At 36.6% G+C, this 142,500-nt stretch overlaps 2 protein-coding genes across 6 annotated transcripts in view; one reads left to right on the top strand and one right to left on the bottom strand.

The window, feature by feature from the left end:
• The window catches only part of LOC115417696 (protein ABHD8-like), a 21,691-nt gene extending 1,591 nt beyond the window's left edge, over positions 1-20,100 (top strand). The window contains exons 2-5 of one of the 2 annotated variants that reach the window (XM_030131722.1): positions 12,776-13,571; positions 15,888-16,058; positions 18,131-18,347; positions 19,692-20,100. In XM_030131722.1, the coding sequence (XP_029987582.1) occupies positions 12,778-13,571; positions 15,888-16,058; positions 18,131-18,347; positions 19,692-19,976 (1,467 nt within the window). In that variant the 5' untranslated portion in view covers positions 12,776-12,777 and the 3' untranslated portion in view covers positions 19,977-20,100. Of the gene's footprint in view, positions 1-12,767; positions 13,572-15,887; positions 16,059-18,130; positions 18,348-19,691 lie in introns of both variants that reach the window. The other variant, XM_030131721.1, reaches the window with a different exon arrangement.
• Positions 20,101-30,810: 10,710 nt separating this feature from the next.
• ptprc (protein tyrosine phosphatase receptor type C) lies at positions 30,811-97,940 on the bottom strand. Of its 4 annotated transcripts, XM_030131717.1 has the most exons (32): positions 97,644-97,940; positions 76,629-76,643; positions 70,927-71,118; positions 70,683-70,793; positions 70,511-70,546; positions 67,691-67,951; positions 67,374-67,601; positions 66,073-66,192; positions 65,099-65,227; positions 64,857-65,012; positions 63,995-64,147; positions 61,714-61,919; positions 61,553-61,613; positions 61,349-61,457; positions 59,504-59,541; positions 57,908-58,017; positions 55,666-55,756; positions 53,652-53,728; positions 53,490-53,526; positions 52,776-52,873; positions 51,439-51,564; positions 47,492-47,649; positions 45,778-45,913; positions 43,763-43,912; positions 40,404-40,494; positions 40,143-40,279; positions 39,801-39,935; positions 37,883-37,999; positions 35,873-36,033; positions 33,574-33,709; positions 31,366-31,684; positions 30,811-31,335 (listed from the first exon to the last, which is right to left on the bottom strand). In XM_030131717.1, the coding sequence occupies exons 1-31, from the start codon at positions 97,705-97,707 to the stop codon at positions 31,367-31,369; spliced, it is 3,957 nt and encodes a 1,318-aa protein (XP_029987577.1). In that variant the 5' UTR covers positions 97,708-97,940; the 3' UTR covers positions 30,811-31,335; position 31,366. The 4 variants fall into 4 exon arrangements, with proteins under 4 accessions (XP_029987577.1, XP_029987578.1, XP_029987579.1 ...); XM_030131718.1 differs by having other exon boundaries at positions 30,811-31,684; positions 70,927-71,115; XM_030131719.1 differs by lacking the exon at positions 70,927-71,118 and having other exon boundaries at positions 30,811-31,684.
• Between the last annotated feature and the right edge of the window lie 44,560 nt (positions 97,941-142,500).

Genomic DNA, 142,500 nt, shown 5'->3' with positions numbered 1-142,500 from the left:
TATATGATCATTTATTTCTAACTAAGTTGTATTTCTGTAGCATTTTTCACAGATAACATTGCAAAGTGCTTCATAATAAAAGTACACAGTGACATGAAACATAAATAGGGTAATTAAGACAACACAGCATTAAAATACATCCTATTAAAATATATAAAACCAAAGCCAGTCAACTAAACATTCATTTAAGTAACGGTGTCTTCAGTTGTTTGTGTTACAGAACATCATGCACAGGTGTTTTCAGATGCAGATCTCACATGGTGCATCTTTTTATAGGGTGAATTGACATATAAGTATATGAATATAAACAGATGTCACTTTTTTTTTTTTTTTCATGGGCTCAGCTGGCGTTCAGGCGGCTGTCTGTACTGATAAAGCAGCAGCCAACACCAACTGTACTCCCAGTCATCATTGCCTATTTTTCTCACACCTTTGCTTGTGTATCCTCTGTTATTTGGACATTTTACCAGGGAGTATTCCACACTACTTTATTTATTTATTTCTACTTGTCTTGTCCAGCATCCTAACAGCAGAATGGTAGTCTGGTTCCTTTTGGTGCTGAACGAATTTGCTTTGCCAAGGGTAACTTCATTAAGTATATGAGGCGCCCTTTGATATTCGACTGTGTTTATTATGAGTTTTGTTGAACCACATTTCGATGGCGGACCTGACATGGGGGGGGGGGGGGGGGCGGAGGTCAAAGAAGGGAAGAGAAGAACAGAAAAAGAAGGTGGCGAAGACCCTCACAAAAAAGTTTCAACAATACAAACAGTAACAACCATGGAGACAATTATAATGGTAACAATAGATATAACTGATTATTGATGCAGTTGGGGTGCATTCAGTGTTCAGTGCAGAGTCTGTGTGCACTGCTCATTCTGCTTTAACCTCCAAAGACCCAGCTACGGCTTTTCTGTCCACATTTGTGGACAAGAGTTTCACAAATTTATACCAAAAAGAAAAGAAAAGAAAACTGTCCACCACAAAGGACATTCCATAAAAATTTTAAAAACTGCATCTGAAAAAACTGTTGCATCATGATGTTTCCAATATAAGCACTTATTTAATAAAAAACTAAATAAGTTTGTACTTTGCTGACATTTCCTGGGTGTGAGGAGGTTAAATCTGTGGGACAGTGTCTGTTTGTGGCATCATTCCCAGGGTGATGCTGTCTGACTTCAGTGGATCATTAGAGAAAAGCCTCGTGCAGACTCTGACAACAGAACACACTCCTGCAGGAGGAAGTCATCTGACTAATGCTCCAGATAGAAGACAGAATGTAAAGCAAACACTGGGATGGAAGGGGTTGGTGTTCAGTTGTGGAAGGACCTCTGACATGAAGGGAGATTTGTTTCTTTATTGCTTTAACCAAAACAAATATTTTCAATTAAAAAAAACTTCACCTCGATTAAAAAAAAAAAAAAAAAAAAAAAAAATCAGTCAAAGGAAAACTGTGTGTGTTTGACTGCAGTATTTGGGCCTCAATTTTTTTTTTTTTTGCATTCAAACACTTTTTTTCTTTGATCAAAAATGTTTGGTTTTTTATTGAAAATATTTGTTTGATTGAAGTGAAGTTTTTTGGGGATTCAATAATAAAGACACAAATATCCTACCCATAATATGGCCCAAATACAAAAAAAGATGACTTGAGTCAAAAAAATTATTTTCAACCAAAAAATAACTCATTTCAATTAAAAAAAAAAAAAAAAAAAAACCTTTTCAATCAAAAAAAAAGTTTTCAAATGCAATTTTTGCATCACAAATATTTTTTTGTATTCAAACACATTTTTTCTTTGATTGAAACATTTTTTTTTATTGGAGTGAAGTTTTTTTTATTATCGAAAATATTTTTTTTTGACTGAAGTGAAGTTTTTTTTTTCATTGAAGTGAAGTTTTTTGGGATTGAATAATAAAGACATAAATATCCTACCCATAATATGGCCCAAATGCAAAAAAGATGACTTCAATCAAAAAAAATATTTTCAATCAAAAAATAACTCACTTCAATAAAAAAAAGCCTTTTCAGTCAAAGAAAAAAAAGTGTTCAAATGCAATTTTTTTTGATCACAAATATTTTTTTGCATTCACACACCTTTTTTTCTTTGATTAAAACGTTTTGTTTTGTTTTTTTATTGGAGTGAAGGTTTTTTTTTTTTTGATTGAAAATATTTCTTTTTATTGAAAATATTTTTTTTGGTTAAAGCAATAAAGAAAAAAAATGTACCTCCATAGTCTGTTTCCTTAAGTCAGGGGCATCAGACTCATTTAAGTTCAGGTTCCACATTCAGCCCAAATGGAACGGATCAGTAAAATAATAACAGTGAAAAAAGTAAAATTACATCATGAAAATGTTTACATCTACAAAGTTTCCTTAAAAATCTGAATAACATCAACAATATGAAATTTCTTAAGAAAAATAAGTGCAATTTTAATGATATTAATCCTCAGTTTATCATTTAAATGTGTATATTACAACTTACAGATGACAGTGGATCTACAAAAACACAAAAGAGTTAATAACAGCCAGAATATGGTTAAAATTGCACTTAAGACATTTCAGGTTGTTCATATTTGTTCAGAATATTCACATTTTTGTGGAAAGATAGTTTGTAAATGTAAATATTTTCACATAATTTTACTTATTTACTCTAAAACATGTGGTTTCCATTATTTATAGGTTATTATGATAGTATTTTTCTGGTCTGGTTTAGATTGAATTGGTCTGTATGTGGAACCAGAACTTGAATGATTATGACACCACTGATTGTTAATATCCTCATTGTAATTTTTGTATTTCACAGATTCATCCCAGTGACCAGGTTGGACCCTTTGGTGGGCTGGTTTTGGCCCGTGGGCCGCATGTTTGACACCTGTGCCTTAAGTAATTACCTTCTAATCAAAAGCATCTGCTGATCTAAAATAATAACTTTTTAAACCACTAACCCTATCAATACATTAAATAATGCAGGTAAAATGCAGTTTCACAGCTTTCCAGAGGGATCAAATGTGTCTTTTTTTGGCTGTTCAGAGGCTCCGTAGTTACCGTGGAAACACCGTCATCTTCTACAACACTGATTCACCAGTAAAACCCATGGAGTTTGATCAGTTGTAGAAGTTGTTGATGCTTGTTTTTATGTTCAGTTAATGATCTATTCTGCTGAAAAAGTTGCTTTTTTTTAGTTTTCCCAGTTTTTATACAACAAACTTTTCATTTATTCTGAACTTTTATGAACATTTACACGATCAGTAGACTAAATATTGGAAAATACCTGAAAAAAATGTGAAATACAGAGGATAATATTATGATGAATGGTGATAAATCACTTAGGAAAGATTGAATGTAAAGACGTCGCCACAAAAATAGACTGAGGTCTAAAAGATTTAATGTGCGTTTTATCATTTCCTTTTGATGAACTGACTAGCTTCATTTTCCTTTTTTTTTTAAGTGTTTTTTCACTTTTTCAGGTTTTATGAAAAAAGTCTTAATATATGGATCCTGTTTATTCAGAGAAAATGATATCACACTGAAAGGGAAAATGAACACAAGGCCATTGTTTGTTGTTTTTGCATAATTTATCACCATCTATATTATAAAAGGGAAGTGGACTCTGTGTGTTTGTGAGTGTGTGTGTCTTGGGCATCACACAAAATCCGTACAGAGCTGACTGCTGCAGTTTGGCATACTGATGTATTTTTGGTCAAGGAAGAGACTAGCAAAAACGGCAAGTTGATAGGACTAATATTTTGGGAGATACTAGTAATTCTGGAATACAATAGCCTTCCAATCATGTTGCTATGCCCAGAATCATGTAAATGCTTTGGCAGTGACTGCTGGACAAATGCGGTACAGCATGTGTGAATACACAACAGATATCCGTGCTGGGGGACCGGAATACTGCCCCTCTGGGTCAGGATGTGGATTTTAAAAACACACCCTCCATATGACTATGATGAAGTCCAAGATCTAGACCCCACGGTTCCCCATGGGTCAACATGCTGGTTTATCGTAATATTATCCTCTGTATTTTGCATTTTGTTTCAGGTATTTTCCAGTATTTAATTTACTGATCGTGTAAATGTTCATAAAAGTTCAGAGTAAATGTTAACCTGTTTAACCCTGACCATATTTTCAGGGGAAAAACGCCTAAACAGACATACCCAAAGTAAATGAAGAATTACTTCACAATAATAAGGTTCATATGGATGTTCTTGGTGTCTATGGACATTTACAGACCTCACAGAATCTATTCCCATTGTCTAAAATATTGTATCTATTACTATGCCTGAGTAAACTGGAACAAACTAAAAGAGAAATTGGAATTTTTTATCCTCGCCTGTTTTTTTTCAGCTGGATCGACGGTGATATGCATAAATTAATTGTTCGTTTCGGAGATTTTTAATAGCGTCTATTTCACCCCACAAAGATTAAAAATCATGTTTGAGCATTAAAGTTTGCACTAAAATACACTTTTGATGTACTTTTATTAACATTAGGGTCTAAACTTTGAGCAAAAGTTGAAAAAAACATCCATTGTCCTGATTTATTATATTTTTATAGTAGATGAATATGAGTATAATTTTTTCGGCCCACGGGCGGGGTGATAGGACTAAAGAGGTTTTAATTAAAAAATAACTGAGAAGACAAAGAAAAAGTGACTTTTTCAGCAAAATATATCATTAACTAAACATAAAAAACTGCATCTATGAAACACATTTTTTTCCACTATTTAGTATTTTTTAAGGAAAACCAGGTATTTTCTTGTATTAAATCTACCGATCATGTAGATGTTCATATAAATCCAGAGTAAATGCAAAGATTTTTATATGAGAATAGAGAAAACAGAGGAAAAAGTGGCTTTTTCAACAAAACCTCTCATGAACTGAACATAAACCCAGTGTGTCCATCCACTGTCATTGATCCAAGTCCATGGGTTTTACTGGTGAATCAATGTTGTAGAAGATGACGGCGTTTCCATGGCAACAACGGAGCATCCAAATGGGTCATATCTGATGACCATGAAAAGATGAATAACTGCATTATACACTAATTATTTACATGTATTGATAGGATTAGTGGTTTGGAAGTTATTAAAACCTTTACACCAGCAGATGCTTTTGGTTCCTATCAGTGGTTTAGGTCTTTGAGGGTTAAAGTAAAAAACTAAACCGATTATACTGAAATAAAAACTAATAAAAATATAAGAACTACAGTAACTTTTATGCATCGTCACCAATAGGAGCATGTATAAAGTAACTCATGCCTAAATAACACTGGTCAACAACAAATTTATTGTTGAAGTTTTTTGAGCTGATTTAGGATAATTTTGGTGTGCTGAATCCAAAAATCACATTCATTTTGCTCAATCAGGTCAACTTTCTGAACTATGCTACATATTGGCTTTTTAACATTTTTGCTTACATTTATGGGCATTTTCACATCATATGATACAAAATTCTTTCATATTTCTTGCAATAAACGAGTTCTGAAGATTTTACTTTTGCCAATTTATGATTCATGGTTTTTTTAATATTACAGGTGAATGAAATGGCTTCGACTAGAAGATCTTGCAAAAATAAGCCTGACGTATTCTGCTACATCTGCGGTGAATACACCATTGTACCTAACAGGAATCAAGTCACAAGTTTCATAAAGTGTGCTTACCAATCTTATTTTGGTATTAATGTAATTAAATGTAATCAATTTTGTGAGAAGATCAAATTTTTCAAAATCAAATTAGCAAAAAAAACCTGACCTGATTGAGAAAAACAGATGTCATTTTTGGATTTAGCGGTGCAAAATGGTCCTAATTCAGTTGAAAAAACCTAGACAACTTGCAAAAAACATTTTTTTGTAACCCAATGTAATCGATTACTTAATAAAAATAGAGGTGGATATGTCATCCAGCTCAGCCTCCTCTATAGTCGACACATACATTACACCGCACAACATCACTGTTTAGGCAGAGGATGTGCAAGTATAAGCAGAAACGCCATGAGAATAGCTAGCAAAGCAGGAACGCTCTATTACATTGTGGCTGTAATCCCCAGATGAAAGCAGCAGCTGATGGGTTGAAAATATACAGGAGGAAAAAGACGCAGAAAACAAAACACACACAGGGAGAAACTGTGGCCATTCACTGTCAGTGTTTTCAGAGAGGAGGTAGGCAGATTGGGCTGTGTGGACTTAGAGGCTGTATAATCCCTTCTAGTAGGGAGTAGGGAGGGGAGCAGCAGGAAGGTAGGATAATACCCCCCCCCCCCCCCCCCCCCCCCCGCACAGAGACCTGCAGACCCTGCTTGGATACGGTGTCGCTGCCATGGCTAGTAATCACCCAGTAACCTGCACTGCACTGGAAACTGCATCTGTACTGCATAGGACCAAGGCCACAGGACTTCTATTTGTACATTTTTTAAGCTCGTAACGCAGGGGTGTCAAACTCAGTTTAATTCAGGGGCCACATTCAGCCCAATATGATCTAAAATGGACCAAACCAGTCAAATAATCACAGTGAAAACAGTAAAATGACATTAAAAAACTACTATAAACTATCCTCTGAAACAGTGTTTTTCAATCTTAATAATAATAATAATAATAATGGATTGGATTTATGTAGCGCTTTTCTACACCCAAAGTGCTTTACATTATTGACCCATTATTCATTTGCTCTCACATTCTCCCTCTGGTGGTGGTAAACTACATCAGTAGCCACAGTTGCCCTGGGGCAGACTGACAGAAGCGTGGCTGCCATTTTGCCCCTCCGACCACCACCAAACATTCATACACTAGTGTGGGTGGTACTGGAGGCAAGGAGGGCTAAGTGTCTTGCCCAAGGACACAACAGACTGACTAGGACAGAGCGGGATTCAAACCACCAACCCTTCGGTTGTTGGACGACCCACTCTACCACCTAAGCCACAGCTGCCCCTTGGGGTGGGGACCCCACGTGGGGTCGCCTGGAATTCAAATGGGGTCGCCTGAAATTTCTAGTAATTGATAAAAATTGAAAGAAAAAAAATAAAAATACTAATAAAAAGTATATGTTGAGTTGACAGAGACAATCCCAATCCATAAAAGACAAACTGTGAGTGTGAACCTGCAGCACTGTGGTTCTGTTTATCTGTCAAATGTTCATTGTGGTCGGTTTCAGATGCTGCAGCTCTTTCATAATTCATAGTTTGAGTTCTTGTTTGTTCAGTATTAATTGTAAATCCAAGCTGGACTGACTGTACATATCCTGACCAAGGAAAATCAAATTCTGATTTTGTGCAGTAATCTACACCTGGATTTACTGCCTCCGTCCATAATAATATACATTATATAAACTAAATGTCATCTAAAATTAGCATTTATTTGCAACATAGTATAGCAAACTATTACATGATCAAAAACAAATTAATTTTAGCAAAAAAGAAAAAGTTCTTTGTTTTGAATGTCTGGGGTCACCAGAAATTTGTGATGTTAAAATAGGGTCACAAGACAAAAAAGGTTGGGAACCACTGCTCTAAAAAATGTGAATAACATAAACAACCACAAACAACCTGAAATTACTCAAGAAAAATAAGTGCAATTTTAACAAAATTACATCTCAGTTTATCATTTACACATGTTTATTAACACTGACACATCATAGTGGATCTACAAACACACAAAACATTCAATAACAGACAGAATATTGGTAAAATTACACTTATTTCCCTTCAAATGTTTCAGGTTGTTCATATTTGTTCAAGTTATTCACATTGTTTGTCAAAGGTTGGGTTGTAAATGTAAACATTTTCATGTAATTCTTCTTTTTTACACCAAAACAAAGAGAAAAATGTGGAGTCGTCATTATTTACAGGTTATTATGATAGTATTTTACTGATCTGATCCACTTGAGATTCAGTTGTTCTGTATGCAGAACCTGAACTAAAGTGATTGTTAATATCTTCAGTGTAATTTTTGCATTTCATTATATTCAATATTCAGTTCCATGGGTCGGATTGGAGCCTTTGGTGGGCCAGTTTTGGCCCACGGGCCATATGTTTGACACCCCTGTCTTAAAGGGCTCATATTGATCTAAACCCACTTTTCTTAGTCTGTGGTTCATTTATTTGTGTATTTGGACCCTAATAGTTCATACAGTTTGAATTTGAAACTTCCAGCTGCTGCAAAACTATCTTTATATTAATTTAGGCAAAAATCAAGTGGATTTCTACAACCTGTTTTAATTCCTTCTTAATTTGTTACGTTTTATAACTACTTACGTCACGACATTTGCACATATGAGGTCAAGATTTCAGACGAACATTTCTTCGAGTGCGACATAATTGTTTGTCAGCAGCAGCGGTTGGAGTAAAAACTGAAAATATGTCCAAACTAAAATGTTCCGTTGTTGGTTGAACGGGACAGAGCAGCACAGCCAACAACCTGGAGGGGGCGGGGTAATGTGCATTTAAAGGGCCAGCGCTCCAAACCACCTTTCTGGTGTCATTACTCAGAAATAGGGTTGAAGATGGACCTGTGGAGTTGAACGAATGAAGAATTCAGACCCAAGCAGAGCATTTACAGTTTATGAAAACCACAGGGAAATGTTGGAAAATGAAGAATTCCATTTAAAAAAAAAGCAAAATATCACTCCTTTAAAGGATCCAAGCTGTTATTGCAGGCGCTAATAACAGAATATTATCAAGTATGTTATTATTACAGTATCACAGTTACTCTTACTTGTTTATTCACACATTCACTGCTTTATTTTCAGTGTAATTTAAAGAATGTGCCGCTGATAAGCATTCAGTGGTTTTGTCTGATAATGCAGTACAGTTGTCCGGTGTAAACTGATCACATGGCAGCTTTAACACACAGAGCTATTACTGTCCCGGTCTATTAATACCCCCAAAGGCCACGCCGAGGGAAGACGCTGCTCAGTTACATCTGACAGAAAGTCGCAAGGGTTTAAGTTGTAACTGGATGACAAGTAGTAAAGACTAAGGACTTGTTTACGTTTCTAAATGGTGCAGATGAAGCTGTCTAGTCTAGTTGGAGGTGTCATTGGATGAAGACACCACATCATGTTTAGTTTTATTATTATATATTAAGGCTGTTGAAATTAACACAATAAAAGGGTTAAAAAAAAAAAAAAAAAGAAAAAGTAAAATGAATGATTATTTGATATGTATGATTAGGGCTGACCTTGATTTACAAAAATAAAATCAAATTAGAGCAGAAAAATAAATCAATGTATAATATTTAATAGTATGATTTATAGGTGTGCATTTTACGCACACTTGGTGACAGATGTTAGTATTTTTGAACATTTGACCTAGCGCCAAAAATAATAATGCAAATTAATCAATGTTGCTGTTAATCATTGACATATGCCAGGCTGCAAAAATCAAATATTTTTTATGTTATATAAAAACCTATATTTTTTCACTTTTTATGTAGTATATTGAAAAAAAAATTTTTGTGTGTTTTTTGCATCCAAAAAATGGTTTGTTTACATTACAAACACGGCATTTAAAGGGTTAAAAAATGTGACAATTATTGAGTATTTGGTATTTCTATTTACGGCTCAAGTTGATGAAATAGAAAGTGTAAAAGAATTAAAAACAAACTGTATGAAATTTTTTTGACATTATTCCACAAGTGTGCGAAAAATGCACACTTGGTGCTTAGTAAGGACCTTGCTGGACAGGATACTGGAGGGTTAACTTAGATTCAATTTAAAGACAATGTTCATTAAAAAAAAAAAAAAAAATCGGTTTTATTTGTATAGTGTCAAATCCTATTACAAAACTAAAAACTAAACGTAAAAACGTAACTAGAAACTAAACATAACTAAACATAAAACTGTACACAATCTCAAATACTATCATGAAATATTTGCAGAAAAGTTTCAAAAGGTGTGGCTGCATCAGACACAAACAAACAAATGATTATATTTTGTTTATTGTCAAAAAAGAAAAAGTAACAAAGCTAAATTGTTGAGTTTCATCATGTCATGTTGTGGATGTGTTTCATTATTTTGCTGAAAGATCCAGTTTTGACCTCGATGGAACTGAGCATGTGCAGAGGGAACATGTGGGTTTAGAGAACAGAACAATACTTAGAGTTCAATGATTGAACAGTGATTGTTAGGCTAGGTTCAGACTGCAGGTAAATGTGGCCCAAATCCGATTTTTTTGCCCATACGTGACCTGTGTCCGATCTGTTAAAAAATAGTTTGAACAGCACTAATCTGACCCAGACCACTTTCATATGTGGTCCTAAATCCAATATGTACCTGATATTTACCTCCACCAAGGAGGTTCTGTTTTAGCCGGCGTTGGTTTGTTTGTCTGTCTGTGTGCAAGATAACTCAAAAAGTTATGGATGGATTTGGATGACAGTTTCAGGAAATGTTGATACTGGCACAAGGAACAAATGATTACATTTGGGTGGTGATCGGGGGTGGGGTGGGGGGGCACTGATCAACGTTGGCAGAGGTCTGTGCTCTCCGAGGGCTTTTCTAGTTTGCAATGTGACTTCAGTCTGAACGGCCAGGTCGCATTTATCTGACCTTTACGTCACTGAAATGCGACAAAGTGTAACAGTCTGAGTACGGAAACTGAACCCAATTGCAAGACCCAGAGACGGACGTAAAAGTTGAGTGTTTATTAAACACAATATTGATTGACAAATCACTGATAGTGTAAATAAGCAGATCCGTGAAGACACTGAGTCCAGGACTTTTCACAGGATCCAGGAAGTGGACCGCACAGCCCGGGCCAGTAACACGCATCGGTAACCCGACTAGGGGAAAGCAGAGGGCAGTCAGTAAATGAACCAGGTCCTACACGGAGAGGCAAATGGAAAGGCAACAGGACATAAGGAACAGGCAGGCTCACGTACCAGTAAATCAGGCAAAAGGTCGAACACACGTAGAATCGTTGGCGGCAGAAGCACAGACAAGGGTCAGGCAAAAGGCAGGAGTCAGAAAAACACTGGTAAGTATCCAACGAGGGAGAATACAAACTGGCACAAGACAAGGGGAAACACAGGGCTTAAATACACAAGAGGGAGGGAAGAAAACGAGACACAGGTGGAACAAATCAGGGCGGGGACAGGTAATCACACAGGTGGGGAAAATTAGGAACAGGAAGTAAAGACACCAGACATGACACATGAGGAGGACTTAACAAAATAAAACAGGAAATGACAGACAAGACGGACAAGACAGACAAAACCAGACGAACATCTGGGAGCTGATGTGACAAATAACCTATAAATAATGACAACCCCAAATTTTCCCTTTGTTTTTTTGGTGTAACGAAGTAAAATTACATGAAAATGTTTACATTAACAAACTATACTTTTGCAAAAAAAAGTGAATAACCTGAACAAATATGAACAAATGGAAATGTCTTAAGACAAGTAAATGCAATTTTACCAATATTCTGCCTGTTACTAAATGTTTTGTGCGATTGTAATGCACATGTGTAAATGATAAACTGATAAACCGAGGCAGAATATTGTTAAAATTGCACTCATTTTTCTTAAGACAATTCAAGTTGTTCATGTTATTCAGATTTTTAAGGAAACTTTGTTGATGTAAACGTGATCAGACTATAATCTCACTTTTTTCACTGTTATTATTGTACTGGTCCGGCCCACTTGAGATCAGACTGGGCTGAATGTGGCCCCTGAACTAAAATGACTTTGACACCCCTGCTCTAAGCCAGTTTACAGAAACCCAACAGAATCCTCCAGGATTCACTTAACAGGAAACACTTGTGACTGATGACAGTAGTGAGGAAAAACTTCCTTTTAACAGCAGAAACCTGGAGCAGACCCTGACTCCTGGAGGATGGACGACTGACTGGACCAGTTGGGGTGAAAGAGAGAGAGTAAAGGAGGAGAAAAAGAGAGAGCGATAGAGAGCGATAGAGACGAGGGGAGAGGGGAAGTAGGGAGGAAGTAGGGGGAGACACATGGATGCAGCTGATGCATGGAAAACTGAACTAAAACTGTCAAAAGTAGATCAGATGGTGTTAGTATAATTATTAAAAACTAGAACAAAGGTCCATGACTGTTAGTACTACTACTACAAATACAAGCATTAACAGTGGATGTACTCCATTGTACAACTTCATTTCTATATATAGTAATTATTTGTTTTAATCTGTTTATTTCTTTGTATTTTATGGATTGTTTGTTTTATCTTGTTGTACAGTGTCCTTGGGTGTCTTGAAAGGCGCTTTTAAATAAAATGTATTATTATTATTATTATTATTATTATTATTATTATTATTATTATTATTATTACTACTACTACTACAACAACAGTTAGTACAAATAATAGAAACCTCTACCATCTATGGAACTATATAATAAACACTATCATAACTATATGGATAAGTGAGTGATGACGATGCTATGCTCTGCTTGGGTCTGAATTCTTCATTCATTCATTCAACTCCACAGGTCCATCTTCAACCCTATTTCTGAGTAATGACACCGGAAAGGTGGTTTGGAGCGCTGGCCCTTTAAATGCACATGACCCCACCCCCTCCAGGTTGTTGTGCCGCTCTGTCCTGTTCAACCAACAACTGAACATTTTAGTTTGGACATTGGACGTCTTGTTTCATTTGGGAACTGACACAAAAGTAGCACTGCGTCTAAATGGGTTAAATAAAGGTTAAAAAAAAAAATAAATAAATAAATAAATAACGTACTTTGTCACTAGTCTGTCATTTTCAGTCTTCTGTTCTAATTTCCTGTGTTGTTTCTGATCCGACCCGTACAGCCTGGCAGCCATGCTGACCAGCTTCGTCGAAGGCCTTCTCTGCTGCCTGACCTCGAAATCGGCCAACGTGGTGGTCCCTGTAGAAACTTCGGAACCTGCCGATGGCTACGAGTTTGTGGAGGTGAAACCGGGCCGAGTTCTGCGGGTTCGACACATCATCCCCGACCGGCCGGTGGTTGAGGAACCCAACGGGCAGGGAGGCAACGTCAGCTGCAAACGAAAGATCACAGTGTATCGTAACGGTCAGCTCTTCATAGAGAACTTGGGCGACAGAGCGAGCGGAGAACTGAGAAGCTGTAATAACGGAGAAACAGAACCCAACAGCACCGTAGAAGTGGAACTGACGGACTGTGGGAAGTCCTCGCCGCCCGTCTGCATCCCTGAGGCCAGGTCCGACTCCATTTCAGCAGCTAAAGACGTGTCCAGTGAAACGGGCCCAGGAGACGCAACGGGCACCGAACAAACTGACCAATCGCAAGCACCGAAGAGGCGCCGGCGGAAACCCAAACGCACTGTTGTGATCGACTGTGAGAGGAGGATAACGGCCTGTAAAGGGACGCATCCGGACGTGGCCCTGTTCTTCATCCATGGTGTGGGGGGGTCGCTGGACATCTGGGGCAGCCAGTTGGACTTCTTTTCCCGCCTCGGTTATGAGGTGATCGCCCCGGACCTGGCAGGTCATGGAGCCAGTTCAGCCCCTAAGATCGCTGCAGCATACACCTTCTATGCCCTGGCTGAGGATATGCGAATTATCTTTAAGAGATACGCACGCAAGAGGAATATTCTCATAGGACATTCTTACGGGTACATTCAGGATCATAACATTCACATAAAAGAGGGGATGTCCTCCTCAAATACAGATGAATGTCACTGTAACTTACAGATATTTTTAGTTACAGGCATATTCATGTTTGGAAACAACTTTCTCATGGTTTAATTTAGGTTATAATTAATCAATAAATGAAGACTTAATAAAAATATATGCAAAAACTACAAACTCTCCAGATATAATTTAACCCATAAAGACCCAAACAGCCACTGGCAACCAAGACCATCTACTGATCTAAACTGTTTAATACCTGTTGGTCCATTAATCCTATCAATACATGTAAATAATTGGTGTAAAATACAGTTATTCATCTTTTCATGGTCATCAGATATGACCTATTTGAATGTTCAGAGGCTCCGTAGTTACCATGGAAACACTGTCATCTTCCGCAGCACTGATTCACCAGTGAAATCCACATAGTTTGATAAAGGACAGTGGTAGAGGTTTGTTTTATGTTTAAATCTACCTTTTCCTCTGTTTTCTCTGTTCTTATATAAAAATCTTTGAATTTACATGATCAGTAAATTAAATATAAGAAAATACCTGATTTTCCCTGGAAAATAATAAATAATGGGGAAAAAAAGTATTTGGAATTAACCACAAAAATAGGACTTGGTCTTCAAGGGTTGATAATTATCCCATAATTAATAGACCTTTTTCACAACTCCTGTATTTTTAACTGAAAATACACAATCGTCACGGAATTCTACTTCCTCGCCTATCAGGACAACTATGGCGCAAGTGAAGAACAAGAGTTTTTGTAGCATTCCAGGTTGCTCTTGTTCTGCCAAAAAGCAGCCATATCTGTCTTTTCATTCTTTTCCTGTGGACCTTGAGGTTAGGTGGAAATGGATTCAGGTGATCCGACAGGATGAGGGACCAATGTTTGTGATTAAAAAGAGCAGTGCGTATGTCTGCAGCAGATAATTCACGTCCGAAGATTACGTCCTGGGAATCACTGTTCACCACCTGAAACCCAGGGCTGTTCCGAGCCTTTTCTCATGGACCAGCTTCATTTCTGTTCAGAAAAGTACATAAACATACACGTTACCCGAAAAAAGGTTAACTGATGATACCATTTGGCTAACAGTACTGTTGCTACATAGAGGACGTCCACTTGGGCCCAATCCCAATTCACACCTTACCCCTCCCCCTCCATTTTTATGTGTTCATGTGAGGGGGTAGGGTTGTCCCGATTCTCAATGAATCAGAGGGGAAGGGCTAAAGGGGAGGGCTGTTTGGCCCTCAAAATGGAGATTTTTCAGGACCACATTTCAAACACAGGGGTATGAGAAATCTCCCATAATTCCGTTCGAATCATAGGCAAAATGGAGGTAAACACAGCATAAAAGTGCAGCAGTGTGACGAAAGAAACACACAAATGTACGTATTTTCTTCATAAACAACTTAATCATTTGATCGTCCGTTTAATGCCGTTTCAGTGTGTTATAGATTGCATTTCTGCAGTTTGTGGTTAATAGCCACAAAAAGATGCCCAAAGCCCATGTGACAGAGACGGTCACAGCTGCTGATGACGGGGAATTCTGTCGCAAAGTTGTCGATGACTGCTGTTGACGTAACAGGTCTCGAAGGGTTGTCTCATTTCATAGGAGAATGTTTCAACCCCTACCCCTCGCAACTCTGTTTCAAGGGGTAGTGCCAAGTGCAAGGGCCAACGGGGAGGGCTAAGGGGTGAATTGGGATTGGGCCTTGGACAACCCTAAACAGACCAAATTGATGTCATAATGCTTCATTCAAAGCAGACTAAGATGCTTTCGTAGGGCTGACCGTACATTATACATACATTACGTCTACATAAACTTGCTAATGACTTGTCATTCTAGCCAGCAGTTCGGTAACAGCCTGATCGCTCTCTACTTGCGTTGATATTTCTGGACAAATTCCTTGTGGAAAAATTTGTACCGTTTATTAATTTTGTTCTTTTTGGTTACAGAGTTTCCTTCAATGAACCTTGCAACATTGGCAAATGTAATATTTGGCAAATCGGTCAGGCAGGTGGTGAACACTCTATTATCCATTTTGTCTCAACGTGTTGACACTTGGCAGGAAGTCCTTTTCCGCGATGATTACATAGTTATGGCAAGTGTGAAAAAGGTCAATAATCCAGTTACTGGTTCATCATTAATTCATAGAAAATAGAAGGACTTCATGTGACATCCCCAATCCTAACTTATATATTTGAGTATCAAGTAATGGTAAAAGGAACCATATGGTAAAAGTCTGATTCCTGCAGCGTGTCCTCTAACCAGCCTTTTATCTCGGGTTTCCAGAGTTTCCTTCTGTACGTTCCTGGCCCACGAGTACCCAGACCAGATCCATAAGATGGTGATGATCAATGGAGGAGGTCCCACAGCTCTGGAGCCAAGCCTCTGCTCCATCTTCAACCTGCCCACATGTGTACTTCACTGCCTGTCCCCACTGCTGTCCTGGAGCTTTCTAAAGTAAGACGGATGGAAAAACAGCAGAAAAGCAGGCAGAAAATATACAAATCTGTAATTTTATTTCCATGTGAAAGCGCAATACGTCTGAAAATCATACAGTGTACGACAATAATCCAAAGATCAGATTGTGTAGCTCTTTAAAGGAGTTCTATGTAGTCTGATATTCCAAACTCTCTAGGGATGTGACACAAGCACATGGAGAACCCAAAAGCAGCACCACAGGATCAAGTGTTTTGACAGATTTATTAACAAACGAACAAGATTCAGACAATGGGCAGATGGTGGGATGGTCAGGGCAGGTGGGGGTTGAGAACCAGGGAATCCAGACAGATCCAGTGGGGACAGACAGAGCTGTGGTCAGTGGTTGGAAGGAGGTTCGGTGTCCAGGGCTGAGACAAACAGGCTTGGTCATACGAAAGTGGGTTGGTTCCGAGGGCTGAGGACAGGTAGGCGTAGTCGGACGAGTGGGGTTCAGGGATTCCGGACAGGCGGGTGAGGTCGAGGCAAACAGGTTCAGGAATGGAGATTCAGACAGGTAACGCTGGATAGTAACACTAGGTTGACAATCTGGCGACATACACATGCAGAGGCAGAGGTTAAATAGGCCCAGGCCTAATGACGGCAGCTGGGAACAACAGATGAATGGAGTTGAGTAATTAGAAGAAAGGTCAGAGAGATGAGGAGATGTGACTGAGAGAGAGAGAGAGAGAGAGAGAGCAGAGCTGAGCAGGTAGAGATGTGACAGGATGCACCGATCCAACTTTTTCAGTTCCGATACCAATACCGATGCTGGGGCCTTGCATATCGGTCGATACCCAATACTCATCTGATATCATTGTTGATTTAAGAAGTTACACGCCTTACCTGGTGCAGTGTTTCCAGTGGAATTGATCTCTTGATGTGCGTGCAGTTCGACTGGATTCCTACTTATTCAATACGTCCCCCGTGCATGCCTCACAATTTCGTGTACTGTGCTGACGTTGGCCATTATGTGTCCATAAGTTTCTGTCAGATACGTCTCTCTCTCTCTTTGTCTCTCTCTAATTTCATGAGGTACGCACAAGCGGCTGCCAGCGCCAATGGTGGGTACACCACGGCAAAGCCTTACCAGTGGAAACATTGCTGGTGTAGTAAACGGGCCTGGTTCTGGGGGCAGGTGGGGGTGGGGGGGGCACAATACCCCCTTAAACAAATGTCCTGCCCCCTCAAATTAAATTTTCCGAAGGTAGGGAAAAGAAAAATGAGCAGCACAACAGTGGGAGACTTAGAGGACTTAATAAAGTGTCTTAAGTCTTAAGTTTCACTTTCACTTTGTACGGTCATATGGTCTGTGTGCACTAGTTGTGAGATACAGCATGGGACCCCCTCGGACATATTCCCCCAAGGATTGCTCTAATGGATGAGTTGCTTTTACCAATCCCCGATCCAGCTAAAATGTTCCGTGTATCTGATCTAATATCAGAAAGGTGCCACCCTAAAACTCTCACCAGCAGGGGTCAGTCTGGTATCAGAACACACTTAGGACAAAAAGCACCAACAAATCAACCCTATGTATCCACAGACTGTATCAGTCACTGAATAAAGTATAAAGCTCATTGTTTACACACATCTGTATTATGGCATCATCAAGTGGGAATGGGAATTCCACGCAGCGGCAGTTTCGCTGTCTCTTGGTGAGTGTTGAACCCAAATGTCGCCTTTTCCCCCATCCACCAACTAGACTCATTCTTTAAAACAACCCTGGTGGACTGGAGAATTTCACATTGTAGCGATCTGGCTCGTTTTCTTGCCAAAGCTGTGAAAAACCATTTTCACTTCCCACATTGCACTTCGTGACAAAATTTCCAAAAAGGCCCAAATGACATTTCGGTTTGTCATGTAAACAAGCGGATTGTGTTTATGATGGAGTCGTCTTCAAAGTTCTTCACCATGAGGGAAGTGATTCAGGTGTGTAAGCATGGAAAGACTAACGGATAATTAGGAGATCACTGGGATTTTACACATTTGAAAAAAACTTGTGATGAAAGTCAAACGCTGCTTTAAAGTCTGATCTGAACCTCTTCTTCCTTCAGGGCTGGTTTTGCTCGACAGGGTGCAAAGGAAAAGCAGCTGCTGAAAGAGAACAACGCCTTCAACGTGTCGTCATTTGTCCTTCGTGCCATGATGAGTGGACAGTACTGGCCCGAGGGCGACGAGGTTTACCACGCCGAGCTCACAGTGCCCATCCTGCTCGTCCACGGCATGCACGACAAGTTTGTCCCTGTGGAAGAGGACCAGCGCATGGCAGAGGTACACATATGCACACGTATACATACATATTCAACAAATCCAACAATCTGTTCATTTATCATATCCCTGAAATCGAGTTCCAGGGATATTAGCAACAGGGGTTCAAGGCAAGGTTATTATCATTAACGAAAACTAACAAAATGACGAAAACTAGAATTGAAAAAAACATTTTCGTTAACTCAAATAAATAAAAAACTATGATTAAAAGAAAAAAACATAACTAACTGAAACTGTATTGTGTGCTTACAAAACTAACTAAAACGTGTAAAAATTATGGAGAAAAATTCCCTTTGTTTTCATTTTTGTCAGTGTCGGATTGATATGAACTCGATTTATTTTGCTCGAGCAATTTTAGCTAGCGGCACCATACAACACTTCACCGTTCGTCATTTCTCGTCACTTGTCGTTTAGAGTCAGCCTCTCATCCCCACTCTACCTGTAAACATGGAGATTAAAGTTGGGAGAAAGCAGCAGAGTCCTGTATGAGATTTATGTGAATACGACGGAGAAGAAGAGAAAAGATATGAAAAAACTAAAATTAATACTAAAACTAAACCAAAACTAAGCATTTAGAAAAAAATGAAAACTATTAAAAACTAGTAAAGCTGCTCTAAAAACGAATTAAAACTAACTGAATTAGAGAAAAAAAAGTCAAAACTAAATAAAACTAAACGATAATGAAAAATCCAAAACTATTATAACCTTGATTCAAGGGCATTTGAGAAATACAGGCTGTTTCTTTAACTCTCACTAATGCAGTCAGTGTCTTCTCATGTCTTTAACGTCATAAAGAGTGGACAGTACCAGGACTGATCAGGATCATCAGGCTTGTGACAGAATGGTTCAGGGAGAATGAGATATCATTTACACATGGATTAGCCTCCATGAAGTCCAGACTCGAATTTGGGATGTGATGAAGACTTGATGCAGCGGTCTGATTCTACATCATCAATAATCAAAAATTAATGCAACTATGGATGGAAAAAATATGATGAACCGTATTGTGACACTTGTGTGGCGAAAAAAGATGTGACAGTGAATGTCTCCTGTGATCAAAACCAAAGGTGGTGCAGTCAAATATGGCATGTGCGACTTTTTTTTTTTTTTTCGGGGGGGGGGGTCGGGAAGTGTATATTTAGTTATAGTTAAATCCAGGTGGGGACTTTTTTTGTCCAGGCTTTACTACAAATCCCATCAGCCCCTGTTTTGATATCTTTTACCACTTAATTATAAAAAAAAGTGCAACAAGCCAATACTCAAAAGTCTGGATCCATCTTCAGTAAGTGTACTGCTCTCATGTTTCGCTGACGACTCCAAACTGTTTTGCTTTAATTTTTTTGTCAGATCCTCCTCATGGCGTTTCTGAAGGTCCTGGAGGACGGAAGTCACATGATCATGATGGAGTGTCCCGACACCGTCAACACGCTCTTGCATGAGTTTCTTCTGTGGGAACCCGCCACCCTGTCGCCGCCAAAGAAAGAGTCCAAAACCCGTCCAGAAACTGCCAAAGCCTCTTCGGACAACACCAAGGCTTTACCGGAGCCCGCCAAGGTCCGACCCGCCACCGCCAGGCAGAACTCATCGAACGGCAGCGACGAGGCGAAGTCCAACAGCAAAGCCAAAAAATGACGGGAGGTAAAAGCTGAGTGGGATTAAAGCGGATGCGTCCAGTTGTTTTACAAACCTGTGCGTCGGGAACTCTTCAGAATGAGCCCGGATCGCCAGTGTCTTGTAACTGGTCCGTTAAAGAAAACACAAAACGTGGACTCGTTGAAGTTCGATACAGTGCAAGGACATGACGTTTGTCTGCTGCAGAGATAAAGGACGGGAGCGCCAATAATCGGTTTAACCCTTTCATACATGAATTATGAAAAAAAGTATTTGGATTTTTTTTTTCTTATTGCTGAAAATTAGGCTAAAGTTGACATGCATTTTGAATTTTTTTTTTTAAATATGGTTTTATTAAGAAGATATTTGACCTCCTGAGACCCAGGAAAGTACATGTTTTGGCTTTTTTTTATTTAATAATTGTCCATATTGGAAACACTATGATGCAATAGTTTTGTCAGATGCATTTTTAAAATTACTTTCATGGAACGTCCTTTGTGTTAGATTTTTTTTTTTTTTTTTTTTTTTATAAAGCTGTGAAACTCTTGGACAGAAAACCCATAGCTGGGTCTCAGGAAGTTAACTTTATGAGATTCTACAACTAACATGATACTTTTTTTCATTGTGTTTCTTAGGGTCTATAGAGACTGCCCCCATGTGGTTTGGAGAATATTGCCTTTATAACCCTTTGGAAAGTGAACTTAAACTATGTGTCCATAAATGTGGACGTCATGCATGAAAGGGTTAAAGGTGCTGTATGTCTGTGCCTTGAGGTGGTTTGTGATGACAGTGTTTGCATTGAAACAAATGTACAGCAGCAACAGGAACCTTCCACAAACAGGAAGTCACTAAGGCTACGTTCAGACAGCAGGTCTTAATGCGCAATTCGGATTTATTAATGAAATCCGATGTTTTTGTGTGCTCGTTCACATTACACATTAAATGCGACTTCTATCAGTTTGGAGTATGAACTGAATGCGACCCTGAAGTGACCCACATGCACAAAAGAGGTCCTGATGGAATACGTGACCACGCAGACACACACTGTGTTTACAGAAGGAAATATGATTTTCCCGCTGTTCCTCCTCCTGGGACGCAGAATTGTGATGTTTGTTGCATTTCAATGACGTAAAGGTCGGATAAGTGCTTCCTGGCTGTTCAGACTGAAGTCGCATTGCAAAATATCAGATACATATCGGATTTAGGACCACATATGAAAGTGGCCTGGGTCGGATCAGTGCTGTTCAAACAATCCGTGTATCATTCCTTCTTTTTATATTCAATTGAGAATCCACAATCAGAAAATGAAAAAATTACTCGTTATTTTACTATTCATGTACAAATCAAAAATCAAAAAACAAGTTGTTTTTCATTCTTTCGATTGTACGCACAAATTAAAAATTGGAAATAAGCAAATGGACCAAATGTGGGGTTTCATGTTGATATTTTTAAGATCCAATTTGGTATGACCCAGAACTTACTGACTTCTTCGTGTGTTGAGTTGGACAACCGTGGGTTTGCTAGTATTCTGCCTAATGAATTCTGCGATAATGGAGAATTTTGTGTTTTTAGAGGCAGCAAACGTGTCACTCTCAAAGAGGACGACATGACAACTGAAAAAATGGTCAGGCTCTTCCAGGTATTGTTGTTTTGTGTAAAACAATACAGACAATCTAAGTAGAAGACACTTCGCGTAACACATGAAGAAGTCAGTAACTTCATAAAAAAATATCAACATGAAACCACACATTTGGTCCATTTGCTTATTTCCAATTTTTAATTTGTGCGTCCAACCGAAAGAATAAAAAAATAACTCGTTCTTTTATTTTTGATTTGTACATGAATAATGAAATAACAAGTAATTTTTTTGTTTTCCGATTGTGGATTCTAAATTGAATATGAAAAGAATGAATGATACACGGATTTCAAACTGTCTTTAACAGATCGGATGCATGTCACATATGGGCAAAAAAATCAGATTTGCGCCACATTTCCCTTCAGTCTGAACGGAGCCGTTGTTGGTTGATATGAGCTGTGCTTTCTTTAAAACATGGAAAATTAAAGTAGACCTAATACTTTGCAGGAAACGCTCTGGATGTTGTATGTTTGTATTTGTGTATGTGTGTGAGTGTGAATGTGATGATGAAATCAAACGTCATCTCTAGTTGAAGTGACAGTTTAAAGGATGTGCATGTGCAGACTGGATATACAGTATCTGCGAATCGGGAAGATGCCGGGTTGATTCCCAACTCCTGTCCACATGTCAAAGTTTCCTTGGGCAAAACATTTAACACCAAGTGACTCCGAGAGGCTGTGAAAGTGTCTGCAAACAGGTGAATGAGACAGACTGGAAAGGGATTTTTGTACCCATATGATAGAAAAGTGTTTTATATAAATAGATATTCAGTCGAATTAACGGTTTAAAGCTGCACGAAATAGCACCGATAACAAACTGAAAGCTAGTATTGATAAACTTTTTGTAGTATGACACCTCTTAGGATTTAGTTAGAATAGTTGCAGGAAGAATGAACCCTGTAAAACCTGACACATTAAAAAACGAACCACAAAATTCAAATATTTTGGAGTTTCAATTTTGGAAAGGTTATAACATAATCCAAACTTTTTTTTTTTTTTTGCCATATCATTTTTTTTATTTATTTATTTATTTATTTTTTATGTTGACTCCTCTTAGAATTTAGTTACACTATTTGTAGGAAGTATGAACCCAGTAAAACCTAACCCATTAAAAAACGAGCCACAAAATTCATATATATTGTGGAATTTTAATTTTGGAAAGTTTATAACATAATCCAAACATTTTTTTTTTGCCATATAATTTTTTTTTTTTAATGTTGACTCCTCTTAGAATTTAGTTAGAATATTTGCAGGAAGTATTAACCCTGTAAAACTTGACCCATTAAAAAACGAGCCACAAAATTCAAATATTTTAGAATTTTAATTCTGGAATTGAAAGTTTATAACATAATCCAAACTTTTTTTTTTTTTTTTTTTTTTTGCCATATCTTTTTTTTTTTTATGTTGACTATTTTTAGAATTTAGTTACAATATTTGCGGGAAGTGTTAACCCTGTAAACCCTGACCCATTGACAAATGAGCCACAAAATTCAAATATTTTCAAATTTTAATTTTTGAATTGGAAGTTTATAACATAATCCAAACTTTTTTTTGCCATATCATTTTTTTTTTTTTTTTAATGATATATTTTTTTTGTATCACATTCAATACACTGGGCAACTTTTTGCTCACAATAACATTAACTTTAGACACAAAAATAAATTTTACTAGTTGCATTTTGAAAAAAAAAAACATTTTAGGTAGTTTTTGTTTTACATAAAACTTTTTATGGCACCATAATTTTGATATTTAAAAAAAATTTTTTTTCAATTTTCAACTGAAAAACAATACAAATGTTCTTCTTAACGTAACTTTTTTGAAAATTACCAAAGACTTTCCTACAAAATGTGTGTTGAGTGACATGGACATTAGCGTCCATATTGAAAAGGGGAAAACAAAAAAAAAGCCTTTCCACTGGCTGTAGTGGGATAATAATCCACCAGGGGGCAGAAAACACACATCAGATCATATACAACAAGTTTCTAAGGAAAGTATTGATCTTGTTGGTAACATAAAGGTCTCAGAACCCGGTGTAGCAAATATGATACAAATGGTTTTAAAGGGTTAAGTATTATCTGGCTGCAGAAACAGTCTGATTTTTTGTGTCATTTTAAAATGTACATTTTGTTTGATGATCCGGACAATGTGACGGTATAAGATCTGCCTCCTGGAGGTTAGAGGAATGTGTGAAGTCAAGTGTGTTATTGTTACTTGAGCAACACCTGAGACTCAGGAGTAGAATGATGGACTGAAACAGGCATAAAGCCAAAGACGGAACTATTCAGTAACATTCATTATCTTAATAAAATATAAAATTAGCTTTAAGGTTTGACACGAGATGCATCAAATTAATGCAAAACACGAATCAACATCATCTGCATCATGTAACTGTTGGTTTGACCCAGTTTAAGTCATGTCTGCAGAAAAGCCAAATGCTGGAACATGTTAAAGAAATGAATTTATCATCATAGAAATCGATGCTGAATATTGTGCAAAAGGTGTTTTTATGCAAATAAGTCAAGCCTGGAAAAGGACATGGGGAGTAAAGGAAAATTTCAGGGGAAGAAATAAAGGTTAAATCAGAGTTTTAGTTCAGGTTCCACGTTCAGCTCAGTATGATCTCAAATGTGTCAGACCAGTAAAACAATAACATGATAAGCTATAAATAATGTCAAATCCTGACTTTCATCAGCAGTTTTTCATCAGATCTGTAAAAGCCCAGTCACAGCCGAAGTATCAGGAATCCGTAAGTCTTTCTGTGATTACTCACCTGAATCACTTCCCTCACGATGAACATTTTCGTAGTCTACGCCACCATAAACAATCCATTTATTTACAAACAGAGCTGGTAGGTCAGTTGGCATTTTCGGAAATTTGTCGCAATGTGCATTGTGGGAAGTGGAGCTATGAGCAGCTGCATTATGACCACAGCGGCAACAAACATGGAAACAGTTTCATTGCCTCTTGCTACTACAGCTGCTCTTTCCACAAAGCACATTGCGACAAATTTCCGAAAATGGTTTTACAGATTTGATGAAAAATTGGTGCCGAAAGTTATATACAGCTTAAATATCTTCAGTGTAATTTCTGCATTTCATAAATTCACAGGCTGGATTGGACCTTGTGGCGGGTCAGTTTTGGCCCACTCCAATTTCTATGATCAACATATCCGACTGTACTTTAAAGGTGCGGGAGACTTTTGTGACCAATTTTTCATCAAGTCTGTCAAACCTCAGTCATATCCTCAGTGTCATGAATCTGTGAGTCTGTCTGTCATTACTCACCTGAATCTCTTCCCTCACGGTGAACAGTTTCTTAGTTCCATCCACCAGAAACAAACCATTTGTTTACAAACAGAGCCAGGAGGGAACTCGGGCATCTTCGGAAATTTGTTGCGATGGGCATTGTGGAAAACGGAGGTTCACGCAGCCACCTGACAGCAGCAGCACAACCATATGATATTATATGATGAACCAAACACGACGCGGAAACGGCAGGAGCTCCCTTCCCTCTATGCATATTCCTCCAGCCGTTACCGTGTTTCAGCCATTTCCGCATCGTGTTCGATGCTTTTTCATCCCGCCGCCAGGTGGCTGCGCAAACCTTCACTTTCCACAATGCATGCTGCGACAAAATTCCGAAGATTCCCGAGTTACCTACGGGCTCTGTTTGTAAACAAATGGTTTGTTTATGGCAAGGTTATTATCGTTAACGAAAACTAACGAAATGACGAAAACTAGAATTGCAAAAACCTTTTCGTTTACTGAAATAAATAAAAACTAGAATTAAAAGAAAAAAAACAATAACTAACTAAAACTGTATTGTGTGCTTCTAAAACTAACTAAAACGTATAAAAAATTATGGATAAAATTCCCTTAGTTTTCGTCTTTGTAAATGTCAGATTGATATGAAATCGATTTATTTCCCTTGAGTAATTTTAGCTGCTGGCACCATATGACAGTTAACAGTCCGTCACTTCTCGTCACTTGTGGTTTCCAGTCGTCTTCTGGTCCCCACTCTACCTGGAAACATGGAGATTAAAGCTGGGAGACAGCAGCAGAGTCCTGTCTGGGATTTATTTGAATTTGACGGCAAAGAAGATAAAAGATATAAAAAAACTAAAACTAAACTAAAATTAAGCGTTTAGAAAGTAACGAAAACTAATTTTTAAAAAATCAGACCAATGGCCCTGTAGCTTACCGGCCAAATTAAAAGCTTTGGGGAAATGTATCCAGATGCCATTTATTATCACCCAGTTCTGTGTGTTTATTCTATTACAGAAATAGCCCATGTTTTGGTCATATTCCAATCAGATCTGTAAAAAATTCAAATTCCAACTTGATATCATTGATACTGATTTACTGGATCAATCCACTTCCTATCTCTTATAATGGGAAAATTTGTAAAAGTCGCACCAAATCCAGAATCAGATCCGGATCCAAATAATTTCACTAATTTTTTTGACATCATCATACAGAAGCTGTATACCAAGTTTGAAGTCAATCGGAATTGTAGTTTCGGAGAAGAAGACGATTGAAGTTTTTGTAACGGACGACAGACGCCGCCGCATGACGACAATAGCTTACAGTCTGTCGTCTGGTAAGCTAACTAGCAAACCTGCTCTAAAAAGGCATTAAAACTAACTGAATTAGAAAAAAAAAAGTCCAAACTAAATAAAACTAAACTATAATGAAAAATCCAAAACTATTAGAACCTTGGTTTATGGTGGAGTACACTTCGAAACTGTTCACCATGACGCAAGAGATTCAGATGAGTACTGACAGACAGACGTACAGATTCATGATACTGAGGATATGACTGAGGTTTGACAGATCTGATGAAAAACTGGTCACGAAAGTCTCCCACGCGTTTAAAGTACAACATAGACAGAAACTACATGGTGTCTTTCTGTTCGAGGTCAGATTCAGCCCAGTGCTCATCACAAGATACACTATATTACCAAAAGTATTTGCTCACCTGCCTTGACTCACATATGAATTTCAGGTCCATCCCATTCCTAGTCTATGGGTTCAGTCTGACGTGGGTCCACCCTTTGCAGCTATAACAGCTTCAACTCTTCTGGGAAGGCTGTCCACAAGGTTTAGGAGTGTGTTCATGGGAATTTTGGACCATTCTTCCAGAAGTGCATTTGTGAGGTCACACACTGATGTTGGACAGAAGGCCTGGCTCTCAGTCTTCGCTCTAATTCATCCCAAAGGTGTTCTATGGGGTTGAGGTCAGGACTGTGTGCAGGCCAGTCCAGTTCATCCACACCAGACTCTGTCATCCATGTCCAAATGGACCTTGCTTTGTGCACTGGTGCACAGTCATGTTGGAAGAGGAAGGGGCCAGCTCCAAACTGTTCCCACAAAGTTGGGAGCATGGAATTGTCCAAAATGTCTTGGTCTGCTGAAGCATTCCCAGTTCCTTTCACTGGAACTAAGGGGCCAAGCCCAGCTCCTGAAAAACAACCCCACACCTTAATCCCCCCCCCCCCACACACACACACACACACTAAACTTTACACTTGGCACAATGCGCTCCCACAAGTATCGTTCTCCTGGTGACCGCCAAACCCAGACCCGTCCATCAGATTGCCAGATGGAGAAGCGCGTTTCGTCACTCCAGAGAAGGCTCCTCCACTGCTCTACAGTCCAGTGGCGGCGTGCTTTACACCACTGCATCCACCGCTTTGCATTGCACTTGGTGATGTATGGCTTGGATGCAGCTGCTCGGCCACGGAAACCCATTCCATGAAGCTCTGTGCGCACTGTTCTGGAGCTAATCTGAAGGATACATGAAGTTTGGAGGTCTGTACCATTGACTCTGCAGAAAGTTGGCGACCTCTTCACACTCTGCGCCTCAGCATCCGCTGACCCCGCTCCGTCAGTTTACGTGGCCTACCACTTCGTGGCTGAGTTGCTGTCGTTCCCAAACACTTCCACTTTCTTATAATCCAGCTGACAGTTGACTGTGGAATATTTAGGAGCCAGGAAACTTCATGACTGGATTTGTTGCACAGGTGGCATCCTATCACAGTTCCACGCTGGAATTCACTGAGCTCCTGAGAGCGACCCATTCTGTCACAAATGTTTGGAAAAGCAGTCTGCATGTCTAGGGGCTGGATTTTCTACACCTGTGGACATGGAAGTGATTGGAACACCTGATTCTGATTATTTGGATGGGTGAGCCAATACTTTTGGCAGTATAGTGTACTTTAAAGATGTTAAAAAATAATGACAACCACAGATATTTCTCAGCTCCTGTAGATATTTGATGGTTTTCCCTCCATGTCTGTTTCCAGGTTCTGAATAAAGGAACTATTTCATAAACTCTTACATGTGAAAGCCTGTGTTTAACAGGTCGATTTATCCAAATTCATGTTTTTATGGTTTGATGCTGTTGAACTGGTCCAACCTGCACTTTAACACTAGTTTCTTTCAGTGTCAGTGTTTTGTTTTTTATATAAAAGGGCCGGGGTTAAACATGTTGTAAGTGTCCTCCTGCAGTATTCTGACTGCATCTGTAGAACATTATTTATCTGCAGGATAGTGTTTTTAACACTGATGTTGAAACTTTCAGTATAGTATTAAGTTTGTTTTCAGCGTAGAATGTGATGGTGTGATTTGTTTTAATGTTGCTCTAATGCAGGTGTTTCTCAAATATTCCAACTGTTGGAATAAGTTTGGTTTAGAAAACACAGTGGATAAACTTTAGCATCTGATTTAACACTGGATGGATTTTAAATATGGATTAAACTTTTTTATACCCTGAAATTTGATGGAGCTAGACCGATTTGAATAGAAATGTAGCAGGAGATTTAGTGAATTACCTGAAAATGCAGCGCTGATCAAAGAAATGCTACATGTGGTTTTCAATATCTAATCTGTTCCGTGTGGAAAAAAGAAGTTTGATGAATAGCTGTAGTTAAATCCTGAGGAATGTCCAAATTCTGTTTTCTGTGTCTTAAATTTTCTAATTGTCTGCCTTTGAGAACCATTACAGAAAAACTGTTTTAAAATGTTCATTTTATCAAAGTAAATCATTGTGAATTTTCAACATGTTTGACTTAAGTCTTTATTCATCCATGTTTTTGTTTTTTTTTTAAAGCAAAATACAAGTCACAGTTGTTTTTTTTAACCCATAAAGACCCAGTGTTACTTTTGTGTCAGTTCCCAAATGAATTTTTCTCTATATTTAACCTTTTTTTGACAGATTTATCACCGTTGATTGTAATATTACCCTCCTTATTTTGTGTTTTCTCAGGGTAAATCCTGTATTTCCAATATTTGATTTACTGAATATGTGCATGTTCATAAAACTCAGATTAAAGTTGAGCATTATTATATCAGAAACAGAGAAAACTGATTAAAAAAATTAACTTTTTCAGCAAAGATATCAGTAACTGAATGTAAAACCCAGTGTGTCCATCCACTGTCATTGATCCAACTCCATGGGTTTTACTGGTGAATCAATGTTGTAGAAGATGACGGTGTTTCCATGGTAACTACAGAGCCTCTGAACGTCCAAATGGGTCATATCTGATGATCGTGAAAAGACGAATAAATGTATTTTACACCAATTATTTACATGGATTGATAGGATTAGTGGATCAACAGGTAGTAAACAGTTTAAATCAGTGTCTGTTTGGGTCTTTATGGGTTAAAGTAAAACTTGTCTGATAAATGTGTTCACTTCAGCTTTAAAAGTAATATCGTTAGCCTCAGAGCGTAACCGCGTAAGTCATACACAAATGGACAAAAGTATGTGGACACGTTGAATTCAGGTGTTTGTTTTCTAACAGGGGTCTGGGATACAAAACAATAATGACTAATGTTATAATATAGTTTTATATTGGGATAAATATCATTGCATTGGTTAGTTTGGTTTTAATTGTTATTTTTGTTTCCAAAATGCCTCAGAGATGGTTTTGACTTAATTTCTCTCAACATTTGTTTTTTGTTTTGTTTTTTAATCCATGACTATAATTTTAAATATTCTTCCTCTAAATTCCTAAAATATTTTTCCTGCTCTGACTGTAAATAACACTTTTCTTCCACATCTAACCATCTACTTTCTTCACATCTCACTGAGGAAGAAAAATCTCCCATTACACTTCAAGGAAATACGGATGTTTACAAACTATATGGACATAAATATTGGGACACATCATGTCTACAGCTGTAAAATGTCCTGTTCATGATGATCTGAGATAAAAACATCAATATTTCCTTATAGTTTAATGGTAGATTTTTCTTCCTCTGTGAGATGTGAAGGAAGAAGATGGTTAGTTGTGGTAGAAAAGTATTATTTACAGTCAGAGTGGGAAAAATATTTTTGGAAATTTCGAAGTAGAACATTTAAAATCATAGTCATGGATAAAAAAACAAAATCAATGTTGAGAGAAATTAAGTCAAAACCATCTCTGAGGCATTTTGGAAACAAATATTACAATTTAAACCAAACTAACCAATGCACTGGAAAAAATCCAAATATCTCATCACACTTAAAATAAGACATAATCACCTAAAGAGGAACTTTTCACTGAGATATAAGAACTGATTTTTAGACAATAGATCTGGAAAATCTTATTTCAAAAAATCTTACTAAGATAATTTTCACTTGTTCCAGTGGCAGATTTTTTTTTGCTTAATTCAAGATTTTATTTTTATTTTTTTGCTTAATTCAAGAGTTTTTTTTTTGTTTGTTTTTTTTTGTTTAAGTCAAGATTTTAATTTTTTTTTCGCAATTCACGCAAAAAAAAAATAAAAAAAAAAAAATCTGCCAATGGAACAAGTGAAAATTATCTTGGTAAGATTTTTTGAAATAAGATTTTCCAGATCTATTGTCTAAAAATAGGTTCTTATATCTCACTGAAAAGTGACTCTTTAGGTGATTATGTCTTATTTTAAGTGTGATGAGATATTTGAACTAGAAATGAGAAAAATACACTTGGTCAGATGTAGATTTTTGCAGTGTGCAATGATATTTATCCTAATATAAAACTATATCATAACATTAGTCATTATTGTTTTGTATCCCAGACCCCTGTTAGAAAACAAACACCTGAATTCAATGTGTCCACATACTTTCGTCCATATGCTGTTTGACTTAAGCTATGAGGCTGATGAAATGGAAACTAAACCTATATACAACAGTAGCTTTTACAGATAAGGGTTAATCCAGTGAGGACATGGTGAAAATGCAGCATAAATAAGACTCGATTGAACTCTTTTTAATTCAAAGGCACAGTGTCTGTAACATCATAAACTTAAGCTCGAAATTATTCAGTTATGTCAAATATATAAAAGTAGAATATGGAATCCATAAGGCAGAGAAATTACATGAACCAAATTAAAAAAAAAAAAAAAAAAGAACATTAGCATCATAGTGGTCAATAAACCCTATTAATGTTTCAGATTTACTTCTTGGATGTTTCTTACAGTAAATCAGAGCCTTGTAGTTTGTCAACAGCATCGTTGCATAGAAAACAGAAAACATTACTGGCATTTTTAAACAACTGCTACAAATACTTAGCTATTTATAACTTAAAAGAAGAAAATATTAATATCTATTTGCTTAAACTGAAATTCCTACTGATTCAAACCGAATTCTTGAATAAATCTTAACCTGTAAAAGCTTCACATCGTCTATACATTCATGAAATTAAAGAAAGCGTTCAACTGAAGCGGTTTTTCCTTAACGTAGAAGCAGCCCCCCTTTTCTTTTCTTTTCTTTTCTTTTCTTTTCTTTTCTTTTCTTTTCTTTTCCTGTTCTCAGACCTCCACAGTGACGATAGGACCGTTGCTAGTGTCCTCCAGGGCTGCTGTCTCTGGGGGGCCTCCGGACCCCTTCTCGGGTTCCTCTTTTTTGTCTCCTTCATCAGCCACAGCGCTGCTCTCTGCCTCCCCCTCCTGGCTGGCGCCGGTAGTGCTGGCCGCCTGCTCGGGCTCACCCTCGGCCGTCTGCTCTGCTGCTTTGGTTTCGTTCACGATCTGCACGGACGCAGACGCAGACGCCTGTGCTGCCTTCACTTCCCCGTTCTGGACGGGAAAGACCGCCTCCAGAGCGTCATACAGGAACTGGTACTGGTCCTGATGAAGACATTTAACAGGATTTGAGTGGAAACATCCTCATACGCTGCTGTTCTGTATGTTTATTTATTTATTTATTTTTTACATTTTTTTTTATTGAATATTTTCAAAATTATATCAGGGTTTCTGCAGGTATCAGCAAATCTAATTTAATTATTTTTAAAAACAGTTAAAAACAAAAAAAAATTACAAAATTAACTCTTAAAAATGTGATATTAATGAGGACAGCTTAAAGGGTTTGTTTTATTTTTTAATCTAAACATTTTAATCATTTTAATTGAGGTTGAGGCCTTTAAAACAAACAAACAAAAAAAAAAAACATTCTGTTTATTGAACATTTTTAAAATTATATCAGGGTTTCAGCAGATATCAGCAAATCTAATTTAATGTTTTTTTAAAGACAGTTAAAAACAAAAAAAAAAACAAAATTAACCCTTAAAATGTTATATTAACAAGGAGAGCTTAAAGGGTTTGTTTTATTTTTTAATCCAAACATTTTAATCATTTTAATTGCGGTTGAGGCCTTTTTTTTTTAACATTCTTTTTATTGAACATTTTTATCAAGCGATAAGTAAAAAAAATACGTAAAATTACAAAATTAACCCTTAAAAATGTTTGTTTTGTTAATTATTCTTTGCTAGTAGATGTTGATTAGTAAATGATATAACAAAAAAATGCAACATAAGTAAAATAAGGAAAAAGAAACTCCATATACATATAAACTCTATATCAGGGTTTCTGCAGGTATCAGCAAATCTAATTTAATGCTTTTTAAAGACAGCTAAAAACAAGAGATAAATAAAAAAAAAAAGTAAAATTACAAAATTAACCCTTAAAAATGTCTCAGTGGTATTGATGAGGTGAGCTTAAAAGATATATTTGATTTTTTAATCTGTACATTTTAATCAGTGCATTGAGGTTGAGGCCTTTTTAAAAAAAAAACAAAAAATTATGTAAACAATAAAACCCAGAAATTACATTTAAAAAATGTAACATAAGTAAAATAAGGAAAAAGAAACTCCATATACATATAAACTCTATATCAGGGTTTTTGCAGGTATCAGTAAATCTAGTTGAATGTTTTTTAATACCCTTTTTAATGCCACTTTGAACTAATCTCCATGTCCATGTCCAACTGCAGATACAGGTTTATATGTAGTTTTATGTCGGTTTACTGTCGACAGGCTTTAACCAGGTTCTGAACACTTCCTCCTCCAATCACTTCTGCTGAAACTCGCATTTTTCCCACAATTTTCTAATGTTCCCTCCGCTCTTTCATCACAGCATGAGCACGTTCACAGCACTAAATATTGTTGGCGGTGCTGGCTGGTCCATATGTAAATAGAAAGCAACGCAGAAATAAATGCAGAGATAAAAATAAGGGAAAATATAAATGAGGACAAAATAGATAAATAAATGGTACGGAAAGGAATTTATCAAGCCATTTTTATATTTCTGTATATATTTTTCAATATGGCAGGTTCAGTCCTTTAAAAATAGGGAGCACTGGGACACTACCTCACTTATAATTACTTACAGAGGAAGATATTATTATTAATTTTTTTTTAGCAAAAATGTCTCTAAAATTAAAAAAAAAAAAGGTTTAAATCATTATGTGTCATATGGGTCATATAGTCAAAGCCTCATAGATGTGATTAAACGTCAATAAATGACCTTATCTTTGATTAGAATGAACATGTTAAAGCTTCTCTGTCCTTTTGTTCATATTCCAATAATAGGAAACATCAACAGAAGATGAAATCTGCTGTTGTAAATGTACTAAACTAAAGACCACATGTGTACAGAAACATCTATCCAGTAATGAAACAGGAGGTGGGCGGAGTCAAAGCTGTGATTGGATGGGCACAGATCTACTTCCTGTTTCTCACCATGGTGGGAATCATGCCCTGTCTCTCCTTGCGCAGGGTTTTGGAAACCTGGAAAACGTCCACCAGCTTCTCGGTGTCGGCGCTGTCCAGAAGGTTCCACAGAGCGCAGACCATCCCCGAACGGGTGGAACCGTCACTGAGGAGGGGGAGGGGCAATGAAAGAGGTTAGATTTGAGACCGTCAATCTCTAAACCAAGGCTCTCAAACTCATTTTTGTTCAGATTCCACATTCAGTGGGCCGGACCAGTAAAATAATAACATAATGACATATAAATAATGACAACTGCAAATTTTTGTCTTTGTTTTAGTGCAAAAAATCCCATTAAATTATGAAAATACTTACTTTTATAAACTATCCAAATAAAAAAATGTGAATAACCTGAAAAAAATGACATTTCTTCAGAAAAATAAGTGCAATTTTAACAATATTCTGCCTCAACTCATCATTTCTACATGTACATTATGGATCAGATCTACAAAGACACTAAACACTGAGGAACAGGCAGAAAAGAGTTCAAATTGGGCTGAATTTTCTTTAGACATTTCTGTTTATTCATATTTATTCAGGTTATTCACATTTTATTGTTACAGGATAGTTTGTAAATGCAAATATTTTCATAATTTAATGTTATTTTTTGTGCTAAAACAAAGACAAAAATTTGAAGCTCTCATTATTTATAATGTAATGTTATTTTGATCTCACACTGAGAAGAAAATCTGGAGCCTCGAAACCAGGGCTCTCAAACTCATTTTCGTTCAGGTTCCACATTCAGCCTAATTTGATCTCCAGTGGGCCGGAACAGTCAAATAATAGCATAATAACCTATAAATAATGACAACTCCAAATATTTGTCTTCGTTTTAGTGCAAAAAAAACCCCCGTTAAAACATGAAAATACTTAATTTTATAAATTATTCAAAAAGATGAATAATCTGGAAAAACTGAAATTTCTTTTGAAAAATACATGTAATTTTAACAATATTCTGCCTCAACTTATCATTTCTACATGTACATTATGGATCAGATCTACAAAGACACTAAACACTGAGGAACAGGCAGAAAAGAGTTCAAATTGGGCTGAATTTTCTTTAGACATTTCAGGTTGTTTATATTTATTCAGGTTATTCACATTTTATTGTTACAGGATAGTTTGTAAATGCAAATATTTTCATAATTTAATGTTATTTTTTGTGCTAAAACAAAGACAAAAATTTGAAGCTCTAATTATTTATAATGTAATATTGTTTTTTTCGAATCACACTGAGAAGAAAATCTGGAGCCTCGAAACCAGGGCTCTCAAACTCATTTTCGTTCAGGTTCCACATTCAGCCTAATTTGATCTCCAGTGGGCCGGAACAGTCAAATAATAGCATAATAACCTATAAATAATGACAACTCCAAATATTTGTCTTCGTTTTAGTACCAAAAAAACCCAAAACATTAAAATATGAAAATACTTACTTTTATAAACTATTCAAACAAAAAAGATATGAATAATCTGGAAAAACTGAAATTTCTTTTGAAAAAGAAGTGCAATTTTAACAATATTCTGCCTCAACTTATCATTTCTACATGTACATTATGGATCAGATCTACAAAGACACTAAACACTGAGGAACAGGCAGAAAAGAGTTCAAATTGGGCTGAATTTTCTTTAAACATTTCAGGTTTGTTCAGGTTATTCACATTTTATTGTTACAGGATAGTTTGTAAATGTAAATATTTTCATCATTTAATGTTATTTTTTGCACTAAAACAAAGAAAAATTATAAGTTGTCATTATTTTATAGGCATAGTGTAATATTTTTTTCACATCAAACAAGAGGAAAGCCTGCAGTCACTATTTTTTGTCAGTTCTTCTGCTGTTATTATTTGACTGTAGATCATACTGGACTGTATGTGGAACCTGAACTAAAATGAGTTCCACAGCCTTGACTGTGGAATTTTTCCACTTTGCAAATTCATCCCACGGGCCGGATTGGAACCTTTGGTGGGATGCATTTAGCCCCCGGGCCGCATGTTTGAGACCCCTGGTGTAAATGAACTGTTTCTACTGGATCTGTGTGTCATGGCTGCTTCTTAAATGACGCTTTTTAGTGATTTAGTCCAAGAAAGACAGATGGACAACACACCTGTCTGTAAAAACGGAACAATACTAACCGCGACTACTACTCTGATCAAACTGTCATGTTTTTATGTATTTTTATCGATTTCTTTATGTAAACTGTACTCTACCAGTTTGAAAATAAAGTCCATCTACATGTATCTATCCTTGTGTCAGAACTGAAGCTCGTCTTACTTGCAGTGGACGACGATGGGAGAGCCTTTGTGTGATTTGCCGCTGGAACATTTGCTCCTGGCGTCCTTCATCATGTCCGTCAGGTCTTGAGGTCTCTCTGGCAGATCTCCGTTTCCCCATTTCAGGAACTGGATGTGTTTGACCGACCGCACTTCTTTCCTCTGTTAAAAAAAAAAAAAAAAAAAAAGCAGAGTTCGACTGAAAAATGGATTCCACGTTGAAAAATCGTTGACGTTTTCAGCTCTTTACCCTCGTTTTGTTGTCATCTCAACTGATCAAATATCAAATAAAAGCATCAAACTGACTTAAACAGTAGAGGCTGACTGATGTGGGTTTTTCTGAGACCGATGGCCAATTATCTACGGCTGATTTTTGAGGCTGATATCACTGGTCTACAAGGAAAATGCTTCCAGAATAAAAGTCATGAAATTTTACCACATGAGAGTCACTGATAAAGAAAAATCAAGTCAAAAATGCTGGTTGGCTGAACTTTCTGTCATGTCGACTTCTGGACTTTGTCTGTCTTGTCTGTTCTGTTTGTCATTTCCTGTTTTATTTTGTTAAGTTTCCCTCATGTGTCTTGTCGGTTGTCTTTACTTCCTCTCCCTGATAGTGTTCACCTTTTCCCTGATTACCTGACTCCTCCCTGATTATCTCCACCTGTGTCCAATTGTCTTCCCGCCCTTCTGTGTATTTAAACCCTGTGTCTTCCCCTGTTTAGTTGCCAGTTTGTGTTCTACAACTTGTTGTGCTCACTCACCAGCGTTCTTGGATCCTGATAGTCTGTCTGCCTGTTTTTGACCCGTTTTGTCCCTCAACCACCAATTCTGCCTGTGCCTATCCTGCCTGCTCGTCAACGACCTGGTTCATGTACCCGACTCTGTCTCTGCCTTCTCCCCTTTAATACCTCAGCCTCCACCGATTACCTGTGCTTCGACCATCGCCTGGATTACTGACCGTGAGTTCTGCCTGTCCCCCATGTACCGTTGCTTGTTTGACTGCTTTTCCATGTATGACCTGGCTTGTTTTTTGACCACCCTCTGTTTGTCCCTAGTGGGGGTTCCGTTGGGGTTTTCCCGGCTCGGCCAAGCCGGTCGTCAGCCGTATCCACCCGCAGCCCAGACGTTTATTCCCGGACTCAGTGGCATCGCAGAATTAATATTATCTCTGTGTTGTATTATCTCACCTGTTAAAGTGTTTAATAAAAACACTCAACTTTATTTGTACTTTGTGGTCTTGCTTTTGGGTTCAGCCTTTGTACTTGGCCTATCACACTTTCCAAGATACAGCCTTGGGTCAAAATGTGAAATTCATGAATTAACGACAGAATGGGTTTGACTCGAAAGGAATATTTGTCTCAGAGCTACAAGATCTACTTCAAAACACTGTCTGCACATTAGAATACATTCACTTTACAGGTTCTATTTAGTGGAAGATTTATAAAACTATTATATAAATGTACATAAACTAATATATGTGTAATAACACTGTATCATATACCTTGAAAACATCAGCAAACCGGCACTTCTGTCATTTATTTTCCAATCAATCTTACTAAAATACGTAACATTTAGCACATTTAATGTCTGAAGCAAATCATTTCTAAAAAAAATTGCACACCAGTGTATTTAAGGCCGATTTATCTATTTATTTTTTAAAAGAACACTGACCATAAAATACAACTGAAACGCTCAGATAAGATTTTTATGCAGCAGCATAAATGAAATTATAAATACATGTACACATAGTACTCTTTTAACATTTATTGAACTTCAAGTGCTGCCCACACAGGTGCCTGATGAAATATCTTTTAACATTTTTACTACTGCTCAAATATCGGCTTTCAAAAAAAAAAAAAAAATTAAGACAGATGGCCGATATTGAAAAAAATCAATATATCGATCGGTCTACCTCTATTAAATAACACCGGTAGATGATGATGGTCACAGATACAGGCCTGTTAAAGCATTGTTTTTCATGAATAAAACACAGTAGAAGTAGAAGTGTTACCTTAACGTGACGGATTAGCATGGTACGACTGATGAAGGCTGGTGACGTCTCGGTGTTTGACACTTCAACTTCAATATCTCCAAAAACTTTCTTCTCTGAATCCCAGTAGACAGAATCCTGCACAGAACATTTAACACGGCAAATATTTCTTCATTCATATTACAGGGTTCCTACAGGTTTCTACAAGTCCGATTTAAGATTTTTTAAGACCTTTTAAAGACGACTAGAACAGAATTTAGCGCCTGTTTCACAGTCGTACTGGCAAAAATTTGTGCCTCCTAGAATTTAGGAAAATGTATTTATTTACTGCAGTGCCTTCGATCCCAACGTTCTGAGGCATTTCTCACCGGGGGCTGCAAAGTTACAGATAAGTGGTTCCTAATTTCAGTATAAATTGTTGGGTTGTGTCGACTAACATTACTTTCTTTGCAGTTTAGACATTTAACAGACATATTTAACCCATTAAGACTCAATGGTACTTTTGTGGCAGTTCCCAAATGAATTTTTCTCTATATTTAACCTTTCTGATGTGACTTACCACCATTTATTGTAATATTATCCTCTTTCCTTAAAGTTTTTTCAGCGTAAACCATGTATTTTACTATATTTAATTCACTGATCATGTATATGTTCATTAAAGTACCGAGTAAATTTAAATGTTATTAGATCAAAACAGAGAAAAAGTGATTAAAAAACACAACTTTTTCAGCAAAAATATCATTAAACATAAAAATAAGTGTGTCCATCCACTGTCACTGATCCAACTCCATGGGTTTACTGGCGAATCAATGTAGTAGAAGAGGGCAAACTGCATTTTACACCAATTATTAATAATAATAAAAGTGATCATAGTAATAGTAGTTGTAATGCAATATCAATATTGCCAATGATTACAATAATAGTAATAAAAATCATTACCAAATTTAAATAACATAAGTATGTAAGTAAGTAATACTACTACTACTACTACTACTACTAATAATAATAATAATAATAATAAAGCAATAAAAGTAATCATAGTAATAACTGTCGTAATGTAATATCAATAACATCAATAATGATTACAGTAATAGTTATAATAATGATTACCAAAAACTAAGTAATGTAAGTAAGTAAATAAATAATGACATTACCAAAAAGTAAGTAATATAAGTAATAACAATACTACTACTACTACTAGTACTACTACTACTACTACTACTACTAATAATAATAATAATAAAGAAATAGAAGTGATCATAGTAATAGTAGTCATAATACAATATCAATAATATCAATAATAACAATGATTACAATAGTAATAATAATGATTACCAAAATTTAAATAATATAAGTTTGTAAGTAAGTAATTAAGTAATACTGCTACTACTACTACTACTAATAATAATGATAATAAAGCAAGTAAAAGTAATCATAGTAATAACTGTCGTAATGCAATATCAATAACATCAATAATAATGATTACAGTAATAGTTATAATAATGATAACCAAAAACTAAGTAATATAAGTAATAATAATAATAATAATAATAATAATAATAATAAAGAAATAAAAGTGATCATAGTAATAGTAGTCGTAGTGCAATATCAATAATCAATAATAACAATTACAATAGTAATAATAATGATTACCAAAATTTAAGTAATATAAGTATCTAAGTAAGTAATTAAGTAATAATAAAAATGATAAAGCAATAAAAGTAATCATAGTACTTTTCTTAATGCAATATCAATAACATCAATAATCACAATGATAACAATAGTTATAATAACAATTACCAAAACCTAAGTAGGTAAGTAAACAATAATGATGACAAAAATAATGAAGTAACGTTAATAAACACACACTTGTCATTGACGTACACACTCTTATTATTGTATGTGTCTATCGTCGTCCATGTTACATGTTGCATGTTACCTTGTCGTCGTCGCTACATTCCGACAGCATCACCACAGCGGACGCTTTCTTCTGGTAAACCATCAACCAGAAGTCGGCCACGGTGTCTGCCAGCGGAGTTTGTGCTGCGATGAAGGTGCGTGGGCCCCAGTAGCCCTGTACGACACACAAAACACACACGTCTACGTATCACATATGTGTTAGATTTAATTGGACTCATCTGGCTGGAGAACAGATCCAAATGATTTTAGAGTTAATGAGATAACACCTCCCACAGCTGCAATCAGCACCGTTTCTGAGCTTTAATTAGGCATTTATTTAGGTCCAGCTGGAGCTTCAAACTGAAGGACAATAATAACGTACGTCGATGTGGGAGGCATTAATGTATTTAGTGGATTCTTCGTCCTCTTCGTCGGACGACTCCTCCTCCTCATCGTCGTCGGGGTCACTGGCGCGACTGTGTTCTTCATCGAGCTTCAGCAACACTCGGTTATAGTCGTCTGAGGATGTGGAGAACGGATACGTGAGGGAAGAAGTGTCTTTATGAACGTACGTCTGCGATAAACACGGCCCTGAACATGTAAATACACCGGGGGGGGGGCGGAGTCTGGAGCTCATACTTACATGGGATTATTGACGAACAGCGATTCTTCTTCTTGTTTTCTTCTGTGATCCCTGAGTTGTATGTCCTCCAGGTTTTATAGTTGGGGAGTCTCTGAAATCCAAACATAAGCATTATTTAGTCATTTATAGTTTACATACAGGATGTTCACTGTATTTAAGTAGCAGGCCTATACAGCCATACTGGTTTAAAATACAGTTTAAAAAGACATGTATTAAACATGTGGTTAATGAGTGGTTCTATGGAATGTTGATATTCCAAACTCTGACCAGCAGGGGTCAGTCTGGTACCAGTACACACTTAACCCTACAACCCCAAACGTATCAGATTTGATACATGAGTTATGAAGCCCTCTACATGATCAGTGGGATATTTTTTATCTTGAAAAACCTGATGTATACAATTAGATACATGCAATACACAGATAATCCACCAGGGGGAGGAGCTCATTCATTCATTCACCAGAGGCCTTTCCAGTGACACTACAAGACTGTCATTAATGAGGAAGGAGGAAGAACTGGGACAATTTTGAAAAGGAATTACCAATTTGTTAGACATTTTTGTGTTATATTATGTTTTTGATAATAATATTTGACCATAATAATATTGGAGCATTGACACCCGATATATCAAATAGGATACAAAATTGAAACTCATACATGGAAATTGATAAGAAATCGCTTTTCTTTTTTTGGTTGTTCATAAGGACCAATAAAGGCTCCAATTTCAAAGAACTGGAATTTTCTGTCAATGATTTAATGTTGTAGGTTTTACAGGGTTAACCCTATAACCCCAAATGTATCATATTTGATACATAATAATAATAATAATGGATTGGATTTGATATATAGCGCTTTTCTAGACACCCAAAGCGCTTTACATTATTGATCCATTATTCATTCGCTCTCACATTCTCCCTCTGGTGGTGGTAAACTACACCTGTAGCCACAGTTGCCCTGGGGCAGACTGACAGAAGCGTGGCTGCCAATTCGCACTTCTGACTACCACTGAACATTCATACGCATTCATACACCAGTGTGAGTGGCACTGGAGGCAAGGAGGGTGAAGAGTCTTGCCCAAGGACACAATGGACTGACTAGGATAGAGCGGGATTCAAACTGCCAACCCTTTGGTTATTGGACGACCCACTCTACCACCTGAGCCATGGCCGCCCCCCGATACATGAGTTTTGAAGCCCTCTACATGATCAGTGTGATATTTTTTGTCTAGAAAAACCTGATGTATACAATTAGATACATGCAATACACAGATAATCCACCAGGGGGAGGAAGTTGTTCACCAGAGGCCTTTCCAGTGACACTACAAGACTGTCATCAATTAATTACTATCTGATCAGTCCGTGAGTGACGTTAATAATAATAATAATAATAATAATAATAATAATAATAATAATAATAATAATGATGGATTAGATTTATATAACGCTTTTCTATGAATGCATACTCAAAGTGTGTAATACAGTGGATCCAGTATTCATTCACTCACACATTCACACTCTGGTGGTGGTAAACTACAGTGGTGTGCAAAAGTATTAGAACACTTGTCAGATCTTAAGAAACTGGTGGTTTATTTTGTTCCCAGAGCCTGAATTTCATGTTTTTTGCCATTGCAGAAGGTAAAGGCAAAGGTACTGAGAATATTTCACCTACAAATTTATTAGTCCAGTCCTTTTTTTACATTTGACTCTAATATTTAGAGTGGCCCCCCTTGGCAACAATCTAAGGAAACTCAAAGGAAACTCTCTGAAAAGAGCTTCTGAGAGTGTGGAATGGCATTGGGGTTGAAACTCTCAGAAAATACATGGACACAATGCCAGAAAGATGCGCTGCTGTGATTGTTTAAAGTTAAATATTAGAGTCAAATGTAAAAAAAAAAAAAAAAAAAGGACTGGACTGATAAATTTGTAGGTGAAATATTCTCAGTACCTTTGCCTTTAGCTTTTGCAATGGCAAAAAGTGAAATTCAGGCTCTGGGAAAAAACATAAACCACCAGTTTCTTAACCCGTTTAACCCTGACCATATTTTCAGGGGAAAAACGCCTAAAAAAACATACCCAAAGTAAATGAAGAATTACTTATAATACTTATAATAAGGTTCATATGGATGTTCTTGGTGTCTATGGACATTTACAGACCTCACAGAATCTATTCCCATTGTCTAAAATATTGTATCTATTACTATGCCTGAGTAAACTGGAACAAACTAAAAGAGAAATTAGAATTTTTTATCCTCGCCTGTTTTTTTTCGGCTGGATTGACGATGATATGCATAAATTAATTGTTCGTGTCGGAGATTTTTAATAGCGTATATTTCACCCCACAAAGATTAAAAATCATGTTTGAACTCTAAAGTTTGCACTAAAATACACTTTTGATGTACTTTTATTAACATTAGGGTCTAAACTTTGAGCAAACGTTGAAAAAAACATCCATTGTCCTGATTTATTATATTTTTATAGTAGATGAATATTAACCCATAAAGACCCAAACATCCACCAGCAACCAAAACCATCTACTGATCTAAAATGTTTTATACCTGTTGATCCACTAATCCTGTCAATACATGTAAATAATTGATGTCAAATGAAGTTAGTCAGTTTCATGGTCATCAGATATGATCCATTTGGACGTTCAGAGGCTCCGTAGTTACCATGGAAACACCATCATCTTCTACAACATTGATTCACCAGTAAAACCCATGGAGTTGGATCATTGACAGTGGATGGACACACTTGGTTTATGTTCAGTTAATGATATCTTTGCTGAAAATGTCACTTTTTTTTCAATTTTCTCTGTTTTGATATAATAACCTTTAAATTTTCTGTGAGTTTTCATAACATCTAAATTAAATATAGGAAATTAAGTACAGGAAAATACATGATTTACAGTGAAAAATGAAAAATACAGAGGATAATGTTATAATAAATGGTGATAAATCAGTTAAGACAGGTTAAATAGAGAGAGAAAATCATTTGGAAACTTCCAAAAATGTAACGCTGGGTCTTTATGGGTTAATATAATTTTTTCAGCCTGCAGGCGGGCTGATAGGGCTAAAGGGGTTAAGATTTGACAAGTGTCATATTTTCGTACACCACTGTACATTTGTATCCACAGCTGTTCTGGGGCAGACTGACGGAAGCATGGCTGCCCGTCTGCACCTCCGACCACCACCCAACATTCATACACCAGTGTGAGTAGCAGCACTGGAGGCGAGGAGGGTGACGTGTCTTGCCCAAGGACACAACAGCACAGAGTAGGATTTGAACCGCCAACTGGATGACCCGCTCTACCTCCTGATCCACTCCTGACCCACTTTAAACGAACCCCAGATGCTGTCGTACCTCAAACTCCTCCTCCATTAACGAGGGTTCACTGTCTGCGTTCTTCTGCTTCAGTGTGGTCATGGTGCTGTGCAGCTCAGGCAGGATGATCTCGGTTTCTCCAAACTGGTTGTGTTCCAGCAGCGCCTGGTGGATCAGGATGTACTGGGCCTGGAAGAGAAATGAGCAAATACGCAAACGTTAATGCGCAAAGGTAGAGACGGCAGAGAAAAACTGTCCTTAAAGTTGGTTTTAACACTCATACAAGGGCCGTTCAATAAGTTCATGGCCTCACCCAGAACAGAACAACACGGACTGATAATTTATATTTTATTTTTCAACATAATCTCCATTTACAGCAATGCACTTGGTCCATCGATGTTCAAGCATCACTATCCCATCACGAAAGAATGTAACATCCTGTATTATAACAACCAGTATTTCTGGGTGAGGCCATGAACTTATTGAACAGCCCTCGTACATGTACATTTTCTTTAATATGACACAACCTGCAGCCAAAGTCAGACCGTTACATGCACACATTTTCCCCTTTCATATCAAATACAGCTTGATTTGAGCTTGAAATATTCATCCGTTTCCACAAATGTATTTATTTTTAGCTCTTTCTGATTTTTGGGGGGTAAAGTGTAGTTAAAGTACTTTCATTAGCATAACACAAAACATGACAAACTAGAAAAGCACTCGGAGAGAACAGAGCTCCTCCAAGACAGATCAGTCGTCTCCCCCCTCCCCCCATCACCACCAAAATTTACTCATTTGTTCCTTGTACCAGCATCAACATTTCCTGAAAATTTCATCAAAATCCTTCCGTAACTTTTTGAGTTATCTTGCTAACAGACAGACAAACAAACAAAAAATCCATCTGTCATTACTGAACTGTCCTCTATAAGAGTTTGTGTTTTGTATTGTATGTTCTAAAGCTCCAATAAAAAAAGAACAGTTTCATTCATAAAAGACTCATAAAAGTAATAAAAGTAATCATAGTAATAGTAGTTGTATATCAATAATATCAATGATTAGGGTAACAGCTATAATGATTACCAAAAACAAGTAATATAAGTTATAAGTTATTAAGTAAATAATAATAATAATAGTACCAGTGATTACAGTAATAATAATAATAATAACCAAAAAGTATGTAATATAAGTAATAATAATAATAATAATAATAATAATAATAATAATAATAATAATAATAATAATGATAATATAAAAGTGATCATAGTAATAGTAGTCATAATGCAACATCAATAATATCAATAGTACCACTGATTACAATACAATATATCAATAGTACCACTGATTACAATAGTAAAATAATGATTACCAAAATTTAAGTAACATAAGTATGTAAGTAAATAATTAAGTAACGAGAAGCACTCGGAGAGCGCAGACCTCCGCCAAGGCTGATTAGGGGACCCCCCCACCCCCCCCGTGGGCCCCCCCCACCCCCGATCACCACCAAAATTTAATCATTTCTTCCTTATCCCATTTCCAACAAACCCTGAAAATTTCATCCAAATCTGTCCATAACTTTTTGAGTTATGTTGCACACTAACGGACAGACAAACAAACAAACAAACAGACAGACAGACAAACAAACAAACAAACCCTGGCAAAAACATAGCCTCCTTGGCGGAGGTAATAATAATAATAATAGTAATACATTTTATTTATACAGTAATTTTCCTTCAAAAGAATCTCAAAGTGCTATGGTGAAAAAAGTCTTAGAATAAAATGCTAAATAAATTTTTTTTTAAATCACCATCCAGTATTAAATTCTCCAAATCTAAAGTGTAACGGTACGTTTATTCTGTCTGTCTCTGTCACATATTCACAGTGCGTCCTCGCCTCATATCTGGTGTTTTTATCTTTGCTTGTGTTCATGTGAATTTCCTTCCTCTTCTGTCCTGTTTGCACTTTGCACATTGTGTTGAAGGAAGTTTCTATTACAGCGCCTCAACAAAACAGACATAAACACTGTGTAAAATATGTCCGAAAACCGGACATGTTACCTCCACTTGGACCATGAGACATCTCTGTCTGCGGAGTCGGACCACGTATCCATAAATGTCCACACGGCCCTCGGCCTCCAGACCCTCCATCATGGCGTCGATGCCGATGTAGGTGCCCGTCCTGCCCACGCCGGCGCTAAATATGGAAAAATAAAAAATACCTCTGAATATGTGCGATCAATCAGTGGTAAATAAAGGTCCAATAAAGCATTAAATAAACCAGGAAACTACTGCTTACAAAGTCTATGTTTCTATTCTCTGCTGTAGCTGCAAGAATGATGACAATTACAGGAAAAAAAGAAATGAAAAACATGTGTGCGCTTGTGTTTCAGTCACTGACGGAGCAAATATGAGTCTGTCCATATTTTTATGTAACTTTAGAACATACTGAGGTAGAAGCCTGTTGTACTATATAACAAAAAATAAAGATAATTAGATAATTAGAAAAAAAATGAAGATGTGTGCACTTGTGTCCCATATAAATAAAATAAAATGAAATAAAAATAACATAAAAATTAAATAAAGCAATCATCGTTAGAATAAAAAAATGAAGATGTGTGCTCTTGTGTCCCATATAAATAAAATAAAACGAAATAAAAATAGCATAAAAAAAAAAACCAAAGCAATCATCGTTAGAATAAAAAAATTAAGATGTGTGCTCTTGTGTCCCATATAAATAAAATAAAATAAAATAAAATAAAATAAAGCAATTATCATTGGAATAAAAAAATGAAGATGTATGCTCTTGTCCAAAATAAAATAAAATAAAATAAAAATTACATAAAAATAAAATAAAGCAATCATCATTAGAATAAAAAAAATGAAGATGTATGCTCTTGTCCAAAATAAAATAAAAATAAAATAAAAATTACAGAAAAATAAAATAAAGCAATCATCATTAGAATAAAAAAATGAAGATATGTGCTCTTGTGTCCCATATAAACAAAACAGAAATAACATAAAAAGAAAAGAGAAGAAAAATGACATAATAGAATAAAACAGTCATCATTAGAATAAAAAAAAAATCAGACGTGTGCCCTTGTGTCCCAAATAAACTAAACTAAACTACAGACATTGTTTCATTTTAATAGCAGTAAAAAACATGGAACACAAAATATGAAACATTAACACACACACACACACACATGCCACAGTACAAAATTTAAAAAAAAGGGAGAAAAACTGATAATAGTAAAAATTACGTGTAAAACCTATTAATAACAAGAGTAATTAAAAACAAGTAACATTAACAATTAACATTTGAGAATGAGGAGAGTTTAAAGTGACTTCTTTTATTTTCTAATCCATTACACTTTTATCAACCTGTGAATATTCTGAGGTCGAGGCCTTTTCTTTGTATAATTCTGTAAAAAACAAAACCCAGAAACTGAATGGGATAAATGGGATAAAACCAGTACATGGACTGGTTGAACTGTGTCTAATCAGACTGTGGTCCTGCAGATTCTATGAACTGAACCAGAGCAGACGCACCACCACCACCACCACCACCACCATCACCACCACCACCATCACCACCACCACCACCACCATCACCACCACCACCACCATCACCACCACCACCATCACCACCACCACCATCACCACCACCACCACCACCATCACCACCACCACCACCACCACCATCACCATCACCACCACCACCACCACCATCACCACCACCACCATCACCACCACCACCACAGCGCTGGCGTACCTGCAGTGGACCACGATGGGACCGCTGAAGAAGTTCTTGAAAGCGTTGACGCGTCGTCTGAGTTTCAGGAGGAGCTGGGGCTCTCCTGGGACGCCGTGGTCGGGCCAACTCATGAACTGGATGTGGGTCACCTCACGCTCAGAGTTCTTCTCCTTCTTCTGCACAGACATGAGACAAGAAACAGAATTTAACCCACGAACACCCAGCGCTACGTCTGCGTCAGCTCCCAAGTGGATGTGGAACATTTCTTTCTTTCTTTCTTTTTTTTTTTTTATACTTTATTTTTAACAGATTTTTACATTTTTTAACAAACACACTGTAAGACCGGATAGTTGAGTTTACTTAAAAAATCTCTAGTAACCTCTAGTAATCTCTAGTTGCCTTAAAAAATTTAAGTAATGAGTAAAACTTGAGTGTATTAAACTTAAATGCTTGATTTGAACGGATTTGCTATTTTAAGTCCAACACACTAAATGCCAAGTTCATTTAATTTAAAATTTGTTGCAGTGTCAGTTGCTTTGTATAATCATTAGACTTAATATCATCAGTTCATTGGACTCAATTCCAAGTTGATTTAAATTAAAATCTTTTGCAATATAAAGCGCTTTATTTGATTATTCAACTTAATATATTGTAGCACGGTAGTGATGTGACGTTCACAAACGAATCGAATCTTTTGAACGGCTCTTTGAAATGAACGATGGGAACCGAGTCATTGTAAAGAGACGTTCATTTATTTATTTATTTATTTTTTAAGGAGGGAGTGTCCGATTGCCTGCCAATTTCCACACTGCACATGTCTCGTGGCAAGAAGTTAGCAAAAAAACAACAGCTTTAAGCGTGAGGTGAGCATACTCAAGGAGGCGGAGCTGGAAGACTGGTCGAAACCAGAGAAAAGTTTGAGAGTGAGTGAGTGAGTGTGCACCTGTGAGTAATGAGCCAAAGAAAAAGGAGGAGGATTTGGATGCACTTTTCAGAAAGAAAAGATGGGCATGCAACTAGCAACATTTATTGTTCTTGTTTTGAGGAGAATAAAATGTTATTTCATAAGAAAATGTTTTATTTTCGTCTTCATTTTTAGCCTACAGACTAGTCCACATAATGTCTGTGATGTTTTTGGTCCAGTTCCATCATTTGCTTAATGTCACCTCTCATGTCATGGATTTAGCCCACACATTTGAACTAACTATTCTTTTTTATGGTAAGATAATATCTACTGCCGTGCCAGTTAACCCTTTCATGCATGAATTATGAGAACCTTAATCAAAATTTTTTCCTGAGTGTTCTTATTCCTCTTTACGCATGAAAAAAACAATGTGATTGAAAAATTTCTTCTGAAAAATAAATAAAAAATAAATAAAATCAAAATAATTTTAAAAAATTAAAAAATACATAAAAAATAATAATAATGAAAAACAAAAATTCTTATGAACCTGTTTTTTATTAAGTTGCAAAACTGTCCACTCTGCTGGACACCACACGTTTAATTTTTGACGCACAGAAACATGAATTTAGTGATAAATTGTGTGAAAACTATGGGGGGGGCTTGTGATTCTGGGGGTTTATGCTCGGGAGAGATCTACATAATGTTACCAATTCATGTCAGAAAAGATATGTAGTGTCTTAAAACTTTAACCCTTTCATGCACGAATTATGAGAACCTTAATCAAGATTTTTTTGCTGAATGTTTTTATTCCTCTTCAGGCATGAAAAAACAATGTGATTGAAAAGTTTCTAATGAAAAAAAAAATAAATAAATAAAATAAATAAATAAAAAATAAAGTTCAAAAATAAAAAAAACATACTACTACTACTACTACTACTAATAATAATAATAATAAATAAAATGTTCTTATGAACCTTTTTTTCATGAAGTTGCAAAAATGTCCACTTGGACACCATGCGTTCAATTTTTGAAACAAAAAAACATGTATTTACTGATAAATTGTGTCAAAACTATGGGGAGGGGTGGCTTTACACTTAGGGGAGATCTACCCAGTGTTACCAATTCATGTAAGGAAAAGATATGAATGTGTTAAAACTTTAATAAAGATATGTATTAAAAAAAAAAATCAATGAATATATAAGAAAACAGCTGTAGAATAGCTGTCCAATGTAGTGACCAGTGTACATGAAAGGGTTAATAAAGATATATGTAAAAAAAAAACAAAAAAACCGAAAAGAACAACAAAATCCATGAATATACAAGAGAACAGCTGTCCACTGGAGTGACCAGTATGCATGAAAGGGTTAAACACCTTTAAAATGTAATGTCAATCATCACATGTAGCCTATTTAGTCATTAAAACATTGGTGTTTCAAAATAATGCAAAAAACATAAAAGAACCAGTCTGTTGAACGGCTCTTTTCAGTGAACGGCTCCTGATTGAACGACTCCGTTCAAAGAGCCAAAAGTCCCATCGTTATAGCACAGATGGAAGTTAATGAAGTTAGCTCCATGTCATTTGTCAGTACAGGAAGTGCTTTTAATTTGGCAAAGCCTTAAAATTTCCTTTGAACACGAGCTATGTTAGATGAACAGTAAATCTATAGTTCGTCCTAAAGCTCTGACTCATGGTTCAGCTCCACAAAAATACAAAAACAAACACAAAAAGGCCAATAAACACTGACGTACACACATTCAGTCAAAAATAACACTAACACCACAACCCTGCTGAACTCCTGCGCAGAAAAAAATACTGTTTACTTTGTAGTTTATTTTGTTCATGTTATTTATCATTTTGTTGGCTTTTTAATTCAGTTGTGTTCCTTTTATTCATTACTTTGACTGTTTTTGTCCATTTTGTTGCTCATTTTATACATTATTTCTTATTTTGTAGATTTTCTTAGTCGTTATTTTGTTGTCTTTTTTTCGTTTCGTTCAGTTTGTAGTTTATTTTGTTCACGTTACTTATTATTTTGCTGTTTTTAAATTCAGTTGTGTTCCTTTTATTCATTACTTTGACTGTTTTTGTCCATTTTGTTGCTCATTTTATAAATTATTTCTTATTTTGTAGATTTTCTTAGTCGTTATTTTGTTGTCTTTCTTTCGTTTCGTTCAGTTTGTAGTTTATTTTGTTCACGTTACTTATTATTTTGCTGTTTTTACGTTCAGTTGTGTTCCTTTTATTCATTACTTTGGCTGCTTTTGTTCATTTTGTTGCTCATTTTAAGTTATCTATATATTTTTTTAGATTTTGTTGCTCATTTTATGTTATTTATTATTTGGTAGATTTTCTTAGTCGTTTTTTGTTCATTTTCACGTCTTTTTCCATTTCGTTCAGTTTGGAGTTTATTTTGTTCATGTTACTTATTTTGTTGGCTATTTTAATTCAGTTTTGTTCCTTTTATTCATTAGTTTGGCTGTTTTTGTTCATTTTTGCTATTTTATTGTTTTGTTTTGGGTTTTTTTTTTTTACTTCATTGTTTATTTTTTGCTTCTTTTTTCATGCTATTTATTATTCTGTATCTATTCTATATTTCTGCTCATTTGATTTAATATATATGTAAACCCAGTGTGTCCATCCACTGTCATTGATCCAACTCCGTGGGTTTTACTGGGGAATCATGTAGAAGTTCATAAAACTCAGATTAAAGTTGAGGGTTAATTATAACAGAAAGAAAGAGAAAACTGAAGAAAAAGTAACTATCAATGTTGTAGAAGATGATGATGTTTCCATGGTAACGACGGAGCCTCTGAACGTCCAAATGGGTCAAATCTGATGACCATGAAAAGATGAAGAACTGTATTTTACAACAATTATTTACATGTATTGACAGGATTAGTGGCTCAACGGGTATTAAACAGTTCAGATCTGTAGATGGTTTTGGTCTCCAGTAGATGTTCAGGTCTTTATGGGTTAATACTGAAGTACAGGCCCATCTCTGTGTGTTTGTATGCATATATACGTGTACATATATTCATTTTATTTTGGACACAGACTCACATTAGTCAGACTCAGATGGCGGATGGTGTAATCGGGGCATTGGTCCTCTGAGTTCAGCTTCACTACGAACTCCTCGTAGATCTCGGCCTCTCGGTCTGGAGTTGGCCAGTACTGCGCACACTTGGGCTGGAACAGTCAGACACAACAGGTTTAGACATGAACGCCACAGTCAGACTGTCGATCAACAGCACAGCCACTGGAGGATAAACGTCCACACACTTTATACAAGTATTCTGCAACACAAAACTCACAACAGCATACATGAACTGGACCAGAGCGTGCACACGGAGCTGAATTACTGAAGATAGAGTCGCTAAAGTTTACCAGTGACTAAAAGCATGTGGCATTTCTTGCTTGTTTGCGGAATCATTTAGACTCCGCCTCCCAGAAAAATAGATCCTTTATTTAGACTCCACCTCCCAGAAGGAGAGATACTTTATTTAGACTCCGCCTCCTAGACAGATACTTTATTTAGACTCTGCCTCCTAGATTAATTGACACACACTTTATTAAGACTCCGCCTCCTAGATAGAGAGATACTTTATTTAGACTCCGCCTCCCAGAAGGATAGATTCTTTATTTAGACTCCGCCTCCTAGATAGATAGATACCTTATTTAGACTCCGCCTCCTAGATAGATAGATAGATAGATAGATAGATAGATAGATAGATAGATAGATAGATAGATAGATAGATAGATAGATAGATACTTTATTTAGACTCCGCCTCCTAAATAGATAGATACCTTATTTAGACTCCGCCTCCTAGATAGATAGATACCTTATTTAGACTCCGCCTCCTAGATAGATAGATACTTTATTTAGACTCCGCCTCCTAGATAGATAGATACCTTATTTAGACTCCGCCTCCTAGATAGATAGATACTTTTTTAGACTCAGCCTCATAGATAGATAGATAGATAAATAGATACTTTATTTAGACTCCGCCTCCTAAATAGATAGATACCTTATTTAGACTCCGCCTCCTAGATAGATAGATGCCTTATTTAGACTCCGCCTCCTAGATAGATAGATGCCTTATTTAGACTCCGCCTCCTAGATAGATAGATGCCTTATTTAGACTCCGCCTCCTAGATAGATGGATACCTTATTTAGACTCCGCCTCCTAGATAGATAGATACCTTATTTAGACTCCGCCTCCTAGATAGATAGATGCCTTATTTAGACTCCGCCTCCTAGATAGATAGATACTTTATTTAGACTCCGCCTCCTAGATAGATAGATACTTTATTTAGACTCCGCCTCCCTGATGGGCCCCATTTGCCTGAGGTCTGAACGTAGCCTGAGTTCATCAAAATGTCAAAGCTTCTGTTCTCACCCTGTTTCCTTCTTCACATCGTGTTACCATGACGATGATGGAGGACTGCTGCTCCCAGACCATCCTCCAGAAATGACTCACTGTCTCCTCCTTTGGACCTAAAACACACAGGTTACAACATAAACACACACATAGACGCAGGGTGCAATTTGTCAAAAAAAACAGCAGGGGAGGGGGGGTTGGGTATGTGCATGGGGTAGGGGCAGCAGTTATATACATGGGGGTGCTGTCCATAATTAATGTAACCAACGCTGGCATGAAACAAAAATGAAACCTGACATGCTTTCAACGTCCAGCTCTCAGGTTCTATGCCTCTTATTAGTCAGCGGATCTTACACGAAATTTTCACAACTTCTAACCTGTATCCACTGGACCCCCTCCACTGCTCTTAGGGCTCCCCACAAATGCTAGGCCCCACGAATTTGTCACGCCACCCCACCACCACCACCACCATGTTTGCGAATTCTGAGACTGAACGTTAGTGCCAGTAATGAAGGATATAGGTGTGAGAAAACTGTCACAACTTCCCTGTTATTTAAATTGGTTGGTTGCACCCCCCCCCCCCCCCCCCGCCCCGAGGATGAAATTCATTGAGCAGTAGTAGGGATAGTAGGGATGTAAAAACCAGAGGGAGGGTTGATTCCCTGCAACAAATCGCACCCTGCATAGACATACTATCGACTCAACACATGACAAAGCGTGTCGACACTTTACCTTGGGCTGCGATGTACTTCTTGGATTCTTTGTATCCCTGCAATAAGAGAATAACTACATTAAGCGTGGTTTGTGACATAATAATGACATAATATAATACTTTTACATGTGTATATGCAGTAGTTTTAGGTTTAAATAGTGTGATCGGGGGGTTTTCCGTACATCAATATAGCTGGCGTTGATATAGTCACATCCTGGTACTCCAGTTCCTGTGGCCAGTTGAACGCGGTTGTAGTCGTCTGATTGAAAACACAATAAAAAGAATAAATAAATAACATGACAGCGGTGACGCCACAGAACTATTTATGACGTTGTATCTGTGTTGTTTATGTAAGAAAGTATTCTGATTCTAATCCTGCTTTGACAAACTTAGGGTCACAAAGCAGTTTTTATTGGGTCTCCACTTGTCAAATATGTGACAATAATATGAGAGATGAAAATGATATAAAGAGGTAACGACAAAAACAACATAATAGATGCAAAAAGAGACTTTCTGAGACTGTTGCAAGTCAGTCATAATGTAGTTAATGCAATTCAAGATGTACCGTCACGGAAAAAAATTATTAGACCATCCAAAGTCATCAAAAACAGTGGTTATGCAACCCAGTCCTAACGCCTGTGTGTGTCATGTGACTAAAACAGACAGAAAAGAAAACATGGAACGTCTAAAAGCACTGTTTTTGTCAGTACAATGCCATAGATACTGATGTAAGAACTGAAGTGATTTTGGTTATTATCAAGAAAACATGGAAAATGGATAGATATCAGCTCTGAAATTAAACTACGATGAGCTATTTTTGTTGTTTTCATTATATTTGTCCAAATGAATGGACCTTTAGTTTTACCGGGCATTAAAATGAACAAGAAACTGAACAAAACAAGGGTGGTCTAATAATTTTTTCTACAACTGTATGTTACTATGCAAAAGTCTTATTCTACTTTTAGTTTTGTTGTTTTTTTCAGAGTTGAAATGAACATACATATTGATTTCTCATTTTCTTTTCTTCAGACTCAACAACAAAAATCTAGTAAATATGAACACAGTCTTAAAAGACACACAAAAAACTGAATTAACCCTTTCCCATAATACACTGCAATTCATACCGTGACCGTAACATTCCTGTTCTTGATAAACCTGACCTCCAGCAACATATTTGAGTGTAAATCAATTGCTAATTGTTATTAGACTGTAATTAACAGTTGTTGTTTTTTTAAGTTGTTGTTTTGTTGTTTTTTGCATATTATTTGAGTGAGTAATAACTACTATTATAGTATGTTAAAATGTGAGAAAATATCAGATGAGCAACATAAAAAAAAAAACTTTTATTTCATCGTTTTCACACAGTATGACAGTAAATGCATGTTGTTGTTTTTTTGCTTCAAAAATTAAACACATGGTGTCCAGCTGAGTGGACATTTTTGTAACTCCATGAAAAATAGATTCATAAAAAAACAAAAATTTCAATCACATTATTTTTGTCATGCCTGAAGAGGAATAAAAACATTCAGGAAAAAAATCTTGATTAAGGTTCTCATGATTCATGCATGAAAGGGTTAAATGGGTCGTAAAGGTTAAAGTCACCTTTACACGGTACTTGGAAGAAGCCCAGAGGGGTACTTGAAATTATTTTGGAAAAATCCATTAAAAATCTATTAAATCATCATGTACTGAATACAAAATAAATTATGAGAATTAATGCTTGAAAAATAAAACACAATAAATACATTTATCTAATCTATTATCAGTCATCTTGTTTAAGCTTTGGTAACATTTTAAGAACATTTGTATTTTATATTATTCAAAATGAGTTTATTTGATTTATTTGAATTATTTTTTGTTGATGAAAGATTCATTTGTTCATTAATGACCAATGAATTCCTTTTTCTAATTAGTGAAAGAGGGCACTTTTCAGTTGATATTTTGCACAAAATCTACTTTTAATATATTAAAGTTAAATATATGTTTGTTTACAAAGTTTTGAAAATATAAACAGACACCTTTGGCACAGGAACAAATTTTGCCTAATTTTTTTCAATGCAAAAAGCTGAAGTGAGAATTTGGGGTACTTGGCTAAAAAAATACATTTCAGGGGGTACTCCACTGTAAAAAGTTTAAGAACCACTGAACTAAATGATTAAAAAAAAAAAAAACCCTTCAAACCAGTCTGAAACCTACAGGGCAGGATGTCCACGTAGCGGTTCTTAAGGGCGTTGCAGGGCTTTTTGGCCTCCTTCACCGTGTACCTGGAGAAAACCCTGGGGATGCTCTGAAAATACAAACAAACAACATCAACCTGTAATGCTAATGACGTTCATTTTGTCTTCTGTTTATGTAATTGTACTTTTCTTTTTGTCTTTTGTTCAGACAAACTGGAGTCACAGTCGAAACTGTTAAGCAGGTAACATCTAAAAAAATATACCTTGTCTGAGCAAAGGAAAAAAGAAAAGTATAAACAACCTGTAATTGATCGCATCATGTATCCGATCACTAAACCGTCCAGTAAAGAACACAAGCACCGGACGGATCATTTAGAGCACAGGTGTCAAACATACGGCCCGTGGGCCAAAACCGGCCCGCCAAAGGGTCCGATCCGGCCCACGAGATGAATATGGGAAATGCAGAAATTACACTGGAAGTATTAACAATCAAGGATGTTAAAATCACATACAGACCAATGTGATCTAAAGTGGATCAGGCCAGTAAAATACTCTCATAATAACGTATAAGTAATGACTAATCCAATATTTTGTCTTTGTTTTAACCCTGTAACGCTATCATATTTGATGCATGAGTTTTGAAGCCCTCTACATAATCAGTGAGATTTTTTGTCTTGAAAAACCTGATGTATACAATTAGACACATGCAATACACAGATAATCCACCAGGGGGAGGAATTCGTTCACCAGAGGCCTTTCCAGTGGCACTACAAGACTGTCATTAACCCTTTCATGTATACTGGTCACTACAGTGAACAGCTATTCTACAGCTCTTCTCTTGTATATTCATGGATTTTGTTTTTTTTATTTTTTGCACATATCTTTATTAAAGTTTTAACACATTACATATGTTTTCTGACATGAATTGGTAACATTACGTAGATCTCCCCTGAGCATAAAAGTTATAGTTTTCACGCAATTTATCAGTAAATACATGTTTCTTTGCTTCAAAAATTAAACGCATGGTGTCCAGCTGAGTGGACATTTTTGCAACTTCATGAAAAAAAAGTTCATAAGAATTTTTTTCTACTGTTATTATTACTATTTTTTTAGTGTATTTTTTTTTTTTTTTTTTTTTTTTACTTTTTTTAAAAATTTATTTCATTTATTTTTCATAAGAAAATTTTCAATCGCATTGTTTTTTTCATGCCTAAAGAGGAATAAAAACACTCAGGAAAAAAATCTTGATTAAGGTTCTCATAATTCGTGCATGAAAGGGTTAATGAGGAAGGAGCCAGAACTGGGACCATTTAGAAAAGCAATTAACAATTTGTTAGACGGTTGTTCAGAAGGACCAATAAGGGCTCCAGATTCAAAGAACTGGAATTTTCTGTCGATGATTTAATGGTTCAGACTTTACAGGGTTAATGTAAAAAATGACATAACAAGTGGTTCCAGGTTCAACAAACCCCACCCCTTGGACGTATTGTAGTTTATTTTGGCATCGATCCAGCTGATGTCATCATGTTTATGCATGTGCTGATGTCATCATATCAACTGCCTCTATATATGTGACAAGTTTGAAGTAAATTGAAACAAAATTGATGTTTTTACAGACATTTGAAATTTTGCCCATTATAAGTAAATGGGAGAAAGAACAGATTTTAAAAATTCATACAAAATTTGAACTTTGACCTACTTTTCCCAAAACGTAATCACATCAATTCTGGGTCACTTGCAATCTATAAACCCAATTTGGTATGAATTCAACCAATAGTTTTGCTGCTAATGTGTTAAAACAAACAAAGAAACAACCAAACTGAACCAAAAACACCCCTTTAATCCCTTTGGGGGGGGGGGGGGGGGGGGGGGGGTAAAAATGTTGACATTTACAAACTATCCTTTCACACAAAATGTGAAGAACCTGAACAAATATGAACAACCTGAAATGTCTTAAGAGAAGTTAAGTGTAATTTTAACAACATTCTGCCTCTTCTTAAATGTTCTGCGTATTTCTAGATCCACTGTGATCTGAAAGTTGTAATGAATGTGTGTAAATGATAAACTGAGGTTTATAATATTGTGAAAATTCAACTTATTTTACTTAAGACATTTCAGGTTCTTCATGTTATTCATATTTTTAAGCAAACTTTGTGGATGTAAATACTTTCATAATGTAATTTGACTTCCTTTTCCTGGTCCATCCTACTTCAGATCATACTGGGACCTCTGGAACTAAAATGATTTTCAGATAAATGTACCTGAAACTCGGCCAGGAAAAGCCGTCCTTCGTCGGCCAGTTTCCTCTTGTAGGCGTCTAACAGGACCTCGGCTGCAATCGGCTCCACAGTCAGCAGCTTTTCTTCATCGTCTACGACAGCGAACCATCACGTAAACAAGAAAACAGTCACGACAAATACTAGTGTGACTAACATCTGAAGACACTCGTGTTTAAGCAGGCATTTTAAATCCAAACCGACTCAAACTGCTACTAACCGACTGCACTTAATGTATTTATTGCATTTTAACTGTATTTTAATTGTATTTTAAACTGTATGACAAAAAATGACAAATAAGTTTGAATCTTGAACCTTGGGTCTCAGGAGGATACGGGCGAAAAAATGGGATCGGGCCACGTTTACCCGTACAGAGCTGGGAAAAAGGGCATTTGTGGACTCTGCTCCGTCCACATGGAATATGTTGCTAAAAGACTGGAAACTGTCTGAACTGATCTCCCTGAATGCTCCAAAGTGCTGGAGAAGAACTCAATGACTTGCACGTGTTTTTCATAGGTTGAACTGTCCTGTAAATTATTGTTTGTTGTAACTGTATGAGGTAATTGTATGTTGTAACTATGTGTTGTGTTTTATGCTGCCTCTTGGCCAGGACTCCCTTGAAAAAGAGGTTCTTAATCTCAATGGGATCCTTTTCCTGGTTAAATAAAGATTAAATAAAAAATAAAAAAATGTGCCTTCGGTCTGAACGTAGCCTTAGACACATACAGACGCTTTCAGGACAGAATGAATGTAAAGCAGGTGGTCATGACAGGTAAAGGTTCGTTCACTGTTATACAGGGGTTGGACAAAATAATGGAAACACCTTAAAAAATCAAAAAAATATAATTTAATATGGTGTAGGTCCGCCTTTTGCGGCAATTACAGCCTCAATTCTCCGAGGTATTGATTCATACAACTTGTGAATTGTTTCCAAAGGAATTTTAAGCCATTCTTCAGTTAGAATACCCTCCAACTCTTTTAGAGACGATGGCGGTGGAAATCGACGTCTTACTTGAATCTCTAAAACTGACCATAAATGCTCAATAATGTTGAGGTCTGGGGACTGTGCCGGCCATACGAGATGCTCAACTTCATTAGAATGTTCTTCATGCCATTCTTTAACAATTCTAGCTGTATGGATTGGGGCATTATCATCTTGAGGTGAAGGTGTTTCCATTATTTTGTCCAACCCCTGTAGTTTAGTCGCCTCTATCTCTGGGTTTTACTCAGGAAGTGAAGTTTACTAAACACCACTGTGTACTTGTCACACAGCTGATGTTCAACATGAGCGCAGCAGCTGCTCTGTGGTTAAATAGAAGGTGTGCGGAGCTGTCACCTGGAAGGTTGGGTTGGATTCTTGCAAGTAAATATGAGCGTTTATGTATTTTTTCTGCAAAAACACTAAAGTGCAGGCAGAGTTTAGTCAAACTTTACAATCAAAGGCTCATAACATGTCATCAGCTGATCCACACGTTCACACATTCGCCTCTGCACACAGTTTGATGAGTGCAGCGTTATTATTGTGACCTGCCACCGAGTCCTGCTTTAAAAAAAACAAAAGGAAACACAGAGGGTACTCACTTGTTGTTGAAATAAGCATCATGCTTTCACTTAAGTCACTGCGGATGAAAAAGTAAAAAGTGGTTTAAAGGAAAGTGGCTTCGTAGAATAAATAAAAATATTTGACCTTTGATAAACATTTGTCTTTAACCCATAAAGACCCAGTGATCCTTTGATGTCAGTCCCCAAATTAATTTTTCTGTCGATTTAACCTTTCTTAAGTGACTTATCACCATTTATTACAATATTATCATCTGTATTTAGCATTTTTAATAGTAAATCGCGCATTTTCCTGTATTTAATTCACTAATTGTGTAGATGTATCGTAAATTCAAAGGTTACTCTTTATCAAAAACAGACAAAACTGAAGAAACAGCGACTTTTTCTAGAAAAATACAGTATATCATTAACTGAGCATAACGTGGTTTACTGTAAATTGTCATCTCTGCCCTCGTTTTTTCGTCTTTTATTACTTTAGATGATTACATTTTGCACAGATGAGGTTTTCCCCCGTTTTTCAGAAAAGCTAAATCCTGACTGTATCTCATGACATGGAGCTTGTTTCCATTTTTCTCATAAACTCACCCATCCACCACATGCCGCTTCTTAAAAAAAAGAAATTAAAAGTAAAAGACCTCATTACTTTCAGCTGACGACTGAAGTTTATACTTTACATCACACAGACTTTAACTTGTAAAGACCCAGTGCTGCTTTTATGGCAGCTCTCCAATGAATATTTCTCTATTTTCAACCTTTCATAATGGATTTATCACCATTTATTCCAGTGGTTTTCAACCTTTTTTGGCTCGTGACCCCATTTTAACATCACAAATTTCTGCTGACCCCAGACATTCAAAACAGAGACTTTTTTTTTTTTTTTTTTTTTGCTAAAATTAATTCGTTTTTGATCATGTAATAGTTTGCTATACTATGTTGCAAATAAACATTAATTTTAGACGACATTTAGTCTATATAATATATATTATACTGGACAGAGGCAGTAAAGCCAGGTGTAGATTACTGCACAAAATGAGAATTTTATTTTCCTTGGTCAGGATATGTACAGTCAGTCCAGCTGTGATTTACAAGGCTGACAATTAATACTGAACAAACAAGAACTCAAACTATGAATTATGAAAGAGCTGCAGCATCTGAAACTGACCACAATGAACATTTGACAGATAAACAGAACCACAGTGCTGCAGTTTCACACTCACAGTTTGTCTTTTATATATTGGGACTGTCTTTGTCAACTCACCATATAGTTTTTATTAGTAATTTTTATTTTATTTTTAGCAATTACTAGAAATTTTAGGAGACCCCATTTGAATTCCAGGCGACCCCATGTGGAGTCCCGACCCTAAGGTTGAAAAACACTGATTTATTCTAATATTATCCTCTGTATTTTGCATTTTAAGTGAAAATCAGGTATTTTCCTGTATTTAATTCACTGATTATGTAGATGTTCATAAAAGCTCAGACTGAAATTGAGGGTTATTATATCCAAAACAGAGAAAACTGAAGAAAAGATTATTTTTTTATGCAAAATATATTGTTAACTGAACATAAGATAAGTGTGTCCATCCACTGTCACTGATCCAGCTCCATGGGTTTTACTGGTGAAACAATGTTGTAGAAGATGACGGTGTTTCCACAGTAACTATGGAGCCTCTTAACGTCCAAATGGGTCATAAATGATGACAAACTGTATTTTACACCAATTATTGACATGAATTGGTAGGATTAGTGGATCAGACGTTATTAAACAGTGTGGATCGGTCGGCGGTGGATGTTTGGGTCTTTGTGGGTTAATAGTAAAACACAGACAACACGATGAAACCCGTGCAGATGCTGAATGATCCTTACTGTGACTTTCTGCGCTTCAAAATGTAAATCTTGTAGAGGACTAAAAGCAGAGCCACGGATGTGAGGAGGATGAGAACGACAAGGAAACCGATGACAGCTTTGTAATTGTCTGAAAACAGAAGAGAGAGCGTTTGTTTTAAAAAATACAGATTTACAGGTGTATGTTTGGATGAAACTGAATGGTAATGTTTAGGTGGTACGTACATTCGGTTGTAACCGTTATTCTTGTGAGTTTGCTTGGGTTATCTTCATTGTGAGCAATCAACTGGAAAAAACACAAGACGCATTTATAAAAACATATTCTGATTCACTGAAGAGCCGACAATAGTGTGTAACTAGAAAAAGGAAAATAAAAGTATCCAAACCTCTAAAGTGTAGGATGTTAGGTAGCTTAGGTCTCTGAACTCAAAAACACAATTCCCTTGAACACGACTTCTCTCTTCTTTATCGCCATAGAGCAGACGTGCTACATACTTCTTGACATGTCCTCTGAATTTAATTGTTTTTTTGCAGTCTACATGAATGATGTTGTGATCTTGAATAGTTATCTTTGGGTCAAAGGGATCCGGTACTGTAAGAAATGAAGAAAGATGTCATGTTTCCCTTCAGATACAACACAGTACACTCAGTCACAGTAAACCTACTGGAGCAGATCCAAGTCCCATCAGAAAACACCGATAAGGGCACGGTTTGAAGTTAGTGATTAGGGCTGTGTATCTGCAAGAATCTGGCGATACAATACAAATCGCAATACTAGGATCGCAATACGATATATTGTGATATATCACGATCCTGTTAACAAGGCGATATTTTTTGTTTTATTGCTTTTTTTTAAATTATTATTTCCTGGAAAAGCGTATAGTGCAGCATTTGGATAAATACATTTTTAACACGCGGCTTTACCAGTACATAAAACACACAAATAAATAAACAAATCAGTAATGTTTTACAGAGATTACAGTTTAAGATCCTGCTTAAATGTTCGGACTCCATTGCGAAAAGAACACATAGTGTTCAGTCCCTGAATCATCCAACAACACAACATTATTTTTATGCATTCCCAATAAAAAACAAACAAACATTTGCCTCTTTCAGACAGTAAAAAGTGCTTTTAGGATGCTTGAATTATCCATTATTTAACAAAACAGCGTTATCAATGTCAAAAAACTACATGTATGACCTGCAATATCATAATACTACTTTTGTAGTATACAAACAACACAACAAAATACCCACATGTGAATATAGAAATAAAAGAGCCTGAAAATCAAAATACAAAAAAGAACTTCTGCCATATCTACATTTGACTGAATATTTAAAAATATCAATACAGTACTTTTTAATATCGATACAGTATTGTGAAGTGAAATATCATGATATACTGCAATACCGATATTTTCTTACACCCGTTAGTGATACACAAAAAAATTCCTCTTAAATACACTATAGTACAGTCGTGTGCAAAAGTCTTCCTCCACCTTTATCTTTGTTGTTTTTGAGTTGAAATGATCATACATATTTATTTCTCTTTTCTCCAGATACAAAAAGAAAATACAGGAAATATGTGCACAGCCTTAAAAAACTGAACTAAATGTGTTATAAAGGTTTAAGTCAGTATTTAGTGTGACCTCTGACCCCATGACAAGAAGCAGCACAAACAATTAGAAACATCTGACATGTACTGAATGAAACCTGGTAGAAAACATCATAAAACTAATGCCATAAACCTCATGTTATCTGAACAAAAGGGTTAAATACATGTTAAATGCAAAGGGAGGCCACACTAAATACGACCACTTTGGTTTATAGAAGCTGTTTTTACCATTAAACTGTAGTTTTTCCTGCTGGTCATACTTCACATGTATCAGATTGGATTAAATAAGTAGAACTACAAACGATTAATCGACTCAAAGTGATCAAAAAAAAAATCATTCAGCCACAATTCTTCTGAATTGAAGCTTTGTTTCCTTCATTTCTCTGATGTTAAACATTGGTTCCACTGTTGTGTTTCACACGGACACTTATTGTGACGCACAAAGAAGCTTCAATTCAGGAAAACTGCAGTAGAATATTTCCCTTCAATCAATTCGAGGCGATTAATCAAATCATGAATTTTTGCGTTCGCTTCAAGCACCTAATCTATTAATCGGTTGCAGCTCTAAAATACAGACACAAATGCATGTGTGTGGACATCAGCAAAGTTAATGGTGACCTCAGACTTTTACAGAGTACTGTATATTTCTCTTGCTGTTACGAAAAATGCTTTTTATGTGAGTGTATGCATATGCAGAATGCATATGTGGTTATTCCATTTTTGTAAGTACAATAATGAGCTGTGAAATAACAGACCAATTCCAAAAAAAGGTGTGTAAAATGTACAAGTAAAAGTTGTGTCAAAACTTCCTGCATTTTTCTTTAAATGGTATTGTTTTCTCTGTCTAGACTCTAGACGTTCAATAGGTTTTCTACGTTGCATTGTGAATAAAATATGAGTTTGTAAGATTTGGAAACCATTACATCCTGTTTTAATTACATTTTACACAATGTCCCAACTTTTTTGGAATTGGAAATGAAAAACAAAACGAAAAAAAAAAAGGAAATGTTATCCATAATTCATGTGTCAAAGATACAGAAAAACAGACTCACTTCCAGCTTTAGTTGTAATTTTCTTTGAAAACTCTGAATGAACCGGTTTTCCATCGTACTTGGCTCGGACTTTGAAGATATAGGCGGTGAATGGTTCCAGGTCAGTACATTCACAAGATCCTCTTTCAGGGGAAAATTCTGCATTTCCACGACCTGTAGACATTATACAGTTTTAAAGCATTTAAAAATATATAAAAACTGGCCTTGCAGCACCATGTAAATGTAAATTTCTGACAGTGTGACTTAAGAAGCTTAAAGGGTCCATATGAAATATACTTGTACTTTCAATTATTAAAAAATAACATAAAAGTGTCCTTAGAGTATTTAGGAGAAAGTGTTCTGAAGTTCTGCCGGAGATGCCAGTGTATTAGATTGTACAGATATGAACTCAATATGTTCACACCAACGGGCCAAAGGATGTGTGTGACCACTAGAGGGAGTAGTGAGTCACTCTGTCGCTGTTTTCTGGTGAGGAGAACTAACACCATGGGGCTTTGGACCAAAGGGTGAAGTCAAGAGAAGGTAAACATCTGCCCAAAAAAATCAAATTACAATAATCTACACCAAACTTATTTTGTTAGGTAGCTAATTACTTATATTTTCAGGAAAATGTATTTTGAAATGAGAAAGAAATATGTGAAAAAAAAAAAACAATTTGAGGAGTTTTGAGTGTGAATGTTTGGAAAGTGACACAGTTTAGTGTCGTCATTCTGGGTTCATTTTATAAACTCACATCAATTGCAACGCGATGTGCAACACTGTGTGTGTGTGTGTGTGTGTGTGTGTGTGTGTGTTTTCACAGGGGCAGAAAATGGACACTGCTATAAAATGAGAGGAGGTTAAACCACATGATTTCACTTACATTTTTCATAGTGATCCTTGGTTTGATTATATTCACACACATATGAAAGCTTTGTGAGATTAGAAAGTTCACTGCCACAGTTCGGACTTTCTGTAGTCCAACTCAAGCTGATGGAAGTATTTTTCCGTGAAGGCACCTTTATGGTTATGCGAAGATCTGATGGAAGACAGTAATAAGTAACAAGAAACAAATTGTCTGGTCCTATGTTTTAGCTCACAGTGTTGAAGTAAATATCCACATACCACATTTGATGTTGACATCTACAGGTTTTGTTTTCGTTATAGATGTGCCGTTCTCTTTTACATCTCCAGTACAGATGTAGTCGGTGAAGGGCTTCAGCTCATGCAAACTTATGGTTTGATTTGATCCACCTGTGGGAAAAAAAAGCATTGTTTTTTGGAACACTACGTTTATTGACTCTTCAACGTAAATGACAAAAAAGTAATTTAAAAAGGGAGATAAAATTAACACTAGTCCCTTTTCCACAGCAGGAGCGGAGTCAGCCCTGTGTTCCCCAGTCCAGTATACATGACGGGAATGTAGTCCCATATGTGAGGACGAAGGCCGACAGACCAGAAGTGCAGCCAGTGGTGTTTCACTGGTTTCACCGGGGGAACACAGATACGCTCCCTCACGTTTCCACCAAAATTATCCCGATAAAAAACTTTCCAACAACCCTAAACTGGTTCCTCCTGTACAGTTGGTCACCATCATGCATATGAACACTCTGGGTGACATGTCAACATTCAGGAGTACAGACTTCAAATTGTCCGAAATTATTTTTCTGTACAAATTCTCATACAAAATAAAATAATCTGTGCATAAATTATTAGAATTGAGAATGTGGATGTGACTGGATGATCTCAGCTGTTCCTCTGGTGAGGTGCAGACTAGTGATGGGAAACTGGGATCATTTGAAGGATCCAGGTTGTACAGGACACTAGAGTCATTTGAGCCAGAGCTGCCCAATCACACCTGAAAGGACCAATCTGAGTCACATGTGCTCGAATGAATGCATGAATCAATAATGTGTTCACATTCAAAGGCTTTAACACCACTTGTCACTGACTGTTCATGAGAAAGACTAGAATAGAATAGAATAGAACAGAATAGAATAGAATAGAATAGAATAGAATAGAATAGAATAGAATAGAATAGAATAGAATAGAATAGAATAGAAAGAGTTGCGTTTTATAAAACTCCACCTTTCACTTACTTTCCACACAGGTGTAGTCAGAGGTAAGGTTCTGGCAGTTTTTAGGGAAGTCTGTTCTGATGTTTGCAGGAAGTCTTCCATTAGGTTTCGCCATTATATAATCCTGATGTAAAAACTTCTCTGTAAATAAAGGGAAAAGTGATTATTTACTTACTTTACTTACTACTTACTTTATTTACTTTACTTAACTGTTTACTTTATTGTATATTTACTTTGTGTTGCCTTCAAGGATGTCTGTATATATATGTATGTATGTATTTATTTATTTATTTTTCTGGTATGTTGATATAGGTGTGTATGTGTAAATGATAAGTGAGGTTAACTATTTATAAAAGATCCAAGTTGTTGTGTTTCATACACAGTGTTGGGGAGGCTACTTTGCAAGCATAGCTTGTAAAACTACAAGTAGTTCTTCATGGCAGTAGTTCAAACAAACTACGGCTAGAAAATGTAGTTTTAGCAGCTACTTTACTTTTTCTTACACAGCTCTCATGAAAACATCGGTGGAGTCTGAAGAGGCATCGACATTCAACATCATGTATTTGTTTAAATATGGACATGTTTGGGGCGGCATGTCGCTATCGGCGGTGGTGCTAGCAGGAGGGTTGTCCATGGTGGTGACGACCACACGACATTAGTAATGATCGCACATCTGTGAAGCATTCGAGTGCTGCCAGCGTGAGCCAATCAGAGGCAGCGTTGGGTGTGATGTCATGACATGATCACACCTTCAAAGAAATTCAGGAGGAAAGAAAAAGGGACTGTCTGCGTTCAATGGAGAAATACAATTTATATTACAAAAAATAAATGTAAAAAATTACTTAATTTTATGTTGTTGCCCAAAATTGTAGTTTGCAAATTAAATAGTTAAACTACAAAAAATTACCCAAAAAGTACTGGAACGACTTGATGCGGCACAAAATATGAATGTAGCTGAACTACCAACAAGTTACAGCGAAATGTATTTGAACTCCGTAGTTGAACTACAGGTAGTTTAAGTTTCCCCAACACTGTTCGTACATTATACTGACAGGAAGTCGTGTGGAGAAGGGGTGGGATTAAATAAGTTATACTTCCTCCCACTCCTGTTCAAATAAGTCATATAAAAGTCATATTTTGTTTTCATGTGTATGTGAGTTTTTCATGTTTTCTTGAAATCTGTTTTATTTCTAAGGACTAAAGAAGGATTACTTTGTTTTATTGCATATTCAAAATAAACTGAAACTGTCTAATTATGTAAAGCTGGATAAGAGTCCAATCCACGTCCAACTGAAAACAGAGGTAAAGTCGATCGTACGTACCAGCGCTCAGGTATTCGCTCTTGACTAGTGGGGGGCAGTTGGAAGTGAACGTTGTCTTCAGGGTTGTGCAAATGTCATCAGGTTCAAGTTCAATGCAGCAGGTTTTATCATTTCCACATGGTTTCACGTTCTTGTTGGATGCATTTATCATCTCACAGCTGATGTTCCAGTCAGTCTTGTAGGAAACATGTTTAGGCGTGTCGTTGCCAATTTCAGTGTCGTTCTTCTCTGAAATATGAAAAGCAAGGAACAAATGTGTCACATTTTTATTTTCTCATTTCTATAATTAAAAAAATAACAGAAATGTGACGACTTACCTATGTTCAATGTACTTGCTGTCATGGGATTGTCACTGCTGCGACAGCTTGTGTTTGTGTCATTTACACTGAGCGTGACATTATGCTTGTAGAGCGTGCAGGGCTTCAGGTGTCGGATGGGATATGGCATGGACGTAATATTCTGAAGGATGGTGTTTTCTGTATGTTGTTCTTCAGTGATGCTTACCATGTAGGAACCGGTGGAAAAGTTGGCTACGGAAATGTTAAAGCCAGAGCCGATGGGTCGAAGAGAGTAAGAACCTGCATCAGACGTCAAGAGAGATATTTAGGCAATGATGTGATGGTTTTTCAAACCTTGGATAGTTTCTGGTCCTGAGGATTAAAAGTAAAATTTAAAAGCACGAAGAGTCAAATACAGACTTAACCCTATAACGCTGAACGTATCATATTGGATACATGAGTTTGAAGCGCTCTACATGATCAGTGTGAGAATGTTTTTCTTGAAAAACCTGATGTATACAATTAGATACATGCATTACACAGATAATCCATCAGGGGGAGGAGTTCATTCACCAGAGGCGTTTCCAGTGACACTACAAGACTGTCATTAATGAGGAAGAACTGGGACCATTTAGAAAAGGAATTAACAATTTGTTAGACATGTTTGTGTTATATTATGTTTTTGTTTGTTCAAAAATAATAATATTTGAGCATTGAGACCTGATGGATCAAATATGATACAAAATTGAAACTCAGACATGGAAATTAATATTTGAAAAAAAAAAAAACATGTTTGGGTTGTTCAGAAGGACCAAAAAAGGCTCCAGTTTCAAAGAACTGGAATTTTCTGTCAATGATTGAATGGTTCAGACTTTACAGAGTTAAAATACTGATGGAACGACTATTGCACTGGTCAACAACAAATTCATTAAGTTTTTTGAGCTGATTTAGGATAATTTTGGTGTGCTGAATCCAAAAATCACATTAATTTTGCTAAATCAGGTCAACTTTCTGAACTATGCTACATATTGGCTTTTTAACATTTTTGCTTACATTTATGGGCATTTTCACATCATATGATACAAAAGTCTTTCATATTTCTTGCAATAAACGAGTTCTGAAGATTTTACTTTTGCCAATTTATGATTCATGGTTTTTTTAATATTACAGGTGAATGAAATGGCTTCGACTAGAAGATAAAACAAAAATAAGCCTGACGTATTCTGCTACATCTGCGGTGAATACACCATTGTACCTAACAGGAATCCTGTTAGAAAATGATTTTTTTTCTCTTAAAACCTATGTTGGGTGAGAACTATATAAAAAATCAACTGATAAAGTCACAAAAATGTAATCAATTTTGTGAGAAGATCAAATTTTTCAAATCAATTAGCAAAAAAACCTGACCTGATTGAGAAAAACAGATGTCATTTTTGGATTTAGCGGTGCAAAATGGTCCTAATTCAGTTGAAAAAACCTAGACAACTTGCAAAAAACATTTTTTTGTAACCCAGTGTTATAAATGTATATGATGTCACCATGTTTTCAGATGAAAAAACAAAATCTGAATTATTTTCAACATACGACAAGTGCAAATATTACAATGAATGATAGACAGCAACATTTATTTTTATGTATTATTATTTTTTTGTGCAGTGTCAAATACTGACACTAGAAAAAAATGAAAACTAATATAAAATAGCAAACCTGCTCTAAAAACGAATTAAAACGAACTGAATTAGAGAAAAAAAAGGTCAAAACTAAATAAAACTAAACTACAGTGAAAAATCCAAAACTATTATAACCTTGCCAGTGCAGGACTCTGGTTGGTACCATTCACTGTGAGATCAGAAAACGGAAACTTTTTATGATTTTCCCTGGTTAAATAAGTATTGTTTCATTCATGACCAAAAAAAAAAAAAAATGCAGTTTTACTTTTTACTTTTGTACTTTATCACAATTGAGAAGTTGTACTTTTTTACTTTTACTTAAGTAAAGGAGTTGAATCAGTACATCTACTTTTATGAGAGTACTTTTTCCACACAAGTAGCTGTACTTCTACTTAAGTACAGAATGTGAGTACTTTTGCCACCTCTGGTAATAACTTTGGAACATTATAAAATTACCGTCCCCAGAATTTCTCGTTTGAAATTTGCAGAATAAAACATTTTATGTCCAAAATAAATTCTAATAAGAATCATTTCTCCTGACCATGTAGTCACTCCCATATGAACATCTGAAATGATGTCCGTTTTTTTGGGATATGTTCCCTTCTTTCTGAATGTGTTTTCTCATGCAAAATGAAACACGATTAATATAAATACAAAAATGAATGATATTTAAATGTGATTAACCAAAATTAAACCATAGCAACCCTGTGATTAATCTGATTAAAAATTTTAGTTGTTTGACAGCAATAGTTTAATAACATTAACTAAAAATTGGGGGTAGGAGTACATAAGTTTTTACTCCTTTTCGAGCATGTATAATTTCATTTCTTTTGTTTTATTTATTTATTTATTTATTTAGTTGTTTGTTCGCTTATCAATCATTTATGTATCAGTACTTATATTTTGTTGGTTGATTTTTGTTTTGATTTCACTGTCTACATGTTTGAAATAAAGATTTCATTCATTCCTTCATTCATTCATTCAACTACAGTCACACGTCATTAACATCACACTATATTAAAATCAGCATTATAATGCATTAATAAAGCATTAATGAACATGAAATAACTTAATAATGCTCTGTGTACGATGAGGTGCACTTCAGAGACAGGGTTTAACTTTATTACTGCAGAAGGATGACCGACTAAACACACAGTCTGACTTTACGAGTAAACTGACAGATACTTACAGGATGGGGATGTTTGATTGGAGCTGCCTGTTGTTCCTGATGATTAAATAAGATGAAACAAGAAAACGGGATCTTTTAATATGAGACTAAATCAGTCATTTAAGCCGTTACTGAGCAGAGCTTCTGAAAATATGAACACAGTCCTGAGATAAGAAAGAAAAAGGATTCCAACCTGTGACTGGAGGGTTAGTCGTGGTGATGTTGGACTGAGTGGATGCAGTTGAGTTTTGGTTGTTGTTTTGAGTGGAAGTGGGAGTGGAAGTGGGAGTGGAAGAGGGAGTGGCTGCAGGAGGGAGAGCATGCAGGTTGACATTCAGGTGGAAATACTCCGACGGTCTAACATGACATGACACTACTTCACAGACAGAAGCACGGACGGAGCCCACATCTGCCATTTGACAGTTCTCATACGTTACCGGACGAAGTGGTGGTGAGGGCGGATGTTTGACTAGAGGGGGGAGGGGTGAGTGGAGGAGAGGAGCCGGCTGAGGGCGTGTCTGTGGGCTGGACCGATGTGGACCCAGTGTGTGGAGGAGAGGACGTAACGGGCTGAGTGACAGTCACAGAGTGATCTGAGTTTGTGCGTGGAGGTGAGGTGGGCGGTCCTGCTACAAGTACGGAAAATCAAACATCAGGTCACATGATCACAGCGATGCCGGCCGTTGAACCCAGGATTCACACATGGACTGAGCCCAGCATGTAGACCACATGGACTGAGCCCAGCATGTAGACCACATGGGCTGTAGACCACATGGACTGTAAACCACATGGACTGAGCACAGCATGTAGACCACATGGACTGTAGACCACATGGACTGAGCACAGCATGCAGACCACATGGACTGTAGACCACATGGACTGAGCACAGCATGTAGACCACATGGACTGAGCTCAGCATGTAGACCACATGGACTGAGCACAGCATGTAGACCACATGGACTGAGCACAGCATGTAGACCACATGGACTGTAGACCACATGGACTGAGCACAGCATGTAGACCACATGGACTGAGCCCAGCATGTAGACCACATGGACTGTAGACCACATGGACTGTAAACCACATGGACTGAGCACAGCATGTAGACCACATGGACTGAGCACAGCATGCAGACCACATGGACTGTAGACCACATGGACTGAGCACAGCATGTAGACCACATGGACTGAGCACAGCATGCAGACCACATGGACTGTAGACCACATGGACTGAGCACAGCATGTAGACCACATGGACTGAGCTCAGCATGTAGACCACATGGACTGAGCACAGCATGTAGACCACATGGACTGTAGACCACATGGACTGAGCACAGCATGTAGACCACATGGACTGAGCTCAGCATGTAGACCACATGGACTGAGCACAGCATGTAGACCACATGGGCTGTAGACCACATGGACTGTAAACCACATGGACTGAGCACAGCATGTAGACCACATGGACTGAGCACAGCATGCAGACCACATGGACTGTAGACCACATGGACTGAGCACAGCATGTAGACCACATGGACTGAGCACAGCATGCAGACCACATGGACTGAGCACAGCATGCAGACCACATGGACTGTAGACCACATGGACTGAGCACAGCATGTAGACCACATGGACTGAGCACAGCATGCAGACCACATGGACTGTAGACCACATGGACTGAGCACAGCATGTAGACCACATGGACTGAGCTCAGCATGTAGACCACATGGACTGAGCACAGCATGTAGACCACATGGACTGAGCACAGCATGTAGACCACATGGACTGTAGACCACATGGACTGAGCACAGCATGTAGACCACATGGACTGAGCCCAGCATGTAGACCACATGGGCTGTAGACCACATGGACTGTAAACCACATGGACTGAGCACAGCATGTAGACCACATGGACTGAGCACAGCATGCAGACCACATGGACTGTAGACCACATGGACTGAGCACAGCATGTAGACCACATGGACTGTAGACCACATGGACTGAGCCCAGCATGTAGACCACATGGACTGAGCCCAGCATGTAGACCACATGGGCTGTAGACCACATGGACTGTAAACCACATGGACTGAGCCCAGCATGTAGACCACATGGGCTGTAGACCACATGGACTGTAGACCACATGGACTGAGCACAGCATGTAGACCACATGGACTGAGCCCAGCATGTAGACCACATGGGCTGTAGACCACATGGACTGTAGACCACATGGACTGAGCACAGCATGTAGACCACATGGACTGTAGACCACATGGACTGAGCACAGCATGTAGACCACATGGACTGAGCTCAGCATGTAGACCACATGGGCTGTAGACCACATGGACTGTAAACCACATGGACTGAGCACAGCATGTAGACCACATGGACTGAGCACAGCATGTAGACCACATGGACTGAGCTCAGCATGTAGACCACATGGACTGAGCACAGCATGTAGACCACATGGACTGTAGACCACATGGACTGAGCACAGCATGTAGACCACATGGACTGAGCACAGCATGCAGACCACATGGACTGTAGACTACATGGACTGTAAACCACATGGACTGAGCACAGCATGTAGACCACATGGACTGAGCACAGCATGCAGACCACATGGACTGTAGACCACATGGACTGAGCACAGCATGTAGACCACATGGACTGAGCACAGCATGCAGACCACATGGACTGTAGACCACATGGACTGAGCACAGCATGTAGACCACATGGACTGAGCTCAGCATGTAGACCACATGGACTGAGCACAGCATGTAGACCACATGGACTGAGCACAGCATGTAGACCACATGGACTGTAGACCACATGGACTGAGCACAGCATGTAGACCACATGGACTGAGCCCAGCATGTTGACCACATGGACTGTAGACCACATGGACTGTAAACCACATGGACTGAGCACAGCATGTAGACCACATGGACTGAGCACAGCATGTAGACCACATGGACTGAGCCCAGCATGTAGACCACATGGACTGTAGACCACATGGACTGTAAACCACATGGACTGAGCACAGCATGTAGACCACATGGACTGAGCTCAGCATGTAGACCACATGGACTGAGCACAGCATGTAGACCACATGGACTGAGCTCAGCATGTAGACCAGATGGACTGTAGACCACATGGACTGTAAACCACATGGACTGAGCACAGCATGTAGACCAGATGGACTGAGCACAGCATGCAGACCACATGAACTGTAGACCACATGGACTGAGCACAGCATGTAGACCACATGGACTGAGCACAGCTTGTAGACCACATAGACTGAGCTCAGCATGTAGACCACATGGATTGAGCACAGCATGTAGACCACATGGACTGAGCACAGCTTGTAGACCACATGGACTGAGCTCAGCATGTAGACCACATGGACTGAGCACAGCATGTAGACCACATAGACTGAGCTCAGCATGTAGACCACATGGACTGAGCTCAGCATGTAGACCACATGGACTGAGCACAGCATGCAGACCACATGAACTGTAGACCACATGGACTGAGCACAGCATGTAGACCACATGGACTGAGCACAGCATGTAGACCACATGGACTGAGCACAGCTTGTAGACCACATAGACTGAGCTCAGCATGTAGACCACATGGCCTGAGCTCAGCATGTAGACCTGGGCTATCCCACACACTTCAGTTCTGGGGCCACATACAGACCAGTGGGAGCTCCAATAATAACAGAACATATAAATGATGGCAACAAACTTTACTCTTCGTTTTAGAGCAAAAAAAGTTAAATTAAATTATGAAAATGTTCACATTTACAAACTATCCTTTCACAGAAAATGTAAATAAAATGAAAAACTTGTAATTTCTTAAGAAAAGTAATTGCAGTTTTACTAATATTCTGCCTCATTTATCGTTATGATTGACAGATCACAGTGGATCTACAAACATTTAATGACAGGCAGAATATTGGCAAAATTCCACTTACTTCTCTTAAAGCTGCATATCACTTTCGTCACCAATTTTTCATCAAATCTGTCAAACCCCAGTCATAGCCTAAGTATCACGCATCCATAAGTCTGTTTGTGATTACGCACCTTGTAGAAGCCAATAATGTAATAACAACTGATAACATAATAACGGCCGATAACGTAATGAATCTGCCATTTTTAAAATGTAATAGGCCAATAATGTAATAAAAGCCTTGAACCAATAACGTTATAGCTTTTGGCTAATAATGTTATAACTTATTATATTACTGGCTCAGTTATTACATTTGCAATTTTTTTTTTTTTTTTTTTTACCAGGCCCATAATGTAACAACCAGCCAATAAGTTATAACTTTATTGGCCAAAAGTTATTACGTTATTGGTTCAGGACTTTTATTACGTTATTGGCCAGATATTACACTATTAGCCAATTAAATTTTAAAAATGGCAAATTTAGTACGTTATCAGCCGTTATTAGCTTCTACACACCTGAATCTCTTCCCTCATGGTGAACTATTTCGTAGTGTACTCCACCATAAACACTCCATTTGTTTAAAGATAGAGCCGGTAGGTCACTCGGGCATTTTTGGAAATTTGTCACGACGTGCATTGTGGGAAGTGGAGCTCCACTCAGCTACAGTAGTAAGAGGAAATGAAGCTGTTTCAGTGTTTGTTGCTGCTGTGGTCATAATGTGGCTGAGAGGAGCTCCACTTCCCACAATGCACGTCAGATTATTCACATTTTTTGTGAAAGGACAGTCTTTAAATGTAAACATTTTCATGTAATTTTACTTTTTTGTACTAAAACAAAGAGAAACATTTTTTATTGCCATTATCACCGCGCCCCCCAAAGGGGAGACAAGAGGGATAGTTTTTGGTTTGGTTTGTTTGTTTACACTTTAGCAGCAAAACTGTTGCTTGAATTCATACCAAACTTGATTTATAGATTGCCTGTGACCCAGAATAGATCTCATTACATTTTGGGAACAGTAGGTCAAAGTTCACATTTTTTATGAATTTTTCCAAATATTTATATTTTTTCCCCATTTACTTATAATGGGTGAAATTTCAAATATCTGCAGCAGCAAAACTATTACTTGAATTCATACCAAATTTAGTTCATAGATTTCAAGTGACCCAGAATAAATGTCAATACATTTTGGGAAAAATAGGTTAGTTATCATTTTTCTTAGTTAGATAACTTATAAGTTTCATTCTGAATTTCGTTTCATAGTTTTGTTGATTCTTATTTATTTCTACGTGCACTGCTTACGATGTATTTAGTTTTTTTTTGTTTTGTTTTTGACTTATTTCCTTCTTTTAATTAATTTTGTTTATTTTATGATTGTATATCATATTAGACGCTGTAAGTACTTTTTTTATTTCAAGTCTTTGGGGAGGCCCACGATAAACCACTTTGGTTTTTGGCTTCCCCGGCATGTCTTTTACTGTTATTATTATTGTGTTTTTATTGTCTTGTATACATGCGAATGAACAATAAACAAAAAACAAGTTTCAATTGTTTATGATTTTTTTAATTCTTTTTTTTTCCCCATTTACTTATAATCGTGGAAATTTCACATGTCTGTAGCACCAAAACTATTAGTTGAATTCATACCAAATTGGGTTTATAGATTGCCAGTGACCCAGAATAGATGTGATTACATTTTGGGAAAAACAGGTTAAAGTTTCAATTTTTTATAAATTTTTTTTTACATCTTTTTTTCCTCCCATTGACTTATAATGGGTGAAATTTCAAATGTCTATAAAAACATCAATTTTGTTTCAATTTACCTCAAACTTGTCACATATATAGAGGCAGTTGATATGATGACATCAGCTGGATCGATGGCAAAACAAGTGACAATACGTGTGAGGGGCGGGGCTAGTTGTGCCTGGAACCCCCAGTTTGTAGGTAATTTTGATAGTATTTTACTGCGCTCATCTACTTCAGATCCAACTGGTCTGTCCGTCAAAATGTGGAACCTGAACTAAAATGATGTTAATATGCTTGATTATGAATATCTTTAATGTCATTTTTGCATTTCACAAATTTATCCCACGGGCCGGACAGGATCCTCTGGCGGGTCGGTTTTGGCCCACGGGCCGTATGTTTGTCACCTATGGTATAGATAGTGTGTAAACTTGTAGATTTCAACTTACCTGATGGGCCTTGACCTGGAAATAGAAAAAAAGAAAACTGTCAGTAACATTTAATCATTTAAGTGCACAGTATAACTCTTATAAAGAATAAAATGGGAGAATACAAGGTTGATTCCATGCAAAAGAAGGTCAGAGGGGTAAGCATCTGCAAAGACCAAAGCAGCGTCTTGTGTCACAGAAAACTTTTCCGGTGTATTGTAACCTGGTTGCCATGACAATGCAACAAAGAACCACTTGCTATTTCAGAGTAAACCGCTGTTTCCTGCCTCGCACTGAAACCCAGAAGCTCCACGTCGTTACAAAAGCAGCCTCCCTTTGGCCAAATCTGCCGCTCGTTTAGAAGAACAAACCCTTTCACAACAGTCTGTCTGCTCTTGTAACTTCATTTTTAGACGCTAGAGAACGGTAAAGTCATCAGCAACAAATACTATTGAACACAAAGACTTCAGCTCAGAGCTCCCACCTGCTTTGATGTCATAAAAAATATCATAAATAGATAAATGTGGAGGACGTGGAGAACAGAAAAGTCCATTATTTCAGCTCTAACTCATAACGAACTGAGCTCAGTGTGTGTTTGAACGTCTAAGCAGGATGGAATATTCGATTTTATTGTCGCCTTATGTTTTTCGTTTACTTAATTTGTTGTTTTGTGGATTTTCGTGCATTAACTGTGTGTTAATAAATGTCGGATCTGAACTGGACAGAAATTAAAATGCAAATATAAATAGGTTTAATGCCATGATATGAATATAGGTTTAGTTAAAATTACAACTGGTTAAAAATGAAAACCTTTAAAAATGGCATTGCAAAATATACCACAGGAGCAGAGGTGGGTAGAGTAGCCAAAAATTAGACTCAAGTAAAAGCACTGTTACTTTAGAAACATATTACTCAAGTACAAGTAAAAAGTAGTCATCCAAACAATTACTCAAGTAAAAGTAAAAAAGCACTTAATGAAAAAATTACTCAAGTACTGAGTACTTCCTGAGTAACAACTTATTTATTGTTCTTTTAAATTCAACAATTAATAAATGAAATGTTAAAATAAAATATATAGAATACATGTGGGAACATCACAGCTAGTTACAAATACCTCACAATAATCATCGTAGGTTCCATCACTTTAATATTTCTAGTCTGTTTTTATGGAGGCAGATACTGTGCATGTTTTTCTATTTACTTTTACGAGTTAGCCTACATATCTTTATCATGACATATCTGCCCCTTCTGTCGAATTTCTTTAACTCATGTGAGTCTTGTGAGTTTTTGGCGGAAATCTTTCTAACAAAACAAAACAAATGGTTCATCCATTAACAAATAACCAAAAGTAAAAGTAACAAGTAGAATGTGCACCATTGTAATGGAGTAAAAGTAGTGTTTCTTCTTCATAAATATACTCAAGTAAAAGTAAAAAGTATGTCATAATAAAAGTACTTTTAAAAGTACAATTTATGTAAAAAGTTACTTAAGTAAATGTAACAGAGTAAATGTAATGCGTTACTACCCACCTCTGCACAGGAGGCAAAGCAGTCAAATTCTATGCAATGTGTCAACCTGTCTTATCAAATATTAAAAAGATGGACACAAACTATTTGTCATTGTCACTAAGGATATATATGTATTTATTTTATTTTATTCTGTTTGAATTACTGCATTTTATTTTATGTGTTCATTTTGGATGTGTGCGTTTATATATTTTTGTTGGAGTATGGGGTGCATCAGGGTTGGGACTCTGTTTAGAGTGGAGGTACATGACTATGTTGTTATATTTTATGCACATTCAATTGTACAGTTATCATCACTATGATTGTGCCCTATTGTTTTATGCATATTTATGGTACTTGGCTAAACTGTTTCTATCTTATAATTTATTCATGTTTTTAAATGTAAAGCATTTTGGGCTTCTTTATGTTGTTGTAAAGTGCGATATAAATAAACTCTGATTTGATTTGTTACAATATAATAATGTTACAATATATAAATTCAATAAAAATAAAACTTAGCAGAAAAACAAAATGTCATTACAATCATAATATATATTAAGGCAGGGTTGTCGAACATGAATATGTGAAATGCAAAAATTACACTAGACATATTAACAATTAGTGATGTCAAAATCAGATCACTATGATCTAAAGTGGGTCAGACCAATAAAATACTTCATAATAACCTGTAAATAATGACAACTCCAAATTTTCTTCATTGTTTTAGTGTAAAAAAGTAAAATTACGTGAACATTTTTACATTTACAAACTATCTGTGCACAAAAATGTGAATAACCTGAACAAATATGAAAATATAAGAAAAATAAGTGTAATTTTACAAATATTCTGCCTGTTATTAAATGTTTTGTGTATTTGTAGATCCACTGCGATCTGTAAGCTGTGATAAACACGTGGAAATGATCAGCCGAGGCAGAATACTGGTAAAATAGCACTTGTTTTTCTTAAGAAATGACAGTTTATTCACATATTTTCTGAAAGGATAGTTAGTATACGTAAACATTTTCATAATTTCATTTCACTTTTTTCTAAAACGAATAGAAAAAATCTGGTGTTCTCATTATTTACAGGTTATTCTGTTATTACTTTACTGGTCTGATCTACTTTAGATCACATCGGTCTGAATGTGGAACCTGAACTAAAAATCAATTTGACATCCCTGTAGTGACAGCTGGTTTTACGGATTTTTTTATGAATATTTGAGGAGTGAAAACTGTTGGTGTGGTCTGACCAAAAAACTAAACCTGTTTAACCCATAAAGACCCAAAACATCCACTGGAGGCCAAAAGCACCTACTGATCTAAAATATTTAATACCTGTTGATCCACTAATCCTGTCAATACGTGTAAATAATTGGTGTGAAAAGCAGTTTATCATTTTTTCATGGTCATCAGATATAACCCATTTGGACGTTCAGAGGCTCCGTAGTTACCATGGAAACACCATCATCTTCTACAACATTGATTCATCAGTAAAACCCATGGATTTGGATCGATGACAGTGGATGGACACATTTGGTTTATATATATTAAATAATAAATAAAATGAGCAAAAACGAAAAAAAAAAAAACAAAAAAAAAACTTTACAGAATCCTAAATAATAAGAAAAAAAAAAGCACAGCACTGACCAAACATAAGTAAAATAAATTAATAAATAAATAAATAAGTTGGATCAATGACAATGGATGGAGACTCTTTTTTGAATGTTCAGTTATTGATAGATTTGCTGAAAAAGTCATTTTCTCTTCAGTTTTCTCTGTTTTTATACAATAACATTTGAAATTACTCTGAGCTTTAATAAACATCTACATGATCAGCTGATTAAATATAGGGAATAATACATGATTTACACAGAAAAATGCAAAAAGCAGAGGACATTATGACAATAAATGGTGATAAATCATATGAGAGAGATTAAATAGAGGGAAAAATTCATTTGGGAACTGACACAAAAGTAACACGATTAAAACAAATTAAATGAAATAAAGCTAAGTTAAAGGATTACTTTTCCTCTTTGTCTTAAGAAAACAGTTTTTAATTAAACTCTGGACCAAATGGGTCAAATATATTCAGCCTTTACAACCAGATTTTATGGAAGTCTGAACTGTAACTTTGACTTCACCTTTTTCTCATTGTTTTGCATTTATTTTAGTTTTCAACCTCATCTAATCCCTTTTCCCTGACTGTATTTATTTTGTCAATTTGTACACGTTTTCTCTCCTAATATGTATATAGTTACTGAAATGTATAAAATATGTGCATGGCAGTGGGTCCAAAACTGCTCTTGATATTATACATGTTATGCTCTGTCATATCAATCAATCAATCTATCACAACATTTTTTGCAAACAGTCAAAACCGACAGTTCATTTTGTAATAGCACAGCCCGGAAGCAGCCCTCAGCTTATAAACGGGGGCCCTTAAACGTGTGATAAGACACACAACTGACAATATAATCTTTGACAAATTAAAATGTTCTAAATAACCACTAACATATTTTAAAATATCTACCCTGAGTCATGTGATGAGAAAGACAATTTACATTATAATTTATAATAAATTAAAATGTTCTAAATACCAACAAACACATATGTCATATAAGCTGCTACTCCAAAATGAAAAAAATATAAAAATAAATAAAGCTAAGTTAAGATGGTGTGATCAGTCTTATGTTTGGGAAAAAAAAAAAAAAAATGCACACCCCGGAAGCAGTCCTCAGTTTACAACTGACATTATAATCTTTAATGAATTAAAATGTTCTAAATAACAACAAACATATTTTAAAATATTTACCTATCTACCCTTAGACATGTGATGAGAAAGACAATTTACACTATAATCTTTGATAAATTAAGATGTTCTAAATAACTAAAAACATACATATAATATAAACTGCTACTCCAAAATAAAATTAAATAAATAAATAAAAATAATAAAATAAAGCTAAGTTAAGAGGGTGTGATCAGTCTTACTTTTGGGCAAAAAAAAAAAAAAAAAAGCACACCCTGGAAGCAGTCCTCAGTTTATAAACGAGGGCCCTTAAACGTGTGATGAGAGACACAACTGACATTATAATCTTTAATAAATTAAGATGTTCTAAATAACTACAAACATATATATAATATGAACTGCTATTCCAAAATAAAAAAAAATGTAAAAAAAAAAAAAAAAAATTAAATTAAAAAAAAAAAAAAAAAAAAACAATAATAAAATAAAGCTAAGTTAAGATGGTGTGATCAGTCTTACTTTTGGGAAAAAAAAAAAATGCACACCCCGGAAGCAGTCTTCAGTTTATAAACGGGGCCCTTGAACATGTGATAAGAGACACAACTGACATTATAATCTTTAATAAATTAAAATGTTCTAAATAACGACAAACATATTTTAAAATATTTACCTATCTACCCTTAGACATGTGATGAGAAAGACGATTTACATTATAATCTTTGATAAATTAAGATGTTCTAAATAACTAAAAACATATATATAACATAAACTGCTACTCCGAGATAAAAATAAATCAATCAATCAATCAATCAATCAATCAATCTAAGTTAAGATGGTGTGATCAGTCTTACTTTTGGGAAAAAAAAAAAAAAAAGCACACCCCGGAAGCAGTCTTCAGTTTATAAACGGGGGCCCTTAAACATGTGATAAGAGTCACAACTGACATTATAATCTTTAATAAATTAAAATGTTCTAAACAACTACAAACATATTTTTAAATATTTACCTGTCTACCCTTAGACATGTGATGAGAAAGACGATTTACATTATAATCTTTGATAAATTATGATGTATATAATATAAACTGCTATTTCAAAATAAAAAAAAATACACATAAAAAAAAGAAAGCAGAGTTAAGATGCTGTGATCAGTCTCACTTTTGGGCAAAAAAAAAAAAAAAAAGCAGCCAAAGTTTTTAAAGGATCTGCATGAGTCACTCCTTCTCCATCACTGAACAAATGAATCTTATTAATCGTCTGCGTTCTTAGACCGTTTTTGGTCATAAATGCCTCACATGGAAAATGTCGTTTGCTGATATTCTGTCGTTCCTTGTGCTCTTTTTCTCACTGCTCTACGGTGAAAGGTGCTGAACAACAGGCGATGAGTGGAGGACAAGTGAAGGCAACAGTGCCAGGATGTGGTTTAGCACGTCCCTGTTGAACTACTGAGCGCACATGCATGCTTTTTGCACTGACATTTCACCCTGTTCGACAGCCCACAGAACTGTTATTAGCCTTGTGGTGACGGAATTTTTTTTATCATTTTTGCACATAGATGTAAACTTTAAGTGTCATTTAGATTTATATCAGAATATAATTTCGATGCAAGGGCTCAGGCGGCTGCAGGAATAAAAAAAATAAACACTATATATGCAAAATAACAATAAATATGCATATAAAAACTGTGCATCCAGTCATAAAAACTACGATCAGTAATGAAACGATGGTTCAAGTTATAGGATCTATGTTGTATCTACTGAAGATGTTTGGTAAAAGTTGGTAAATGTGTTTCTGGTAGTGAAAACAAGTGACAAAATAACATAAAACTATCTTATTTTAGTCATTTTCATCTGTTTTTGCAGACATGCTGCATGTCGACTGTTCAGATTTAACGTCTCATACCTTAACAAATGATTTTTTCTCTATATTTAACCATTACCAAGTGATTTGACACCATTTACTCTAACATTATCTTACGTATTTTTCCAGTGTAACTCATGTTTTTTCCTATATTTTATCCACAGATCATGTAAATGTTAATAAAAGCTCAGTGTAAATTCCAAAGTCATTGTATCAAAACGGAAAAGTTGAAAGAAACGTGACTTTTTCAGCAAAACACAGTATATCATTAATTCTACATAAAACCAAGCATCTCCGATAACTGTCATTTTATTTATTCGTGGTTAAACATACAGTGAATAATAGTAAATAATATATTTTGCTGAAAATGTCAGTTTTTCTTCAGTTTTCTCTGATTTGATATAATAACCTTTGAATTTATTCTGTTTTCATGAACATTTACATGATCTGTGAATTAAATATAAGAAAATACATGATTTACATTGAAAAATGTGGAAAAAATACAGAGGATAATGTTATAATAAATGGTGATAAATTGCTTAAGAAAGAATAAAAATAGAGAAAAGTTCATTTGGGAAGTGACAAAAATAAACCCTGAGTCTTCATGAGTTAAATGGAACCCGGTTGGTTTTCCTGGTATTTACTTTTTTTTTCTATTCTTAGAACAGGATGAAAAAACATAGTGAAATATTCACATATTACATCAGCTTCTGTGTGTTCTCATGAATTTTACCCATGAACGACAAAAGAGGAAGCAGAAGTAGAGCTTCTGTTTGAACATCACAGCTCAGATGAGTTGGTAATTTAGTCCTCTAACTGCTGCTGCTGCTTATTATTATTATTATTATTATTATTATTATTATTAATAATAATAATAATAATAATAATAATAATAATAATAATAATAATAATAATAATAATAATAATAATAATAATAATAATAATTGTATATCATTGTTAGGACTGTTATTACCGTCATCACTTCATTATAATTTTTATCCAGTGATTATTAAACTATATATTTAAATACAAATTGTGCATACTATAATATTATATAACATAAGATACTTCAGCTACTTATTATTATGATTATGATGATGATGATGATGATGATGATTATTATTATTACTTTGCCACTTGTTTCCACTAATACTTTCCAATGTGTGCAAGTGTAATTTTTTCACTACTGTTTTTTATAGTTATTATTTTGCTATTTTCTTGTTGTACTTCTTGTGTGTATATACTTTGTTTGTGCTGCTGTTGGAACCTCAGTTTACTGGCGGCTCTGCCCAAAGGACCAGTAAAGGTCTATCTAATGTAATGTAATGTAATGAAATGTACTGTAATGTAATGTCATCTAAAGTAATGTAATGAAACCTAATCTAATTTAAAGAAGCCTAATGTAATGTAATCTAATGTAATGACATCTAATCTAATATAATCTAATGAAACCTAATGTAATACAATCTAATGTAATCTAATGTAATGAAACCTAATGTAATGTAATCTAAAGAAATGGAACCTAATCTAATGTAATGAAACCTAATGTAATGTAATGTGATGAAACCTAATCTAATCTAATGTAATGAAACCTAATCTAATCTAATGTAATGAAACTTAATGTAATGTAATCTAAAGTAATGACACCTAATCTAACGTAATGAAACCTTATGTAATGTAATGAAACCTAATCTAATCTAATGTAATGAAACCTAATGGAATGGAATGGAATTTAATCTAATCTAATGAAACCTCATGTAATGTCATGTATTGTAATATAATAAATCAAATGTAACGTAATGTAATCTAATAAATCTAATGTAATGTAATCTAATGTAACCTAACCTAACCTTATCTAATCTAACGTAACCTGACCTACCCTAACCTAATCTAACCTAATCTAGTCTAATCTAATCTAATCTAACCTAATCTAATCTGACCTAGTCTAATCTAATCTAGTCTAGTCTAATCTAACCTAATCTAGTCTAATCTAATCTAACCTAATATAATCTAACCTAGTCTAATCTAATCTAGTCTAATCTAATCTAATCTAGTCTAATCTAACCTAATATAATCTAACCTAGTCTAATCTAATCTCGTCTAGTCTAATCTACTCTAGTCTAGTCTAATCTAATCTAACCTAATCTAGTCTAATCTAATCTAACCTAATATAATCTAACCTAGTCTAATCTAATCTAGTCTAGTCTAATCTAATCTAATCTAGTCTAATCTAATCTAGTCTAATCTAATCTAACCTAATATAATCTAACCTAGTCTAATCTAATCTAGTCTAGTCTAATCTAATCTAGTCTAGTCTAATCTAGTCTAATCTAATCTAATCTAACCTAATCTAGTCTAATCTAACCTAATATAATCTAACCTAGTCTAATCTAATCTAGTCTAATCTAATCTAGTCTAGTCTAGTCTAGTCTAGTCTAGTCTAATTTAATCTAAAACACCCTCAGGTATGTCTCTGAAGCCCACTACCTGCTCCAGTTCTAGTAAAAGGACTTCATATCTGTCTGACTGTGTTTCACTGCGGTGCTTTTCATTTAGTCCAGTGAGTCTGTTCTTTTTACTGGTATCGTGCCTTCACCACAGAGCATTACCCACACGCCTCCCCCCACTCACAGAGCATCACCCCCACCCCCCCACTCACAGAGCATCACCCACACGCCTCCCCCCCCTCACAGAGCATCACCCCCCACCCCCCCACTCACAGAGCATTATCCACACGCCTCCCCCCACTCACAGAGCATCCCCCCCCCCCCCCTCACAGAGCATCACCCCCACCCCCCCACTCACAGAGCATCACCCACACCCCCCCCCCACTCACAGAGGATCACCCACACCCCTCCTCCCACTGAAGGGCTTTAATCGTGCTCAACATTTCTGACCTCACTTCTTCATTTCAGACTTTATGCTTCCCCTTTTTTTTTTTTTTTTTGTCATGAATTCTCATGTCCTTCATGCTCGCTCTGTCTCAGGCTGCCACGCCGCTCTGCCAGGAAATGAAAGCAACTCAGAGTGGAACACAGAAGTGGTCAAGTTTTTCATCACACATCGCCTGTCCTGCGGCAACAAAGAAAGACAAAGACGAAGACGAAGCTCTCGTCTTTTTGGTTTAATAAGTAAACGTCACCTGATCTTTGGCGTTTAAAACCTGAACTGATGTGGAGTTTATTCTGATGCAAGAAATTATAAATGAGCAACAGCAGAAACCACATATTTATACATTATTTGTGAAAAAAATGCATTTTTTAAACCTATAAACACCCAAACGGCAACTGATCTAAAATGTCTAATACCTGTGGATCCATTAATCTCATTCGTTCATGTAAATCACTGGTGTAAAATATAGTTTGTCATCTTTTCATAGTCATCAGATATGACTCATTTGGACAGTCAGAGTTGGTAGTAATCCTTAGTTACCATGGAGACCCAGTCATCTTCTACAACATTGATTCACCAGTAAAACCCACGGAGTTGGATCAATGACAGTGAACGGACACACTGGGTTTATATATATATATATATATATATATATATATATATATATATATATATATATATATAATAAAATTAGCAAAAACAAACAAAAACTTTACAACATCCTAAATAATATGAAAAAATAAGCAAAGCACTGACCAAAATTAAGTAAAATAAATACATAAATAAATATATAGCAACAAGATGAAAGAAAAACCATCAAAGTGATCAATGAAACAAACACAAATGAACAATAAAACAACAAAATAATAAGTAACATGAAGAAAATAAGCCACAAACTGAACAAAATAAGGTGGAAATCTTGAGATGTACATTGACCCATAAAGAGGTTCCGTGGTTACCATGGAAACACTGTCATCTTCTACTACATTGGTTCACCAGTGAAACCCATGGAGTTGGATCAATGACAGTGGATGGACACACTGGGTTTAGGTTCAAAAATAAATGAAATGAATCAAAATGAATAAGAAAGTTACAAAATAATGTGAGAAAAATAAGGTTTATATATATTAAATAATAAATTAAATGAACAAAAATTATTAAAAACTTTACAAAATCCTAAATAACATGAAAAAAATCAAGCAAAACATTGAACGAAACTAAGTAAAAAATTCAAAAATTTGCAACAAGATGAAAAAAAACCCAAAGTGATCAATAAAACGAACACAAATGAATAATAAAACAACAAAATAATAAGTACCATGCAGAAAATAAGCTACAAACTGAACAAAATAAGTGGGAAATCTTAAGATGTGCATTAACCCATAAAGAGGCCCTGTAGTTACCATGGAAACACCCTCACCTTCTACAACATGGATTCACCAATAAAACCCATGGAGTTGGATCAAGTTCCTCAGTTTTTGCTAAAAAAAAAACAACCTTTGAATTTACTCTGAGCTTTTATGAGCATCTGTGCAATTAGTGAATTTAATATAGGACAATACAGGATTTTCACTTAAAAATGCAAAATAAAGATGATAATATTGTAGTCTACGGTGATAAATCCATGGAGTTTGATCAATGACACTGGATGGAGACACTTATTTTTATGTTCACATATTGATATAGCCTATATTTGCTGAAAAAGTCCCTATTTCTTCAGTTTTCACTGTTTCTGATATAAAAACCTTCAACTTTAACCTGAGCTTTTATGAACAACGACATTATCATTAAATTAAATACAGGGAAATACATGATTTTCACTGAAAAAACACCAAATACAGAGGATAATATTAGAGTAAATGATGATAAATTGTTTAAGGAAGGTGAAATTCATTTGGGATCTGCCACAGTCTTTTTTTTTTTTTTTAAGCCTATACCACAGATGAGCTGCTATATGTTATAGACGACGACATTATCACCCTGGAAACAACCACTACTGTCAGGTTTTTACTTTGTTCTGTGGAAGACTGTGCAATATTCATTGTTTAAAAAACTAGGGCTGTCAAAATTAACACGGATTAACCCATCATCATGCTTTTATTTATGCATTTATTTATTTATTTTTAATTTTTATTTTGCAGTTTTCAGTTATGTAAAACACACACACACAAAAACCCAAAAAAATCACAAAGGCTCAGATGTGTGTAACAACTAGGCATGTAACGATTACCGATGTAACGATAAACTGCGGTAAAATTGCCAACGGTTAGTATTACTGTTTAAATTCTAATTATCGTGATAACTGTGTTTGATTACCACACTTTTCCAGAGAAAACGCCTATGTAAAGATCTGCTTTTATGTCAAATATTTGAGCATAGTTTTAATTTATTACAATTTTAATTTATATACCTAATATTTGGATCTTTGCATCTTTGTGTTATTTATGCAATAAATTATACACATTTTTCAAATTGGATTAATATATATTTTTTTGTGTTTTTTATCCTTTTGTGCTGATATAGTAGGTTAAAGTGAAAAAATAACAGGCAGATGATATAGATGAAGTTGTGCTGAAATATATATTTATATAATAAGAAACATTTCTTTATATAGTACTAGCGGCATTGTACCCGTGGTGCCGTTGTACGATCGCGCCCTCCCGTGGTGCAACAGCAGCAGTGCACCCGTAAACCCTCCTGTGCTGCAACATCGGGACACGCGTCAGACAAACGCGCCGGACACAGAAATGTCCATTATAGTAGGATATAAAGGCAAAATTAAAAGTACTGAAAAAATGACCAAAACAGGCTCAGACCCCTAAGGGTTAACACCTGAATGTTTCTGCGATGAGAAAGTACATTGTGCCAATTATTACCCCCACCAAGGAGGTTGTGTTTTTGCCGGCGTTGGTTTGTCTGTCTGTTTGTGTGCAAGATAACTCAAAAAGTTATGGACGGATTTGGATGAAAATTTCAGGAAATGTTGATACTGGCACAAAGAACAAATGATTAAATTTTGGTGGTGATCGGGGGTGGTGGAGGGCCCACTGGTCTGCCTTGGCGGAGGTCTGCGCTCTCCATGTGCTTTTCTAGAAAAGACAGTGCAGACCTCCGCCAAGGCAGATCAGTGGGCCCCCGTGGCCCCCCAACCCCCGATCACCACCAAAATTGAATCATTTGTTCCTTGTGCCAGTGTCAACATTTCCTGAAATTTTCATCCAGACCCGGGGCACTGATCTTCCTTGTTGTATTTTTTGTTTTTTTTTCAAAATACAAATTGGTTAACCCTTTCATGCATGAATTATGAGAACCTTAATCAAGATTTTTTTTTTTTTCCTGAGTATTTTTATTCTTTTTTAGACATGAAAAAAAGAATGCAATTGAAAATTTTTTTATGAACCTATTTTCATGCAGTTCCAAAAATGTCCACTCTGCTGGACACCATGTGTTTAATTTCGGAAGCAAAGAAACATGTATTTACTCATATATTGTGTGAAAACTATGAAATAAAAACATTTTTAATGCTGCTAATCTGTTGTTTTCTCACATTTGAACATACTCTAATACTAGTCATTACTCACTTCATGGAGATATTATTAAAAAAACAAACAAAAAAACGACAAATAATAATAATAATAATAATAATAATAATAATAATAATAATAATAATAATAAATTAATTGCAGTTTAATAACAATAACAAGCAATTAATTTACACTCAAACGTGTTACTGCAGATCAGGTTTATCTGGAACAGCAAATTTACAGTAATGGTATGAATTACAGTGTTTAGGATGATACATAGGCGTCCACTGTTTTGGCTGATATGGAACTAAAACAACAAAATCCATGAATATATAAGAGAACAGCTGGAGAAGAACTGTCCACTGCAGTGACCACTATGCATGAAAGGGTTAAATTATTTCAGTGTGTGTATCAGTACTTTTTGAACATTCTGAGCACAATTTCAACAAGACCGCGATAATAATGATGATCATGATAATTTTGGTCACAATAACCATGATCTGAAATGTTCATATCGTTACATCCCTGGTAACAACTAGTCAACTAATTAACTAGCTGGTCCTTCTTCAAAGAAACAAAGAGGGGCAGAGGCAGAAGACAGTCACTGGTTCACAGATATACTCCCTAGTCCAATTTAACTTCCTGCAAGTATGTGAGAAACAGAGTCCAAGCATTTGATCAAGTGTTCACAGAACAGGTCCTCAAAGACCTGAGCTTTTCCATCTGTGTTAATGACAGCGTATCACTGACCCACGCCTGAGAAGATGGAGGATTTGGAGACTTCCATTCTTTTAAATAATCCATCATCATGATTAATCCGACTAATAAGTTTAACTCCATGAACCCATCTGCTGCACAGAACGACTCTGAACGTCTGTGAAAACACATTTGGTTCAGTTTGTCCCAGTAGAGTGAAACGTGCAAATGGTCAGCTGATCTGGCAGTGACGGGCAGCAGAACCGACCCGTAAAGATGGAAGATGTTAAACAGCCCGTTGGCCCTCTGGATGGAAGTATGAGGACAAAAAAACCAAGATGGAACACGTATAGTAGTGTTATAAAGGAGTTGTCTTTTCACCGGAGCGCATACGTTGGATCCTTCATTGTCAGTAGACAGTACAAGCACCACACACTGAAATGGAACTTCTGCTTTGAACTCATCACCAGAACATGAACACATCCACACACTGCAGACTAAGAGCCATATCAGGGGCCCAGGGAGCTAAGTGACTTGCTCAAGGGCACATCAGCCTACAACTTTTTCTGCCAGTCCGTAGAATCGAACCAGCAACCCTTCGGCCCTCTAGGCCACAGCTAGCACTGCTAGCGCTTTGGCTAATGTGTTGCCCAGCTTGCGACAAACATGTTTAATGCAGTCACAGAAAAAATTCTTAGCCCACCCCTTGTTTTCTTCAGTTTCTTGTTCATTTTAATGCCTGGTCCAACTAAAGGTCCATTTGTTTGGACAAATACAGGGTGACACAAAAAAACAGGAACTTTTTAACAATACAATAAAACCAAGAGTGATGGAAGAAAAATATTTTATTCATCGTAATTGAAACCTTAAAACATGCCATTTAAGAAACAATGATGGAATTTTCATTTTTTTTAAAAATTACTTCCTGTAGATGGCGTCCTCCTGTACGAATGCATTCTTGAAATCTGCTGTTGAGATTCCTCATTGACCGCTGCAACATCTCAGCTGGGATACTGTGAATTTCATCCTGAATTCTCTGTTTTAACTCATCCAGAGTTCTTGGTCGAGTCGTGTACACTTTACTCTTGAGATAGTCCCACAAGAGAAAATCACGAACGGACAAATCTGGCGATCTAGGGGGCCAGGGAACGTTACCGAATCTTGAGATCACACGGTTACCGAACAATTCTCGCACAGCCGCCAGTGGTTACTAAAATGGGGGTGTGTTTACTTGCTCAAGGTCACTGTCTCGCAGTGCTGCCACTTGCTCATGTCTGCCAATACGCACTTGAAAAATTCCCGTTTATTTGGGTCACCCTGTAATTTAAAAAAAATGAAAATTCCATCATTGTTTCTTAAATGACATGTTTTAAGGTTTCAATTACTATGAATAAAATATTTTTCTTCCATCACTCTTGGTTTTATTGGATTGTTAAAAAGTTCCCGTTTTTGTGTCACCCTGTACAATGAAAACAACAAAAATAGTTCATGGTAGTTTCATTTCAGAGCTGATATCTATCCATTTAACATGTTTTCTTGATAAAAACCAAAATCACTTCAGTTCTTCCATCAATATCTATGACATTGTACTGACAAAAACAGAGCTTTTAGACATTCCATGTTTTCTTTTCTGTCTGTTTTAGTCACATGACACACACAGGAGTTAGGACTGGATTGCGTAACCATTGTTTTTGGTGGCTTTTGATGGTCTAATAATTTTTTCTGCGACTGTTTATTCCCTTCTTTCTTGAGTCTATTTGATCATGCAAAATGAAACTCAATTAATATAGATTAAAAATGAATGGTATTTAATTGCGATTAATCAAAATCAATCCACAGCAACCCTGTGATTAATCTGATTAAAATTGTCATCATTTGACAGTACTATTTAAAACATATTTGCTTATATTTTGATCAAACTGAGAGGAAATAAAACACAAATGAATGAATCATGACTCATGTCCAGTTTAGAAAAGGTTTAACTGTGTTTTTTCACTATAACTGGTTTTATTTGATGTAACATGGTGTAAGACCTTGAATGAAGAACGGCACCACTAAGTAAACATAATATCAATGTTAAAGATCTCAGAAAACACTATTAAAAAAGGCACTAAATTAACATATAATGTCTCAAATTCATGTGTGTTACATGTAAACTGTTTAGTTGGACATGTTTCTATCCATTTATATAAGATTCTGGTTGAATTTACGGTATAACAATATAGAAACATAGTACAATTAAATTAAAATAAACATAAAACAGTGAATTATTTCCAAAATGGATGATACATAACATGAATAATGTGCGTTTTGCTCCACAAAGTGACAAAATGCTAATAAAACTAAGTTACTTTTAATGATATCCTGTTCGCTGTTACTTTTGATTCAGTTGTACTTGTGAAATGTGTTCAAACCTAAGATATGTATGTGTACAACGGATACAGTATATAAATAAATATGTCTGTAGATGCGGTGAACCACGATGACTCACATCGATCACTAACTGAGGAACAACATGTGTCAGAAACAAATGACAAACGTCTGAAGATAAAGAAAGGGAATTATTTCTGCACATGTGGAAAATCTAAGATGAAAACATGTAAAATGCACTTCTCGTTGTGAACGGTAACAGAAGGAAGATGATGCTACACACACGTGCGCACACTCAAGTGTTTATTCGATACAACAGTCAGAGAAGAGGCGAAGATCTGTTAATCCTTTAAAACCATCTGTATCTTATTTGCTACACCAGGTTCTGAGACACTTATCAACAAGATCAATACTTTCCTTAAAAACTTGTTGTATATACGTATTTTCTGCCCCCTTGTGGATTATTATCACACTACAGCCAGTGGAAAGGCTTTTTTTTTGCCCTTTTCAATATGAACAGTCATGTTAAATCAACCCACACACGTTTTGCAGAAAAGTCTTTGGGAATACTCAAAGTGTTACGTAAAGAAGAACATTTATATTGCGATTCGAGGGGTAGGACTGGATAAGCCTTTAGCTCCTCCTACTCCCTTTCAGGCACAACAGTTGTTCTTTTTTCTATTATTGTAATTTGAATTTTTGTTAGATTTTTTCCCCTATATTTTGTATGATGTCTCTGTCTGAAATAAATTAAACTAAAATAGAAAAATATTGAAAAATATTGAAATTATGGTGTCATTCAAGGGAAATAAAAAGGCAGTAAAAAGTCTTATGTAAAAAAAAAAAAAAAACAAAAAAACGACCTGAGATGTAGAATTTTCAAAATGTTACTGATAAAACTTATTTTTGTATCTAAAGTTAACATTGTTGTGAACAAAAAGTTGCTGAAAAAAACGCCCAATGTATTGAACGTGATACAAAAACGACATCATAAACAAAGTGATATGGCGAAATTTTTAGTTTGGATTAGGTTAAAAAGGGCTAATAAACATTTAAAATCCGAAAAATGTGAATTTTGTGGCTGGTTTTTAATGGGTCAGGTTTTACAGAGTTACAAGAATCCAAAACTCGAGCAGTGTTTCTGATGCTTTTTTTGAACAAACGCCCATTTTTGTCATTGTGAGACGCCCCACCCCCCCACACACACCAACACCACCACTACCACTAAAAAAAAAAAAAAAAAGGCTGCAACCCAGTGGGAGGGTGTTATAGCGTTCTGTAACAAGGTGTCAAAGGGGGGAGGGGTGTGGGGGGGGGGGGGCAATCGGTTTGACGGATCTTATATACGTTGCATAGATAGTGCTCCCCTCGTGACTGGGGTGGTAGTGGTGGTGGGGCACGATGGATGTTACCACCAAAGACCTGCTGAGGGGGGTGGGGGGGGGGCGGAAATTTGCCATTGACATAACATGCTGCTTGATATTTATTTATTTATTTATTTACCTATTTATTTATTTATTTATTTATTTATCTATTTTATTTTATTGATTTCCAATAGAAAAACATACACTACAAACAAAAAGTTAAGAATATTTCTTTTTTTTTTTGATCATTTTTACCATTTGTCTGGTCATTACAAAATGTGTTTCAGTTCAATTCACACACAAAAAAGTAAAAAGCCCTGTGCAAGAATCCCAACTGAAAAAAAAGCCCAAAAACTAAAAATATCCTTAACTTTTTGTTTGTAGTGTACATATCACATCAACACATACCACACTAATTGCACAATAAAATGCAAACTAACCTCACTGCACATACACACACACAAAAAAATGTGTAAGAAAAATAAAATCAAAATAATTACAAAAATTGCTTAATAATAATGGCACCCACAAAAAAAGGATGCTGTTACACTCAATAGCTTTACAGATGAGTATAATCTATTACTATTCGATATTGAAACTTACACAGATTAACCCCCACCACCACCAAAAAAACCCCAAATGGCTGCAAATGGGGTTGGGGGGGGGGGGGGGGGGGGGCACGATGGATGTTACTACCGAAGACCGACCAGGGGGGTGGGGGGCACGGAAATTCGATATTGACGTAACATGCTGCTTGATATTTCTTTCTTTCTTTCTTTCTTTCTTATTGATGGCCAATAGAAAAACACACACTACAAACAAAAACTTAAGGATATTTCTTTTTTTTCTGTCTTCTTTTTGTCATTTTTGCCATTTGTAAACTATGTCTAGTCATTAAAAAAATGTGTTTCAGTTCAGTTCACACACAAAAAAGTAAAAAGCGCTGTGCAAGAATCCTACCTGAAAAAAAAAAAGCCCAAAAACTAAAAATATCCTTAACTTTTTGTTTGTGGTGTACATAACACGTCAACACATACCACACTAATTGCACAATAAAATGCAAACTAACCTCACTGCACATACACACACACAAAAAAAAAACTATGTAAGAGAAAAATAAAATAAAAATAATTATAAAACTTGCATAATAATAATGGCACCCACAAAAAAAGGAAGCTGTTACATTCAATAGCTTTACAGATGAGTATAATCTATTACTATTTGATATTGATACTTACACAGACTAACCCCCCCCCCCCCCCCCGTTGAGAAACACTGCTCTAGAGTCTCTGACCTGCATATCCACACACACACACACACACACACACACACACACACACACACACACAAAGCAGAACAGAAACATGATTGCAAAAATCCCCAAAGCTTTTGTAGGGAATTAAAGAAGACGTTCTTCTTATTAACTGGAGCCTTTGATTGAACACCAGTGTTTAATCTTTTGCCAAAGGGGCTTCGAACCCGTCACTGTCTGGGTTTGCACATCACACGTCCACGCTCGCACCGCCTCGTGTTCTTCAACTTTAGTAAAAGGAAGGAAAAACTCAAAGACGTGCTTTACTGTAACTTATCATCTCTGCCCTTGTTTTTTTTTTTTTTTTTTTTACTTTAAATGATTACATGATGTTTTCCCCAGTTTTTTTCAGAAAAGCTAAATCCTGTCTGTGTCTCACGACGTGGAGCTCGTTTCCATTTTTTCTCCTAAACTCGCTCATCCACCACATGCCGCTTCTTCAGAAACAGAAATTAAAAGCAAGAGACCGCATCACCTTCAGTTGACGACTGAAGTTTGTACTTTGCATCGCACAGACTCGTGACCCAGTGCTGCTTTGGTGGCAGCTCTCACATGAATATTTCTCTATTTTTAATCTTTCCTATCTGCTTTATCACCATTTATTCTAATACTATCCTCTGTATTTTGCATTTTTAAGTGAAAATCAGGTATTTTCCTAGATTTAATTGACTGACTACGTACATGTTCATGAAAGCTCAGAGTAAATTCAAAGGTTATTGTATAAAAACAGAGAAAACGGAAGAGAAAATGACTTTTTCGGCAAATTTCATTAACCTCCTAAGACCCAGCTATGGGTTTTCTGTCCACATTTTTGGACAAGAGTTTCACAACTTTGTACAAAAAAACAAAAAACAAAAGAAAACTGTCCACCACAAAGGACATTCCATAAAAAAAATTAAAAAGTGCATCTGAAAAAACTGTTGCATCATAATATTTCCAATATAGGCTCTTATTTAATAAAAAAAACTAAAAAAGCTTGTACTTTGCTGACATTTCCTGGCTCTCAGGAGGTTAAAACTCAGTTTAAAGTTGAGGATTATTATATCAGAAACAGAGAAAACTGAAAAAAAAAAGATTATTTTTTTCCTGCAAAATATATCATTAACTTAAAACAGTGTATTAGGCAGAAAAGGAGGAACAGAGTGTGTAAAAAACCCAAAATAAAACAGGGTGTGCAGTGTAATATTCAGGCGGGCGTAAAAGCGACACGCATAGTGCAACAGCATCGTGAGCCTCCTGCCACCCCCCCCCCTTTCCTGAAACATTTTTTTGATGGGGTTTGGGGGGGGGTGGGGGGTGGTATTCCCAGTCGAAAACAGATTTGCAAGCGGGGGTGGGGGGGTTACACGGGGTCTTTTCGCAGGGTTCCACCGCCGTTGACAAACACACTACTAGTCCAAACAGTTGCATTTCACCATGGTAATGTCTGTGACAATTTCAAACAACTATATATTGATAATTTGATAATTCTCTTTCAGCGCCATTTTCATGCGACATTTTTTCGGCCGTGCTTTTTCGAAAATTAACCCCGCAAATCACGGGTGCACGTCTCGCTGCCTAATATACTGACTGAACGTAAGCCAAGCGTGTCCATCCACTGTCACTGATCCAAGTCCGTGGGTTTTACTGGTGAATCGATGTTGTAGAAGATGACGGCGTTTCCACGGCAACTACAGAGCCTCTGAACATCCAAATGGGTCATATCTGACGACCATAACTGTATTTTATACCAATTATTTACACGTACTGATAGGTTTAATGGATCAACAGGTGTCAAACAGTTTATATCAGTGAAGTATTTTGGTCACCAGTGGATGTTTGGCTCTTTAAGGGTTAAAATGACAAACGTATGAATCATCACCTTAAAAAAGAAACTATTAGATACTTAGATTTTCTCACAGTCGCAGCAGGCGTTTGAGAACATTTAGACTAGTTAGTATGCAGAGGTTTGGGTGTGTTTGGACTCACACCGTACAGAAAAGAAGAAGAAACGTAAAGGAAGGAAACACTCAAAGACGTGGTTTACTGTAAATTCTCATCTCAGCCCTCCTTTTTTTTTTTTTTTTTTTTTTACTTTAAACAATTACATTTCGAACGAGTGACGTCTTCCCCCATTTTTTTCCAAAAAGTAAATTGTCAGGCGTTTTGTGGCGGACTGCATCTCCATATTTTTCTCATAAACGCATTCATAAGCCTTTGCTTCTTTCTATATGTTCACTTATGTTAAATTTAAGATATTTCGTTATTTTTTTGTCATTAATGACCAGTGATGAGTGCATATGTGACTGATTTCTTGCTTTTGTTTATTTTCTAGTGCTTTTTTTTTTTTTTTTTTTAATTCCAAGTTTGAGACAAATAAAAATAAATTAAAAAATAAACTCGCTCAGAAATTTAAAGCAAAAACCTCATCACCTTTAGTCGGCGACTGAAGTTCGTACTTTGCATCGCACAGACTTTAACCTCCTGAGACCCAGGAAAGTACAAGTTTTGGCTTTTTTAAATTAAATAACTGCCTATATTGGAATCATCTTGATGCAATAGTTTTTCAGATGCATTTTTAAATATTTTTATGGAATTTTTGCAGTTGGACAGTTGTTTTGTTATTGTTTTTTTTTTTTTTTTTTTTTGTATAAAGCTGTGAAACTCTTGTCCAGAAACATGGACAGAAAACCCACAGCTGGGTCTAAGGAGGTTAAGATGACAGACGTATGAGTCATTACAACATAACAATTGATAATCATCTTTTTTAAGAAGCCTTTAGATACTTACATTTGCTCACGGTAATGATCCCGGCCCAGAGCAGCAGGAGTTTGAGACCATTTAGACCTGCCATATCCAGGGGTTTGGGTGTGTTCGGACACACACCATACAGTCCCAACACCAAACCGAAACTCTAACTCCAACTTTTATTTCACCCTAAAAGACAAGAGTACATCAAAAGTTTCTTTTTTCTTATTTGGAGCTACATACGTTTTCTGTCTTTATCGGTCGACGCAGCTTCCTGGACTTGTTCCCCAAACCCTAAAACCTCGCCTCTGGTTTCAAGTCGAGCAAGTGGGGAGTGATGTCACAGCGTAGAGAGAGAGAGAGAGAGAGAGAGGCTGCCTTTACCTTAACATTCGGTGACAGGAAGCTTCATTTCAGATACGCCACTAAGAACAGGAAGTCCTCTCTCATCTTATCCTCACTCACATTTGCTCAAGTGTGAAAACGCTGTGACTTACGAAAAGCAGCCGATGCTTTGCTGCAGGGGGGAGGAGGTGGGGGGGGGGGGGTTCAGGCGTTCAGATACGACCACAGGAGCAGAAAGAGAGAAAAAATAAAAAATAAAAATGAAAATGGAGAATGGTGTTTGGTGATGTTCGACAAGGCCTCCAGGTTACAGAGTCTTCTGCCTGGTTTCTGTCTGTTGGAGGCCAGACTCTTCACAAGAACCTTTACATCTGAAAACACGACAAATACAGGAGAAATACAGAAATACAGTAGTGAAACTTCTTCGAACTCGTCTCCTTCCCGTCGACTCCTCCCTCCTCGACAGGCCTACAGTAAACCGGCCATGTTGTCAAAAACCACAACAAGAAGCTATAGCACTGCAACGTGCAAAGAAAATAGATACGGCCCTCCTTTCTTCAACTTTCTTCTCAGTTTTTTTTTTTTTTTCTAACCCCCCCTCCCTTTTTTCTCTCTTTCGGAGTCTAAAGAGAGAAAACATGTGGCCATTGGCTCCAGAAGTGAATTTTTTGGTTTCTGCTGTTCCTTGTGTGAAATAACATTTATGGGGATGTTAGATCTCTTCAAAGTCATTGATCGTGTGCGGTGTTTGATCATCGCGCTTTGCCTCCGAGCCCAAAATGCTTTACTTCTGTTTACATACACAAGAAAATGGGGGATAAAAGAGGGAAGAAAAGGAGTAGAGAGACTCTCCAGGGAGTGAGATTCACACTCTGGGTGGTGAGCTGATGTGAATCTGGATGAAACACACGCAGCTATTTCGTGGAGTTAAATGAAATAATACATGCAACTGAACCCAGCCTGTGTTTGGATACCGAGCTTTTACTCCGTCCTCGACAACAGAAAAGATACGCATAAAAATAATACACCATTGCTGAATCCTACTATATCCTACTATATAATGCACGTCCTGTGTCCCTTCTGTGTCCGTCCCATCGATGTGGCAGCACGGGAGGGCGTTTGTACGGATTTTCCTCCGCCTTCACAGCCTGTTCGCCGCCAAACTGGCCAAATGAATAGAAACATTACCTGACTAGCTACTAGGCACAATTTTATGTCCGTACTCAAATGTTGTGAGGTATGCTGGGCGATTTTAACCTCTCATGCTATTGTACAATGGCACCACGGGTACAATGCCGCTAGTAGAGTTGACTACTGTAACAGTATCTTCTCTGGTCTGCCTAAAAAGTCTACCCGATGACTGCAACTGATCCAGAATGCTGCTGCTCGAGTCCTCACTAAGACCAAGAGAGTGGACCACATCCGTCCAGTTCTCAGGTCTCTACACTGGACCACATCCGTCCAGTTCTCAGGTCTCTACACTGGACCACATCAGTCCAGTTCTCAGGTCTCTACACTGGACCACATCCGTCCAGTTCTCAGGTCTCTACACTGGACCACATCAGTCCAGTTCTCAGGTCTCTACACTGGACCACATCAGTCCAGTTCTCAGGTCTCTACACTGGACCACATCCGTCCAGTTCTCAGGTCTCTACACTGGACCACATCCGTCCAGTTCTCAGGTCTCTACACTGGACCACATCAGTCCAGTTCTCAGGTCTCTACACTGGACCACATCAGTCCAGTTCTCAGGTCTCTACACTGGATCACATCCGTCCAGTTCTCAGGTCTCTACACTGGACCACATCCGTCCAGTTCTCAGGTCTCTACACTGGACCACATCCGTCCAGTTCTCAGGTCTCTACACTGGACCACATCCGTCCAGTTCTCAGGTCTCTACACTGGACCACATCAGTCCAGTTCTCAGGTCTCTACACTGGACCACATCAGTCCAGTTCTCAGGTCTCTACACTGGACCACATCAGTCCAGTTCTCAGGTCTCTACACTGGACCACATCCGTCCAGTTCTCAGGTCTCTACACTGGACCACATCAGTCCAGTTCTCAGGTGTCTTCACTGGCTCCTTGTCTCTCAGAGAATAGACTTTAAAATTCTCCTGCTAGCATATAAAGCACTGAATGGTTTAGGCCCAAAATCCATCAGAGACCTTCTAGTCCAGTATGAACCATCCAGACCACTCAGGTGGTCTGGTGCAGGTCTGCTCTGTGTTCCCAAAGTCAGAACTAAACAAGAAGAACCAGCGTTCAGTTTCTATGCTCCGTATATCTGGAACAAACTACCAGAAAATATCAGGTCTGCTGAGAGTCTGAGTTCTTTTAAGTCAAGGTTAAAGACTCACCTGTTCACTGCTGCCTTTGACTAAAAGGCTTCTGACTTTTTAAATTTTATATTCTCTTTTGAAACTCTGCACTGCAACTCTTACTTTAATATGTGTGTGTTTTTATTTTTTTTTTTTGGATTTTATGTGTTGTTTTCTTACTTGCTGTTTTTAATCACCTTTTACATGTTTCTTTTATAATGTTTTAAATGTGTTTCTTTTTATTTCAATGTCCTGTGTGAAGCACCTTGAATTGCCTTGTTGCTGAAATGTGCTATACAAATAAACTTGCCTTGCCTTGCCTTGTGTATTTCAATGGAAAAGAATAATGCTCTCCAGAAGAAGCACAACCTTTGACAACAACTGGAACCCATTCATAACTTTTTTAAAAACAAACATAGCTGAAAACCGCATTTATCATCAGAACAGAACACATACCCCCTTGCTCCTTCTACTACCCCCCCCCTCCCCAATTTTTCGATGTCAGCATTCAACTTCCACACCTCACTCCCACTCATCAACATAAATATACACACACACACACCACACTTACATCAATGCAATACATCTGATCAACATTAGTATCTCTAAGAGCAACCACTAGTTTGTCTGTCCCACTGTCTTGTCTTATGTCTGTTCTGTCCCACTGTCATGCGTCAGTCTGTCACTTTGTTACGTCCTGTCCCTGTGCACTTTGTTTATATGAACCCCTCCCTGTATGTACACTACCAGGCAAAAGTTTGGACTCACCTTCTTATTTAAATGACATGAGATGGACCACAGATGGCCAACAAGTGCTCAGCATCATTTGGAACTCCTTCTAGACTTTTGGAAAACATTTCAGGTGATTACCTCATGAAGCTCATCGAGAGAATGCCAAGAATGCACAAAGCAGTAATAAAAGCAAAATATGGCTATTTTGAAGAATCTAAAATATAAAACATGCTTTGAGTTTTGTCACACCTTTTTAAACTACATAATTCCATATGTGTTCATTCATAGTTTTGATGCCTTCAGTGAGAATCTTCAATGGAAATAGTCATAAAAATAAAGAAAAACCAGGTGAGTCCAAAGTTTTGCCTGGTAGTATATACACTTCCGGTCAAAAGTTTTAGAACACCCCAATTTTTCCAGTTTTGTATTGAAATTCCAGCAGTTCCAGTCCAATGAACAGCTGGAAATGGTACAAAGGTAAGTGGTGAACTGCCAGAGGTAAAAAAAAAAAAAAAAAAAAAAAGGTAAGGTTAAACAAAACTGAAAAATAATGTACATTTCAGAATTATACAAGAAGGTGAACAAGAAATGGATTAACAACTTAAAGCAGTTCTGCAGCAATGGAGGTTGAGCAAGCCTGGAAAGTTGGTGCTACCAACTCCTCCAGGTGTCCCAACGTTTCTTAATTCCTTCAACCCCCTGTGTCTGCAAAAAAGTAGTGTTGGAACACTTTGGTACCATACCGTTGGGAGCATTATTTGAACAGTATTGGACTGCAGAAAGTAGTGTGTTACTGTAAAAATGGAAAAGAGGAAAAGGCAATTAATGACAGAAGAGAGACAGAGCATCAGAAGACTGAAAACTGTAGGTCTGTCCTACAGAGAAATGTCCAAGAAAGTCCAGGTGTCAGTAAGTCCAGTTTCCTTCACCATCCAAAGGCACTCAGAAACTGGACAGGGAAATGCAGACAGGAAGAAGTCTGGAAGAGCCAAAGACACAACAGAATCAGAAGACAAGTTTATGACAGTCAACAGCTGGAGTGAGAGGAGACTGACAGGACAACAGCTGAAAGAAGAGAGAAGATAGAGGAGGAGGAAGAGAGGAAGAGTTTACACTGGGAACAGAAGACTGAACAGCTGCAGGTGTGATGGGTCCAGTTGCAGCTAAAGCCATTGCTGAGACTTCAGAATAAGAAAAAGAGGCTTGGCTGGGCCATGAAACACCACCGGTGGACTACTGAAGACTGGAAGAAGGTGTTATGGACTGATCCAACCTGCAACTGGAAGATCTAGTATGAGTTCACAGGTGTAAAGTCACAGGTTTGACTGACAGTCCAGTGCATTTTAACTGGTAGAAGGTTGGAAAAACACGAGTTACGGGTTACCTGGAACGGAGCATCAATAGAGTGTTTTAATAGATAGATAGATAGATGATTAGATAGATAGATAGATAGATAGATAGATAGATAGATAGATAGATAGATAGATAGATAGATAGATAGATAGATAGATAGATAGATAGATAGATAGATAGATAGATAGATAGATAGATAGATAGATAGATAGATAGATAGATAGATAGATAGATAGATATAGAGCTACATATATGTTTGTGTATTTACAGCTTTATATATCATTAGCCTCAATGCATAATTGCCCAAGTCAAACTATATGGACAAAAGTATGTGGACATGTTGAATTCAGGTGTTTGTTTTCTCACAGGGGTCTGGGATAGAAAACAATAATGACTAATGTCAGAATAGAGTTTTATATTTGGATAAATATCATTACATTGGTTAGTTTGGTTTAAATTGTTATCTTTGTTTCCAAAAAGCCTCAGAGATGGTTTTGACTTCATTTCTCTTAACATTGATTTAAGTTTGCTTTTTTTTATCCATGACTACGATTTTAAATGTTCTTCCTCTCAATTTCTACAATATTTTTCATGCTCTGACTGTAAATGATAATTTTTTACCACAACTAACCATCTAATTCATCTCACTGAGGAAGAGAAGTCTCTCATTAAACTATAAGGAAATATTAATGTTTATAAACTACATGGACAAAAATATTGGGACACATCATTTTTACAGTTGTAAGCTGTCCTGTTCATGAAGATTTGACATAAAAACATCAGTATTTATGATATTTGTTTGAGATTTTTGTCTTTATTGTAAGCCTTATCATAGTACAGACTTGAGATCCCCTGACTGGTACATTATGCTTCCTTTTTGATATCAACACAACAAACGCACAATCACAAATGAAAAGAAAACAACACTGATAAAGTGAAAAAAAAGAAAGAAAGACAAAAAAAAGAAGGGAGCAGAAAAACAAAATCACAATTTGACATCTCACCCCTCCCCCTCCCCATCCTCAGAGCCACTGAGAGGAATCGGTGTAGTGCTACACTGTGGACTACTGCTTATGTAGTGGATCTTAACTGTCATATATGACATCACTGGTTTCCAATTCTTTTTTAGCCATAGGACAGGATATTTATCCCAATATAAAACTATATTCTGACATTAGTCATTATTGTTTTGTATCCCAGACCCCTGTTAGAAAACAAACACCTGAATTCAACATGTCCACATACTTTTGTCCATATAGTTAATGACTTAGGCCACAGGTGTCAAACATGTGGCCCGGGGGCCAAATCCGGACCTCCAAAGGGTCCAATCCGGCCTGCAGTATGAATTTGTGAAATGCAAAAATTACACTGAAGATATGAACAATCAATGGGGTCACAATTATTTTAATTCAGGTTCCACATACAGACACATACAGTCCAAGTAGATTCCAAGTTTGTCAGAACAGTGAACTATTATCATAATAACCTGTAAATAATGACAACCCCAAACTTTCTCTTTGTTTTTTAGGTGTAAAAAAAAGTAAAATTACATGAAAATGTTTACATTGCCAAACTATACTTTTACAAAAAATGTGACTAACCTGAACAGAAATGAACAAATGGAAATGTCTTTAGAAAAGTAAATGCAATTTTACCAATATTCTGCCTGTTACTAAATGTTTGGTGCGATTGTAATGCACATGTGTAAATGATAAACAGATAAACCGAGACATAATATTGTTAAAATTGCACTTGTTTTTCTTAAGACAATTAAGTTGTTCATGTTATTCAGATTTTTAAGGAAACCTTGTAGATGTAAACCTGATCATAATATAATTTTACTTTTTTCACTGTTACTATTTTACTGGTCTGGCCCATTTGAGATCAGCTGGGGTGAATGTGGCCCCTGAACTAAAATGAGTTTGACACCCCTGACTTTGACAATTATGCTATGAGGCTAATGAATGACATATATATATATATATATATATATATATATATATATATATATATATATATACATATACTTTTTTTTTTTTATTGATTATTTCTTTCCCGCTAATTATACTTGAATGGAGCGACTGTAACACCCAAGTATTCTGATTCTGATGAACCTCTACAGTAAACATATTCTACAAAAATAAAGATTTCAACCAATAGAGTCGACTTTATGTTCATAGAATAGAATAGAATAGAATACAATAGAATAGAATAGAATAGAATAGAATAGAATAGAATAGAATAGAATAGAATAGAATAGATCTTTATCGTCACTGTCACAGGAACAATGAAAATGAGTTTAGCAGCTCAGTTCAATTTAGCAGCAAAAACACTTAGTGCAAAAGGGACTGTGTAAGACAAGTGAAATAAAATATAAATATCAGTGTTAAGAAAGTGAACTGTGCAAAGGCTTCAGAATAAAATATTAATACACATGTGCTACTAAAGTAATGCTCGAACTCCTGACATGAACACAGAGCCGACTTTATGTTCATCCATTCAGAGGTGAGAGTGTTTATAGTAAGCCAACGTCTTTATTTCTACGTAGTTAAATCTTTCGGTGGAAATAACCTGAAACACAAGAGGAACATGCTGTATTTCCGACAAATTGCTCACATTTTTAGTGTGAAGGTCTAAATATGGATTTCCTCCTAGACCAGTGAAACACATGGTATTTCCACTTCTAAGAGGATAGGTTCTTGAAATCAGGAAGTGGCTCTTAAGCAAGCAACTGCAGTGCGTTCATGCAATCCAAAAAGAGCCCTTATTACTGTGGGAATTGTGTGTCCTTAAACACAGACAAGATCACAATGTATAACCCATCACACCTCTGTAATGATGGGAAATAATGCAACTGTCTGGACATTTGAGCAGAGATGAAAATGAAAGTGTACGACCGGGATGTGATGCAACCTAAAGATGCCTTCAACCTGAAGATTAAAAGGGCTGTAGTTGAATTTAAGAGCATTAGATCAAACGTGATGCTGTGGTTGGAGTTTAGCTGAGTCATTATATGTGTTCATGTGTATATTTGTGTTTTTACTCGAGTATAAGTGCAGATATTTATATAAAAAGTAGGGCTGCTGATTCAAATTTTAACCCATAAGGACCCCGCGTGACTTTTGTGTCAGTTCCCAAATACATTTTTCTCTCTATTTAACCTTTCCTAATTGATTTATCACCATTTATTATTATATTATTCTCTGAATTTTGCATTTTTTCCCGTAAAAATTAAAATTTTTCTATATTTAATTCACTGATCATGCAGATGTTCATAAAAGCTCAAGAGTCAATTCAAAGGTTATTCTATAAAAACAGAAAAAAATGAAGAAAAAGTGACTTTTTCAGTCAAATCTCTCATTAACTGAACATAAACCCAGTGTTTCCATCCACTGTCATTGATCCAACTCCATGGGTTTTACTGGTGAATCAATGTTGTAGAAGATGACGGCGTTTCCACGGTAACTACAGAGCCTCTGAACGTCCAAATGGGTCATATCTGAAGACCATGACAAGACGACAAACTGTATTTTACACCAATTATTTACACTTACTGATAGGATTAATGGATCAGAAGTTATTAAACATTCAGGTCAGTAGATCATCTTAAGATTTCCCACTTATTTTGTTCCGTTTGTGGCTTATTTTCTTCACATTACTTATTATTTTGTTGTTTTATTATTCATTTGTTTTCGTTTTATTGATCACTTTGACTGTCTTTTTTTCATCTTGTTGCTAATTTTTTATTTTTTACTTAATTTCGGTCAGTGTTTTGCTTATTTTTTTCATCTTATTTAGGATTTTGTAGAGTTTTTAATAATTTTTGTTCATTTTATTTATTATTTACGATGTGTCCAAGGTAACCACGGAGCCTCTGAACGTACACATGGGTCATATCTGATGACCGTGAAAAGACGACAAACTGTATTTTACACCAATTATTTACACGTATTGATAGGATTAGCACATCAGTAGTTTAGATCAGTAGATGCTTTCGGTCAACGGTGGATGTTTGAGTCTAAAAAATGTACAGTTCCGCCACATAACTTTGTACATTTCTACACCAGTATCACCTTTTCTATATGTTATTATTCCAATCGCAGGCTGAAATCAGTCTGGATGATGCAAAATAAAAAATAATCCACTGAAATAAATTGATGAGTCTGTTTTAAGAATGTAAGAAGTGCACATATAAGTGAGAAAGTTGGGAGTAAAAGCCAAAAGTCATCAGAAAAATTAACTGTGTGTATTCTTTTGCAGTGTGTGTACTTTTAGTGCTTCAGTACGAAACCATTTCATCACAAACATTTGCCATATTGAGGTTCATATGACTTCATACTCACCGGCCTCTGGAGGACGACTCCAAATGATTATGGTGATTACTGACGTTTATTCTGGTGTTACCACTGAGCTAAATGTTTCCAAACCTGGACAGATTGGGAACTAAAGCGAAAAAAACTCACATCTGCGGCTCTGGATTCAGTGTCTGGAGGGAATTAGACTGAACAAAACTAACAACATGAAACAGGCAGGTAAAAAAAAGAAAAATGGTGATCATACCTTTAAGCGTTATTTACACTTTAGGCGACACGGTGGTGCAGTGGGTTCGAGTCCAACACCAGTCGACGGGGGGTGGGACCTTTCTGTGTGGAGTTTGCATGTTCTCCCCGTGTCTGCGTGGGTTCTCTCCAGGTACTCCGGCTTCCTCCCACCATCCAAACACATGCACTAATAGGTTAATTGGTTAATCTAAATTGCCCGTAGGTGTGAATGTGAGAGTGATTGTTTGTCTCTGTATGTTCAGCCCTGTGATGAACTGATGAAATGTCCAGGGTGTACCCCGCCTTCACCTGTAAGTACCTGGGATAGGCTCCAAGCGACTCCCGTGACCCTAGTGAGGATAAAGCGGGTTCAGAAAATGAATGAATGAACACTTTAGGCTGTGGAGTTGTGTTTTTTTTCCAAAAAATATTCAGTGTTGATATCAAGATTTCAAAAAGCTGTATCTTGGAAGTGGTTTGAGATAAAGTCATACTGTGAATGAGAAAAATATTGGAATGGCCCAGAGTTTATGATGAGAGTAAATGTACTCATCTAATTTGCATATTTTAACATCACAAGGTGGCGGCCATATTGGATTGCATAAAACTGAACTTTGAATATATTTACATGGAAGTTTTCTTAGTGCTTTTGTTTTTTTTGTCATTTTATCCTTAAAATAAATGAACTTAAACATTAGTAGAAACCAAAATGTAGTAAGTTTTAGTATCTTTATACATATAATATTATATATACACTATATTGCCAAAAGTATTGGCTCACCCATCCAAATAATCAGAATCAGGTGTTCCAATCACTTCCATGGCCACAGGTGTAGAAAATCCAGCCCCTAGACATGCAGACTGCTTTTCCAAACATTTGTGACAGAATGGGTCGCTCTCAGGAGCTCAGTGAATTCCAGCGTGGAACTGTGATAGGATGCCACCTGTGCAACAAATCCAGTCATGAAGTTTCCTGGCTCCTAAATATTCCACAGTCAACTGTCAGCTGTATTATAAGAAAGTGGAAGCGTTTGGGAACGACAGCAACTCAGGCACGAAGTGGTAGGCCACGTAAACTGACGGAGCGGGGTCAGCGGATGCTGAGGCGCAGAGTGTGAAGAGGTCGCCAACTTTCTGCAGTCAATGGTACAGACCTCCAAACTTCATGTATCCTTCAGATTAGCTCCAGAACAGTGCGCACAGAGCTTCATGGAATGGGTTTCCGTGGCCGAGCAGCTGCATCCAAGCCATACATCACCAAGTGCAATGCAAAGCGGTGGATGCAGTGGTGTAAAGCACGCCGCCACTGGACTGTAGAGCAGTGGAGGAGCCTTCTCTGGAGTGACGAAACGCGCTTCTCCATCTGGCAATCTGATGGACGGGTCTGGGTTTGGCGGTCACCAGGAGAACGATACTTGTGGGAGCGCATTGTGCCAAGTGTAAAGTTTGGTGGGGGGGGGGGGGGGGGGGGGGGGGGGGATTATGGTGTGGGGTTGTTTTTCAGGAGCTGGGCTGGGCCCCTTAGTTCCAGTGAAAGGAACTGGGAATGCTTCAGCAGACCAAGACATTTTGGACAATTCCATGCTCCCAACTTTGTGGGAACAGTTTGGAGCCGGCCCCTTCCTCTTCCAACATGACTGTGCACCAGTGCACAAAGCAAGGTCCATTTGGACATGGATGACAGAGTCTGGTGTGGATGAACTGGACTGGCCTGCACACAGTCCTGACCTCAACCCCATAGAACACCTTTGGATGAATTAGAGCGCAGACTGAGAGCCAGGCCTTCTGTCCAACATCAGTGTGTGACCTCACAAATGCGCTTCTGGAAGAATGGTCAAAAATTCCCATGAACACACTCCTAAACCTTGTGGACGGCCTTCCCAGAAGAGTTGAAGCTGTTAGAGCTGCAAAGGGTATTGCTTGTTTAACATAAAACATTTGTAAATGCATTAGATTTTTAAAGAAAATATGTAACAATTTTAATAACAATTTTAAATGTAATATTAAATTGATATAAACCCGTATTTTCCCTCATTAACTAAACATAAATGTAATATTATACTGTACCTGTGCACTTCAGTACTAAAACATACTAACCCTAACCCAAACAGAAGAAAATAAATAAACAAAACACTTAAACATAAGACATATAATACGTATTCAAAAAGGAGTGAGAAGAAGTACAACTTATAAACTCCCACCCCTTCTCCTTATATAGTTAATAATAACAATAACCTTCCTAGTCTAAGCAGATCTATACTATATACCATAATATGACTGATACTTACTATTAAATAATTTGGTTTCCAGCTTTATATTATTATGAACAAATATAATATGATTTACATAAACACATAATACAATAACACATATATGTAAATAAATACACATACAAAGATCAATACACCAACACATATACACATTCATATATATATATATATACACACACACACATACACACCTATACATACATATACACACACATACCACATACTTGTACATCTTTATATCATCCAGTGATTCCCAACACCTCCCTCATCCCTGTACCTCTGAAAAACCGTGCCTTTGTACCTCCTTTTAAACTCTTTCATGCTTGGACGTTGCTTTAACTCTATATTAAATCTGTTCCACAGTCTCACCCCGCTGACTGAAACACAAAAACCCTTCCTAGTCGTGCGTATTAAGTGAATTTTAAAGTTAATTTTCCCCCTTAAATCATAACCCCCCCTCATGAATACTGAATAATTTCTGTATATTTGTTGGTAAAATTATTATCATTATTTGAGCTGTTTGATCGTCCACAATGTCTGTGAACTGGAGTAATTTGGACTGTAAGAATAATGAGTTTGTGTGTTCCTGGTAGCCAACGTTACGAATGATCCGAATTGCTCTTTTTTAAATAATAGTTAGTGGCTGTGGAGGAAAGGTGTGTATGTTCACCTGAAGCTGGTTCCTTTAGCTTTAATGAAACATACTTCATCCACTGTTGCACTGGTCCACTGTGTATTTACAAACCGACCACACGCTGAAAACAGAAGTCACATGGCTTCTTAAATGACTCAGTTCCTGCACAAAGACACACAGTAGGTAGTCCGATCTGCCTTAGCATCAACAACACATAAATATAATTATATGCTCGAAAGCAGGGGTGTCAAACATACAGCCCGGGGGCCAAAACCACCAAATGGTTTGATCCGGCCCGCGGGATGAATTTGTGAAATACAAAAATTAAACTTAAGATATTAACAATCAGTGGTGTCAAAATCCTTTTAATTCAGGTTCCACATACAGACCAGTATGATCTAAAGTGGGTAAAAACAAGCAGAATAATCTACAGTCTTGTATTATTCTAACTTTTTTTGGGTTGTTTTATTCTACAATGTTACTCTTCTTCTTCTCATTATTATTATTACTATTCTTTTATATATATTTTTCTTTTTTACTGTAGTTTTTTTGGATTTCTTGGGTTGTATAATTGTACAATCATACTGCTTACATGTGCCTTTAAATTGCCCCCTGGGGACAAATACATGTTTTTTGTTTTTTTTAATTCGAACTGAATTTAATAAATAATGACAACTCCATATTCCAAACTGTAATAGTTTTAAAATATTATGCCTTTTACTAAATGTTTTATGTCATTCTAATGCACATGTGTAAACAACACAAGTTGAGGCATTATACTGTTAGAATGTATGGATTTTCAAAAAAGAAATTTCAGGTTGTTGTGGTTATTAATCTTTCATGAAGGGACAGTTTGTAAATGTAAATATTTTCATAATTTAATTTTACTTTTTTGCACTAAAACACAGAGAACATTTTTGAATTATCCTTATTTACAGGCTATTATGTTATTATTTTGTAGATCCCACCCACTTGAGATCAAATTGGGCTGAATGTGGAACCTGAACTAAAATGAGTTTGACATCCCTGCTCTAAAGCATCACTTCAAACAGAAAACTGACCAAAACTCAGCTCAGTTGCTGAATATCTGTCCAATAGTTTACTTCTCTCTTGTCTCTTCACTTCTCAAATAAAGGTGTAAACAAGTGGTTCCAGGCACAACAAACCCCACCCCTCACATGTATTGTAGCTTATTTTGGCATCGATCCAGCTGATGTCATCATGTCTATGCATGTGCTGATGTCAACGTATCAGTTGCCTCTATATATGTGCCAAGTTTGAAGTAAACTGAAACAAAATTGATGTTTTTATAGACATGTGAAATTTCGCCCATTATAAGTAAATGGGAGAAAAAAAGATGTAAAAAATTAATAAAAAATTTGAACTTCGACCTACTTTTCCTAGAATGTAACCACAGCTATTCTGGGTCATTGACAATATATAAACCAAATTTGGTATGAATTCAACCAATAGTTTTGCTGCTACAGACATGTGAAATTTTGGTCATTACAAGTAAAAAAGGAAAAAAAATAATTAAAAATTCATAAAAAATTTAAACTTTAACCTATTTTTCCCAAAATGTACTGACATTTATTCTGGGTCACTTGAAATCTATAAACCCAATTTGGTAAGAATTCAACCAATAGTTTTGCTGCTACAGACATTTGAAATTTTGCTCATTATAAGTAAATGGGAAAAAAATCTTTTTTCAAAAATTCATAAAAAATTTCAACTTTGATCTATTTTTCCCAAAATATAATGAGATCTATTCTGAGTCACTGGCAATATATAAACCAAATTTGGTATGAATTCAACCAATAGTTTTGGGGCTACAGACATTTGAAATTTCACCCATTATAAGTAAATGGGAAAAAAAAAAAGATTTTAAAAAATTCATAAAAAATGTGACCTTTGACCTACTTTTCCCAAAATGTAACCACATCTATTCTGGGTCACTGGCAATCTATAAACCAAATTTGCCATGAATTCAAACAATAGTTTTGTTGCTAGAGTGTTAACAAACAAACCGAACCAAAAACAACACCCTTTGCCTCCTCTTTGGGGGGTGGGGTAATAAGTAAATACCCCAAAAATACTTGAAAAAACCCCAACCTCTTACTCTCACATTCTCAGAAGTCTCAGTACTTATTGTATAATGATCTCAAATCTCAACAGGATGCCTGTATCTTCTCAACCAGAAACTCTTTGCACATTTATTATCATGTAAAACCATATTATCAGTGATACCTTTTCCTCTCATACTTTACTTTTCAAAGCCGTTAATTATCATTGAGATGGCGTGCAGATAATGTCCATGGGCGGGCTTCATTATGTTTAAGACAGAAAAGGATCCCATTATGTGTCAGACTACTATCTACTTGTGCTATTTTAGTTTTTCAACCATGACTACAATCTACTTCGATCAGGAAGAGGTGACACTTATGCAACACAGTGTCTTGTTATGTGTTAGTTTTGTAGCAGATCCTCCACCGTGAAAATCTTTGTAATTTTGTCTTGATGCTGACTTGATGCACTAGAGTAGGAACTTTTAACCCCTAAAAACCCAAACATCCACCAGCGACCAAAACTATCTACTGATCTAAAACTGTTTAATACCTGTTGATCCACTAATTCTGTCAATCCATGTTATTTAACTGGTGTAAAATACAGTTTGTAATTTTTTCATGGTCATCAGATATGACTCATTTGGATGTTCAGAGTTACCATGGAAACACCACTATCTTCTACAGCATTGATTCAACAGTAAAACCCATGGAGTTGGATCAATGACAGTGGATGGACACACTAGGTTTATGATCAGTTAATGATATATTTTACTGAAAAAGTCACTTTTTTTGCAGTTTTCTCTGTTTTTGATATAATAACCATCAACGTTAATCTGAGTTTTTATGAACATCTACATGATCAGTAATTTAAATATAGGAAAATACATGATTTTTATTGAAAAAACGCAAAACACAGAGGGTAATGTTATAAATAAATGGTGATAAATCATAAAAAAAAAGCTAAAAATAGAGGAAAAAAAATGCTTTGAAACTGCCACAAAAGTCACACTCGATTAATTGTGCAGCTCTAGACAACGGTGACGATGAAGATGACGGACACAGCACCTTCAAAATAGCTCATGACCTATCAGGCAATGACATAAAAGTGAAAGAAATGCACTTTACTACAAAACTTTACTACAAAAACATCTCCAACAACCATTTTAGGAAAGGCATTATAATGAAATGATCATTAGTCTTTCTATTTTCTATTTAGTTTCATTCTTTTCATGCTCTGCTACACTTTGAGCTCCATTTTTACTCTTCATCTATCGATGACAAACCCGTGAAGCTTCAAACTGAGGGGAAACTAGACCGTATCTCCCATTTCACATAACACAACTTCCTTTTGTTGAGTTAAATTTAAAGTGGAAACCCTGATCTGACATTAGATCAGGGCCATTCTCTCTAAACTTACAACAAACTGAAACGCAGACCAAGGTTATTGTCGTTAACGAAAATAACGAAATGACAAAACTAGAATTGGAAAAACATTTTCGTTAACTGAAATAAATCAAAACTATAATTAAATGAAAAAAAACCCGATAAACTGAAACTGTATTGTGTGCTTACAAAACTAACTAAAACTTATAAAAAATTATGGATAAAATTCCCTTCGTTTTCGTCTTTGTCGATGTCGGATTGGTACGAAATCGATTTTTTCGCTCGAGCAATTTTAGCTAGCTGCATTGTACAGTACTTCACGGTCCATCACTTCTCGTCACTTGTGGTTTACAGTCGTCTTCTTGTCCCCACTCTACCTGGAAACATGGAGACTAAAGTTGGGATTTATGTGAATTTGACGGCGAAGAAGATAAAAGATATAAAAAAAAAAAAAAACTAAAACTAAACTAAAACTAAGCATTTAGAAAATAACAAAAACTAATAAAAACTAGCAAACCTGCTCTAAAAACTAATTAAAATGAACTAAATTAGAGAAAAAAAAGTCAAAACTAAATAAAAGTAAACTATAATTAAAAATCCAAAACTATTATAACCTTGCCAGGGAGCAAGGTTATTATCATTAACGAAAACTAATGAAATGACGAAAACTACAATTGAAAAAACATTTTCGGTCACTGAAATAAATAAAAAGTATAACTAAAAGAAAAAATGATAACTGAAACTGTATTGTGTGCTTACAAAACTAACTAAAACTTATAAAAATTATGGATAAAATGCCCTTCAGTTTCGTCTTTGTTGGACTGATACGAAAGCGATTTATTTCACTCGAACAATTTTAGCTAGCGACACCGCACAGTACTTCACAGTCCGTCACTTGTGGTTTCCAGTCGTCTTCTGGTCCCCACTCTACCTGGAAACATGGAGACTAAAGTTGGGAGAAAGCAGCAGAGTCCTGTCTGGGATTTATTTGAATACGACGGCGAAGAAGAGAAAAGATACGACAAAACTAAAATTAATACTAAAACTAACACTTAATACTTAATTAATACTAAAAAAAATGGGCGACACGGGGGTGCAGTGGTTAGCACTCGTGCCTCACAGCAAGATGGTCTTGGGTTCGATTCCAACACCAGTCGATGGGAGTGGGACCTTTCTGTGTGGAGTTTGCATGTTCTCCCCGTGTCTGCGTGGGTTCTCTCTGGTACTCCGGCTTCCTCCCACCATCCAAACACATGCACTGATAGGTTAATTGGTTAATCTAAATTTTCCATAGGTGTGATTGTTTGCCTCTGTATGTTCAGCCCTGCGATGAACTGGCGAAATGTCCAGGGTGTACCCCGCCTTCACCCGTAAGTAGCTGGGATAGGCTCCAAGCGACCCCCGTGACCCTAGTGAGGATAAAGCAGGTTCAGAAAATGAATGAATGAACACTTTAGGCCGCGGAGTTGTGTTTTTTTTTCCAAAAAATATTCAGTGTTGATATCAAGATTTCAAAAAGCTGTATCTTGGAAGTGGTTTGAGATAAAGTCATACTGTAAATGAGAAAAATATTGGGTATGACCGAGAGTTTATAATGGGAGTAAATGTACTCATCTAATTTGCATATTTTAACATCACAAGGTGGCGGCCGTATTGGATTGCATAAAACTGAACTTTGAACATATTTACATGGAAGTTTTCTTAGTGCTTTTGTTTTTGGTTTTTTTTTTGCAAGCGACCCCCGTGACCCTAGTGAGGATAAAACAGGTTGAGAAAATGAATGAATGAATAATAATAAAACTAACCTCAAACTAAGCATTTAGAAAAAAAAAAGAAAACTAATAAAAACTAGCAAACCTGCTCTAAAAACGAATTAAAACTAACTGAATTAGAGAAGAAAAAAAAAGTCAAAACTAAATAAAACTAAAGTACAATGAAAAATCCAAAACTATCATGACCTTGATGCAGACTTCCTTCTTATCAATGAACTACAGTCAATAAATGTGATTGGAATCTAACTCGAAGTACTGCAGATGGTGTACGTGATGTGATCGTTCATTCATTCACTTCTGAACCGACGGGATGATAATGAACAGAGCTGTTTGCATTAAAAGTACAAGTGTTCCTTCATCTATTTTAAGCCTGTAATGCTGCCTTGGGTTTATATAGAACTTGAGGAAGGGGTGTGGTTTGAATAAGACGCTACGCCACAACTTCCCCTAATGTCTGTCTTTCTTTTCTTATTTGTAAAATGTTGGGTTATGCCTCAGTAGTTTGGTCTAGTTTCCTACTTTATGCCTTTTCCTGCCTAATTCGTCCTTAAATTTACTGTTACCGTCGACGGTCTGGTACAATGGCGGTGAAAAGACATGAAGGAAGGAGGCCGCAGACGAGCAGAGGTCTGTGCATCTAGTTCCTCTGTGCAGTCACAGCTGTGACCACAGGGAGGTGAGATAAAAATGGAGTACAAGCAATGCATGCTCATGTCAGTGTGTGCTACACCCAGATGCACGCAACTTTTTTTTCTCACTGCTTTTTTGCAGCGTGCAGCGACGAACACTTCAAATGTGGGTTAAGAGTTTCAGAGTCAGCCCGTCTGAGGTTCACCTGTTGTTATTACTTGAATGTGAGTTTAATCGAACTGTGACACTTGATTTACTGGCAAACCTGAGGGGTGATTTTAGAACGCAGTTATATGATAAAACTCACCAAAAGAAAAGGTTTTACATATTAAATCCTTTGTACCAAATGCAATTGTGGCAGGAAAGACAGGAAATAAAAGCTGATGTGTGTAGAATACTTGTGACTTGGCTGGAGTTTTCTATTGCTTTTCCTTATTAACCCTTTCATGCATGAATTGTGAGAACCTCAGTCAAGATTTTTTTCTTCAGTGTTTTTATTCCTCCTTAGGCATGAAAAAACCAATGCGATCAAGTTTTTTTTTCTATAGAGTTACAAAAATATCCATGCATTTAATTTTTGAAGTAAAGAAACGTGTTTAAAACCCAATATCAGAAAGTGAGATGAAAACAATGAAATAAAAACATTTTTAATGCTGCTAATCTGATGTCTTCTCACATTTTAGCATGCTCTAATGCTAGTAATTACTCACTTCATGGAGATAATATGCAAAAAAACAAACAAAACTTAAACATGTTCGTGCAGATCAGGTTTATCAAGAAGAGCAAAGTTACAGTAATGGTCTGAATGTCAGTGTATGGGATGGTGCGTAAGTGTTCACTGTGTTGGCTGATATGGAACTAAAACATCAAAACCCATGAATATACAAGAGAACAGCTGGAGAAGAACTGTCCACTGGAGTGCCCAGTATGCATGAAAGGGTTAAAGTATTGTATAATGAATGTCTCCAGAACAGTGACGTGCAGTCAGAGGAGGCAGAGCCTCCCTTGTCAATCTTGAAAAGAAAAAAAAATTGACTATAAAATATAATAAATGTTGATAGTTGTCAGCTGATATGTCCTATAAACTCATTTTCCGTTCGAATCCAACATTGTTATTATTATTATTATTTTTTTGTCAATTAGAATAGCAGAATTTCCGCATGCTCCGTTCAGATACAGGGAGGAGATGTGTTGTGAGGCAGCGCTGTGCTGTGCCTCCTGGAGAACTGTCTCCTCCCCTCATGAACTCTGCTGGTACCCGATGAAATTGTGTCGCTGTCCCTCTGTATACCGCAGTTAAAATGCTTTCAAACACTCTGATTATATGCTCTATCCTTCCATAATCTGCAGAACGTATGGAATGTATTTCTGTAATGTGTTTAGGCTCGCAGATTAATCCTAAAACCGCAGTGAAAAAGTCACTAGGGCAGGCAAACAGTACCCCTGCCTCATGATAGATGGCGCCTGTGAGTCCACAGATTCATGCGCTTATAATCTTCGTTCTTTTTTATACACTTTAATTCACCTCATCAAAAATGGAGGACTACATTTCATGTACAAATAAAGGTAAGACCGTAAACTTTTTTTATTTTTAGTTTGAAATGGCTCTTTTGGAAGGTTTCCTGTTGAGTTCCTGCCAGTCTACCTATGCTGACTTGATGCAGAGCCCACATACCCAGGCCATTCCTTTTGCTCACTCTCTCTATTCCAGTTTCTCAGGCCACCATATATTTGTAGATCTGGCCCTGAAAGAGTCAGTGCCTCCCCAGCCATGAACCCCACCGCACGTCACTGCTCCAGAATAAAAGTAGTGACATTTTACCACATGTGAGTCACTGATTAAAGATAAATCCAGTCTTAAATGTTGGTTTGGCTGAAGTTTCACTGATAAAGTCTTGGGTCAAAATGTGAAATTGTAGAATTAACAACAGAATGGGTTTAACTCCAAAGGAATATCAGTGTCAGAGCTACCAGATCGACTTCCAAACACTGTCTGCACATGACAATACATTAACTTTACAGCAGGGGTCTCAAACATGCATCCCAGGGGCCAAATGCGGCCCCCTAAAGGTTCCAATCGGGCCCCTGGGATGAATTTGCAAAGTGCAAAAATTCCACAGTGAAGGCTGTGGAACTCATTTTAGTTCAGGTTCCACATACAGACCAATATGATCTACAGTCAAATAATAACAGCAGAATAACTGACAAAAACTGACTCCATATTTTCCTCTTGGTTTGAAGTGAAAAAAAAATCTTACAATATGCCTACAAATAATGACAACTTCAAATATTTGTCTTTGTTCTAGTGCAAAAACTAACATTAAATTATGAAAATATTAACATTTACAAACTATCCTGTAATAATACAATGAGAATAACCTGAACAAATATGAACAACCTGAAATGTTTAAAGAAAATTCAGCACAATTTGAACTCTTTTCTGCCTGTTATTCAGTGTTTAGTGTCTTTGTAGATCCGATCCATAATGAACATGTAGAAATGATAAGTTGAAGCATAATATTGTTAAAACTGCACTTATTTTTCAAAAGAAATTTCAGTTTTTTCAGGTTATTCACATCTGTTTTGTTTGGATAGTTTATAAAAGTAAGTATTTTCATAATTTCATGGGGTTTTTTTTCACTAAAACCAAGACAAAAATTTGGAGTTGTCATTATTTATAGGTTATTATGCTATTATTTTTCTGGTCCGGCCCACTGGAGATCAAATCGGGCTGAATGTGGAACCTGAAAGAAAATGAGTTTGAAACTCCTGGTTTACAGGTTCTATCAGTGGAACATTTATAAATCTATTGGACAAATGGACATAAACCAACATATATGTGGAAGAACACTTCATCATATACCTTTAAAACATCATCAAACCAGCACTTTGGTCATTTGTTTTCCATTAAATACATAACATTTAGCACATTTAATCTCTGAAGCAGATCATTTCTAAAATATTGCCGACCAGTGTCATATAGATAAAAACACTGTCCACAAACCTCTGATCTTTGCTTCTGTTGACTTTTTTTCAATCAAGAATTAACTCATTTTTTTAATGTACTGGAGGATAAAGAGTCTCACACATGAACAACTTCTTTTACACTTCCCTTTTTTCCTTCCTGTCGACTTGATGTAGTGCACAGCCTCATTGCACACCGCAGCCCTGACGAGCTTTTTTTAAAGCACGCACTGTTTAAAACAAGACTTGGCTGGCATTTTTCTATGCAAATGCACGGCGTTCTTATAAATGAGCTGGCTTCGCTTTAAGTTTTATTATTATAAGATGTTAGATTATAATGTTATAAGATGGTGATGACTGTGCGCCCCCTCCCTCCTCCCTCCTTGTTTTTTGTTTTCTCTCTTGGTTCTGTGTTCTCGTTTTTTTGTCCGTTTGTTTTGTTTTATTCTACCTACTTTTTTTTCTTTTTTTTTTTGGCTAATTATCCAATCATTATATCTATTCTGTACTGATTACTTGTCAATATTGGATTTACATTCACCTCCAAAGACCCAGGAAATGTCAGCAAAGTACAAGCTTTTTTTTGTTTAGTTTTTTTATTAAATAAGTGTCTATATTGGAAACATCATGATGCAACAGTTTTTTCAGATGCAGTTTTTACAACTTTTATGGAACGTCCTTTGTGGTGGACAGTTTTCTTTTGTTTTTTTTTGTATAAAGTTGTGAAAACCCATAGCTGGGTCTTAGGAGGTTGAGGATTGTCTTCTTTTGGGTAGGGTGAGATTGTGGGAGGGGACAAAAAGAAAAACGAAAGAATGGAAGTCCTTTTCATAAGTTGCACTGTCATAACCTGTGAAATTACTTCCAATAAAAAAAAAAAAAAAAAAAAAAAGTTTTATCATTTAACCCTTTCATGCATAGTGGTCACTACAGTGGACAGCTATTCAAAACTGTTCTCTTGTATATTCATGGATTTTATTGTTTTCGTTCCATATCAGCCAACACAGTGGACACCTATGCATCATCCCATACATTGCAGTTCATACCATTACTGTAACTTTGCTGTTCTTGATAAATCTGATCTGCACTAACATGTTTGAGTGTAAATCAGTTGCTTGTTATTGTTATTAGACTGTAGTTTTTTTTGGGTTTTTTTTGCATATTATCTCCATAAAGTGAGTAATAACTAATATTAGAGTATGTTAAAATGTGACAAAACATCAGATTAGCAGCATTAAAAAAAATTATTTCATAGTTTTCATTCAGTGTATCAGTAAATACATGTTTCTTTGCTTCAAAAATTAAATACATGGTGTCCAGCTGAGTGGGTATTTTTGCAACTCCATGAAAAATAGGTTTGTAAAAAAAATTCAATCGCATTATTTTTTTAATGCCTAAAGAGGAATAAAAACACTCAGGAAAAATAGCTCGATTAGGGTCAAAACACGGTATTCAAAATCTCTCTGACGGGACATTTTAGAGACAACTTAACCCACATTTTTACTTTTAAATTCATTTTTGTTTTAGTTAGACCATAAGGGATCATCCAAAACAAGGAGCTACTTTATAGTGGAATAAATGTTGGAATGGCAATTAAAGTTTGCTGTCTGACTGGACAGTACTGTGTTTTGACCCATTAAGGTTCTCATAATCCATGCATGAAAGGGTTATTAATACTAATACTAATACTAATAATAATAATAATAATAATAATAATAACCTCCTAAGACCCAGGAAATGTCAGCAAAGTACAAGTTTTTTTTTTGTTTTTTATTAAATAAGTGCATACATTGCAAACATCATGATGCAACAGTTTCTTCAGATGCAGTTTTTAAAATTTTTATGGAATGTCCTTTGTGGTGGACAGTTTTCTATTCTTTTTTTTTTTTATAAATTTGTGAAACTCTTGTCCACAAATGTGGACAGAAAAGGCATCGCTGGGTCTAAGGAGTTTATTATTATTATTAATAATAATAATAATAATAATAATAATAATAATAATAGGGTCAAAACATGGTATTCAAAATCTCTCTGACGGGACATTTTAGAGACAATTTGCCCCACATTTATACTTTTAAAATCATTTTTGCTTTAGTTGGACCATAAGGGATCATCCAAAACAAGGAGCTACTTTATATTGAAATAAATGTTGGAATGGCAATCAATTAAAGTTCGCTCTCTGACTGGACATCACTGTGTTTTGACCCATTAAGGTTCTCATAATTCACGCATGAAAGGGTTAATGAAGACAAAACGCCAGCTCTCACCCCCTGAGTTTCACAACACGTCCAACTGTTGAGACCTCGACGGCGGTGAAGCAACTGAAAACCACTGGAGGGCAGTGTGGGTTCACGTTGCACCACAGCCGTTTCCCCTTTTTTTTTCAGACATGATTCTTTGCTCTTTTTTTTTTTTTTTTTTTTTTTTTGGGAATAGCCAAGTGGTTGAATGCATTTCATACACATACACACAAACACACGTGCGCACACGTACACACACATGTACACACACACACACCCGCTCAGTTGTTGCGATTTGGACTTCTTTTGGTTCCTCTCTACCGATGACTGACAGGTTCTTAACGAGAGCAGCCTAGAGCGTTTGCCCTCCAGGCCTGTACATCCACCATCAACATACAACACACGTGCTCACGCTCACGCACACGCACGCTCACTCCCATATTTACACACACACACACACACACACACACACACACACACACATAGATCTCCACTCCCTCTCTGCAGACATCCTCTGTCCCATTTCCCAGGCTCAATCAGTTTGTCCACTGCAGAGGGAGTGTGTATGACAGTCACTGGGCTTCGTGCTATTATTATTATGTTTCTATGAGTCCGCCTCATCCAGCGCAGAAGGAATGTCAGCCTCACCATTGTTCAGGAAGGTTCAATACAAACACATTACAACACCACACAATACGACTCAGGCCAGGCTGAAGTGTGTGGATGGTGTATGGGTGTGTGTGTGGGTGTGTGTGTGTGTGTGTGTGTGTGTGTGTGGGTGGGTGGGGGGGTATTGTGAGGGCCACGGTGATGAGACGGCATAGCTGGGGAGGTAAAGATGGAAACCCGGAGCAGCACGTTCCCTCCCTACCACCCCTACCACCCCTTCATGATTCATCCCCTCCTCTCACCTCTGTTCCCTCGCTTTTTTTTTTTTTTTTTTTTTTCTCGCGCAGGAAAAGAAAACCCAATTAAAATACTATGTGGATGGATACGATGAAGAAAGACATACCTCCTCCATGACATTCTCTCTACCCCCCGCGTAGTGACAGATCTGGCGCGTTCAAGCCAGGGTGAAAAAAAATGCGCGGCTCCCTGCCCTCCCGCTGCCATTAAATGTTGATGTATAATATCAAAAATACATACAGTATACAGCCCTGCACGACGATGAATTTATAAATCCAACTCTGCTTGCATATCCACCCCGCATACATACAGATACTGTATGTTTGGATGTGCTTCGTATATGCCAAACACATACATGATGCGGTGGTGGTGGTGGTGGGGGGGGTATGATGCATCCATTTTTCACATTTCACTCATACAGATGGATGCATGTTTTCCATCTATACCCCCCCCCCATCTCCCGACCCCTCTATTTTTTCCTGCGCTCTTGTTTTCCTCTCTTCTTGACCCAACATCCGGCCCTCCCTGGAGATCTCACTTTCCAGACCAGGCCTGTATAACACACACACACACACACACACATACATACTCAGGCCCTGGATCTCTGCAGACATACACTGTCCGTCAATCCAGCAGCAGCAGCAGCAGCTCAGCACAGGCCTCAATGTGGGTGGGGGGGTGGGGGGGTGGAGGGGGTCCGGACCGGAGCTGGAGATAACTGGGAGTCGGGTCAAGGGGATGCAGGAATGTAGGGTCGTCTGTATTCAGTAGCTGAGGTCTTTGGAGTCGTTAGTCTGCTGGTTTAACTTTTCTGCAATGTCATAAAGTAATGTGTGTATGTATATGTGTATGTGACTGTGTGTGTGTATGTATATGTGTATGTGACTGTGTGTGTGTATGTATATGTGTATGTGACTGTGTGTGTATGTATATGTGTATGTGACTGTGTGTGTGTATGTATATGTGTATGTGACTGTGTGTGTGTGTATGTATATGTGTATGTGACTGTGTGTGTGTATGTATATGTGTATGTGACTGTGTGTGTATGTAGATGTGTATGTGACTGTGTGTGTGTATGTAGATGTGTATGTGACTGTGTGTGTGTATGTATATGTGTATGTGACTGTGTGTGTGTATGTATATGTGTATGTGACTGTGTGTGTATGTATATGTGTATGTGACTGTGTGTGTATGTATATGTGTATGTGACTGTGTGTGTATGTATATGTGTATGTGACTGTGTGTGTGTGTATGTATATGTGTATGTGACTGTGTGTGTATGTATATGTGTATGTGACTGTGTGTGTGTATGTATATGTATATGTGTATGTGTATGTGACAGTATGTGTGTATGTATATGTGTATGTGACTGTGTGTGTGTATGTATATGTGTATGTGACTGTGTGTGTATGTATATGTGTATGTGACTGTGTGTGTGTATGTGTATGTATATGTGTATGTGTATGTGACAGTATGTGTGTATGTATATGTGTATGTGACAGTATGTGTGTATGTATATGTGTGTGTGTATGTATATGTGTATGTGACTGTGTGTGTGTATGTATATGTGTATGTGACTGTGTGTGTGTATGTATATGTGTATGTGACTGTGTGTGTATGTATATGTGTATGTGACAGTATGTGTGTATGTATATGTGTATGTGACTGTGTGTGTGTGTGTATGTGTATGTATATGTGTATGTGACTGTATGTGTGTATGTATATGTGTATGTGACTGTATGTGTGTATGTATATGTGTATGTGACTGTGTGTGTGTGTATGTGTATGTATATGTGTATGTGACAGTATGTGTGTATGTATATGTGTATGTGACAGTATGTGTGTATGTATATGTGTATGTGACTGTATGTGTGTATGTATATGTGTATGTGACTGTGTGTGTGTGTGTGTATGTGTATGTATATGTGTATGTGACTGTATGTGTGTATGTGACTGTGTGTGTGTGTGTGTGTGTGTATGTGTATGTGACTGTATGTGTGTATGTATATGTGTATGTGACTGTGTGTGTGTGTGTGTGTGTGTATGTGTATGTATATGTGTATGTGACTGTATGTGTGTATGTGTATGTGACTGTATGAGGGTACAGGTTGGTAGGGGTGTGTTTATAGATAATCACAATCTTATGTTGTATATCAAGTGATTAAGCACTAACAGTTTAAGGACTGGAATCATCAGGTAGGACCGGATAAGCAGTGGCTTCATCCTATTCCCTTTCAGGCACAACAGTTGTACTTTTTTTTCTAATATTTGATTTTTTGTGTATTGTTTATTAATATTATTATTATTTTTCTATTGTTTGATTTTTTTATTTGTGTATTCTTTATTTTTTTATTTTTTTTTGTTCCATATGTTTTGTATTATGTCTGTGTCTGAAATAAACTAACCTAAACCTAAACCTAATGTTATTGCGATGCATAACCACTTGAACTGGCTCTCCATTAAAAAAAAGATTACTTTATTCATTACTGTTTTTCTTTAGAAATATTATTATATGAATAATGGGTCGATAATATAAAGCACTTTGGGTGTCTAGAAAAGCGCTATACAAATCCAATCCATTACACTGGTCAACAACAAATTTATTGTTTAAGTTTTTTGAGCTGATTTAGGATAATTTTGGTGTGCTGAATCCAAAAATCACATTCATTTTGCTCAATCAGGTCAACTTTCGGAACTATGCTACATATTGGCTTTTTAACATTTTTGCTTACATATATGGGCATTTTCATATCATATGATACAAAATTCTTTCATATTTCTTGCAATAAACGAGTTCTGAAGATTTTACTTTTGCCAATTTATGAGTTTTTTTTTTAATATTACAGGTGAATGAAATGGCTTCGACTAGAAGATCTTGCAAAAATAAGCCTGAAGTATTCTGCTACATCTGCGGTGAATACACCATTGTACCTAACAGGAATCAAGTCACAAGTTTCATAAAGTGTGCTTACCAATCTTACTTTGGTATTAATTATTTTATTTTGTGAGAAGATCAAATTTTTCAAAATCAAATTAGCAAAAAAAACCTGACCTGATTGAGAAAAACAGATGTCATTTTTGGATTTACGGTGCAAAATGGTCCTAATTCAGTTGAAAAAACCTAGACAACTTGCAAAAAACTTTTTTTTTAGTAACCCAGTATATTATTATTATTATTATTATTATTATTATTATTATTATTATTAGAACAAAGAAAAACATCCATCTTGTACAAAAAATGTTTGTTTTAGTTCAGATAGACATAGCTATGCAACTGGGCAGGCAACCAGAGGTAATTTTACACAGACCCAAATCAAGAACAAATATGCAATGAAAAGAATGGTAATATACAGAGCTGTGCAAGAATGGAACAAACTACCGGAACACATCACACAAGAAAAATGTAAAATGCAATTTAAGAAATCAGTCAAGAAACATCTATTGACCATAAATGCTTGATACTTGGGTTAATTGAATATATGTACTGTATATACTATACCTCTGCTGACCTAAAGGAGCTGTCGTGTCTCTATTTTTGTCTGTTGTTTATTTTTTTGTATGTTATGTAGTGCGTGAAAATTGTTCGTATGATTATATTGTATGCTATTTGTATTGACTAGTTGTAAAGATTATTGTAAGGACCCCAGGAAGAATAGCTGTAGCTATGGTACAGCTAATGGGGATCTGAAAGAAAGAAAGAAAGAAAGAAAGACAGAAAGAAAGAAAGAAAGAAAGAAAGAAAGAAAGAAAGAAAGAAAGAAAGAAAGAAAGAGATACAGATTTCTGTGTTTTGGTTCTGAAGCCTCTAAAGCAGGGGTGTTAAACATACGGATCAGGGGCCAAAACCGGCCCACCAAAGGTTCTACTCTGGGCCATGGGATGAATTTGTGAAATGTGTTTTAGTTCTGGGGTCACACAGAGCACAATGTGATCTCATGTTAAATATTAGCATCATAACCTACAAATAATGACAACTCCAAATGTTCTTCTTGGTCTAATTAAAAAAAAAAAAAAAAGTGAAGATGAATAACCTGGAATGTCTTAAGAAAAATAAGTACAATTTAACCAATATTCTGTCTGTTACTAAATGTTTTCTGCTTTTGTAGATCCACTGTGATCTATAAGTTGAAATGCATATGTGTAACCGATAAACTGAGGCAGAACATTGTCAAAATTGCACTTATTTTTCTTCATAAATTTCAGTGTCTCCATAATTGTTCATGTTATTTTAAAGGATAGTCGGTAGATGCTAAAATTTTCTTCATCATCATCGTGCAATTTTACTTTTTTTCACTCTAAAACACAGAGAAAAGATTGGAGTTGACATTATTTATATGTTATGTTATTATTTTACTGGTCCGGCCTATTTCAGATCATATTGGGAGGGTCTGTTTGATGCCCCTGCTTTAGGAGTTTTTTTGGAATTGAATGCATAGACAGACAGAAAGGAAGGAAGGAAGGAAGGAAGGAAGGAAGGAAGGAAGAAGGAAGGAAGGAAGGAAGGAAGGAAGGAAGGAAGGAAGGAAGGAAGATAAGAAAGAAAGAAAGAATAGAAAGAAAGAAGATAGATAGGATAGATAATAGATAGATAGATAGATAGATAGTAGTAGATAGGATAGATAGGATAGATATAGATAGAGTAGATAGATAGATAGATAGATAATAGATAGATAGATAGATAGATAGTATAGATAGATAGCTAGATAGATAGATAGATAGATAGATAGAAAGAAGAAAGAAAGAAAAGATAGATAGATAGATAGATAGATAGATAGATAGATAGATAGATAGATAGATAGTAGATAGATAGATAGATAGATAGATAGATAGATAGATAGATAGATAGAATGATAGATAGAATAGATACTTTATTGATCCTTTGCAGAAATTGTTTGGTGCATCTTTGACATTAAAGAGTTAATGCAAACAGAGGCTACTATAGTTTTTTCCAAGTCCAATGAGAATCAATAGGGAATGGAATCGATAATGGAACCAGAATTGCTAAATTCTTACCAATTCCCATCCCTATTCAGCGCTGATAATCTGAATGCTGCTCATATTCACACTGCTTTAATGTTACTACAAAGTCTCTGGGGGTCCGTGCATGCATTCCCTCATCGGTGCAGGTATGCAAACATTAAATATTTCCTTTTTGTGCTGGTCTGCAGACACAGTGAAAGGACTCGGTAAACAGCGAGCCTTCAGTGAGAAAGTCCAGAGAGACAGCAGGAACGCCGGTTTCTCACACACACACACACACACACACACACACACACACACACACTGACACAAATCCAGTTGTGGGCTTTGAGTGGCCATTTAGAAATCTGGACGGCAGTTCACTGACCCAGCACTAACAAGGCAGCTAGCCGGGCCTTAGAGGAGTAGCGCCTCTTATCTAGTGACCACACAGCGCTGGCTATCTCCTGACAGTGTTTGACCACTGGTTAAACTGATTAGCACATCATCCAGTCAAGTTTACGTTACAGTAAGCACAGATAAAATGATGCAATATGCTCTTTTTTTTTGCACTTTAATTGACTCATTGCACAACGTGAGGTATGTCTTTGTGTACACTTGCAGGAGATTAAAACTCTGTGTGAGATATGAAAGTGGGGGGTAAAAAAATACCACAAACGCTCCACTACAACTGTCCACTTGGATCGGACAAATGGTCAGAAGCGGAGACGGTAGAGTGGACGCGTGATGGCCAAAGTGTCATGGACAGGGGGATTCACCCGTTTAATGAGAATCTATGGCCTGGGCTGATGAAGGGTCTGACTGAGAGACTGTGACAAGTCCTAATGCTCACATGTATGAGTGATCTGGGCGGCTGGGCGAGTGTGTGTGTCGGGGGGGGGGGGGCTGCGTGGAATCAATCCTCAGAAGAGCACGGGTGGCATTTAGGAGCAGGCCGGAGACTGATGAACGACAGAGGACGGAAAAGCACATGAGCTAACCCCAGAGAGAGGCAAAATAACAAACACGAAAATGGAAAAAAACTTTGGCATTTTGTTGAAAAAAAAAACAAAAACAAAAAAAACACATGATTTGTCAGCGAAAAAGTCAAACATTAAGGAGCCACTTGATTTCAAGGTGTGATTTGTGTTGATAGAAGTGGCACATTTTGTATTCCCTGGTGTGCGGCACATATTCAAAGGGCTACACATCTGAAACCACAACCCAAAGCACACACACACACACACACACACACACACACACATACACACACGCACTGCCTTTGTTATGTTGAGAGCGTTTGTCTCTGTACGGCTCCAGCAGAGAGGGGTTAAAATCCGATTGAGTCGATATCACTGGAGAATAACACATTCAACATGCAGTCTGAGTGCGTGAGGCTGTGTGTGTGCATGTGTGTACGCAAGTGTGTGTTTGTGTGTGTGTGTGTGAGAGCAACATGGAGCCTAGGGACTTCCTCCCTCTCCGTCTGCAGCCCTCAGTTGAAATAGAATTGAATAGTCTGAATCCTCAATGGTAAATGTTCACAAAGTCAATACCAACTGTTAAGTCTCCCCTGCATTGGGGTTCAGGGCATTACCATTTCTGAGACTTCAGGAAAACACACACACACACACACACACACACATTGTAAAGGCATACTCACCAGATGCCCCATGAGATGATAAAATATTTTTGAGTCTTCTGCCAAATGCTTACTATACATTCTGCTTTAAAATTCACTTTCACTATAACTCGTCGAAGACTTGTTTGCTGTTTCGTTCGCTAATCTGCGAACAACGAACGTGGTTGATGCGCGGCATTTTTTTAAAGTGACATCACGTCGGCGCCCGAGGGACGGCGGTTCGACTGACGCTCAGGAGGAAAATTGAGCTCAATTTGAGTATATTTATGCAACAACAGCAAAAAAAAAAAAAGGTTATCAATATTAATTCTATGAAATGTACGATGACTACGATGATGTAGATCGGGGGGGGGGGGTCAAAGTCATTTCTTCCAGGGGTCGCATTCAGCCCAATTGGAAGTAGGCGAAGTAGGCGGGACCAGTAAAGTAATAGCATCATGACCTATAAATAATGACAACTTTTACTCTTTGTTTTAGTGCAATAAAAACATTAAATTATGAAAATATTTACATTTATAAACTATCCTTTAACAAAAAAAACACGTGAATAACCTGAAAAAAACTAAAATTTGCCCGAAAAATAAGTGCAGTTTTAACAATATTTTGCCTCAGCTTATCATGTATGCATGTGCATTACACACAGTGTTACACAAACATGTGGTAACAGGCAGAATATTGTTAAAAATTTGGAGTTTGGAACTAAAATAAGAACAATTTCTCATTTGCCCAGCTCGTTGTTCTTCTTGGTAGTTCTTCGAGGTTCAACTAGACTATTTTTGGTTCAAAGGAGCAAAACTAGTCCAGCTGAACCTCGAAAAATGGAGTTGTCACTGTTTATAGGTTATGATATTATTTTACTTTAGATCATATTGGTCGGTATGTGGAACCTGAACTAAAATTCGTTTTTGACACCCTTGACTGTTAATATCTTCAGTGTAATTTTCGCACTTCCTAAATTCATCCCGTGGCCCAGATTGGACCACCTTTAATGCCATAAAAACAGTCTTTAACACAACACATGCATACAGCGACAGGATCGTGCAATGACAGAACGAATGGCAGTGTGTGTTTGTTTCTGTAATTATTTATTATTGTGGTGTTTGTGTCTGTGTTGTTTTTATTATGTATTTATTGTCTGACACTTTTTTAATTTCGTTGTACATGTTGCATGTTACAATGACAATAAAGACTATTCGATTCTCTTCTACTGTCTTCTATTTTATTTTATTCTATTCTATTCTATTCTATTCTATACTATACTATTCTATTCTACACTATTCTATTCTATTCTCTTCTATTCTATTCTATTCTATACTATACTATACTAATCTACACTATTCTATTCTATTCTACACTATTCTATTCTATTCTATTTTATACTATACTATACTATTCTACACTATTCTATTCTATTCTACACTATTCTATTCTATACTATGCCATTCTATTCTATTCTATTTTATACTATACTATACTATACGATTCGATTCGATTCTTTTGGTGGGCCAGTTTTGGTCCCTGGGCCGTATGTTTGACACCCCTGGCGTAGGGAGTTTAGGGGTTTACACTCACTTTGAGGAAGTTCTTCACATAATCATATCATTAATAGGTCCTGTAAATGATAAAAATGATAAAATGATAAAGACAGTAGTTATAGTCATAGTTTGGGGACTGCTGTCACTGTCACTAAAACCTTCACAAGTTACTTTTGGCTCTTAACCCCTTACTGCCTGAATTTATTTACAATTATATATATATATATATATATATATATATATATGTGTGTGTGTGTGTGTGTGTGTGTGTGTGTGTATATATTTGCGTCATTGATGTCGAACAGATGCTGAATTAAGTGCAGACTGTTAATCTGATAATAACATACAATAGTTATGGTGCATAATAATAAATAATAATAATGTTGATCAGTTCCTCTCGTCAATAATCCACACAAAACAAAAAATGATCCAAAAACCAGTAAAATATCATGAAATTAATAAAACTGTGACTGAAACAGGGCTGTGAAACTGACCCATGACCAGTGGAATATCAAGGCAAACTCATGACGATAGTCTACAAGGGGTTCAGCTCTTAGTCTTTAAGAAAAAACCTTAGTAATTTTCCATCTTTCCACCTGGTAGACTGTACTTTTACTGACATTATAATAACTATATCTGCCCTGGACTAGTTTCTGTGTAAATTTACGGCAGAAAGACACTGACTTTGTTTAATTTGAAATAATTTCCACTCAAAGAGCATGGATGTGATTCATTATCTGCCGATCAGGAATACTTCAGTCAGCTGTGAATATTCGTCTTTTCATGAGATTAGCTGATCATAACCACGGTTTTCAAAATAACATACAAGGAAATGGTCTTAAAACAATATAGACATGAAGGGCTTTGAAGGTCATTTGGTGTTTTCTTATTTTTCTTCTTCTTTTGTGTGTGTTTTGTTTGGCTTTTTTTCTCTTATTTTTTACTTTAGTCATTGACAATATTTACTAACGCATGTTTACAACTTATCTCTCTGATATAACTGCAACCATACAATATAAAGTGAAAGTAAATAAGTTTTACTTCTTCTCACTCCCTTTCAGGCGTATACTAATAGTGAATTATTGTATATATTTATGTATATTTGTGTACACGTATGTGGGCTCAACTTCTTCCTTTTCCTTTCCAGACACTGAGTGTTGTTGAAGAGTCATAGTGAAACTGTTGTACATTTGTGTGATATTTGTTTTCTTTTTTGGTTGATTTATTTCCATATATTGGAATGTCCTGTTGGGTCTGGAATTTCTACTACTTATGTTTGAAGTGAAGTCGATCTATGTGCGTAATACAGCTATGAAATGGACAGTTTATTCTGGATATGTATAAAAATTTAGCATTTTGTGCAGGACTGTTTAGAATTTATTTTGACATGTGTTAGATTTTTCAAGTTGCTCTGAGGAACTGACATGTGATCAATAGACAAAGATGAGGTAAGGGGTGCTCCATTTCGAATGTTTTTTAAAACTTTTTTTTCCCTGTTGTTTTTGGGGGTTTTTAAATATTCGAAATTTTAAAAAATAATAAATAAATAAATGCGTATACAATATGTGGATATTATATAACACTGGGTTACAAAAAAATGTTTTTTTTGCAAGTTGTCTAGGTTTTTTCAACTGAATTAGGACCATTTTGCACCGCTAAATCCAAAAATGACATCTGTTTTTCTCAATCAGGTCAGGTTTTTTTTTTGCTAATTTGATTTTGAAAAATTTGATCTTCTCACAAAATATAATAATTAATACCTAAATAAGATTGGTAAGCACACTTCATGAAACTTGTGACTTGATTCCTGTTAGGTACAATGGTGTATTCACCGCAGATGTAGCAGAATACGTCAGGCTTATTTTTTGCAAGATCTTCTAGTCGAAGCCATTTCATTCACCTGTAATATTAAAAATAAAAAACATGAATCATAAATTGGCAAAAGTAAAATCTTCAGAACTCGTTTATTGCAAGAAATATGAAAGAATTTTGTATCATATGATGTGAAAATGCCCATAAATGTAAGCAAAAATGTTAAAAAGCCAATATGTAGCATAGTTCAGAAAGTTGACCTGATTGAGCAAAATGAATGTGATTTTTGGATTCAGCACACCAAAATTATCCTAAATCAGCTCAAAAAACTTAAACAATAAATTTGTTGTTGACCAGTGAAATCTCTGTCTTATTGTGAAATTGAAACAACACTACATAGGGTGCACAAGCTCAAAAATAAACCAATCAATCGATCAATTTTCAGGAAAACTGTCGGTTGAGGGAGTACTATACAGCAGTACAACAACTCCAGACCTCTTGCTTTAATTCTAACAGTTGTGTATTTAGTTGAGTTGCAAAGTAACGCAGAGGAAATGCATGGGGCCTGACTTGCGAATACATTTCATAATGGCCTAAACGTTGTCGTAAGCGACAAAGTGCAGCACAAATTGGGATCTTTACATGTTTGCGAGGCCTAAAAATGTCTGTGGTGGCTCTTTATCTCAGGTCAGGTGCGGGTTAGTACAGTACGGGGGTAGTGTTCACGCAGCGCTCGCCACGTACAACCGTGATAAGTTAGTTCGGGCAGATTTGCTCCCCAGTATGGTAGCTAGCTTCTTACGAGCGGCGCCGGCCCTCATACGTCCTGCCGGTCATTAACGGCGGGCCGACCTGGACCTTTTACCGCAGTGTCGCAGTGTCTCATTTGAACAGCGAGCCATAAAACCCCAGGCTCTGTCACTCAGTGTCATTTAAAGCAGGACTGATTGGAACTATCTCTGGCCTTTGCTTTCCTACCTTCCTCCCGCTTGCGTTCTTTCCTGGTCGGTTCATGAATAATGAATGAGGATATATGCAGGCTGGAGCTCAGATATTAATGGAGCTGAAAAAAAAAAAAAAAAAAAACAGAAGGAGAACCAGCCTTTGTGCTGCCAGCCGTCGTTTCCCCCTACCCTGCCGAAGCTGCCCCTGCCCGATCGCCCTTTTCTTTTTTTTCCGCCTTCCCTTATTTCTTTATTTCTTTCCCTCCTTCAGCTGCGAGATATGAAGACGCTCTCTTCCTTTTCTCCTGGCTGTCACACCAAGGGGCAAAGGGTGAACGGTGACTCCGAAATAAGCAGACGAAACTAAGTGAGATACATAAAAAAAAAAGTTGCTGTATTTTTGGGGGTGGCTATTGTCTGTCTTTTTGACCGGCTCTCTCTCTGTCATTGAAGGGCATGGCACTGAGCTGCCTCCTTTGTTTGCCCCCATCCTGTATTTCATCCCCAGCCCGATCGCCTTTTTTCTTTTTTTCTTTCACCTTCCCTTATTTCTTTATTTCTTTCCCTCTTTCAGCTGTGAGATATGATGACGTTCTCTTACTTTTCTCCTGGCTGTCACACCAAGGGTCAAAGGGCGAACGGTGACTCTGAAATAATCCGACAAAACTAAGTGAGATACATAAAAAACAAGTGTTTGGAGAACGCAAACCTCGGCCGAGCACCCCGAACGGTGTGCATGTGTGGATCGACTATTTCTTTTTAAATTCAACAGTTTCAAGGTTGTTCCATACAGAAGAAAAAGTTGAAGCTTGGTACCAGTCATGTGTATGTCAAATTATATTAAATTCACATCAATATATGTTGAGTTCTAATGAAAAATGTGTGGTAAATGGGATTTTCAATGTTAAATGTAAATGTCCACAGAGTCCACATTCCACAGTGGATGTGGACAATTTTGTGCCAGATACAAGATATTGTTCTAAGCTACGGGTGGATGAAAATGGAGGCTAAACGGAGTCGTTTTGAATTTTTTATGAATTTTCGAAAATTGCTCAATGATGACAGATAGGAAAATTGTACATTTTGTGACCTTGCTGTGACCTTGAACTTTGGCCTACAGGGTGGGGAAGCAAAATTTACAATGAACACTTAGTTGTATTTTCTCAGCAGGCACTACGTCAATTGTTTGAAACCAAACATATATTGATGTCATAATCATACCTAACACTATTATCCATACCTTTTCAGAAACTTTTGCCCATATGAGTAATCAGGAAAGCAAACGTCAAAGAGTGTGTGATTTGCTGAATGCACTCGTCACACCAAAGGAGATTTCAAAAATAGTTGGAGTGTCTATAAAGACTGTTTATAATGGAAAGAAGAGAATGACTATGAGCAAAACTATTACCAGAAAGTCTGGAAGATACTATTAAAGAAGAACGGGAGAAGTTGTCACCCCAATATTTGAGGAACACTTGTGCAAGTTTCAGGAAGCGTGTGAAGGCAGTTATTGAGAAAGAAGGAGGACACATAGAATAAAAACATTTTCTATTATGGAAATGTTCTAGTGGCAAATAAATTCTCCTGACTTTCAATAAACTAATTGGTCATACACTGATTTTCAATCCCTGCCTCAAAATATTGTAAATTTTGCTTCCCCACCCTGTGCTTGGCCCAGAATTGAATGGGTTGGTCCCAGGGCCTAGGCCTATCTGTGGGGAAGATTTGGGAAAGATGGTTGGAATAGTTTTTCCGTAAAGCTGCTGACAAACAAACAAACACGCAAACAAACAAACACACAAAGCAAAGTGATCACAGTACCTCCTGGTGGAGGTAAAAAGTTGCTGTAAATTGGGGGTGGCTATTGTCTGTCTTTTTGACCAGCTCTCTCTCTGTCATTGAAGGGCATGGCACTGAGCTGCCTCCTTTGTTTGCCCCCATCCTGTATTTCTTCCAGCCCTTCCACGATCTGTCAACTCCGGCCAGAGGACCCCTGGCCAAACTGTAGCAGTCAAGGGCGAGTCGACGGTAGAGTAAGGTGGAGGGCGAGTGCATGTTTTTGTCAGCGCTGCACTGTTTTTGTTTTTTTTTTAGATTTTTTCCCCTTCAAATAAATCAAGTAAAAATGTAACTTCACGCAAAAGTTGTGTTTAAAAAAAAAATCTCACTTTTAAATTGCATTATCGGACAGGTTTTCGGAGAGTACATGTGGCACGGGGGGGGGGGCGGGGGCTGGCAGTGTGCGAAGTCTGGCCCCGGGCTGGCAGAGTGGCTGCCCATCCTTGGATGACTCGCCCAATAGGCCAGAGGGCACAGATAATGGGCAGAGTCTTCTAACCCTTTCTTTGTGCCAGAATGTCTCCGCACTCGACAATATAATACATCCACGCCTTATATGGGCAGGCGCAGACAGAGAATCACCGTCCGCCGCTCCAAAGAACTGTGAATTGGCTACCGATGGAGGGAGCGGACGGCAGGTCAAGCCAGGGTGCTCTGAACCTCTGACCCAGAACTTTATCAGCGACTATATCTCCCGTGGATCGCCCTCAGCGATGTCTCCTGACCCCTTAATCTGAGCTTTTTTTTTTTTTTTTTTTAATTATAAACTGGCTCATTGTATTGGTTATGTTCGGAAACGTTCATCCAATGCAGCTATTTTCAAGTGGCTGCCACGTTTTAGCGTTGACTTTTAAATAGGGATGTAATGATTACCGGTATAACGATAAACCGTGGTAAAATTGCCAACGGTTAATATTACTGTTTAAATTCTAATTATCGTGATAACCATGTTTGATTACCACAGAAAACGCCTATGTAAAGCTATGCCTTCATGTCAAATATTTGAGTATAGTTTTAATCTATTATAATTTTCATTTTATATACCTAATATTTGGAACCAATATTCACTTTTAAAGTCTTTGAAAAGGTTCGTTAAACATCTTTGTGTTATTTATGCAATAAATTATATACATTTTTCAAATTGGATTTTACATAGTTTTTTGTCCTTTATGTTGATATAGTAGGTTAAAGTGAAAAAATAATAGACAGATGAGATAGATGAAGTTGTGCTGAAAAAAAAGATACCAAACATGGGTATAGTAAACATTTTATATAGTATATATAGGCAAAATCAAAAGTACTGAAAAACGGATAAAATAGGCTCAGACCACTAAGGGTTAATACTTGAATGTTTCCGCCAAGAGAAAGTGCATTGTGCCAATTATTTCATTTGGGTTTTTTGTTGCTGTTTTCTTTTGGGGGGGGGGTTTCTGGTTAAATTTTCAGTGTGTATATTAGTACTTTTTGAACATTTTGAGCACAATTTCAACAATGCCACGATAATAATGATAACCGTGATAATTTTGGTCACAATAACTGTGATATGAAATTTTCATATCGTTACATCCCTACTTTTAAAATAAATTCCAAAGCTTAAAGTTAACCCTGTAAAGTCTGAACCATTAAATCGTTGCCATAAAATTCCAGTTCTTTGAAACTGGAGCCTTTATTGGTCCTTCTGAACAACCAAGAAAATGTTTTTTTCAAATATCAATTTCCATGTGTGAGTTTCAATTTTGTATCATATTTGATGCATCGGGTCTCAATGCTCAAATATTATTTTCGAACAAACAAAAACATAATATAACACAAACCTGTCTAACAAATTGGTAATTCCTTTTCTAAACTGTCAAAGTTCTGCCTCCTTCCTCATTAATGACAGACTTGTAGTGTCATTGGAAAGGCCTCTGGTGAATGAACTCCTCCCCCTGGTGGATTACTATTGTAGTAGTAGTAGTTTATTCAGTTGTTAATTACTTTAAACAACAAACAAAAAACAACATATCCATTGTTCCATATATAATGCAACTGAAAGGGTTTAGGCTGAAGTACAGACTTATTTGCCTAACTCTATTTACAATTAACACCATGTTTCCACATGAAAACAAACAAACAAACAAATTTTCAATGTAATCATTGCTAAATATACAACAGAAGAGAATACATATGTAATTTAATTCAGGTAAACCATGTCCTTATCTCAACTACCAACATTGATCCTGCATGTATCCAATTGTATACATCAGGTTTTTCAAGAAAAAAAAGTATCACACTGATCATGCAGAGGGCTTCAAAATTAATGTATCAAATATGATACGTTTGACGTTATAGGGTTAAACAATGTCCTAAACTAATAACATCTAAATGGTCATGGTTGCTGGATAATCAAACCTGCCTCCATAATCTGATATAAAGTCATCTGGCCCTCAGTAATAGTGTGTGTGTGTGTGTGTGTGTGTGTGTGTGTGTGTGTGTGTGTGTGTGTGTGTGCGTGTGGTGTGTATATATATATATATATGCACGTATGTATGTTTGTGTACACAGTAGCATAAATGTATAATGCATTTTACTTGTTTGTCGAATGCGTATACTGGATTGTACTGTTTTATTAGAGCTTTGTTGTTTTACGTAGGGACTAAAGATGGAAATTAGCCTTTGCTTTTATCCTGTGTATTGGCACATATTGGGTTTATTAATATACACTGGACCTTTGAAAAAAAACAAAAAAAAACAAAACTCCAAACATCAATTTCAAACACATCAGATTAGATTTTTTGACCTACCTACTGGATTTCACACAGAATACCTTCTGCAGAGGTACATAATGGACAGGATGGAACAACATATGAGTTCTTATATTGGTCTACCTCTTTTCTTATATAAAACATCTCCATATATATTCATATATGAATCATGAACATGACTTTTTCCATGCACACACTTTGCACAATTTTAAGTTTCCACAACTTGTTAATAGGACTTGCAAGTTGGCAGCGCTGTTTTGCTGTCCACATACTCAAAGACTCAAATAAAATATATTCTACCATGAAGCAAGGTTTTGATCTTGGAAGTGAAGCAGAGTGTCAGTGAAATACTGTTAAAAAGGAGTATAGTTCAAAAAGTTTAAAATTTAACTTTTGTGCTTGCTTGGGTGAGCGTTTCAGCTAATTACGCACAAATCCCTCACGCTCACAGCTCCAATCCACCGGCACCGCTGTCTCGGCAGAGGACAAAGAAAACAAAGGAGACTGACAAACAAACAGTGAGTGAAAAAAAAATTATAAAGAGAGGAAGCTTTCTTTCCATATAGCAGCTGAGCTGAGGCGACAGTGGCGTTTAATCAGTTGGTTTTTCCAGCGCCGTCAGCGTGAGCAGCCTCGGCGGTGCAGCCCTCTGATCAGCACTGGGAGAGGAGCTCCCCGCCGAGCTGCTGCCGCCCTGAACCACAGGTCAGTCCTTGGTGAGTAGGTTTCATTCTGCTGTCGCCTTCATAGTACCATCTCCTTCTCTCATTAAGATACAGCGTGTGTCTGTGTGTGTGTTTGTGCACATGCATGTATTTATGGGCTGGTGTTTGTCTCCGGCTGTTTGTGTACGTGTGTGTATGTGGAGTAAATGCACCCCAGGACTAGCCTAAAGGGGATGTGGATTCCCGGCCTCCGCTGAGATCCGGCAGCACAACTAGGATTTCTACCAGTGGGGGGGTTTGTGTGGGTGTGTGTGTACGTCTGAGTGTGTAAATGTGTGTACACAAAGATGCAAGACGCATCAAGTGACTCAGTGCCTCGGGGTCAGACACACACATGCAGAGAAGGAGCTGGTGCTGCAGCAGGGTAAACAAGAGCGAACCCTAAGATCTCATCAGCCTCATCACAAGCTTTATTATGCTGATATGGGAGTATACTGTAAACTAATCAGGAACCTGGAGTCACAGGGGGGCACTTGGCTTAAAGGTTAGGTGCATAGAGAGATCGAAAGTTACTCCGCTTCCAAGTTTTGAACTTTTTGCTCATTTTTTGCTTCCCTTTTTTCGCTCACCGAGGACCCTGCGCCGCAAAAACACACATGGGTTGTGTGGTTGGCTCACAGTTATGACCTTTCACCCAAAATTCAAGGTTCTAGTGGAGGGTAATAAAGTACTTAACGAAAATATTTTACTTATCCACTACTTATATGACATAATGCAGTGCTATAGAACGGATATATCCAGGAGGGATATTTCTATAATTACAATATTTACGGTGTTCTATGGAGTATTGATATTCCAGACTGTCACCAGCAGGAGGCACTCTGGTACCAGAACACATTTAGGACTAAAACCACCAACAAATCAACCCTATGTATCCACAGACTGGATCAGTCACTGAATAAAGTATAAAGGCTCATTGTTTCCACACATCTGTATAATGGTATCAGCAAGTTTTCATCTTCAAACTAAAACTCACAGACGCTTTTTTGACTCAGAAGTCACTGAGTCAAAAATGTTCACTTGCTGTGTTAGCTGATAGTTTACATTATAGCTCTGTTAGCTTAGCCCTGTTAACAAACAAACAAATTTTCAATGTAATCATTGCTAAATGTACAACAGAGGAGAATATATATTTAATTTAATTCAGTGTAAATCATGTCCTTATTTCAACTATCAATATTGATCCTGCATGTATCTAATTGTATACATCAGGTTTTTCAAGAAAAAAAAACATCACACTGATCACGTAGAGGGCTTCAAACTCATGTATCAAATATGATACGTTTGGCGTTATGGTTGGGTTAAACAATGTCCTAAACTAATAACTAAAATCATGGTTTCTGGATAAACGAAGCTGCCTGCATAATCTAATATGAAGTCATCAGGCCCTCTGTAATAGTGTGTGTATATATGTACATATGTATGTTTGTGTACACTGTAGGAACGCAAATAATTTAATTTTCCACTACTTATATGACATAATGCAGTGCTATAGAACTGATATATCCAGGAAGGATATTTCTATAATTACAATATTTAAGGTGTTCTATGGAGTATTGATATTCCAGACTGTCACCAGCAGGGGGCACTCTGGTACCAGAACACATTTAGGACTAAAACCACCAACAAATCAACCCTATGTATCCACAGACTGGATCAGTCACTGAATAAAGTATAAAGGCTCATTGTTTCCACACATCTGTATAATGGTACCAGCAAGTTTTCATCTTCAAACTAAAACTCACAGACGCTTTTTTTGACTCAAAAGTCACTGAGTCAAAATGTTCACTTGCTGCGTTAGCTGATAGTTTACATTACAGCTCTGTTAGCTTAGCTCTGTTAGCTTAGCTCTGCTTTTAGACGGAAAACAGCCACAGTAAAAACACTAATCACCTGTTTTCTTTTTGGGTTTGTGTCGTCAGTAGCTGAACTAAAGATCTGTTTGAATCCAACATACAAGGTCAGAAACTGTCACAGTTTAGTCTGAACCGTGGGTCAACAAACGGCAACTTAGCAAAATAAGAACATCCCATAATAACTTCATACATCATAAGCCTCAGAGTCAAACACAAACATTTCAGCCTCAAACTCCATTCTTTACATTTACAGCTGAGTCTAGAGGGGAAAACAACAACAGTGTTTCTAGATTTTATCACCGACTCACTTTCACCAAATTTAAAGGTTGTTTCTTAGTGGTTCTCATCCCATCTGGTTACATTCTGATGCTTTGACTCCTCCTAGTGGTCGCATAAATCCCATAAATAAATTCAGTTCATGTCTCTACAATCCAATCTTTGGCAGAACTTCACAGCTTTTTATCTAAACACTGATAATTTTAGGTCATTTTTCTAATCCTTGAAAGTAAAAATTATACACATAACAACTTTAAGACACTGTTATGTGTATTTATTCATGATAAAAACCAGTGAAAGTTATCGGAAGACATATCCCCATTTGCCACAAAATCAAAAAATAGTTCTTATTACTGAGGTTAGGGTTAGTTTCACTGACCTGTTAACACCAGAGGAATAGAGTAGTTTCAGAAAACGTCACCATGAATCGGTCAAAATATAAAGAAAACGCTGCTATGGCAACTGAAACAAAATAAAGGGAAATGGACAGACGAACAACAAACAGACTTTCGCAACAAACAATAAAAGAATATCTAGTGAAGGAGTCGAAACCAAATAATGATGAGTGTTGTAATATCAATATCAGCCAGTGCAATTATAGAATCACAAAATACTGTGATTTAAATATCCACATTTATGAGGATTTAAGGCAGAAGGGTCAAACTTAGTTTAGTTCAGGGAACACGTTCAGCCAAATGTGATCTGAAGTGGACCGGAGTAGTAAAACAATAATAATATAGAAATAATGTCAACTTTGGTGAATGTGAATAACATAAACAAACTGAAATGTCTTTAAAATAAAAAAAAAAAAAAAAACAAGTGCAGTTTTAACAATATTATGCTTCAGTTTGTCATTTACACATGTGTATTACAGCTCATAGATCACAGTGGACCTACAAATACACAAAACATTTAATAACAGACAGAATACTGGTAAAATCGCACAGTTCAGGATGTTCATATTTATTTGTTCTGGTTATTCAAGTTTTTTATGAAATGATAGAAAGTCTTTGTGTAAATACAGTAAAATTATATGAAAATGTTTACATTTACAAAAAGAAAAATTTGGAGTTGTCATTATTTATAGATTATAATCATATTTTTATTGGTTATTATAATTGTATCTTTATAGGTTATCATAATCGTATATTTTTTTTAACTTTATTTTTATTGTTTGATTTCTGTACAATACAAAACAAACATAAGGGACATTTGGGACACATTGACCATAAAAAACCTTTGTAACTAACCACTGGTTTTAGTAATGTGATGTTGAAATGAAACATAATCATATTTCTGTATGTTATTATGTTTGGATTTTCATAGGTTATTATGGTTGTATTTCACTGGTTCAACCCACTTGAGATAGAATTGGTCTGAATGTGGAAGCTGAACTAAAATGATTGTTAATAAATTAGTGTAATTTTTCCTCCCACAGACCGGATTGGACCCTTGGTGGGCCAGATTTGGCCCCTGAGCCACATGTTTGACACCCTGATTTAGGGTGATGTAATTGCAGAAATGGTAAGGAATATAAAAACAGTCTCTGAGCTCTGGTGATAGTTTGGGTTTGGTGACAGTCTGTGTATCTGTTAGTAACTGGATTTTCTTTCCAGAAACAAATGAAAAACTAGTGGTTAATTGATTTTCGTTTTAAAATACAAGAACTAAAATTGAATTTCAAGGCATTTTTCTTTTTCAGTGTCTAAACAGATAAACCAATTTTCAAAAAAAGGGATTGATTTTTGTTTTCTCTTCTGATAACAAAAGAGAAAGTTACTACCTGACAGAAATGGAAAGATGGACCAAAAACACCTTTTTTTTCCCTGAATATTACGAAGGATTAGTTTGTATGAATCTTCCAGTTTATACGAAATCTGGAGTTTGTAGACATTCATGGAGGGAGCGTGTCTACGAACTCCAGATTTCGTACGAACTGGAAGAGTCGTACAAACCCATTGTTGGTAAGAATCTTTGTGACCCAGGCATTAGTGCTCTTTCCTTGAAAATTAAAACATCCTGTGTCAGAAAATGAAAAAACAAAAAAAAAAAAAAAACAAAAAAAAAAAACAGGCGTTTTTGGTCTGTTTTTCCATTTCTGTCAGGTGGAAACTTTCTCTTTTGTTATCAAAACGAGAAAACAAAAATCAATCACTTTTTTTTACATTGGTTTATCTGTTTTGACACTGAAAAAGAAAATGCCTTGAAATTCAATTTTAATTCTTCTATTTAAAATGAAAATCAAATTTACTACTAGTTTTTGTTTTGTTCCTGAAAAGAAAATCCAATTACCAACAGATATACTGACCGGTGACACTGAACAGAGAGACTGTAATGTGCAAAGGACGCAAAACAGCTACTTTTGTGCAGTTTTTTAGTTGTTATATTTACATTTGTATGATTTTTTGTGC

This window comes from Sphaeramia orbicularis, chromosome 4 (genome assembly GCF_902148855.1).
Source record: "Sphaeramia orbicularis chromosome 4, fSphaOr1.1, whole genome shotgun sequence".
NCBI lineage: Eukaryota > Metazoa > Chordata > Actinopteri > Kurtiformes > Apogonidae > Sphaeramia > Sphaeramia orbicularis.
The sequence above is the reverse complement of the archived record's forward strand: the minus strand, read 5'-3'. Positions and strand labels throughout refer to the sequence as shown.

Bases quoted from the DNA above. Each gene is read 5' to 3' on its own strand.
- ptprc (XM_030131717.1), bottom strand. From the start codon at position 97,707: ATGGCAGGTCTAAATGGTCTCAAACTCCTGCTGCTCTGGGCCGGGATC. The intron at 67,602-67,690 runs GTAAGTCGTCAC...TTCATATTTCAG, and splicing joins AGCAAGTACATTGAACATAG to AGAAGAACGACACTGAAATT. The intron at 61,614-61,713 runs GTTTGGATACTT...TGTTTTTTCCAG, and splicing joins TAACATCCTACACTTTAGAG to TTGATTGCTCACAATGAAGA.